This window comes from Ptychodera flava, chromosome 13 (assembly GCF_041260155.1).
Source record: "Ptychodera flava strain L36383 chromosome 13, AS_Pfla_20210202, whole genome shotgun sequence".
Classification (NCBI taxonomy): Eukaryota; Metazoa; Hemichordata; class Enteropneusta; family Ptychoderidae; genus Ptychodera; species Ptychodera flava.
In genome coordinates, this window is record NC_091940.1 from 4,721,362 (window position 1) to 4,827,037 (window position 105,676).

Sequence of the window (105,676 nt, forward strand, 5' to 3'; positions counted from 1 at the left end):
TACTGATGATATTTATTGTTTTTTGTTTTCATGCATTTGCTGATTTCAAGCAGTTCATTCTATCACTGACGTAATCTTAAAACACTGCCGATACTGTTAACAGACAACTACAGTTTGTCAGGGATGTGATTTAGACACTCGAGGGTAGACTCTGTATCCTTGAGCGTGTTCAGATACCGCAGTTTGCTTTGCTCTTATCAGTTACACAAACATAAAAGTTAAAAAAAAAACTCCAAAGGGGAAGATGTTGGCATATCTACCTATTGCTGTTTAATCTCAACACACATTCCTTTTTGATAGACTTGATTGTCTCCGAGTAAATCATAACTACACTATAGTTACAACACACAAGTGAACAAAACTTTCTTGACGGGATGTCGGTCGAGCAGGGATCACTCAAAACGCTAAATGTTATATAAAACTTGTATTTTAATGAAGAATTAACTGACAAATTAGAAAGAGTATGCAAGACATCACAATGGCTCTGAACTAAGCGTGACCAGGTAACTAAAAGTGAACAAAAATGATAATTAATGGCTCGTTAAAATAATGCACAGACCCGTCAGACGTATTCTCTGGTCGTGAACGGCGTTGAAGTTCCGCTATCTCACAACACAGTCCGCTATCTCAATCTCACGAGTCGAACAGACTGGAGAGTTACGTATAACCGTAAGCTTACAGTTGATAGACGAAGAACACCGACGTAACAGCGGGAATACTGTTCTTGGGTCGACCGACCATACAGACTACGTAGATAATAACACTGTGCAGCGTGCAATTAACTCCTATAGGTCTACCATATGACGTTTCCTAAGTCGCTGACTCACACTCACCAGAATCTTGAGCATTTCCCGAGAAGAAAAATTCGGCCAATAGACAACTAAATAATATTTCTTCGTCTCCGCACAGTCCATATTTCACTGGGAAACAAACGAACCATTGACTTCTGTAGATCACACTGCTCACAGAAGACAAGTGACGTAGCGATGCGTGGGCGTTTATAGAACCACAAAAATAAATAATTCATCATGAACACACCTGGTCGTACAAAACTGTGTTCACCTGGTCAAGCAAACTTATGAATCAATCAATCGATCAATCAAGCAAACGCTTATATTTGCCAGTGCATTTATCGGTTCATGAACCGTTATGCCCATATCTGGTTAAATACCTAATTAATCGATTAATTCATAAACTGATCATTCTAATTACGGTGTATCTCATTGTTTGTCAATAACTCTGTACAATTGTGTCAATGTCCTGACAGTGCAATCGATCACCTTATCAAGTGAGACAAACTCCAAAATGACGATGATTTTGTTCCCGCGATGGTTACACTTCGCTGTAATAGGCAACTTTCCTACCAGAATCAATAATCTGGTGGAAATTTTCAAAATAAGGCAGTATTGCTCACTGTGACGTTTCTAAAAAAGAACATGACGTTGTAGATGTACTTTTTTCTCAAAATATCAATAATTGCAGATACATGGAAATTCAGCATTGTTGATAACAAGGTGTTAGGAAGATTGATATAACAGGCGTTCATAGTGAAATTTAGACAAATCACACCACCACCATTGAAGGTCATATAATATGTACACTAGCGAGTGGAAGCAGGTAAATATTTTGCCCATGAAAGAAATCGAAAACTTCATCCCAACGTGTATAGGCATAAAGAACTTATGATCATTCCATATCAGGTGGGTTTCCCGTCTACATTTTCTACTAATCAGTCGAAACTTGGGGTTGGATAAGGTTAAGTATTAAAAAGTGGCTGTCCCAAAGTCAACTGTGCTAGCACCAATTACCGACTGGTGGAATTTAAAGTCATCCCGTATACAAGAGCCTTCAAGCCTTGTCTTTAAAGCTACCCTGGAGAGACTGACTTACTGGAAGAATAACGAAGCATAATTAACTTCTTTAGTTTCAGAGATTTTTGACCAAAAATGGGAATTGTCTTAAAAAATCTTGCACACAATCTGAACAAATCTGACTGAGGTCACCTTAAAGAACAAGCATGCCAAATTTCAAAGCAATCGGACGGGTGCTTTCACAGAGGATTTTTTTGACCAAAAATTTGAAAAATTGCCATCAAAATAAAAAATATGTAAATTTTGAAAAAAAAATTAAAAATCTCGTGGAACCTGCTTCTGAAATTTAAAGCAAACGGACCAGCCGTTTTGGAGAAGATGCTTGGAATGTGAAAAGTTGACAGATCTGGCTGAATACAGACAAAAGCAGACACCAATCTTTCTGATGCACTCTGCTTCGCAGAGTGGCACTAAAAACTGCTATGCCATTCTAATAGTTGTACCAATATAATTTCTCTGAGTGGCTAACAGAGTCAATTTTTCTCAAAAGTTTTAAACAGATTTTTGACAGAATTAACACAATTAGACTCCGTTATGTACACTCAAATGCTAAAGCTAGTGTCCATGTGTCTGTGGCCTGTGTTGCAAATAGCTTTTGCTGCATTCAACTCAAACACCAGGGAAGGTTTGTTGTAGAGATTGATAAATTTCTCTTGCAGACCCTAAAAAGTATTAGATACGACCATTTGTTAATACACTACGTATTATTGTATTTCATTAAATTTCATAAAAAGCATGCCAAGAACTACCAGTATCTCTTTTGAGACAGCTAGAACAACCCCCATTATCCATTCCAGACGGTAGATGGAAATTTGTAAACTCATCCAATGGTTGGTGTGTTTTTGCAGCAAATTTCAATACAGATTGTTATGATCTCTCTGTGATAATGGAGTCATTGATAATTTTTAGTCATTCTAGAAGAGCAAATATGCTGCAAAAAAATTAATTGGTACAAAAATCAAAACACTTCTGTACAGGGGTGCTACTCATATAATACTACAATCACAAGTCCCTCCAACTTGTCTTTCTTTTCCTTTGTATTTCATGATTGCAACATAGATTTCTGTCTCCATCTACAATTGATAAATTGATTAAAAAGTAAACAAAAGACGATTACTTATTCCATAAAAATTTCAGTTTTATTCAGAAGAAATAAAGCTATGTAAAACATAGAAACAAGTTTAACTTACTCTTTATTACAAGGCAAAATTAAAAACAAGATTTCACTGGTAAATTGAGCTTTGAGTTTACATGCTTTCAGAATGCTATAATGAAAGATTGGAGGTCGAGTTTATAGGGCATTTCAATGAAAGAGTTTTAATGTTTAATTCTTGCCATCAAGAATTGTGTGCAAGTGGTTTTGTGAAATTGTCCAAATCAAAGTAATCTGCATTTGTGTACAGACATTTTGCAGACAAAATGCCCTGCTGAGTGTGCCAAACATATGTCTGTATCCTGTAAGAGTGACCTAAAAACACAATAAATACAATATTTTATTTTGGCAAGAACAAATTCCAGGTTTCTGAGTTTGATGAGAAGTGGCATTGCGATCTTTGAGACTTTGGACTTTGACATACAAGGTTAAAGCAGCAATGCATCTTGAGAAACTTTCATTGAGGCAGCAATGGACACATATACATGTAAGTGTCACTATATAGGCATTTCACTGACATAAAATTCATTGAGGAAAGTTACAAGTATTTCGTTGTCTTTGAATTACAAAAGCTAACACTGTGTAACATCCAGTATCTGAATTTAGTAAACCTCTTTAATTGGTTCCAATAACTGATTAGGAATTCATGACATATTTTGATTTTCAAAAATGAAACTAGAAAGTCTTGTACTTAACATGCAATACTGAAATATCCTACATAACAAAATGTCCACATCTGCCGGTCAAACATCAAAGTACCTTGTCTTTTTCTCTGTCACAAAAATACTCCTTACAAATCTGCGTAGGTGATATGGAAACTTTCCATTCCTTATGACTTATAAACATGGATAACGCACAGAATGTGTAACCGACTAAAACTCTAACATAGCACGGGTACCATGCCATTCAATGGCTTTATTTATGATATTTTCTCCATACAGCATGAATTTGTTTTGTTGCATTTGGATTAGTGATCAAATCAAGGCTGTAAGTTTTGCTAAATAAGGGTGAATATTCCCCTTGTTAAAAGTGTACACAACATGAAGCCTATTACTTATGCACAGGATTGCAGAGCAATGGTGACTAGACTTTGGCATGGGTTTTATGTAGTGATGATGGTATTTGTTTGATTCTGCAATAAAGCAGCATGACATGTAAACTGGACTTATTTCAACACAGTTCAAAGTGACCACAGTGCTGTTAAATTGTCAGGTCCTTGTCAAATCCTAACAGCTAGTATTTATATGTGCCTGTATTGTAAAGACATACTGGTCAATATCAATGCATTCTCTATTACAACTTTCAACTTTCAGAAGAATACTCTACAAACTAAAATCCTGCATTTTCACTCTGTTTCAGGAAGTATTTTGTTGGACTGGAAAACAAGACTGAGGTCACTTTTACTTTTTGGTGATTGTTGATATTATCTTTCTGTTTCATTAGAACACATGCTATTAGCTAAAATCCTGAATTTTCATTTTGCTATAGGAAGTGTTTTGTTCAACTGGAAAACACAACTGAGGTCACTTTTACTGTGTATGTTGATACAGTCTACTTTCTGTTTCACTAGAACACATGCTACAAAGTCCTGCATTGCCACTTTGTTTCAGGAAGCATTTTATTGGACTGGAAAACACGACTGACGCCACCTTTACTTCCTTGTGTTTGTTGATGAAAATGGCTGATGAACAGTGTTATAACACTGCTGGGAAAAAACCTAAATTACTGATTTTCTTGAACATGGGAAAATGAATGCTTTTCAACTGACCTAACACTGATTTGATAATGCAGCAAACCTTGTGACATAATGAAGCAACTGAAATTGGGATGAAAATTTAACCAGTGACTGATTTCCCAGTTGGCTTTTCCTTTCCCATATCAGCATATGAACTCATCGTGCTGGGGTCATCCCCGGCAAAATATGTCAAATAAATTAAAGTATTCACACTTTTACTCTAGCAGAAGAAATAACTCCCAATATTTGAACTTAATAGTACTATCATTGTGGTTGTATTGGTGTTGCACTAGAAAGGGTTATTACTACCCATAAGAAAATGATACACAAATGGTGTGGTTCTGATTATACACACATACATGGTTAAAATCGTTTAAAACACATTTTTATTTCATACTTCCTTTGATTCATTACTTCACAAATGATTTTATGAAAAATGTCACATTTTTAGATTGATACATTGCACAAACAGTCAATAACAGTAGTAAGTCAGCATATATGATCAAGACCATGGCGTATCAGAACCACACTATTGCATGTACCAAAATCATGCTGAAAAATCCTAAAAAATCTTAATTAGCACAAGCAATAGTAAAGAAAGAGAAAATTTTCTCTCTTTAGTTATCTCTAAGACTACGTCTTCCCTGCTTGTACATGTGAGTAAAAATACTTGAATATATGATCTGACAGTAAAAGCAGGCATTTAAAAATAAAATATAAATAAAAGTTTGTAACAGTAACATAAAAATGCCTGTGAAATTATCTTAAAACTAGTTATTTTGCGACTAAAATGTCACCTAAATTATACGACCACATAATAAGCTTGCAGGTCTGTGGCGGGTCTTTTTCCTATGAACTATGTAACACTTACTTTGGTCAGAATTAATTCTTGCACTTTTACAAGATATCTGAAATTTGAACTATCTTCTTAACATATACATATTTACAAGAAGTTTGACATTGACCTTGACACTGACATTGACCTTAGACATGTCAATTTTCAATCAAAAAGCTATAGAGACTTTAATACCAAGGTGATTTACTGTCCTGAACTGCAAAACAAACATTCATGCATATTTTTTCTTTTTACAGTTCAACATAAAATAATTGTGATCATATTTGACCGTACTGAGAACTCTTAGAAGGTCACATGGCTTGCCTGACTCTAGGTAAGGCAAAACTTATGAAGTTTGAAGTTTTTGACAAATAAACATGATCTTTTGTCAAAGAAACACAAGTGAAATTTTTCCTTGGCTACAAAGTAAGGGTAAAGCCACATTTGATAGTGAGCTTTATACTTGCCAAAAGCTGTCAGTAAATCCAACATTTGATGGTCATATACTTAACATACATACAGTTCACATTATCATGTCTAAACTAAAGCTTTTGCATCTTTTCACAAATGTCGTTTTATATCATTTCTAATTTGGTGACTATCTTTGATAATGAACTTGTTCAATCTTCAGCCATTGTAAAAATACAATCTGTCAACCAAACACAACAGCTATGATGTTCCTTAAGGTAGAAAATCACAATAGAAGCTAGACAGAAAATTAAAAGCAAAAGCTTGTTAAATTTTTCCAATACTGGCAAAACTGTTCCCAATAGATTTTGTATGCTATGGTTAGTTTTTAATCTCACACTGTACTTTTCCCATTTTATTTTCTTCAGATAGAATACTAACATCCCTTTGTATTTCAGGTTCTGTTATTCCAACCAAAAAGAATATTGTACACAGAAACTTTAACATTTTTCTGCACTGTGGGCACCACCTTATTCTTACTTACTCTCGTGAAAAACACTTATTTTAAGACAATTTTGAAACACATGTATGCATACATATCACTTGGCATTGCATCAAATTTTCTTGGTGGACTATCTATTGTAGTAGTGGATCAGCATAACAGAAAGATTATGATTAACAAGTCATCGTTGATGACACAGTCCCCACTTGTTAATGGGTACTTTGATTACATGTCCTAAGAGGATAGAGTCCTCTTCATTAATTGATACATGCCCAAGTTTTGGCTAAGGACACGAAAAAATTGTAACAAAATGGCTGCCATGCAGCCATATTGGATCATATCAAGAAACAAATTGACATACATATGTATGACACAGGTTAATGTCCTTGTACCAACTTTGAATAAAATCGGTCAAGATATGCCTTAGAGTATTATGGCCCTCGACAGGAAAAAATCGTAATAAAATGGCCGCAAGGCAGCCATATTGGATCGTATCACATAACAAATTGACATGCATATGTATGACATTAGTCAATCTCCTTGTACCAACTTTGAATAAAATCCGTTGAAACATGTCTGAGTTATTGCTCTGTACATGAAAATATCGTAATAAAATGGCTGCCTAGCGGCCATATTGGATCGTATCACATAACAAATTGACGTACATATGTAAGACATAGGTCAATGTCCTTGTACCAACTTTGAATAAAATCGGTTGAGATATGCCTGAGTTATGCCTCTGCATATGAAAAATCGTAATAAAATGGCCACACAGCAGCCATATTGGATTGTATCACAAAACAAATTGACATGCATATCTATGACATTGTCAATGTCCTTGTACCAACTTTGAATAAAATCGGTTAAAACATGTCTGAGTTATGGCACTGTATATGAAAATATTGTAATAAAATGGCCGCCTGGCGGCCATATTGGATCGTATCACAAAACAAATCAACATGCATATCTATGACATTGGTCAATGTCCTTGTACCAACGTTTGATAAAATCGGTTGAAACATGTCTGAGTTATGGCTCTGTACATGAAAAAATCGTAATAAAATGGCCGCCTGGTGGCCATATTGGATTGTATCACAAAACAAATTGATGTGCATATCTATGACATTGGTCAATGTCCTTGTACCAACTTTGAATAAAATCGGTTGAAACATGTCTGAGTTATGGCTCTGTACATGAAAAATCGTAATAAAATGGCCGCCTGGCGGCCATATTGGATCATATCACAAAACAAAATGACGTGCATATCTATGACATTGGTCAATGTCCTTGTACCAACTTTGAATAAAATCGGTTGAAACATGTCTGAGTTATGGCTCTGTACATGAAAAAATCGTAATAAAATGGCCGCCTGGCGGCCATATTGGATCGTATCACAAAACAAATCGACGTGCATCTGTATGACATATGAAGTAATCCTTGTACCAAGTTTGAATGAAATCGCTTCTTGCATCTCTGAGATATCTGCGTGAACGGACGGACGCACGCACGGACGCACACACGCACGCACGCACGCACGCACACACGCACGCACACACGCACGGACATGACCAAACCTATAAGTCCCCCCGGACGGTGTCCGTGGGGACTAAAAAGCTTCAGTACAAACTCTGTATATGGCAGACACATACTGATCATTTACTGTAAATTTATTTTGAGTAAATCTGAGAGTCCATGAGAGCTTACTTCACTGCTTTCATTCAAGATACAGAATATAATATGAGATTTTTCGATATACTCAAAGCAGAATTCTTGAGGAACTCTTCTCAAATATCCAATCAAAGTAGTATAGGCACCAAGTGAAGGTAAATATGGAGAAGAACAAAACATCACATTTTGTTTTGTAGTTTATTTTCCAGATGTTGCCTTTAGGACTCAGCCAATGTATGTGTGATTTTTACTGTTGCATAATGCAATGGTTATTTGGCAAAAGTTTGGAAGTCCCAGCAATTTACGCTGTCATACACACATACACTCACAATACTGACATCATACTGTCACATCTTCACATCAGGGCCTGCAGTCTACGGATAAGATGCACTCCAATGGAAGTGTGGAAAGAAGCCAAGCGTTCACATCCTTCACACCATCCTTCATCCAACTGTTCATCACAGTGTCCTTGCCATTCCATGGAAGGTGATCTATCCTGAGGTCTATCCAATGGAAGTCATCGATCCATCCTGGGTAGTTTTCATTTGCAGTACACAATGCACTTCAATGTACATGTTTATTTCTTGAGGAGGCTAGACCTGTTGACAAGGACAGAAAAGTTCATTCAGTTATGTTTGTATCTGTCAAATACAAAATATTAAGATGAAAAGTGCAAGTCAGGGCTGCAAGAAAAGTAAATTAAATGCAGTCTGTACTAACGTACATGGTGTACTTTGTACTGAAACATATCATTTCCAAGTCAGTGCAATATTAGGTAAGAAATGTAAACTTGTCTTGAGAGAGTGAAGGGAAAAAAATTTTTATGAGGTACACCCACTTTTCTGTATCTCACTTATCCAATTCACACTTTACAGCTTTTCCACAGAATTTTAAATCATTTAAAATAATTCATTTCTGTTCAATCCCACCAGGACACTGTTGCTTAAATCAATGTGTTGTTATGATAGAACATTTGTGACAATCTTATCTTATATGAACATAAGTTTTGACATATTATGTATTTCCGGAGAGAAATGCTTGAACAGTGTTTCGGTCGATCGATTGTAAAGTATGAGTAAGGTGACAGAACAGGCACAAACAACATCAGTTACACATGATTTCATGTAATTATGATGCTAAGAATATGATCATTTAGAAATTCTAACAAAAGTCATCCACTATCTTCCATTATTGCTTTCGTTCAGTAAGTTTGATGTTGTGACCATTTATACTGTGAGATTAATGCTGTACAGACATTTCTTTCAAACCAACAGCATATAAAAACGTCGATGAATGGAAAAGAACACCTTTGTGCACAGGTCTACATGAATTCATCATACATGCAAACAGTTCTGGTACTTAACAATTGATAAAATTAAACAAAGATATCGGTAAAATTAGTCACAAATTTACAAAACTTCATGTTGTTATAGTACGAAACAATGGTCCAGGACAGTAAGAGTCAATATCTTCCCCGAGAGTAGGATATAAGCATGTAGTTTTATATGGTTCTTGTTGAAATCATGTGGAACTAGACTTTTGTTACAATTCTGAATGATCCTTGTAAAGTAATATAGAAACATAATATTGAATATGCATGGGTATGAAAAATGCAAAGCAGCAATTTATGTAAAAGCTTTGCTCATTCTGTGAATTGCGACGCAACATTCAAAGGGAGAATTATTCAGACAAGAGTTTGCATGTCTTGACTGTGATTTCAATGAAAAATTTCCTTCTATCTTAGAATTTATTTTGTCTACATATTTGACTTGGAAGCCATTATAACACCAGTAGAGAATGAATGCCTAATACCAATGATAATAACTTCAGTTTGAACTGTGTATGATGTCAACATCCTCATCATCATGTAACAGTTTGAGGGTTCTCCAAAAGGGAATGTTGAGGTACAGGCCACCCCTCTGTGTCTCTAGCAATCTACTCTTACGTAAATAACTAAACAAAAGAATATATTTTCACGACAAAAGAATATAGAAATTATGTATTGTTATGTAAGTTGGCCATCTGTCTGCTTTTCAAACCCACAGTAAGTTAGTTTCTGAATACAGCATCACGTAGAAGACATTACTGTTGTTGACAGCAATTTTGTTTGATTTGTGGCTGTATTTGCTGTGGTCGGATCCCTAATGACCATAACAAACTTTTATTTTTATCATTTTTACATCAAGACATTTGAAACAGTCCAGTGAAAAATTCTGAATACATGTACACTTTGCATAATACTTAAAGAGCTGGGACATCATTTAGAATAGGTCCGTATCTCAAACTGATCTGATCTATGACGAATGCAAAAGTTAGAATGTACATATGACACACTGTGATATTTATGTCTCCAGCTTAATTTTCAAATGACTTTGAAATGTGTCACATTTCTGTGATAGGCTAATTCCAGGCATTGACTTGTATGAATTTATCTCATGATACAATCTATGGAATGGGAATTCAAAGTACTGCTATTGCAATGTTTTCAGACTTTAAAACATGAATAAATGCACACATATTCACTGAACAAAGCTTTCACTTATAGTTAAGCAGGCAAGTTGAAAATTGCACAGGCAGGCTAAAACTGCTCATATCATCTACTATGCATTATCCTCTAATGTGGAATTTGTACAAAACTAGCTCAACATCCAATATTTTGAACAGATGATATTGAAATATAACAGAACTTCACAGAGGATACATTATTTTACTCGCATTTCAACACGATCAAAATCAACCACGGACTACCAGAATACCATCTTGGCTTGATATATCTATTTTTTATGATGAGGGAAAATTTACAACTGGATAAAGATGTGAGCTAGATTGTCTGCAAACTTTGAACACTAGAGGGGAGATGCAAAACTTAATATTTACAAGCTCATTGGAAATAACACAAGCAAACTAAAGTATTGAAATTATTGAATTGCTTTAATGTCTATGTTAGTATAGTAAAGATATTCATGCTGCATCCATGCTAAGAAACAATCATATTAATTATTATTAAAAGTAAGTATTAAACAATAGGCAATTAGTCTCTGGAAGTTTTCACAAGGTGGGTTCATCCCTACAGAGAAGAAAGGTTACAGAGTAGAGTTTTGTAGCATGAAGTCTCTTTTTTCACCTTATATTGGGCAAGCTCCATTTTCTTGTTTTGGCTTTCTGCAACAGAAAATATCAGTCTTATTTGACCTCTGTGCTGAGTTAAGCCGTGCAAATGACATGAATGTCAACTCCATGTAAGTGTGAATAGCGGTGAATTTTTGTGTGTGTGTTAATGAAACAATACAGACACAACAGATGAACCTGTTGAATTGAAACAATATTTTACACACAATACAAATGAAAGCTGTGGTGTCACATGTGAATTTTGTGAAGATCATGAGCAAAATAATTTCAAAATTGTGAGAGTTCTACAATCTCACTTTGTTTGATACAGGGGTTAACATCAAGAGCAATGAACAAAGACCAAAGTGCATAATATTAATTTAAATGTTGCTATGAACTCAACTGTGTGTCAGAAACAAGTTATCACTTATTTGTAAACATGAATTCCATGTATTATCAAATCAAATCTTAGAATTATGCTGAACATTTGGATTGAGGTAAAACTGCTCTGCAAAGATTGTAAGTGATCAAACACTGGTGATATACAAAGAAACACCTATCCCAATGTCAAGCCTGGGATATTTCGAGTTTCGATTTAGTGAACAAGAGTATTGAAGGTTAAAAATTGAAAATCCCATTTTTTGGATCCAATGGAGCACTTTTTACACTTTATCATAAGATGACATTACTATAACAGTTCTATGTACATTGTGAAGTGTAACCTTGCACTGTTCGGATCTTTGAAGAATATCAATGAGACCATAACAATATCATGTGAAAATATCTTAAACACTACAAAAATGAAATCGTATGATACATCAGACAGACTCTGCTGCTTTCAAAATACTAGTTATGAAACAGTAATTCTTTGAACATTTTTAAATGTATCTAATGTCATCATATTAATAATCAATTTGATGATATTTCAACTACTCCTGTTTTTTCAAAGTAACTGATTGTTAATTCATAGATAGTGGAGTGGAAGATGCTACACTATCTATGGTTAACTTTATAAAGTTCTTGTTAGGGGTTTGCTGTCAGCTTGCAGACCGTAAATGGCATTAGTATCACTTGGTCCGTCAATGGTTAACAATGAAATAATAATTTTTCATTTGTGCTATGTTGATGATTTTGTGTTGGATAACAAGAACAGAGTCTTGTACAACAGTAGGGTAGTATACTGGAATGTGGGTGATAACACCTTGTTGTTGTTGACATGCATGCCCAGGGTGTACAGGTTTTGTTTGGGTTAGGTCAGTTATGATTAACATATTAGGACCAGTAAATAAGGAATTTTACAGGTCAATAGTAATATTTATTGTCACTTTATGACAGGAGAGAAGTGTGCTGTAGGGGAAAATAGTGACCAATGTCATAATATAATAGAGATACTCTATTACGGGAGGGTTAGGTATATTGGTGATTTTACTGGATGGGAAGTGAGGTGAGTTAGTCGTGAAAAATGAACTTTCAATATATAATCACTTAAAACATAAATAGAGAATTACTTGTGCTTACATTAGTAACAAACTGACTAGATGAATGGTTTGATCCTTGACTTTGTCCAGACTCATTAGAATTCACAGATGTTCTACTGTTAGCTCTAAGTGGAGGTGAGACTGTTTGGTAACTCACTTCAGAGCTGCTGGAACTTCCTGTGTTGAATGGAAAGACACATGGCCAAACTTACACATGAAGCACTAGTCAAAATTTTACTGTTTACTGCTTACGACAAGACACGTGAAATGAGGATGTTATATGATGGTTTCTCATTTTATGAATAATTGATCATGCCATATAATTATGTTGTAATGTAATGCAATATAGTGTAATGCCATGCAATATTCAGTACTGTCATGTAATGATATACAGTACAATGTCAGAAAAGTTCTTGTCTATGCATCATGCACTCTGTTGACCCTCATTCCTACTGAACCTTGTCATGCAGTTATTAAGAACAATCCACTGTTTGTGATATTGAAGTTACGTTTGTAAAGAGTACCCCAGTCATACTGGTAACATCTGAGAAGGCCTGATTAAAGCAATAACTCACCGACTGAGCTGACACTAACTGCCCCAGTGGAGTGTCTGTGTCTAGTCTTGGGGGAGGCTTGAGAGGTATTTGACTGGAGTACTGTGTCAAAATTAGCCAGTGCTAATGATCCGACAACAGATGAACCAGATCCTGTCGATGATGAGCTGCTGACTGAGATGATTGACAGTGGTCTCTTTGTCTGGTTTGGTGGAGTAGTATGATCGAAATTACAGATCGCTATGGAGTTCCTGTTTCGGGAACCTGTACACAAATCAGATTTCCATCAAAAAATCATATTGACAAGAGGAGTGGAGTGGATCTCTTAAAATTTTATGTGCTACGCAATCAAAATATATATTTACAGACACACATGATAGTTTGATAATGATTCAGAGTGAACGGCAGAATAAATCTCATAGTAATAGAACACATCTTCAAACTGACCATGTTCCACACCTTATAATCCTCTGCTGCATCAACACCTGTGATCACAATCCACATCAACAATATATCTTAGAATGTCAACATTCCAGGATATTTCAGTTCAAGCTTTTCCTCACAACGATCCTTTATATATTGCACTGATCAACACAGATCTCATGTAAACACTGAGTTACCACAGCATGCTAGCACAAGACTGAACATTTGTTTTTGAATTTTGGTAATACACAGTTAGCATTTGGAAAGAAAGAACTGGTTGATTTATTTTGAAATGTCAATTTATTCTAGGCGCACCTTTAGGCTTACCTCTTCCTCTGACATAGTCAATGGCTCGGTTGCTGATTTGATCTTTGCTAGGTTTGATATCAATGCATGGTTTCTGTCCGATACCCATGGACTGCAATTCTGCAATCCTTGATTCTGTAATGTTAAACAAAAAATGACATTTGGTGTGTCTCAAGCAATTCTGATAAATGTTCTGAGCAGTGCTTTAGATGAATGGTTCTTGACAGACAATACACAGTAATCTTTGTTTGTTTTTCCAATTCTTGGACATGAAACTTCCATAAAAGGCGTTATGTCCACAATTTAAGATCCACTTCATTAACGTGACCAATTGTTTATTTGTTTGGCAGACATTTACTCTTCACGAACTCAGTTTACCTTTACTCCTGAGAGCCTGTCTCATTAGCAACATCCTGACTTCATTAACCCATGCATTTTTGATGGTGTGGGTTGGTGCATGCATGATGTATGTTTCATTCGCCTTCCTCTTTCTGAACCAAATCTCAAATTTCATACCACTGGCCCCAATATTCTCCGTAAGACCAATGTCAGATGTCTAGTTGTGAAAAATTCAAAGGAGAATGATGTTAGTAAGCCCATAAAAAGATAGACTATATTACTATTTGTACTATGAAAGTTCCATTCAATTTGCAATGTCTCTTCATGAAATTATCCTATGAGCATTGCACAATTCATTTGAAGTATGGGTGTACAATAATCACAACACATTTTGCCAACACTACCTTCAATCATGAACTTGACCATGAATGGACTTTTGATGATTTTTTTCACTATGTTTAATGTCAACAGTTTTTTATCCTACTCCAAAAAGCTTGTAGAGATAAACAGTATTTTTCTCGTCAATTCAGCTGATGCATGTGTAAACTGATGATAATTCGTCAACTCAGCCAGTATATGTATACACTGCAGATAATTCCAAAAGTGCTATTCAATAATCGCACTTTCTCCCTATTTATGGCAAATTCTGAACCAGGAATTTTCCAAAGGTCACACCAAAGTGATTTCAATAACACCAGTATTCTATGTAACAGTGTACCCATATGAGATGATAATAGGTTAAACCAAGAATTTGAATGGACCACGGTACAAGCAAAACCATGAGCATACACCCACATAGAAGTATGTATATTTCTGTATGCGTTTGTACATGTGGGCTTGTTTGTACCACCATCATATGACCTCTTGGGCATCCTGAATCTATAGAACACATAATGTCTCTTTTATTCTGAATAGAACCATTGGATTACCTTTATGCTACTCTTGTAGTGGTACACATCATGTCCTTTGTTTGTCTTCTTTGTTTTACTGAACAGCAAAAGATCTTCAAAGAGGAAGATATGGCGAAGATACTTCTTTCTGCCATGATACACCAAGAATTCATCTTGTCGGAGGAGTCGTCCTTGTTCTTTGAGATTCACCTGTGGTAAGACAGTCTTGCAATAATCACACAGTCATCATCATGTCATAAAGGTTGAACAAATTTACATTTCATTAGAAGGAATTTGAGGCAAATGACAATCCAAACCACAGCAATAATACCACATTCACTCAAAAATTTTGTAATGTTTTTCTTTACAAAACTGACAGAGACTTACGACTTATGACTTTTGGGTCATTTTCAAAATGATGTGACTCTAGTAAAAACTTCAATGGTGAAAACTAGTGGTTTAGCTTGATTTGTAGAGGTATCACTAATGTATACAAGTGTCAAGAATACTATAAACTGAACAGAAAGTATTTCAGTAAATGTTATTACTTCATGGGAATAGAGTTTGTTATATCAGAAAACTAATAGGTATTGAATCATAATGACATATTGCATGTCATCAAGATTTGACAGATTTTGTAGGTTATTGCAACAGAATATATCATTACATGGAATAATAAAAATTCAACACAACAAAGGAGAAATATCTCCAACAATAAAGTAATTTAATCATCCATCATTGTAATGAGAGGGGTGTACACTTACATCACAGTCTCTGAGGGAATCCATGGCAAGAAGGTCATTACCATGCCGAAGCTGGAATTTAACTATTTGCTCAGCTTCCTGTTGTTGAAGAAAGATGAAAAAATAGATATGTGTACATAAATATATCAGGAGCTGATACTATGCTCTGACATAACACCACATGGAAAGTATGATGAATCTATGAAAAGATAACTTTCAGCCAAAAGTGATACTGTGGCAACACAACAAAGGAAAGAGCGCCCTCTATGGTAATCCATGATACATTTTGAACTCTTTGCTGTTCTTCATTTTCCATGGTGTGATTTACCACCCACTATCATAAATTTCCATAAATAATATTTGAAGTAACGAAATTTCCAAATTTCGCATCTACTAGAACATCTACAATACCTAAAATACACCATTGAAAGTATGTGAAGTTAATTTTTCACATCTTACCTCCAAATAAGGGAGTTCAGGTTCATTTTCTGCACACTCCTTTATGAGATCTTTGAGAAGGAGGGCATATTTTCCCATCCTCTGTGTCGGTTTCAGTAAGTAGCTTGCTAGATCCATTTTGTCACCAAGCTGCTTTTGCTTGGTTTTGAAGAAACTGCCATGTTCAGCCAGAAGAATATCCGACTTTGGTTTGTTCTTGTTGTACAGAGCGTATAAATTCAATTGACTTTTCTGAATAAATGGGAAAAACAGTAAACAATCAACATCTGTGCTAAAATATGATTTTAAGTTTAAACTTCTGAACCAAACCACTGCAATATGAGATATAGTGGCAATCATCAGCTACTTCCCTGATGCACATTACATCACTGTATTTTGCACAAGTTTTCTGGGACATTACTTTCAATCCATATAAACTCATTACAAGTTTCCTCAATGTACAGACTTTAAACTGATTTGTGGTGGAAAGACAAAACTTTGTTGCGATTAACTTCGCATGAGAAAGCTGACAAAATAATTTCTTTAGGAAAAAATACTTACATATTGTAGAAAGCATTGATGCAATTGAAGTGGTACATTTTCACACTGTTCAAGGGCTTTCAAGAAATGTCTGTAGTGAAAATCATAAATCTTCTCAAGATTGCCAAAGACGACACCCCTTTGACCTCGTAGTGCCTGAGGAATGTCTTCCCGTTCCATCTCTGGGAAGTAATTCTGAAAACCAACAGAATATAAACTTAGTCATGAAAACTCAGACACTATATCTGCCCCAGGATGGATGTCTAGTGCAAGCTGCAAAAAACCAAGCCTGTGTACTTTGTCCTCACAATACAGTCTACGCAACAATATTATTTAAGATTTATGAGTGAACGCGTCTCCTGCACGCACACAAATCTACTCTCAGAGCCATAACATGGTACTTAAAACTGAAACAGGATTAAACTTACAATAGATGTGAGCTGATCAGAACTCTAGATGACCTTAAAGTCGACAGAAAGATTTGACTTTTGCGAGATCTCTCTCCATGGTTACCTTAACTTGTGTATTTAGATAGAATGTACAAATGGGACGACAATGTAGTGATGTCTCTTGTTATTCCCTATGGATGAAATTGCAATAAAATCCTCACCTGGATGATGTAATTTAGAGCTCTGACATAATCTCTCTCTGTTTGTAACATTTCTCCCATTATATGCATCATTTTCTTTCTTCTCTTTTTCTCATCTTCTGTCAGTTTCTCTCCACTGTCCAGTTTGATTGATAGGGGTAAACTTCCAGTTTTGTGTAAGTGTCGGTTCACATCCTTTGGTGACCACGCCTCCTGCAATCATAATAAACAAAATATTCTTCCTGAAAGTTCACCGCTCACATCATAACATTATAATGAATCATCTTCTCACTTTCATAGAACAATACAAAGGAAGTAGTTTAGGTGGTAGTTTCCATGAAAACATTGAGGAATAAGGTTCAAAGTTCAAAGCCGTCATATCAGCTGATACTGATTGTTGCATTGAAGAATATTATATTACAATTTATTCAAAACACTGTGCAAAAGGATTTAATTTAACACACCTCTTCTCTCCGTGTAAATGATTCATTGTCAATGTCTAATACAATATCTTCCTCATTCTCTGCAGTTCCATCACTTTTCATCTCAACATCCTGACTAATGTTCCTGACATCTGTACAAGGATCTGGCAGTGTTGACGCTTTTCCCTTAGTTTTCTTCCTGATCACATTTTCTGTTATATCCACACCAGTGTCTGCTGATGTCTGGTCACTTTCACTTGGTGACCTTGATTTGCTAGTCCTGTTTGGGGTTGTTTTGTTGTTATTTTCAGAGATTCCTGAGTCCTCTGATGCACTGCTGCCAAGCGACGAATCCCGGGATTTTTGCACTTTCTTTTCATTGGTACTTTTGTCGGACCCCTCATCCTTTGAAATTTGATTTTCAGTCCTTCCGGTCCTTACTTCCTCAGTAACATCTTCTAAACACTGCTGTTCTGAAACTTCTCCCTCTCTCTGCTCATCTACAATTTCCAGTCTCTGTTTGGCTCTCTCTGATTTAAATTGTTCCCTAAGATTTTCCAGACTGTTCAGCTTTTTCTGGAGAAGCTGTTCAATATCTTTACATCGACTACGGATATTAGCCAACTCTTCCTGACACTCTTCCTTCTTGACTTTGATTGCCAGCTTTTCTATTGTATCAAATTGTTCTTGTGTTATGATGGGATGTTTGCACTGGAACTGTTCTAAATCTTTTTGCAGTTTTTCACATCCTTCCCTAGTACTACTGTCTTCCACACTCATCATGGCTAGGTGTTTCACACTGACTTCTACCCAGTCTTCAACCTGTTCACAAAAGTCATACATATGCATTATTTTCCATTTACAACTCTAAGCATTTTGTGCAGACGATATAATGAGGGTGAGATGCTGTAACAAAGAACCGTTTCAAACCTTTTACCCCATTTCCCAGTGTCAAGGTCCAAAATTGTGGTTGGAAATAAAAGGACTGGGCAAAACTATTGCCATGGAAGGGTTAGACAAGGTGAATGATGTTGACGGGCAAAGCCAGATCTTTTTCTTGATCTCTCCACTTACATAGCTGCAAACTGTAAAATACTCTGTGAGATTTGTTTACAAATATTCAACTACTGCTGCTAAAGATTTCAAAAGAACAATGACATCAAAACAAGATAAGCAGAAAGTTTTGCAGTCTTGAAACACCACATCACTGCATGGAAAGTATGCTTTCCTTATTTTCAGTAATCAACAACAGCAAACATATGTACTGACTTACATGACTAAGCTGCGTATATAATGACAGAAAATCTTCCACCAATTCTCTCCTTTCTTCAACATTCCTTATGAATGTCTTAAGATGCTGTTTGAGTGTCTTGGCTTGGTCTTTTATCCCAACTGCCTCACTGTGTCCCTGCTGTACAAGCATGCTGGCTTCCTCCAACAGATCCTCTCCCTCGCTAACATGTTTCTATGGAAACCAAGATGGATAATTATCGACCAGTGTGTACATGATGACGCAAATCCACATTCATTATCACCAATACACAGCATCTGCTATCACCAATACACAGCATCTGCTACCATGCAGAGTCACGCAACATTCAATGCTTGTCATACTTTTTGGTTATATTCTGATGTTTACATGCAAACATCAGGAAGTTGCAATACAAATACTACGCAACAGTGACCCCTGCAACGATCATGGTGTCAGGAAAACAACAATATTTACTAATATGTTTTTATTTTCAACACAGAGTCTTATCATCATGGAGCTTACCATGGCATTGAAGTAGAATTCATCAAATTCTCGGCCTGCAGCTTTGACATTTTGTAAGGTGTCACCGATGTCTGGGGAGTTGTTCAAAAACGCTTCACCTTCATTGCAAATCCATGATGCAACCTAGACAAGACAAGAAATAACAAAATCATTTTCATCAAACTTTTCATACCATGGCAATACATTGTAATCATCATCAAACTGCCTTGTGTTGTATGATGATTATTCATATGATGATCTGTGTCTTATGTTTAATTTGCCAATGCTGTCTAAAAGGCGCACTTATTTTGATCTTGTTTTTCTTCACAAATCAATTAATGCCCTTCTTGATTGCCAACTAATTTTTAATTTACACATTCCTGGGCGATCAACTAGACAGAAACGGACATTTCATGAACCTGGTGGTAGAGTTAAATTTACTAGCAATTCACTTTTTAATCGCATTCAAAAGCTATAGTTTTTATCAATGTCTACCAATTTTTAACATTTCTGTTTCGAGTTTTAAAAGAAAAGCTAAAAGCATTTGTTTTTGAAATTTTACTTTGTCCTTGTTGTGCATGTCATTTGTTTTAACTTGCTTTCTTGTCCTGTAACATCATGTTATTTGTATTTTTTACTAAAATCCTCCTGTAAGTGCGGATGTATATGGTTTTTAACTGTATCATATCTGTGTTGGAGTTCGAAATAAATAAATAAATAAATAAAATCACTTTACATACCATTTCAGTTTTAGAATGTGATTAATCTCTGTGTTCTTTGTAAAATATAGATGCATTTATTGAATTTTGGTTCTCTCACCTTCATAGACTGTTCTTCAAAAAGTTTCAATTGCAAGTGATGTTCTAGCTGGGAGAGTTTTGTTTCAGCCAGTCCATCCAACGTTGTCACAACTTGATGTACTTTGTTGTACAGCATAGTAACACAATCGATGGAGTCCCTATGAAAGATCACAATTTTAATGTCACATGGAGTTGACATTTCAAATATTATCAAAGATATTTTAGCTTGAATTCACAATCCCAACTTTTGAGCTAGTGAATTATATCATTCAAAGAGGTCACCTGAATCAAGAACGTCACCAGAATCTATGTCACGCATCACAAGCTGGTTTCACTAATTAACACCGATGAATACTTTTTATAACTACTGAACTAGTGGCAAAGTTTCAAACGTACAAAAGTCTTTATCCAACGCTTCGGTGAAATTTTTACAGAGATACAGTTTCCATGTAACTTGGCTGGGGTTTTCAACTTTAAAATTACCAGAGCTTTCTAGAACATGTTAATATCCAAACAATAATAACACATCATCAACACGAGTTTTAAAATTTTCTGGAAAAACTTTCACTTTTATCAAGTGTTTCCTACAATGCTACAGTCAATCTGCAATACTGTCAATTGTCTTGAGTAATGACTTCTCACAGTTCACCAAAATTTCAGGCTAATGCATGATATGAAGAATTTTCAGCAAATAACTGTGACAGGAGTGATAGAAGACGAAAAAAGGCTTTTGGTGGTCACAGTATGCCAACACTGACTGATCAACTCAACACCACTTATGTTATATGACTCTTCACAAGGACTATACATCACAACTGGCAAGAAACTGTGGGGCTGAATGGAGAAAATGATCAAATGTCAGAAAAAAGTATGGCTTCTGCTGCTAGCTTTAGCAATATTTCAATGATATGCAAACTTCACGACAATGAATATGTAACAGTGAACAACTGAGTATCTCCATTTCTGATTGACCAGTACAGTGACGGAACAACAAGCAGACATGCAGAAATGCCTGTTTACACATCAGCTGAGCTACGTTGTTGCTTTACACATCAGCTGAGCTATAGATACTCACCAGCTAACTTTAGCTGCAGATGATTTCAAGAGCAACATGAGAGAGTACTGTTGATTAAATCAACCCAGGACAGTTACATGGTGATCCATGCACTTGCCTTCCTCATGAACTATGCAACAACACTGCACATGTCCAAACATCAATAGTACTTGTTAAGTGTCCAACACAAAAAAATGCCGTTCACCTTTGTGTGACTAAATCCAATCCTAAAACACAGTCCACCAATGCTCCACAAATAAAGCATTGAAAGATATTCTACTAATTGAAAGAAAACAAAAACCTGAACCCTTGTTTCCGCTGCCTATACAGGAACACAAAACCATGTATCAACAAGTTCACTTCACAGTGCGCCTTCCAAGACTCTACTCAGTGTGCTTGCAACTCAGTGAAGAAAGCTAATTGAAGTGATCAGTCCGGGAAAAGACAACCCATGGAGACTCGGCCCACAGACAGTGACCATTTTTACACATAACTCAAAAATATCAGTGTCCTAATTAGACAAAATTATAGAGTACACATTGCATTTGAGGCAATTAGCCAATTTTGTGTCATTTCCTAGCCGTTAATGGCTTGCAACCTGTAATTTTCTTCTTCCCAGGAAGTAATTCAAAATACCAAGAGACTAATGACCTAGAGACTGGGGTGGCTCTGCTAATTGATTCACTAATTAATGGTCTTGTTTTACTATTATTACATAAATGGTGTCCACGACCTTACAGAAATAGGTCACTTCCTATCTTGACTTATCAAGTGACTTTTTTTCTTTTTCAGAGTCTTATAGAAGTTTCTGTGACAGAAAACAGAGATATTTTATTTTGGTTTTTTTTAATCAATGATAAGGTTATGTTGACTCTCCCCTTGTGATTGGTATTCCTAGTGATAGGTTGTCTTGTTTGAAACACACCAATTCCTTCCAAAGTACAGTAATACCAAAACATGACATCTGCATCACATTAGGGCACTACTATGACATATCAAGGGTGAATTGAAAACCATGAAATCATTTTTTCTTTTCAATTATCTTTGAGAATATGGAAGAAATCATACCCTCTACAAAGTTTTTGGTTTGTGTGTAAGGTTACCCAATGAGTTTGAGCAACTGGCTCTATATGTTCTTGTTTATCAGTGACTGATATCAGCGAAACTCACAGGGGGGTAGACTAAAATACAAACCCATAGGGGGGTACGCTTCCTGTAGGGGTCATAACTTTGGACTAGGTGAGGCCAATTACAGCTCATTGTTTAGAGAATCACATGTAAAACCATGTGTCTTCCAAAAGACTTTCAGACAGGAGAGATCAAAAACATTGAGAAGTTTGTAACTAGAGATCTCTGGCACCAAAAATACAAACAGGAACCAAAAGCTGTTTCTACCCTTTGATTACTGAATTTCCTTTCATAATCTCTTGAGATGAGCACTAGTTTGATTTCTTGATCAAAATTCAAGTCTTCCACATTACACTTAAAACACTATACAGCAGATACGAGGCATGGAAGCCGAGATGAAAGACAGAGGGAATTATACACAGCAAAAGACACAATTGATATGACATTAATGGACAAACTGCCTTTCTCTCTGTGTTTATATTAAGTGGAAGATGATTGACGTTTGAAGTTTCATTACAAGTACCTAGAAACATGTCTATCCCATCTCTTCCCATTAGTGTGTTTTTTCTTCTGGAATGCAAATTACATAATAGCAAAACCACAAACAACCAAACTTGTTACAACACCCTGAGGGTTTGATGCCATAAGGAAAATACTTGTGACGAAACAACTGAAAATGCTAACGTCTGCCTTCTAATATATACCATTTTTCTTATATTGATAAATCAGTTCATCATTTGATATTTGATAAGGTAAAGATTCATTATGGTTAGAAACCTAAGAAATTGCCGATAAGACATGAAAAGTAAACATTACAGTTTTGAAATATTTCAACTTCAGCTTTTCATTACTGCTCAGAAACCATTGCTTTCTGAACAACAATATTCTGACACAAAATCATTTTATAGCATTGTTAAACTATCAGTCTTTTTTATATCTAAAATATGCATTGTTGCCATATGTCCATTCAAAAACAAAATCAACTATATAGTACTTTAAATAGAATTATTCTATCAAAATAATGATAATTTTTCAATAAAAAACTTATTTTTCAAATCATTTGCAGGAAGTCACAGAAAACTTCACCTGACAATTTATCACTTTCCATGTAGCTTTACAGAATATTGTAAGTAAACTACAAATTTCAAAATCAATATCAGTTTTTTGTTACACATTTTTGACTCTGAGAACCATGAATGATATCACTGTGAGATAATCCTGTACATACCTGAAATCTTCAGATTTTGTCAAGATACTCTGTTCATTTTTCAATCTTGACAATATTGCATCTCCCTCCGTTTGTAATCCTACCAATCTGGCATCTTCATATATACCTGTTCTTGTCCATTCCAGTCTTTCCACAAGGGAAATAGTTTCCTGGGCATTATCTGGTTTTTCAAACTCTGCAATGTCTTGAGTAGCTCCGATGATAAACTTTGCCGCACTGTGGCACCCTGCCATGAATGGTTCCAGTTTCTATAGAGAAAACACAAAACAAACACTTATCATCAAAATATTATGAATTTGCACTATTGGCATCTCCTAGTGAACTTTCACTGCATACAACAAGTGTTTCTGGCATAAATTCAGTTACAAAATCTGATTTCATTATTTGGGAAACATACTGAAACTTTTCTTGATGTGAATTACTCATTGCTTCAACATACTCCACGGAACAAAAACTAAAAACATAATCATATCATGATTAAGTTCCATGAAACATTCATTGCTTCAAAAAATCAACTAAAAAAGTGCACTAATCTTGCAAAAAAAAGTAAAAATCCTAGTTTTACATTGACAGAGACACCCCTTAGATGAGCAGAATACTCTCATCATAGGGCAGGGCTGGACCCACTATGGTACAGAGATGTCAATACTTCTATGATATAGGTTGAAACAGTCTCACAGTCAGTGGTTTTTGCGTCTTGTCAGTGAACATATAAAGTTTGAAACCGAAATCAGAGTACTATTGCAAGCAACATAAGTTTGATTAGAATGTCAAAAATTGTTATCATGAGACCACAATCTGAAAAGACTTACCATTCTGAACCTAATCCAACTTTCATGGTTGTAAGGAAAAGTACCGTTGAATCCGTGAGTCAGTTGATGTGCCGGCACTAACTTGTGAAGTGCCTCCACAGACGGCAGAAGTTCAAACTGCAAAGGGATCAGATTTTCACCAGGACTTTAAATACTGGCCACCCAAGACATAACACGATTTGACAGTTTTGAATAAAGAACATAGTGTTTCTAGTTATTCCTTAATAAGGGTTAGTTAAGGTCAGGGATCATATACGTGAAGAAACAAACCTCTTAAGTTGCCTAGCAACACTTTCATCGAGCTGCTGTTTTAACCTTCACCTCAAATTTCATGAACGATGTAACCCTCAACTTTTCCAGAGTATAATATAAACTTTCACTGTTTCTCTCAACATATTTGTTTGTTAAATACACCAAAGTTAACCCTTGACACAGAGTTGGAAACTTCCATAAGAAAGAGGACTATCACTGTTGGTTGCAGCCACACTGGCATTGACGGTTATCTTATCAAGCAAAATGCCTCACAAAAAATAACCTTGATATTTTGTGTTTAGAGTCAAGAGTGCATATATACATTGTATAATGCATTTTTTTCATAAATGAAGTGACAGCAACAACCAAAACTACCTGTACCTGATATCATATATGGCATAGATTTTAATAGCCATATTTTAGTTTTCAACATTGGCAGATATTGGCTTTAGGGATTTGATAATATTATGTATACATAGACATTAGACAGCAAGGACTTCAACATCAAGCTTCTTTTTTTGGCTATCAAGTTTTGTCAAGTATTTATAAGTAAAGCAATCACGGCTTCACTATTACTTGATGTGAAACAAGTGAATGATTATCAATTCAAGCAAAATATTTAAATTTGTAATAACTTTCACAAAAATATAATTTCGAATTTGTTTACCACTATTGCTTGAAAAGTTGAAAAACATCTGAAGAAAGTAAGAGAACTAAAAATTCTCCAACAAGCTCACTCAGTATAAAAACTCTTGAGAAAAACATTGCGGCTTGTGAAAATCACTCTTTGCTCTTTCAAAAGATATTTTGTCAAAGTGATAGATTGTTTGAATCATTGTAAGAAAATCTCTGTGAGAAAATGATTTCCTTATCTCTTCCAATGTTAACATCACAGTATCAACAGCAGTTGTTAATACGTCATCTATAGCTGCCGATGGCTGTATGCACCAAAAATATGCACACAATGTGGATAGTTTGGTCAGTAATTATGAGAAAATGCCCTTATGACAGAGGTCAAAGTTGATCAAAGTCTTCCTTGACCTGACCCACTTTATGAAGATCTAGCCATTGCCAAGGAAATGAGTGCTCTGTTTCAAATCTACTTGTAACCATGGTAACAGAAAATGACAGCATGTGTTATCAACAGTCAGAAACAATGACAATGAATTTTAAAGAAAATGCTACAACCACACTCTGCAATGTTTTAAAAAATAACTTTAAGGATACTGAGAATGAAAAGTCTCTGGTTCAAAACGTTATAGGACACCCAATCACACTGAACAAATGGATAATGTGCATTTGTAGCCAGTGAACTGCCATCAAAACTTACCTGGAAATTGACCGTCGGTCTGAACAATGTTGAATTGAGATAGAGCAGTGGCGAGTTTGCTTCTAATAACACATGTACAATATTAACAGCACCAGGACGATTGCTCTGAAAGGTGAAAAACAATTCTTTCTCCTTTAATAAGTGGATCATACAACATGAAATCTGGAGGAGTGAAAACAATTCTGTCCCTTCTTCACTAGTATTGGCTAATACCGGTTGCTCTTTTTTAAATAATTAAATTTTATTTGGTTTTTACTTTAAATTTGTTAACATTGAAACTATCACATGATATTTCTTTGTTCTTCAAATAAAACGCCCAAGGATGATGTATTAAAGTTTGCTGCTACCAGAAAATTTATGCTTTCCATTGATAGATTTATCAAAATAAGTTGCATTATGCCACATGAAATATCTTTCTGTGATTCCACCAGATCAGAAATGAAATCCATGAATATACAATTTACTTCTAATTAGCAAAACTTTTTGTCTCAATATGCTGATACAATAAAACAAAATGATACAGGTAGACTAGAAACCAATTTAACGGTATCAAAAAATCTCCCAGAAACAAAAGATAATATTGGACTTACTTCAAAAATGAATAAGGCATCAACGATGACTTCAAGAACTGAGGTAGAAGCTCCCCTTGCATCTACAACAACACTCATACCAAGCTGCTTTACCTCTTCCCTGCCATAGTCAAAGCAAAAACTGCATTAATTCCTTCACATTTCACGTATAGCCCTATCATTTTGGGTGTTAAGAAGACTAATATATTAATTTGTGAACATATAATAGAGATATTTTATCAGTAAAGATTATCATAAAAAGAGAAATTTTAGAAGCACATCTTCACAACTTGTACCTGCTTTAATTCTCATAACATATTTCTTTGTATTTACAAATGCTCAAATCTCACATACACAGCCACATGAACAAACTAATAGCACCAATGTACAAACTGCATGTACAGTATATACAGTCTAGAATCTAGCTGTAGGACATCATAGTTTGATACCAATGGATAGATTTTAGACTAGTTTACACACACTAATCACACAAGTTCACTACCCAGTGATGAGTCAAAGCTGTACCTTGGTATATCATTGTAATACATGAAAACTTTGGTAATTTCTTCACTACAGCACTCTAGATGTTTCCAGATCGGATTATTGGAATAGATCTCCATCACAGCACCTCCCCTTGTGTCTCGAGCCCCTGAAATGCAATATATCATTGGTCATTATTGCATCAGATCCATTCTCCACTCTGCAATGTAGATAACAGGTCTGTATTCTTGTAAACTCTGGAACTCATTTAACAACTCAGAGAGAAGTAAAATGTGGACTTCTCAAATTACAAATCTTTAGATATATGAAATATTAATGAAAATCTGATCTGTACACCATGGACTATAAATTTTACCTATTTCACCAGTTACGTATCAACTGGTATTATGAGTGTTTCTATGCAAGAATCACTTTACCTCAAAATTATCTCATTATTTTCATAAGATTTATTAATATTTGCATGTACAGTCTCTTTGGTTGTCAAAAGTGTTCAGTAAAGTTTTTTTTTTTCAAAGTTCCACAATCCTACTTAGTATAATCCATTGGGTTAGCTTTCATATGATGCACAACTTTATACTCTGGATCAACAGATTAACTGCATGGCTCAGATTGCCAAGACTTTGGGAAATTAATCACAGCTTCATTGATGTGAAATCATTCCAAGGAATTAGTTCATTACGGAATCTCAGATTCACTATTTCTTTTACCTGTTAGTATAGCTGCACCTGAATGTAGTACTTCAAAATTGACTTCCAGCATCTGTATCGGTCTGGGTAAATTATTACAAATGCTTGTTTGAGGCAATGATGGTGAATGGTCCGGAAGTTCAAATTTTTGCGTTTCATCTTCAGGGCTCTCTTTATCCTCTGCCTTCTCCTCTGCAAAGAAATGAAAGAAGGAAGAAAGAATGAGTGAACAAATAAACAACAATGTAAACTTATTTTAAAAGAATAATACAAAGCATTGAGTATTTTATACCCAAATTGTATATATTACAATCTATAAAATCTATCTTACAGGGACATGTTCTGTATTTTATCATGTATTAAAGAATTGACTATGGTATTATAATATTTGGTATGTATGGCATTAGAGTATCACCTCTAATTGCTGTGGCATTTCCAAGTGCAACTCTGTTGCCACTATGAAAAAACATACTGCAAATATGAAATTAAAATTACTGATGTTGCTAAGATACTGTTTCCATGACAACTGTTCAATTCTCAGGAAATCTGTCAAGACAGTTCAACAGACTTGCTACATCTCAGATCATGTCATTCAGTTACATCACTATTCAAGTAAAATCCATGGTGGTACAAATGTCCACACATACATCCACAAAACATATAATTTCCTTTGAATACTGTGTACAGGATATCAAAGGCTACATTACACGTCAGTGGTTATAAATAGACACAAGAAACACATGCAAGTGAGAGGCTACATGTGACATGACATGAGGGAAGTTGTGTAACCTAGTTTTTTGTTTTAACCACTATGACGTCAATTTAATTCCTTAGAATTAGGAAACAATGTAGATCTGTGAGGTGTTACTCCGTAGCTGGATCTAATCCTTACTGTAACTTACAGACTATGCTATATTTAATGTATAACTACATGCACTGAGAACTAATCTGTCTTTTTCCAATGGACAGACACTATTCTCATTGAAGGAACTGAGAGAACAGTATCTCATTGATGGAAAGTTTTCTAGTGGATAAGATGTAGAGCACCAAGATAACTTTTTTGCTAAAACTAAACTAAAGGAGACCCATGCAGACCTGTCATGAATAATACAATGATACATTATAATTCAAGTTCATAAACCAAGTTCACCATGCTCTATAAACAGTGAGAGTATTGTTATTTTTGGCACATGCAGTTCATAGCAGTCAACTTGGCCGATTCAAACAGCTGATTATGCCCTGAAGGGGGTATGCAAATTGAGTTTTTCTTTCCAAATAACATTTTTAAGATAGTGAGCCAAAACTATTTCTTTCTTTGTTCTAAATTTCTGGTCTTTTGTAAAACAAACATCATATCCCCCTGGACGTTAGACTACTGTACAATGTACATGTGGGAAAACTGCTCCTGACAAAAACAGAAGCATGTAGAGTATTTTAGGCTTGACACTTTAAGTAGCAGTTAATTGTTTGTTTACAGACACAAGCAACTCCAAATGGCATTATTATCAGCTGGGAAAATTTAATGATTTGCAAAACTACGCTTACAGATTGATACTTTGAAAAAATGAAGTGTTTTTAAATGACGGTATTTGCCTTATAAACAAATGGATTAGTTTTGGTAATAAGAGCGTGTGAAGTGAAGTAGTCTACTGAGCGATATTTTGAGAAACGACAATGTCTGGTCAAAGCTACTTTCCCTTCCTAACTGTACAGATAAGCTTTGGTTCTTTTAGCACAGTCACAATGCAATGGAGTTGGGAAAGTGCAGCAACCTGTTGGACATACTTCGACATACTACACAGTCACTGGATCAGCTGGATTGAAGAGTTGGTGATAAAGAAGCACACTGTTCCACATTCCTCTTGATTACCATTTCACTTTGTCAGAATAATATTAGTCTTGGAAGAATACGACATGGATACAAAATGAAGTATTTCCTGACTGTATGAATTTATCTCACTAAGGTCATCCTAGGGACCTGTAAACCAAATATTAAAGCTGTCTGACCAGCAGTTTTGAAAATACAAGCGACCCAACAGTCGACAGAGCTCTGCTGTGTTATGTAGAGAATAACTTTTTGTGACACATGTACATATATTGATGAAGAAGGTGGATATCTTTGATAGCTCATTTCAGGATGGCCTGACCAAAAATGGCAAAATTAGCTGCAAAAATACAAAATTGAAGATTTCATCATAATTTCAATATATTACATTAAGATAAAGCCTAGGAACCTGTATACCAAATATCAAAGCTATCAGATGAGTAACTTTTGAGAAAAAAATATTTTGACCAAAAATGGAAAAAATTTACCCAAAAATACAAAAATTAAAGATTTCATCAAATTTCAATACATCACACTAGGACAACCCCTAGGAACCTGTATACTAAATATCAAAGGCATCAGACAAGTAGTTTTTGAGAAACACATTTTTTGACCAAAAATGGCAAAAATTGCACCAAAAATTCAAAATTGCAGATTTCATCATATAGTCAATATATCATATTAAGTTCATCTGTAGGAACCTATATACTAAATATCAAAGCTGTCAGACGAGCGGTTTTGATGAAATAAAGTTTTGGCCAAAAATGACAAAAAAATTCCTTAAAAATACAGATTTGCACATTTCATCAAAATTTGAACAAATCTAAGTTGGGTTATCCCTGGGGACTTGTATACCAAATAACAAAGCTGTTAGAAGAAGAAGATTTTTTACCAAAAACACCTTTTTGGCGCTAATTTGCATATTTTCAACAATATCAAAAAATTATAAAAATAGTTTCTCATAATCATATTTTTCATCTTCACAACAAATATCAAATCAGTAAGTAACTGCGGTTCTCAAGATATTTGAGTGGACGGACGCCTCACAAACGGACATACATACACATACATACATACATACATACATACATACATACATACATACATACATACATACACACATACATACATACATACATACATACATACATACATACATACATACATACATACATACATACATACATACATACATACATACATACATACATACATACATACATACAGATTGACGACGGATGGATACCCATCCCAGTAGCTTCTATAGACTATAGTCTATAGTGGCTAAAAACCACAGCAACAAGAAGCTTAGCATTCTTTGATTAATGCTGCTTGGAGGAATTATTTTTTTATGATGCTCACTCCTTTGAAACTTCATCTTTTATAACTACATGCTATCAACATAGCCATTCTGAAATGTGGTTTTCGAATCAATCGTAATATGTCATATACCATGTATGTCCACATTCAATGTCAGTCCTATGTTACTTGTTGTTTCTGTGAACTCAGATGAAATCATGGGTTTCTTAACATGATGTCAGATGAGACACACTTTGACCATTACATGTAAACTGACAATTGATACTTGGTACATGTGAGTTCAATGTCCGACTCTTCATCCCAACAAATCACATTAGCACATCACATTAGCATAGCACTGTGGTCTGCCTACCACAGACGACCCACTGGGTTGATTTTGCACAGCAGAAATTTGGAGAACTGAGTCCATTGATGTTTCAGGATGTGGTTGGACAAAGAGGTTAACTGATGGCATTGAACCACATTAGAAAGTGAAATACAGGATATAAAGAGGCCAATGTTATTTTTATGATTTGAATGTTTTCCTGTTGAGGTCAAATGACACATTGGGATGTAAAATTAACATTTCTACAACTTCTGATAGCATATCTACCCTTGCCATCAAACTGAATCCACTTGTAATTCTGCAGTAAGGAACATGCTCAGAAAAAAACACCCTGACGAAATTCACTCACACTCATCATTGTGGCAAATATGTATTTACTGCAATGCAATATGCAGTAGATGCAATTGATCAGGCAATCCAATGTGCAGTAACATAAAAATGTCCTCAGGTGAAAAGAGCCATTTTTAGAACAGTTACTCATGAGATTGGATTTTAAGGTCAGCAAAGAGCGCCCTCAAACATCGTTTCAGGATATGGCAGAGAGAAAGTGCAGACTTCTAAATTTTGGTGACCACTAGCTCAGTCTGTGGAATAGCTGAAGTCAGACAAATACCCTATCAAATGTAGACAGAGTATCCTAATTTTATAAAACTTTGGATTGTGCAATTAAAAAACCCTTGTGGATGATTATTTATCGAGAAAGGGAATCACATAGTTTATACTGCTTCATCGAGACCAAAGTTTATCAATTTAAGCATTGCTAGTACTACTGAGAGCATCAATAATGAGGGTAAATTACTACCTTCATTTGCTATACTCATACATTTAGTGAAATCTTTATACAGAACATTGCATGAACTTTGTTAATCCACCCTAAACACTGGAATACAAGATTACACGATTTAAATATGAGATGAGTACTTTTTCTCTCCTTTCTCTAAACTGTGTTTCAACTGTTTTCAATGGAAACTAAATAACCAACATAAAATGTCTAAATTTTCCATTCATACACAGGAACATCTGGTATCAGATGTAAATGGTCCTCACATGTTGGAATGGTATACACTTCAATTCCAGAAGGGAGTGGTTCATATTTCCTGATGATTAACAGTGGTAGCTTGTAACATGGATACTCATGGAAAGGGTCATAGGTCATCCAACAGCTTGGCACAGTGTGAGTTGACTAACCAACAAGTCTTCAGATTTAGTCACACCTTCCATGTGCCTTAGTGCATCGGATAATATTTCAATCTGGGAGAAATTGCCACTTTTCCAGTCATAACAATCCAGCAAGTACTGATTGGAGGAATGAATCAGATTTATATAGCTTGATAATACTTATAAAATAAATATACATATCTCTCCTGGATTACAGTGGCCACATTACATTGCTGGGGCAATTAAACTTTCTCTATTTACATCAGATTTTATCGGTCGAATTAAAAATTCTCCTTTCTTCGTTAGTTTGCTAGTCTCGTCATTGTGGTTCACAGTATATTTATGGGGAAACTGTACATACGTCATACATAAATCTGCCGACATGATTGTTTTTCTGAATGACCATATGTTAGCCAGGAATGTAGACACCCACTACGCAGATGACTGAAAAGCATGGATTTCGATTTCAATTTACTCTCAAACTCTATAAACCAGAAACTACACAACAAAACAGGAGTCTGATCATTTACTAATCAGATTTTGAGTTGTTGATATGATGTCAACCATTTTTTATTATAAAATATGTTCAAATCTTACAAAAAATATACATGTTGGAATACACGCATATATTCATCATTATAAACAAACAACGAGCAGTCATAACAACCCTGAACTTGATATTAATGTGGTTCAAATAATGAGAACATTAGTCATGGAATTAATATTTACAGTACCTGAGTATTTATTAGCAGTGTTAAATATTCTGTTGTTTGCCGATAAAATCTGACATGTCTGAAACCAAACAGTATGAAATGTTCATTCAGCACAGTGAATGCAATCAGTGCCTATCTATTCAAACACATTGTGATGTCTAAGTAACACATGGTACCACCGCTACTTAAATGATTAGTTTCAAATCCACAAGCCAGGCTGTCTCATACTTATGAAATATACCGCCAACATTTTAGGGCAGAATTTGTAAAGTTGTCCTAGTTTTTAGATATGATTAAAACTCTTTCAATTTTTCACTACTTTTACAATGCTAATGAAACCAAAACTCAAAAGGATGACAGCTTCATGACATGGTGAATTGTCTACATGAGGTTCCCATTATCATAGGGAAAACAAAGGAAAATGGTGGGTAAGAATTGTGTATACCGTAAAAACCCAATCAATAGTATCAATTCAACCTGGGAAAAAAATTACGATTTTAAATAGTTGATTAGAAAATTAACAAAGCCAAATCATTTTAATTATAGAATTATTAGGGATATCAACTTTTTTGACAGTTCATAAGTGGTGTGCTTACCATCTTGGATGATTAAAACACATAAAGGTGACTTTCCTAAAGTCCCCACTTAGATACTATGTGCTATACATTCTGTGTATTTATCGAAAATAAAATGTTCAAAACAGCTTGTCATAATTGGTTGGTCAAATTATTAGAATTGAGAATGTTCCACTTTCTATTGTGGTTGAACTGATATGGATAAGATATAATTACATTTTGAGAAAAAAAATAGGGTGGTCAAATTAATAGAGTGGTTAATTTAGTAGGGTTTTACGGTATTTTCCATTTTGCCGGGAAAACAAAGGGAGATGGGGTTAATGGTAGGTAAATCATAGTTTCCATATCACAGATAGAAACAAAAAGAGACGGTAGGTAAATCTACCTACATGTAGCAGACAGAGTATATGAGTGTCCTCACACATTTCTACTTCACAAGGTAGTCTGAATCAGCAGTTTGATTTTACCACACAGACTGAAAACATTTAAATATTTTTCAGAAGCCTCACATACAATAGAAGGGATATGAAAGATGATATTATCACAAGTCAGCACCCTGGCTGTACCTACTGTTACAGTCATATTACATTCTCCTCATTCAATGAAGCCGATCTGTTTTCATTCAGTAATGATTTGACTCTACAGGATGGTAATTTGAAATCACACTGAGTACGGTCTCTTTGTTGAGACACTGGCTCAAGGGCTTTAACCCACTAATGCAGATGAAGTGGGATAGACTACCCTAGGACTTGAGATAGAAATAGACAACAACTACTCCATTTGTTCAACTCTTTTCAAATCTTTGCACTGCTTTTGATTATTTTTCTAAAACAACCAAAATCACTGCACTACAGGTAGAAGAAAACTGAAAAATCTACGAAAGAAGGCATATCTGTAAATTTGAAGGCTGTGTTGGGGTAACATTGAGTACAGATTTATGAAATCAATTTTGTTTAAAAGATGTTCGTTGAAATGTAAAGTTCACACTGGCCTCAAAACGAGCAAAATCTTCCTTTTCTCCTTAACCTTTGTCAGTTTTACATTTTACAATTTTTAAAATTTAATTCTTTGTTGCGTTGTGTTGACAAATTGAATGATCTATTCCATGGATCCAAGAAACAGATGACACATTCTTGTGCCACAGGCAAAATTACAAGTACAGTTTAGAAAGTCAATTACGCTGCCGGTTATTTAACTTCATTAGTTGGTATGAAAGGACTTCCTATGCATAAACAATGGCACGGTTCTTTCTAATCTAGGAGCTTACTCAAAATACAACACAGGAGAGCTAAGGGAGGTATAACAAGGTTGAATGACACAAACACATGATACCAAGTCTGGAATGGTCTGGAAGTGTAACAATACTAAAGCACATGTACCAAGGATGCCAGTACTTCCATTCTACTACATTTACAGACTGTCTGGAACAAGGGCTAATCCAAGCCACATTGTGCTATATATAAACTTCACTCTTTCCCTAACTTCTTTGATTTGTTGGTCTTGTTCATACTGAAAATAACTGGCATGCCTACCTTGTCTTAACATGTCCATTGTCCCACTTTGTTGCGTAGATTCCTCAAGTATCTGTTCTTCTTCCGGGGTAGTTGCCGGCACACTAGAAGACTGTGACTTCCTATTTTCTTTATTTCCGGATTTCCTCCTACTCCTCCTCTCAGTCAGTGGAGGTCGTATGATGTCTTCCCAAGATATCCGTTCAATTCCACACTCCGTGCTCAAAACGCAGTGTTCCAGAGCCATGCGATTTTCATCTGGATTCAAACTCTGCAGCCATTCCATAGTAAATACAATCTCATATGAGTCTTGTGGGATTAGAATACTATGTATCCGTCCATGGTAGAAGTAAGTTAACGCCAGAAGTATTGTTCCAGGCACGGGTGATTTCAACTGAAAGTAAAAATCTCCAGGTTTCAAGAGTTCATCGTTTATCTCTCGAAAATGTACAATAATGCTGTTATCAAAGCAGATTGGCCATCCCTCATCCTTAGGCCGTCTTCTCCCTTGTACTTGTAGTTGAATCTGGAAAAGAGGCAAATTATGGAGAAGTTAGGGAGTCATTTTTGCCCAGACTGTAACTCTCAGATGTCGTCTGCGTTTTGAGGCATATATCGTTGGTGATCAACCAAGGCTTGCAGAAAAATAGTGTCAATGACACTGTCCTCCCATTTTGCAGCGATACTAACTACTAGTTAGTACACACATGACATTGCATTCTTACAGGTTGACTAAGAAAATTCCATTGCAAGTCCAAATTAATCTTATACCCCAGCAATATGAATGCTCCATCTCATAATGACTTTTAAACGTCTGACAGAAAACAACCCTAGGATCAAGACTATCATGTTTTACAGCAATCAACAAATACTTTGGGAGAAAAATGATTTTTTGATAAAAATGGGAAAAATTGCCCCCAAAATACAAATATGAAAATTTCACCACAATTGAACAAATCTGACAAAGGTCAACCCTAGGATCATACATACAAGTTTTCAAGGCAATGGGATGAGTGCTTTCAGAAAAGATTTTTTGACAAAAAACATGAAAATTGCCCAAAAAATACAACTTTCAAAATTTCACCACAATTTGAAGAAATGTAACTTAAGTCACTATAAGAGCCTGTATACCAAGTTTCAACCAAATCTGGCTCGTGGTTTTAAAGTTTTAGCAATTTGCAGGATTTTTCCTTTTTCCCCCTTCATTTGCATATTTTTGACTTTGACATGTTTATTTCAACAAATTCACATCTCCACCCCTCGATGCACCTGTCCACCAAATACTAAGATGGTAGGTGCTGCGATTTAGGAGTTTTTAATGTTGACAGACATACATCCGCACATAATAACTAACATACATACATACATACATGTACATACATACATACATACAGACAGACCATAGACCCTCCAAAAAACGCGGGTCTACAGACAGACAGACAGACAGACAAACAGATAGACATGCATACATTTATTTTTACAGCTTTTAACCTCCAACAGCCGACCAACTTGTCAATATTAGCTTGATCAACTTGATACTACTGCTTATAATAATATAAATGAGAGTTAATTACATTCTAATTAAAGTAAACAAAACTCGCTTATCAACATTTACGTCATAAAAAAAAGCATATCTGTCTGGTTATAAAGAATCTTCAGCTGGTTATCTTTATCAGCATTTCATCCTATTAACCAAGCACATTTTAACTTTCAAATTAACATTGCAAGTAAGTTCTGTTGAATAAGTTGAGCCTGTAGGTACTCAGAGAAAGCACACAGAAGAGACAAATGTTTGCAACTTAAGAAGTTCAAGGTCATCAAAAGCATTATAAGGAATCATGTAACACTTTCATTGCACTGTTTACACAGATTGCATAATTGCTATAAATAGCACATGAGGAATCTTACAGTCCAGCTTTACCATAAAAACCCTATTACTTTGACCACTCTTTTAATTGATCACTCTATTTTTTCCTCAAAAAGTAATTTTATTTTATCCTTACCAAGTCAACCATAAATGGAAATTGGAACTTTCTCTATCTCTATTTATTTGACCAACCTATCATGACAAACTATTATGAGCAATTTCTTTTAGATAACATACAGAGCACAATATATGACAGTTCAGAATATGTCAAAGTTGGGATTCAGGAAAGTTGCCTTTACATGTTTTAATCCTCCAAGATGGTAAGCATTTCACAATGAACTGTCAAAAAAGTTGAACATTCTAATAATTCTACACTAAAATTATTTTGGCTTTGTTGATATCCTCATTAATTCAATTATTTAAAATCGTATAATTATTTTTTTCTGGGTGAATTGATAGGGTTTATACAGTACAAGAGGTACATACAATGTTAGTCAAATTCAGTTAAAACATCAATTACAATCTAACATTGCATCATTCCTATAAATAGCACCTCAGACTGGAACAGCACAATCATAATCTGCTCATTCACACAGGCAGTACTTGACTTTGAATGAATGACTTCTATATTTCACCTATGTACCAAATTTGATAGCATGACAAAAAGTACCACAAAATTTGCAAATTTCAGCTTGAGTTCACAGAGTCATCTTCAGGTCACTCCTAGGAACCTACACACCCAATTAGAAAGTAATGGCATACACAGTTTCAAAGAAGAGTTTTTTTAACCAAAAATGGCAAAAATTGCCCAAAAATACAAATGCAAATTGTGCCATAATTTTGATGAATTCTATTTTGAGTTTTCACAAGGTACCTGCACGCCAAATTTTACAGCGATCCAACCATTGGTTTAAGAGGAAAAGATTTTTAACTAAAATGGCAAAAAAAGAAAAAAAAATCATTAAAATAGAAAGCATCAAATGTTGACATCAAATCTATATGTTTAAATGAGTTGGGCCCAAGGTACCTAAAACCCAAATATGACAATGATCAGATGAGTAGTTCCTGAGTTATTGATTTTTGACCATTTTCCGCTTTTTTTTCTACCTCATTAGCATATCTATGGGCCTAAAAAGTTCATTTTAACAACGGCACATCTACATCATATATGGCATCACTACACCAAAAATCAGCTCAATACGTGCAGCGGTTTTTGAGTTTTTGCGTTGGACGGACAGACATCCAATACATACATACATACATACATACATACATACATACAGACAGACATCTCACATACAGACTTTTTTCAACCATATAACCTCCCATTGCCACATATGTATGGCAAATGGGAGGTAATAAAATCAAACATAAATTATCCAAAGGGATCCATTGTCACAAAAAAATCTGTAGTTCCGGTTTACATGAAGCCATTCATTCCAGGATAACCTACCTTATTATTATAATTACCTGTAGCGTACAAATTTTGAAAAAAAAAACAACGTAACTTTGATACTGATATTCGATGGAAATGAGGTCAAAACTTGAGTGGTGTTGAAAATATTTTAATTTGCCAGTTGTCATAAGCACTGGAACACAGCGTGCGACTCAACAGCTGGAATACTTCCACATCCGAAAGGGTGACCTCTGGAACTCGGGAGTTACTATGGGGTCAGAGTGACTAATCCATAGGACGTGTTCCAAAATCATGTTTCCCAAATTTATTATAACAGAATGAGAATAGGTAACTCCCCTAATATTCCATGGCTTCACTTCACCATGGAACAATCTGCAGTTTCTGCCAGGGAAGCATTCAAATGTTTTACACTTTACAGATGTGCATACTTACTATTGTAATATGATTTCTTACAGTATGTAGAGATATAGTAAAGCCACTATGATATCACAACTTGTAACATTCTAAAAAGCTTTAACAGTCTTACAACGTTGTATACAATTGTGACATACATGACTCTAGGCATTGTCAGCACATGGTAACTTGTCCAAGACCAAATCTTGGAACCCAAAGCCAAACTCCTACATGTAATATTCTCACCATCAAACCAGTACATTTCAAGAGCAGCATCTTTCTATCCAAATATTCCACTCCAGGTTTTATTATTTCAGCAGTAACTTTTGACTCAAGTTTTCAATTCAAAATGAGTTTGTCACAAAAGGATTTGGATAAACAGCCCCCTTCTACTTACAACAACAAGAACACCAATTATCACAATCTGTGACCCCCAGATGTCTACAATCTCTTACACTGATACAAGCCTAAGGAAGATGACCTGAGAACCAGAATGAAACCATCAAGTTTTTTTACAATCTTTGCAAGATGAGAGAAACTTGACTTCACGGTGATGCATGTAATTTATGCTTGCCAAATAGCCTTGATACAAACAAAACACAGGGAATCTGAGATGTTGAAGTGATAGATTACCCACAAAGGGAATTCAAAACAGGCGGATGACCCGATAACATGTTGACAGGAAAAAATACAATTTTCAAGTTACTTCAGTAAGAAAGACTCCTGTAAGTTGAAAATATCAATCACATTTGTTTATGCATTTGAAACACTTCACCAACCTGGAGCGGATATCATTTGAGCTGTCTGCCAGGATATATACCAACACTGAAACTTGATAAAAAATACTAAATTCCATACATGTTCACAACATATGAATTATCCCTTTATATCTCGTATTGAACATCTGTATTTTATATAGCTCAGTTGTGAAACATATCATATCCTACATGTACACTTGTCAAAAGAAACTGTTGGGGTCAGGATTCAGTTGACATTCATATATTTTCATTTTCCCCTTTCAAACATGTGCAGGCCTGAAACATGTGGGGCTGTTAGTACAGGAAAAGCTTTTGTGCAGAACTGCTGCTTGATAGGTAGGATATCAAATGTAATCTTATACTGACCAGGTTTCACAGATCTGAGCTTTCAAGGGACCAATAAAACTTGGCTGTTCCTGTACAACTTGACTATCACCCCTTTTACAATATCAGATGCTGACATGGAAATTAAACAGACCAATAATCAAACCATGGAAGGGCTGTTACCTTCAAGATCAGTCGAAAACCACATAAAGATAACTTTTCACTCAGATGAATAAACTTGCAAGTACCAATTAGGGTACATGTACATGTATAGTGTCGGTATGGAAAGGCAAGGAACGGACCTGGAAGATTTCATTAGCTGATCTAACCAACCATGTAATCCACAGTAATCCAAATGACTCTAATCAAATGCTAGGTAAAAGACAACCAAATGTCAATACACTATTAAAAGCAAAGATGAGAAGAGTGGCCTGATGGTGTTTTGAGTAGACAGTGAAAGTGTTTGCCAAAGATCTTTGCAAAGTCATGACTACCATTGCCAAACTCACTGGCTGAAATGCTTTATAAAACAAACAAATACTGAACATTTTCTTCTGTTTTTAACTTTGTGATAGTGTTATCTACAATAAAGTAATTAAATTTACATGATTTTAGAGGAAATCACTCAATGTGGTTGTGTCATGAACTGCTTATCTTGTGAAGTCTACAGCTTTTGTGATTGATCAGAATAAACTGACGTTGTATTGGCAAACTACCATTCATGCACTAAAACCAAGAGAACATCTAAACCACAAACACAACCACTGTACATACACACAATATAAACCATTGTTTCCTTATTAATCATTCTGCTTGTACTCCATACCAGAATAGAATTCTGACTCACCTGTGGATAAAACCACAACTAAAGTTAACTTCATACATATACAAACCATGTAACAGCTCTCACAGATGTGTGTGTGTCCTACTGATATGGATGAAAGTGACTCCTTGAAAACTATAAGAAAGATAGGTGACTAGAATTTCACCTCAACATATTATGCTGGTATAGAAAGATTTACTGGTAAATGCACTAACCTAAAAGACAAAACTGATGCTAGGCATTTAAGAATAAACTGATATCATCCTGAGTCTCATATAGAAATAAAATTGGGAAAATAATAAGCAATTTAAGCATTCTTCACTTGTTAATGTTAGGTTATCATTGAATTCAGAAAGCTGATACAACTCTAAAAGATTCCACAGACATATTACATTTATACAGTATACACATGGCATTAACCCTTATACTGATTGGTTAAAACTAGTGACGCTCAACATGTGCTATATGGTACATTTTAACAAAATATTGAACATGGGCAGACCTCTGAAAACAGATGCTATGAACATGATTTTTACAGACTAAAACTGCTCATTTTTTTGAGTAATTTTTGGTGTTACTTTTTAATCACATACTGTGGCTCAAAGGAAATTTGTCAGAGAAAACTTTGAAAATATCATCACAAAATAATTGTCTATTCCAGTCATATTGACACTTTTGGGAAAAGTCTAATAGCCTGACACAAATATTTTTGACCAAATAATCTGACAGAACACACAAATCAATCAAGCAGACACAAACATTCAATTGTTCCCTCATAGACCATCATGTACTTCTGGTATGTATGTTGTGACCTGGAAATTCCACGATATCCACCTATACTTCAGTACCTACAGATGTTATTAGCTTATTTCTCATCCCAACAGCCCCAACCTACTTTGTAATTTGATGGAACTGACAAATACCAGGACGCCTGAATTATATTATTTGAACTTCTGTAAGCTATGGCATGTTAATACTTGTTATGATTTAAAATTGTGATCAGAAAACAAAGTTTGTTAACTTGACCTATATAATGTCAAGGTACAACAACCAACTGCAGCCAGGGACTGTCCTGCATATAAACTAGGGCAAAAGTGTCATTCCCTTGTCTAAGAGGAGAAGGGGAGGATTTAGGCATCAATTTATTTTGTTGATAAAAATTCAATTTCTTGTTATAAGACTAAATTAGAACAACAATAATACAACCTACTGCAAATCAATTTCTCGGTAGTTTGTTTGGATTGGGGATGGGCAGCAGTATTAAACAGTGAATTACATTGTGTATATGTCAATTTTTCATCATTGGACAGACCCCTAAAGACATGAAAGCATATCTACAACATATAGGATGAATGATAGAAGTATATATACATTTATACTTTTGTGCACATATACAGGATTATGTACTCTGAATTTGACAAGGCAAAGAATATCTACTCCATACCCAATGCAAAAAGGTAAAGTAACACATTGCTAAAGTTACTTTCACAATAATAAATAAGAGATAAAATTATGTTTGATTCCATACCTGATCCTTGCTTTCAAAAGTTTCCTCATTTACAAAGGTGATATGTCTTTGAGAGCAAGCCGACAACAGTTGTGAAGTTGTACAAATCATGTGAATAAATACATGAGAATGTCAGAGTGGATGAAACCATACACTCGCCAAAAGTATGAGTCATACTGCCAGCACACAAGACTCATTGATTTTTCTCACAGGGGAGGCCTCTATATCCACAGAGGGGCAAATGATGCATTTATCCACACCATATGGTGATAGAAGCGGACATGTGTACCGGTCCACTGTATCTTTCTGGCATACCACTAGCGTCAGTATCACAAAGATGTACCGATGTTTGTGTTACAGATTGTTATTTTACCAAATCACCAGTCTGGAAAGCTGGAGGAAAAAATCTCATCCTACAGCATTTCCAAAGTACACACGGTTTATTTACAACCTTTTTTTCCCAGCTGACCTCTCTTGGTAACCCAAGTCCCCCCACCCATCTGGCTAACAATGCATTTAACTGTTCCATTACCATGTGAATTGTATCCAAATGTTTAAGTTCCCATTAGAAAGCAAGGTGGGATTTCAACAGTGGCCTTTTCAAAGCAAAGTCAGTCAACAATTGTTAGTCAATTAACTATCAATTATGCGATTAGCCACACTGCCTGACTTTTCAGACACTCAGCAAACCAAGCAAGGGAAATTGCTCCCTGTTGGAATTTGTTTGTTATTAGTTAGTGAAATCTTGTCAATAATGAAAGCTCTCTGATGGTTTTCTAATACAGTCTACCCCTAGAGTCTCCCGACTAATAACAAATTAATTGAACTCCATTCTGCCAGATTTAAGCCACATCACTCACAGTACAAGAGAGAAATTTGTTGGTCAAGTTGATGAACATACTAGAAATATAAGACAATCCGTACTTCTTTTATGAACAGTGGGTAGCACATGTCAGTCGAGTAGTAACTTGATTTTTTGAGCATTTAATATTTGAAAATTGGCTAATCACTGATATATGTCTCATTATTTTATGGAATAATGTTAATTTTGTTTTACAATTCAGTAACATTTTACGCCTTTGCACAAATTCTTCACATTTTTCTTTGAAAATAAAGAATGTTTGATAGCAAAGAGTACAAAGAGGACAGTTAACAGTGGATGGGAACCTTGAATCTACAGGTCAAAGGTCACATATTTGGCATCCAATCTGATATATCAATCCCATTTGTCAACTAAATTCACATACAACATATTTTCAATATTGTCATGAAAATATATAAAGAAACATTTGTTGAGTCTTCACTATTGGTTGAAACTCTCAAATTTTACCCTTTGACCTCAACTAGTTTTCTCTGCCTTGCTGATATACCATACATGACCATTCTTAAAATACATTTATTGCTAAGTGACAATGAAATGAAAATAAATACAACATGAATGTTATTCTTTCAAAAAATTGCTCCCTGAATGTGAAAATCTGACCATAAAAATGTCACCTGGCTTACATCACCATCAATCTACTTTCTTCAGAAGTCTTGGTAAAGTCAAGTCTTGGACTTTGCTGTCAACTTTTTTGAGTTTTTATTGAAAATGATCAACCAAATAAATCGGATAAACGTCACTTGAGATTTTTCAAAGACAACATCAGTCCATGTTACTGAAATTATTTCCATGATAAGATCAAAGATATGAAAATATCATAACAGATAGGACAACATCAAACAATCTAGATTCTATGATTCTGATACTGTCAATGTTATCTCCTGATGTTAGCAAGGACACTTTTTGAAGGCTGGTAGTTTTCACACTTTTGTCAAGCTTTGAAAAATTTCTAAATTTCTAAAGACGTCCTTTACTTGGATTACATTTACAATTTGTACGTTACTTCTTTCTAGATCAAATCTTGTATTTGCTTTGAAATAATTCGGCGTACAAATTTTATATTTTTGCATTTTCATACAAGAAGATTCGCTTATTGTGTTGAATCTGCAAGCCATGGCACAAATGAAGAAAGCAATTAAAATACCTCTGCTTCAAAACCAGGAACTATCACATAGATAGTAAACAATCACTGCATTGATGAATTTCTCTCTTATTTGCTAACATATATATAAGGAAACAATAAAACAGTTATATCATTGGTATGGCATGGCCATTCTTTACCTGGTTGCACTTTTCATCCCTGGCAACTGACGCACAGTGAAATACTCCTTTGATGTCTGTGGAGATGATTATTTTGTGAATAACCTAACACACACTATGACAACATTTATTATAGTTCATAGTTCTGTATTCTTGCCATACAAGTCTGGGAGGGCCATTATTATAAGGTAACTAACTTTATAGTCACTACACATGAATATCTCTTACTATTGCCTGCATAAAAAAGAATCCATCTTGGTACTAACCCTAGCCCCTGACCATAATTACTCTAATCTACATGAATTCAACTATTACCAAGGGTTATAAAGAATTTGTGCAAAACAGGAAACTCATACATATGTATAATGCATGTTGTATGAATTCAAATAAAACATACTGGGCACCTGGGTAATTATGTATGCCTCTTGTACAAGATTACAAACACAAGAGGAACTGGAAAAGAGCTCTGGTAAGAATGAGAAAACACTTGTGACAGAAAGTACAAAGTTGTTATTGGATTAGATGTACTGTTCAGTTCTACTAGTTGGATTTCTGTCACCGTTTTATGGTAGATTGAATTTGAACACACTTTGTATTGTTAGCAGAGTATGATACATGGACATACTTGATCTGTTCTTAATCTTGTCCCATTTCACAATGCTAGTATTCTATCAACTTTGACATAGAAACTTAGGAAACCCTTTTGACAAGCTAAGAAAACCTAGCATTCTTGCAGAAAGGTAATACTTTGAGTGTTTTAACCTTTCTTTTCAGGCAAACTCACCCCAACCAAGCCCCTCACAATGACTGAACAATTATTAGTCCTAACTACTAGAACCAAAGAAACCTACAGCAGTGATTCAAATTGGACTGACAGCCGCTAACTTTTTTCTCAATATAGTTATAAATGGAAATGAACTGAACTGGAAGAGCACAGATATAAATACCTAAATCAAATCAAATACCTTTGGGTTTTCACATTGTGCGGCGTAACCACAGAGGTGTACCATTTTCCTTGACAAAAGCCAAGATGGAAATCAATTCAGAGAAAGGCTTGTATTGCAGTTTCTTTGAGTATTCAGCTATACTTAGTGTGAACATGATCATGTTGAAAAGATGAAGCCAAATCACCATTGATACCGTCCACTCCAGAAGCCTGCATCCACATCCTCTTTCACACAGCAGGGAAAAATCAGACTCTACAATACCATCGCAGAACTTGGACAAGCATCATAACAATATTAACAATATAACCATAAGGATCTTGTTGTTTGAAGATGGTGTGACATGAGATTAGTTCTATCTATGCAATTCATCTTTTAATTTGATTTGTATTTCATTTCTTATCTCTAGTGGCCATAATCCAATCTGGTATCCAGTGTCATAACACAATCAGGTGTAACATGGTAAATGTACCATAACTGTTGATTCAATGGTGCACAACAATTCTCACATCAATTTACACCTTTTTCAAGTACCACATGGTGTTTTTCCAAAGGTCTGGAGATATAGGTCAATAATTTTTGGAACTGCTACGACTCTTCTGGTGCTCTCTGTTAGGACCGTTGTTGGTACACGTCTGGGAATGACTACGGAACCGTGGCATTACAGTAAATTTACAGGCCAGCAATTCACAGTAACACAAACACTGAATATCCAATGGCAACACAGTACGCATCACATGTTACATTGTTTCAGTACATTACTTGCCCTTCAACAAGTCTGAAAGCCATACAGGATGGATGGTGAATTGGGCAAGCCTGGTATCATTTTAACCGTATGACTGTTAAATTGAGCTTACAGGTGTCAGTATTAAATGACATCATAGACTGATCAAAAACCGATGAGTGATTGTAGCGGTTCAAATTCTCCATTTCTCCTTGTGTTACAGTGTTAGGATTTAGCCAGACTACTCAGGCAGTCAGCAAAGCCTTTTGTTAATTTGTCTGGAGAAGTCTTTGCATGTTAGAGAAGTCTTTGCATGTTAGAGGTCAGTCACGTCATAGTTTTGCATCAGAAAGCCAAAATGACCATCAACACTGAAGTTTGGCCATTGTGAGAAAATACCAGATTTTTCTTGTCATTTCAGTGGCGTTCAAGGTACCTGGCCAACAAAAGTATGTGCACAGTGACCAGAATGCATTTCTGTTTGTAATAAAAATATTTTGGCAGTCAGTTCTCAAAGAGTACATACAGAAGATGGGAGGCATGACCTTAGAGCTGTATGGAAATTGACTTTCAGGGACGACTGACGAGGGAAAATAGACATGTGACGCCAATTGATGCAATCACTATTCATGTGACTTCAGTCTGTTTCATTAGTTTTAAAATTCAGCAGCTGTATATATATGGGCTACAAGTCCGTGTTATGGTATGGTTAACCATTACCATGTAAATGCATATGCCAGTGTTCATGTAATTTCACTGGTGGTGATATGGTGACCTGAATCAGAAAAGTCAGCTTCATTTTCTTGATAAAATCAGAGACAGTAGAGAGCCCTCCTCTACTGTCTTTGACAAAATCACAAAAACAAACCATAGAAACTAAGAATCTAAATGGTACAAACTTTCTGATTTGAAAAGCTACTGCTTCAAATCTTCCATGAAAATCTGACGGAAAGATGTTAGTGGATTGTGGCGGATAGAGTACAACAGGACTGAGTGTGTTTTGTTTAACTGGCAATAATTCAAAACTTCTTGTCACCGCCTGAAAAAGCCACTCCAATTTGAATCAAAATAAAACTACTCAAGCTAGACACAACTTTATTCAGTTCAGCAAAATCTCCTCCTTCACAAAAGTAGGGCATACCACAAAGTCAAACTAAGTAAATAATTAAATTTTGGTAAAAGTTAAAACTGGAAAAGAGCTTTAAGTTTTCATTGTTCAGCACTGACATCATACTATTAGTTAAAACTATTAGACTTTGTACACCACCATGATGTCATTAATCATACTTATACCACTTCATATTGCATTAAAACACTTTTTTAAGAGCTCTTCATATTTTTTTTTTCAGTCTATTTTTGTTCTCTGCTGACAAACATGTATTCCACTCACACATTGACTTGAGTGTGGAGACACTGCTCTTTTGATGTTGTATTTACCTACTTGACATGACCAAGCTGGGACGTGTATCACCAAGTCTAAAATTCTTTGTTGCTCTATATTTTAAAGACTGACCCTGCCGTCTCCTGAAGCTTTTAGTGCTTTTCTAGTTGCCATTATTTATTCCATACTCTGACTCAATTTAAAAATACCTGTCTTTCACTTGGGAGTGTTTTACTTGAAAATAACATTAAAATCATGTGGAAGGCACTAATTCTTTACCTGTCAATGTAATATAGAAATTTCCAACATCACTCACCTTGGCTTCCTCCCTCAAAACTTGCAGTTGTATTTTTGCTGGGAGTAAAAAATCTGTCAGGAATGTTCTTCCATCACCAGCAAACTGGGAATCTACAATCTGGCAAACTTGGCCGATAATGACTGGTGCCGTGGATCGGAATGGTGGATACAGCTTGGATAGCGTCTGTTGCACGCTATTGTCGAATGCTTCCTGCGAGTCCTGCAAACACATTGAAATGAAGGGAGTCTGGAGTTAATGATATTCAAGAAGGCGGTATTGTATGGGATTTGATGCATGAGTAGATTTGCTGTGTGAGTGAACAATTTGAGGTCAAGTTACCTGCACTACCTCATCAGTACACGCCATCGTACTGATAAAGTAGAAATTATCTTTCAAACTGACAAAATAGAAATTTTCTTGAGAGTGTAAATGGTTCTGCCATCACTGTATGGTGTCCTCTGAAAATGTCCACCAATTATAGTTCTCTTTTCTTATTCATTGCTCTACATGTAGATTCCAATGGAAAACTTGAACTACATATACCTTCCTGGTCACCATGCCACATGAAATTACAAAACTCAGAAATATCAATCCCATCAGTTATGTGTACCATGACAAAACATCACCATAGCTGAATCTAATTACCTTGGGTGGAATATAAGCTAGCAAACACTGAAGTTGAACTTGCAAAAGTCACTAGTAAACGATCACTCCGATACGCTTGTATTGTAAGATAGGAGCAACATGGTCTGCAGTCACTGTGCATGTCAGATTACATAGGCTAAATGCACAGTAATATTATAGGCTGAGCCTTATAAGACAGAATTGAACAATGCGACAGATCCAGTTGGCTGAGATCAGTATTGTACACACACTAACAGCTCTGATGACTCTCTGTGACAGAGTGTCAATCCTTGACTGATCAACTCTAGTATCAGGACAGCCTTCCAAATAATGTGTACACACTCCAAAAGCCGGCTTTTCAGTTTCTGTATTAAAAGTTTGGTAGCTTTCGTGAGATGCAGAAACAGGTTACAGCACATTACTAGACTTGGAGCCGTACCAACCAACAACAGAATTTTAAACCTATCAGCCATGGTATTTCTGTGAACTCAGTGACTTTGACTGCTGCTGTGGAATTTGTGTTACACACCTTACACAGTGTGGGAATCACAAATGATTTGTTCTTCCCTGTCAAATACGATGAAAGCCCGGCAACATCTTACCCTAGAAGTATTTAGACTCCATGACGCTACGACAGTAGACTAAATGAGATTTTCATGTACTTATGTATCAAAAACAATGGTAAGAACTGTTACTGCAGAAAAATGTTACCACACTAAAAGAAGTACTGTATTCATCTGTAATTCATGGATTTCTATTTTATACCCTCAATATTTGCATTGTAGTCACACTTCATACCAGACACATGCTGAAAGCACATCGATGATGTATTTCTTTTATGCCATTCAAACAAACACTGTGCTATTCAAAAAACCTGGAAACTTATTATTGCATATTACACAAAAGAGTTTGTAGGTTACCAGATGTGGCCATCTATTAATGGTGGCTTATGTTTACTTTTGATTAATAATTAGGAATACAAGTGTGTACAAGTATCTTCCATGGAAGAGATCTATATTATTGATGAACATGGAAAGTACATAGTTACTAGGGTTGTGTAATAAAAGTATGTTACGAACACAAAACCCTTTCAATATAAGAAGGGAAAACTCAATCTTGATATCCTATTTAAGGTTCCTACATGTAAATATTTTACGTGTCTTTACATTCCACAATTCCACTCATGATATTTCAAAATCCTAAGGTGCTTGAAGATGATGAATGGAATTACAAACCTTCATTGCTTGAAATAGAGAATATTCAATGATCTTGTAAAGGAACACACAAATGTACTTTCTCATTTTCATTACCATGAATACGGAAACTATAGCAAGTACATGTATAGTATGTGTATAGTATGTGTATAGTATGTGTATAGTATGTGGTATCGGGTTGTTCTGATTCATAAGTTTCAGCTCTGTGACATGCTGCATATTAAGGTACATGTAATCACAACACTGTACATGGTATCACATAAATCTAGGTTCATGAATGGATCAGAAACATATAGCATACCTCACAAACTGTAATTACCAAGTCTATTATTACTGGAATATTTGTAGTTCTGTATAAAATGTCTAATACTGTATAAAATGTCACCAATACTATCCACAGTTATGTCACTTTAGTCTGACTATCATATTGTCTTGGCATTCCTGAAATATGATGGCATATCATACATAGTAATCTTTCCTAAAGAATGAACATAAGATATCTTTTGTTATAGGTGTATCTATTACTAGTAGTTTCTACGTTGTGTCCTCTTTTATCAATTGCAAGCCACTCCATCTGAATTATAGTGTAATAACTGAGTTAACCAACGACAAAAAATAACTAAACATGAATATATAATTATTCATACCATTCATATTTACAAATTTCAGAAAAACGTCATGAGGCCTACTCTGATGCGGAAAGTGTGATCAAATTTAGAAAGTGACAAATGTAAAAATACATCAGTGAATCAGACATTCAAATAATAGAAATACTTGGTGTGTGCAGAACTGACAAAAGTGAAATCAATATGGTGAGTCAAAACCTCTATACTTCCTCTTTCTCCAACAATAACACAAATGTGGTATGATGCAATGATTGAATTTTCCCTACCTATCCCATGATCAAAATGAAGAAGACACTTTGACCAAACAAAATCAACTCTGCACAAAGTAAACCAAAGAGCGTTAACTTTACAATTTCAAAGGATAAAACAGAAAAATAAATTCACCATTTCTAAACCTCCAAAGTTTACTTTGTGGAAGTTAAAGAGGAACAGCAGTTGGCACATGAAATCCTACAGTAACTGTACACACTTCATGACATGGTCTATGTTAATTACTTGTATGGTACAATACAACTGGTACACTCCCATTGCCGGACATATGAACAAGCTGTCCAAAGAGAAAGTTCAGGATGTCATTCTATCACATACGGTCATCACATTGCTTTGACGCATGTATCACAACAAACAACAAAACAACCATGGATGACACAAAAACATAAACAGACATTATTTGAAAATACCAGGAGAGATTTGACTGATTTCATTTTAAAAATTTAATCAATCATACAACCCTGATAAATATCTGTTAGGTTCACTTTCGCAAGAGTATTTAAGTTATAAAACTAGGCATTACGTCATCTTCCGTGTGGTACGTAAAAAGTTTGTTAGTTAAAAATTTTTGCAGTTATAAGAAACTAGTCTGACAAAATGAAATCAAACCATTGAGAAGCCTTCAGCAAATTATTGGAATGATCGTTTACCTCCCAAAATGTTGGTTTTGACGACACTTTCCTCCTCACAGAGGTCCATGCTTTTCTGATACGCTTCAACATGGCTGAGTTTTGGAATACTGGGAATAGAATGATGTATGACTGACTCCGCAAGGGAAACCACTCCCTCTTCCTGCCATTTCCATGGCATACATCTTTCTATTTCCTGGGGTCATCTGGGGGTATTACTGGGCTCCTCATGGAAACCCACACCACTGGGAAAACTTCCTACCCATGGATTTGGCAGCAAATTACTCATTTGACACTAGTATGTAAATGATACTGCCAAGAGGGAGACACGTATTTGCATTTGTAATGATCAAGTCATCAAGACATCGGCCTTGTGTTTGAATGTCATATTGAATTGGTTTCTGAGGAAGTTTTTACTTATGTACAGTTTCATTACTGCATAACTCAATCAAATCCAACTAATGATACGTGGTACACTGTCCATTTTGACAGGGTCTAAAGTGAACTGTGATTTATTGATATACTGTATTTGCTGAAAATAATTGTTTTTATATGATATAATCATTTCATGATACATATATGCAATCATATGCATTGCAGCAGAATGGATTAAAAGAGCTTTGGCTTCAAATCAAAACCATCAACAATCAATTTGGAATTCATAAAAGATACAGTGCATGAGTTGTGTGTAAAGGTTTCTTACAATGTCTCTAAAATCAAGAAGTGATGGTTAGCTTCTTTGATGTACAACTAGTACTACATGTGGATTATTAAATCACAAATTCAAGAAATATTTTCAATATACTATGAACATTCACCAAATTAACATTATTAAATTAAAGAAAGCTTTTCTTTTTGAAAGAAAGCAGTGAATATTTAGCTTTCACTTCACTCTGGTATACTAACTTTAGAAATGGACATCAAATTTCCAAATTTCATATCTGTAAAAATATGGACTTTAGCCAGACTTTCTGTACAGTTTTGATATCAAGTGGTATAAAGTTACCATGCTCCAGCCAAGTATGGACTACTAGGAATAGAAACATTGAACTATGACGTCATTTTCCTGGCTACACTCTGTGATGAATCATTATCTAGCAAACAGGAAAACTGCACACTGTGGATATGCATTACAAGATATTACATCACTATCTACAGCTACCAGGCGTTCATTACCATAACATAGACTCACAATTGAACATACAAACTATTGCATACCACCAAAGATTATCTTTCAATGCTTTTCAAAACAGTAAAACATGTTCATCTCACTTTACTTTTAATACTTTTGGAATAAAGTTTTATTCTCTTCTTTGAAATTGGTGCGTATCAGATGAAACCATATTGTCACAACACTTGCAGATCTTTGTGACATCAAATTTGATATTTCATGGCAAAAGGCACTAAATTAAACATCATGTATATCACTAAATGGTTTAGAGTTATGCTTTTATTTATTATACACGTATATGGTATGAAACATTCTACACTTGGTTGACGATGAGCTATCTTGGAATTGCCGGAAGGTATGAACTGTGTGATAATGCAATTGTTATTTACTAATCCATAACAGCCGCAGGGTAGAACAAGATTGATACAAATGCATTTATCTGCAATGACATGTGTGAGCAAAGATCCTTGCACGGCTTAACACATTAAATATGGAAACTGTCATACTACGAAGATAAATCCAGAGACAGATAGGTGCAAAATTCAAGCTTGTAAGGTAATGGAGTATGAATAATTATTTACTCTATAGATATGCCAATCACATTCAGTCTACAGCTATTCCTTGTAAATAGACAACAAGTTGTAAATTTCTCCTGCAAGTTTATAGTCCATAACTTTTGAACCTGGCATTATACATGTGAGGTGTTGCAAACAGATGGCAAATCTCTGCAATTAATTTAAATGCAGATGAACTCCTCTACTTACATATCTGTTTCAGCTTCTTCAGCAAAGCAATTTTCATGTTTTTGGAAATGGATGACTCCATAGTAACTTCTTATGTGTAGTATTTCAGGATAAACATTTAAGCAATCACTTTAAGGTTGGTGACTTTGTTTCTGATCAGCATCACAAGATTTTTCACTGAGAAAAAGGATTTCTGCATTCATACTTAGCTGATGCATTACTACAGATAGGACTTCAAAGTCAACTTCTACATAACCTTTTTTCTTCTATATGGTTTCTTTTGATGAAAAATATCAGAAGGGGTACTTAACGTTTTACAGAGTGCTCCCAAAGGCTATCTGAAGCCCAGTTCAGTGATGTTTTGATCACATTGCATGAGTTTGTGTATGTTGTGTGTTGGCATGTGTCACGTGTACATGTATGTACAATATGAACATGAAGGTGTGTTTCATTGAACTCCAGTTGTGTTCAACAGTCAAGTTCAAAACAGTATGCAAAACCCCATTGTAAAACCACCTTTTTCAGGGATGGGGCTGTACCCAACTAAATTTTGATTGCTGAGTTTGCAGATGATAATATACTATACATTTCAAGTTCACATCTGATAGAAATACTCCAGATTTTACAACTTGTTACATGTATAACTGAAGTGACAAACTCTCACACCATCTTTTCAGAGCCATATCATCCTTGGTACACTTAACATAGCATTATCAAAACTAATTTTCATCTTCCATGTACATAAAATGTACACATACATACCAGATGAACACCTACCTGTGTGGTGAAAGACAGAAATGCGTATTTGAACGATATGACAGTAATTTGTCCATACATAAGATCACTTTACCATGTACAAGTATGTAAATTCTGCTCACAGTGGGGGTTTATAACTACATTCTTTAAAACTACCCAGCACAGTAATACTCAAATTACAAATATTGTTATGCTAAATATTACATAAACCATGCCTTTGATGAGCACAGTCTGCCCATTGTTTTTTCCACAAGGGAAATATCACAGATTGAAGAAATTTTCAATGGGTGCAAAATTCCTGGTATTAAAAATAGTACAGCTGGAATACCACACATGGATTACCATACAATAACAGGGTTATCTATTTGAAGTATAGCAGCACAATCTTATTGAAAAATTAAGCCTACTATTAAAAGACATTAGTAGTTTTTGTCATGCATGTAGCAATTGGCTTTTATCATGCAGGTTTAGTAACACAGTTAACATTTCATTTCACTTGAAAATTGAAAACATGTATATATACAAGTTAAATTATCACTAATTAGTCCCTATATGTAAATTTTGATTAATAATACATACAAATGTCATGTAGAACAATACTATTTCCATAAAATTTGAATATGAGTGAAAGGGACAGGATAAACCATGAACTGGTTGAGCTGGCTTTGGCAAGAATCTCAACCATTAAAAGCTGCAGGAAGCAGAGTTATTGGAGTGCATACCCTGTTCCAGGCCACTGACTGACCATAAAGTGCTTGATCCAGGCAGGTTTTCCATTGTCACAGTTCATGAACAAGACCACTTTATAGTACTCAATGGATGTGTGAAGTTTCACTTGATACAAAGAAAGTCTACTTCAACTCATCACTAGGTATTTGAAATTGACATATTCTAACATTTCGAAGCAAGATACAAGATAGATATATGATTCATGTATGCAAATTACATTAATGAGCATTGTTTTGGTATAAACACTTTATGCTGATGATTCCTCATCAAGTTTCAATACTGGTATTCATCTCACATCTTGTACTGTACAGTTTATCAATGTGAAACACTGAATCAGTATTAAACCTACACCCCTACACTTATACTCAAACATTACAAGCTATATATATAAGTGATTTAAAACAAGTATCCCTATACGGGCTAACTGTTGCCTATCAAAGTATCAAACCAACCATGAATTTTATATTGAATTCCGTCATGTCGGACACAATTCTCAGAACCTGATGGAGCTGACATACACACTAGCTTTGCTGAATGATTACCAACCTTTTACTGCCCAGGGTTTATTGGCATTGCAGTCTGCCTTGACAAAATGCCCAACAATAGAGGACATCAAGGGCCTTCAAAGGGATCTTTCACAAAGTAATTCACAACACCTTCACCAAAGAATACCTCAACACAGATAAACAAGTCTAACATGTGTTTTTATAGTGTTCTCTATAAAGCTGCCATATGATTAGCAAGGTAATTTCTTATCTGACATTGGTGATGTTGTTGAAGAGAAACTATTGATGAAATAATTACCAACTCAGTAAAAATAGTGATTTAATATTTCTACAAAGTTGAGATACTGTACATTGAAACCACATACTTTCATTAATATTGTACACTTACAACTTGAAAACTTTTATGATTATGTGACTGCATGTCTTGATGCCTGGTACGGTAATCAAAATCCGGTCATGTGATTGGATCATTGCCATGTTGAAGAAATGAAACCATAAAAACCATTAACCAGGACCAAAGATGTGTTTTGTAAGACACTTGATAGCATCTCAATAAACTAATGTGATGTCTACATCTAGTCACCGAAGATTCCAAACATTAGATTTAATAGGAATCTATAGTGTTAAATTGTTACTCATGCATGTATATCTACATATAGGCTGTTTTGTTTGTACAATAACATTATCATCAATCAGTCAACATCCGACATCGTACTTACACTACTAGACAGATCAACAAGTTCTGTCTCTAGGCTGATTGTATCAGCCTCCGTGACAGGAAGCACAGCTTGTAGTCGACTAGACACCCAGTCAAAGATGGCAGCCATTCTGAATACAGCGGCAAGAGTTTCTCCAAAAGTGGTCAGAATATCCTTGGCCACCAGTAGGAAGTACAGCGACATCTTATCATTGTCAGGTTAAGGCTACATGTCATACACCAGTAAGTTGTAAGATCTTTCAAAAATCTTCTAGAGGGCAGTTTGTGTCAGACTGTTAACAGCCGATCATTATCAACGGTGTTAAGGGACACACCATAAAAAGTAATGGTGACCTGGCCTCCCCAGCGCTGAAAATAAACCTGCGGGTGATCAGTTTTGGTTTCATTCAGTTTGATCCCCAACTGACACTGTATTAGAGCACGCATCAATAAAGGCATGCCCATGCATAATCCTACAGTCATTGAAGGGACCTAGTCCATCAAAACCGACGGTGGGTGTGTCTAACTTTATTTTTTGGAGGTCAGCTGAACTGTCCAATGGCAGGAACAATAGGAAGGGAGCCTAGTAAACTTAGAGACCCCAAAAAAATTGTGAAATACTGAAGAAAAAACAAAGACTTGAAAACTTTGAGGAAAAAACCAACTGCCAATATGATTTATACAAGTATGAACATAATGTCAAATTAGGGCAATATTGCGAGTGAGCAATATTTCTGTATGCTTTCAATGGCTTTATAAGTTGAAAAGGAAATCACATCAGGTGTACAACACCCACGCATGTCAAACTAAATGACTTCATGCTTTTCACAGAATGCATGGGTATAGTGTGCAAAGTAAGTGAAATGACCTCATGATACTGGCAACATCAGTCAACAGTCCAACCAAACAGTGCTCATCAACAGTCAACCAAAATTACAACTTTCAAAGAAAGAAAGAACTTAAAGGGACAATAGCTGTACTTTTTTATTATAGTTATTATTTTTGTTCAGAAAAAAATTGTTTCTTGTTTTTCTTCTTTCCCTGACATCCAAAGTTTTAATCTGCTCAACACAATGCAGTGTATGCAATGTTACAGTTGAAAAATAAATTCCTGTCCAGACTAAATTTCATTAGGCCATAGCAACAGGCTGTCCGGTTGAACACTTTAGCATTTCAACATGATTTTGGAAATGAAATAAAACACTGTATTTCACAGAATGAGCAAAAAAAATTGGAATTTACATCAGAAATTACAGCTGATAGTGCTTTAAGATAGAACACACCTTGTGGACAGATATTTGGACTCTCAAACTTTCACAATTCTTTCCTGATATACCGTACCACCCGTGTAAGAAAACTTTTCACTGGCTTAGTTTTTCGAAATTCGAAAATTTCATTTTTCTCCATAGAGTTTAAAGGCCTGTGTTAGCACCAGATTGTCTCATCAGAAAATTTACCCACCAGATTACAATGGAAAACAAAAGGCTATCACACCCTAATAATCCTCTTACAGAGAAGAACAAAGGTGATCCCAGGGATCGCAAAAAGTGCCTTTAACACAGGGATGGTGACCATTTTGAATTTTAAATATCGGTAAATCTTGGGCAATTTGTTTCTCTAGTGCCAAAATTTGCACAGTGACCCCCGATTTTCATTCTTGATTTTGAAAGAGAGTGGTTGAAAGATTCCTTTTGGAAAGTTTGACCAAAGTGTAAGTCTCTCACTTTCGAGGCACATATGTGTACTGCTTGACTATGCCAAATACAGACACATGTATCTTGATATTTGTACACTTATTTCTAAGAGACGGTGATGCATACTTGTGGAAGATGTAGTACAACTCTACAATAGCATACATCATGAAAGACATTTTCAGCTTGGATTTGTGACATACATGCTCTGTAAAACTCTCACCTCATAAGCAACTTAAGTTTTTCAAATAACATTTTGAGAATGTTTGGATGAGCTTATTACAGACTTAGAAAAATGAAGATTATACATTATCATATCTCTATTATCATAATATATGTAAAAGGGTTGAAATATTAAAATGTGTTTATCTGTAAGATAATATATCATCAGCAAGTGTGTTCAAGGACATTACTTACATGTGTATGATACTATAAATGCTTGAATACTGACATTTACATTGTTTGTGAATGTTCATTATCTGATATCAAGAGTAACACACATTTTGTTTGATTTGTTCTGAAAACAAACCTAGCTATGTACTCATTGACGAAGCATAGTGCAAGTTCATTGCAAAGTTGCTTCACCTTTCTTGATGTTCTGTTGAATTACATTAGAGCATCTATATCACATTTTATAATCAATAGACTGATTATTCAGAACTATTGAAATTTATCACATGTATGTTGATTGCTACATGTAACTGTTTCTATGAGAAAACTTTGCAAAACATACATGCATGATACAACAAAACACTTCCCAGCTACAGTGCATCATGGAGGTACCTCCTTGAGTGTATGTGCGGTTTTCTTTCAGACACAGCAAATACTTTTCTCAACTGTAGATTAGTGTTATGACTGGGGAAAGGCATGATAGTATGTCATTATTTTGGATGGAAAAAGACAAGTTGACGGGAAAATTGCTGAAGGAGTCAAATTACCTCTTTTCTGTATCCAAATAGATATTGCAAGATTGCATACCTCTAGTAGGCTCTACATGAATATGTTTCACAGTGTAAAAACAGAAAAAGATTCTTGAACAATTAATGAACAGATAATTTTACATATTGTAGATTGTTACAAAATGAATCAATAACCCCATCAATAAGAATATTAAATACAAACTTTTGAAATTCTGACAGAAAATGAAAGCGTCTTGGTAAACTATACACAGTTACTTACATGTAATAATCCAATGGTATTTGATGGATCAGAATTTGGGAGAAAGTATAAACTTTAGATGATAATATTCAGCTATTCACTCCACAGACAATGTGATAAAACAGTGTAGCAATGCACATGGGAGTCCACCGTGCTCTTACAATTCTTGGCATTCACCAAATCTAAAATCAAAACTCTGTGTTTATTTCAATTAAGAATTTCATTGGTGACTTAAGTTGTGGGTTATTTCATTTTCACAAAGGGGTGTTACTTCATTATTATTATCTGGGGTGATACATATGTGCAAAGAGAGTCATATATATCTCAGTTGTTCATGGTACAAAAATACAAAAAAACTATATTGCAAAGTGGCCAAGGTATTTGGACGTCTATTATACATTATTGTACACACATAAAACTGAAGCATTTTAGCCATTTAGTATGAACATACCTATTCAGAAATCAGTGCACATATAAACACCATCACAGAGAGCCGGTTCCATTAAACCAATTTTTTGTATGCAACTTCTTATGCTGATCAAACAAAAGTTAATCTTAAAACCCTTGAGAAAAGTCAACATTCAATCACCTCAAACAAACTTGACAATGACATGGGAAACATTGTAATTGCCAGCCAACACCTTACCACATAAAACACAGCATTTACTGTACATACTTGTATTGCCACTTCTGACTGAAATCACATGACGCTGTGTATGACTTCCTGTTTGGTAAAACCTTAGAAACCATTATACATGATCGCCATGGTATCATCCTACACAAGGATGCAAAACCATTCCTTTTATATGCAAATTCTGAACAATAATTAAGTGCCTGTAAAAGTCAACATAAAGTAAAGAACTTGATTCAAGGTTAAAAGACAGTTGAGTGACCTTTATCTCATAGACATAAACCATGGACAGAGGTATCATTCACTATCTCTGTAGACAAACCATGGCATCACTGTTTATTTGTGTCTGATACAACTGTCTTCAAGTTACTGCTTACCATAGAGTAGCCACCTTCATACCACAAGTATTACTGCAGAAAATATGTTTTCCTGACCTAATCATTGCAGGTATTTATTCTTATTGATGTACAATATTTTGATTTGATGCAACTTAGAGTTGGAGATAAACTTTCACTTTTGACACTTCTTTGTTCATCATACCAAAACTCATAAATACATCATGACAGTGTTCTAAATTCCAGCTGACTGGCATTGTCCCATCAAATCTACACCCAGGTTGTATACAAGTAGTTTACATGATTTTGTCTGGAATTTCCTGCAAGCTTACTGGAAACAGGCTGTGGCAACAAAACACATTATTTTCCCAGAATCTTAGCAAAAAACCAGCTGAGAAACTTATTGTTTTTTATAGCAATATAATATTTAATAATTTAAGTTTACACAGAAGTTTTGTAAACCTACACTTAGTCCTTGACAACGGAATGAGTAATGGCTTGAAGCAATTAAAAGCTTCCAACACGTGACATTAGGAATGCCTTGCATGGCATGCTGATTATTTTACCCAAAGCAAGAACATTTTAATGTTAAAGTACAACCATATGTGACTAAATTGTGTGAAGCAAACACTATATGTGTTATTGTTGTAGATTTGAAAACCCAAGAACTTCCTAACAAGCCGTTCATAAAACCTTTTTGGCAATATAAACGATGTTCATCAACAGATTCTACACTGTCAAGTATTCAAAAGTGGATTAAATCACTCCTAGCAGAGTTTCACTTGGCGGATTGGAAAACATTCCTGATAGAGGGCAGTACATATTCAATGTGTGATGATGGATTACATCCCTAGCCACACCATCATATGTCACATGCACTTCACATGAGTGAAACTCAAGTTCTATATTCAGTAGAGTGTAACAAGGATATACCCGTGCCTCTCTACAGTTGACATTAAAGGAAGTCCTTTATCAGAATTTTCCTAAATGGTACTGAACATTGTAGAAAGTACAGAGTCTTGCCATTAATTGTGTGTGATTCAATGATGCTGTCATGTCATGCATAGATCAGAGTTCACTTATGCAGACACCCTATTGTGAAACTTTAAAATCACTTACCACGGTCTAACAATAACATACCGGTACTGAAGGTTACTAAGATTCAGTTTGGTATGTAGCTACATCAATGATTGGACGAATATTAATCACAAAGTACTGGCAGGAAGCGGGTGTGTCCTCCAAATTAAAAGTTAACCTTTTTCTTTGTTTTTTTTTTTAATTTTCCATACTGTTACATACAGGAAGTCACATTTACGCATTTTTTTAAGCCACTGGCTTCCATCAACCAATATTGAAAGGACATACATTGCAGAAGCTATATTCTAGGTCATTTATTGTATTTACCCTGGTTTGCTTCATTTGTCATATCCAATATCAGCCTTAACCATGTAAAAATGTACAGTACTTGAAAGGCTCACTTTGGCCTGCCTGATGTGATAGCCTATGAAAATAGCACAATGTTGATGTTTGTATTGATGTCTACATTGTAGTGCCAAAAATATACATATTGCCCCATCAAGATATTTTATGCTTTGCATGGAGGGGATTTGTATGGACTCTCTAACAACAACAATCTATACAAGAACTGCATTTGTCTCCCATGTGTATCTCTGTATGGAAGACTATTGAATGAAATATCCTCTAGTCTCCTTGAAACGCACAACATGTCCATGTTTAATCAACAAAAAGTTGAAAAACAAGGAATGTCACAATATCAACTTGGGTGGTTTAACTTGGTTCTGAGACAATAGAAAATTTTGATTTTCAAATGCAGAGAACACAAGGCTGTTTCTATTATTGATCCTTTACATGTAATACTCTGTAGGAATGAAAGCAAAAACAATGGGTCACTTGCAATGCAAGTCTTCATTCATCCGGTATTTTTGCAAAGACTGGATCAATCATCAAACCTATTCCATTGAAAGTGTGGTCTGACTACACAACTACAGTCAAAATAATGATACTACAGTTATGGTTGCAGGTAAAGAAGTTGCCAGAATTGCTCTTTTTGGACAAATTATGATGAGAAACGAGCCATATAAGTACTGAACTCTACAGTTCAAAAAGAATATGATCACATTTAAAACACATATATCATGTAAGACTAAAATGCATTGAACAACATACACAAAACACTTGCTCAGCGGAAGTCAGAACTTTCCATTGTCCCTCGATCAATGAGATGATTTTTTTAACACAATGGTTAGGGAAGACACACTAGATGCCATGGATCTTAAAAATTTATTTCCACCACACAAGTTGCTAAAGCTAAGAGGGAGCATTGAATTTGAACACTGTACACAGTAACTTTGGTCCATAAGGTTGCAATTAAATTCTTAAGAAACCCACAACACATCAATACACATCAGTTGCTGTCATCTAACTTTAACATAGATGATAATCTTCCCCTCTACTTTTAAAGTCATCAATCCATGCATTTGAAGCTTACAGCTGTAACTCTCGCATCCTGTAGGAATTTACAAATGTCTTACACACTGCCTCTTGTGATACTTGTACACTGTCAAAGCTGATCCCCACATGTCATGTACATGTAAAGGCAAACTCTATGTTTCATTGATCCAATCCAACAATACTGCACACTTGTATCTTCTGAGTTTTCATTGATACACACTCTTCAGCCAACTGATCAGTGCTCATACATTCTCATATTTGAAAAATGTAAATTTTTCTTACTTTGGAATTTAAAAGATGATTTTACATGGAGTAATGGAGTACTTTAAATGTACCAATATTTATGATTAATGGGTGGACTACTGTTCTACTCCTATGTACTATAACATTTTGGTTATCCTCACAGAATGTCATCTGATGTAGAATGTTCGGGACAGATATTCAGACTCTAAAACTTTTCCAATACTTTTCTGGTCTACCACTGGTGGGGGCTCATTTTAAAGGTTTTAATGAGAAAAATTTTTATCGTCAGTTATTTTTGAAAATCAAAACCTTTATTTTCCCCATACATGTAGAGTTGTGTGTAAACACATGGATGGTGGCCATTTTGAATTTCCAATATTGATAAAAGTAGAATTTGCTACTTATGTACCAAACTTTACATGGTGACCCCTAGCTTTTATTCTTGATTTGGTAACAGAATAATTGAAGTTTCATTAAGGAAAAGTTTGGGTGTCTTTCACTTTCGAGGTGCATACTACATTTACAAAAGTAGCCACCGATCGATGGTAGGTCTTTAAAAAGTACGAGCAAAGAGCTGAATAGTAAACATTACATTACTCTTCATGATTTGTTTTCAAGTTCTATTCATATTTGGAACTGTGATGGGAGCATAAAAACCAATCAATAACCTGACATGTAAAAGTGCCCAGAGGGCATCTCACCCAAGCTATTAATACGCATAAATTTACAGTATACAGTTTTCCGAATGTGGACTTTTTAACATGATGGAGGAAGTCTATGACAAATCTGAAATGCCAATGGTCTGGCTTATGGAATAGATATACTTCATCAGTCGATAATTTCACCATACATATATTTATTCCTCTTCCATGGTACACGCAAAGAAAGTCAAACGTCACCAGGCAATCAGCCCTCATACATATTTTGTGTACATGTATGATACACTGACAGAATAAAATCAGAGTCTTTGATAAACAAAATCAAAGGTGAAGCAATGTTAATGCAAAGACAGCAATATTCAATGATCCAGTGGCACAGACACTTTATAGTTAAGGTAGAATTTCAAGGTACAACCAGAGATGCTTGGATTGAGAGGCAGTATGGGTCATCTTCTTCAAGTACAAATAGTGAACATCAAGGTGAATGGGAAACAACCTAAACAACAACAACAGGTGGTCCAGTACAAGAATTCACTGGGCAGCTCAATTCGTTTCACATTTGTTAAGCTTTGACCCTTTTACCATCATGGTTTGACCAATCCAATTGTTTTCTACAGTAAAGTTGGACCTCTACACAAGGAAATGGGGGTGGAAAGGTAATCATGACATCCATCAATGGCACACCATATCCCAACACATTCACTGCAATTACTTATTATGCACCAGACTTTCCAAGTTTTCCAGAGCCAGCAACAGTAATGACAAGATAGTACTGGACCAATGTAATACATTAATCTTCTTCATCTTCATTTAAGATTTTGACAGAAAAGTTAAAGAGTTAAAGCAGCTTATAAGATTCCATGGACAACAAATTTCCCTGGGGAGTTCATTAGAAACAGACTACCCTGGGATTTATCTGTTTAACACTCTTATAAGTTTATTCATTGCTATACAAACTGTTGTATAGACACGATGGAGTATTACCATAAAGGCCATATGCATATTATACAAAGACTGACCTGTGAATACTATTAAACCAGTTCTCTTGAACCAGTACCGACCCATGAATGTCATTAAACCAGTTCTCTTGAACCAGTACCGACCCATGAATGTCATTAAACCAGTTCTCTTGAACCAGTACCGACCCATGAATGTCATTAAACCAGTTCTCTTGAACCAATACCGACCATGAATGTCATGAAAACAGTTCTCTTGAGCCAGTACTGGCCATGAATGTCACAAAGTTACAAAGTTGACAATCACTGTTGTTATGTAGGTCATTTCCCCCACACTCATCATGACCTGAGTTCAATTAGTCTAGAACATTCTCAAGGTCACTGCCCTTGATGACCTCACAACCTTGAATTCAATTAGTCATGTTTGGAATGTTCTGGAAAGTTGATTAGTTGTGTAAGGGAGATAATTTTAGAACAGTAATTAGCATGTCAATATAAAAAGTTCTAGATTGTTCTTATATGCCTTTATAAAAGGGACGTGCACAGCTTCCAGTCAGACTTTTGGGATCGTGTCTCTTGTGTGTTACTAAACTCCAGCAGTAGTCATTCTCAAGACTTTTCAAGACCTTCACTGCCAACGCTGGATTTATACTGTGGTCTTTGTGAGCAGCTTCCAGCCTGCAAGCCGAAGGACTGTTCATTCATCCGACTGACTGTTACAACTCTGAGACTGGAGCTTTGCCGTCCCAGCTGAGATAAGTAGTCTGTACACTTTAAAGCTTGTATTCTATCCCTGACTTAGAAATTAGTCTTATTTTCGTAATAAATTTTGTTTAAACGTTAATGCTGAGTTCACCCTTTTGTTCGTTTTCTCTGCACGTAACAAATTGGGGGCTCGTCTGGGAGACGAATATTTTGAGCCGTTTGACAACATTTGACAGCCTTTTCAAAACTACTGTATACTGTGAACTCAGCGAAATTTAATCATGGCGGAATTTAAACCAGACGAATTTATGGATGACCTTGATCAGGACACATTTAATTCCCTCAGAAAAGACAACCTCATAGCACTGGCAAATTTCCTTAAAGTAGAAGTTAAAAGATCTATGCGCAAGAGGGAAATACAGTACCGTATTGCCAAACATCTAGTTGATTTAGGCCAATTTGAGGAATCCACCCTGAAAGATTATGAGCCCGAGTCTACCTCTGAACTCAGAAAATTAGAATTAGAAATGCAGACAAATTTGGAGATCAAGAAACTAGAATTACAAATGAAGAGAAAGAATTACAAATGGAAGAAAGACAGAGAGAAAAGGAGAGAGAATGGAAGAACATCGACTACAGTTAGAAATGAGACGTTTAGAGCTTGGACAGTCAGGAAAATTCTTCCCTTCAGACAAGTTTGACATCACTAAGCATTTCAGGTTAGTTCCCCCTTTCCAAGAAAAGGATGTTGATAAATATTTCCTTCATTTTGAGAAAATTGCTCAGAGTCTGGATTGGCCTAAGGAGTCCTGGTCTATGCTTTTGCAGAGTGCTTTGGTGGGTAAAGCTAGAGAAATTTACATTCAGTTGTCAGTAGAGCAGGCTTCAGATTATGATTCTGTGAAGGAATTAATTCTCAAGGGCTATGAGTTGGTGCCTGAAGCTTACCGTCAGAAATTTAGGGATTGTGAGAAGGTGAAGGATCAAACTTATGTTGAATTTGCTCGAACAAAAGAACAACTGTTTGATCGTTGGTGTTCTTCGGAAAAGGTCAGTCAGAATTATGACAAATTACGACAGCTCGTTTTGATTGAGGAATTTAAAAGGTGCATCCGGAGTGACATCAAGACGTTTATCAATGAACAAAAGGCAGATACATTAGAGGTTGCTGCACGTTTGGCCGATGATTATTCATTGACCCACAAATCTTCATTTCTCAGCAAACCATCCCAGTCCTTTTCATACAGAAACAATGCAGGTAAATTTAACTCGTCCTTTTCATCCAAGAATTTCTCAAAGGAAAGTAGGAAATCAAATGACAACAGTTCACAAAATTTAAGTAACACTCACACATCATCAGATCCCAAGTCTCAATCTCCTTCTGACAAACAGTTCGGTACACTTTCTTGTAATTATTGCAAGAAAGACGGCCATTTAATGTCAGAGTGTTTCAAATTGAAAAGAAAACGTGAAGGTCAAAGTGGTCAAAGTGGATCTAAGCCAACCGGCTTTATTTCTTCATCAACTCAATTAGAGTCTAATAATGTGTGCAACACATTTTCTGAGGTTAAACCCCTCTCATCCCCAATTAATGAGGTCAAGGTCAATTCTTCTCAAGATAGCATTATGGGTATTTTCGAGCCATTTATTCATAATGGTTTTATATCACTTTCTAGTGATTTCTCTTCCGCTACCCCTGTCAAAATTTTAGAGATACCGGGGCTTCCCAGTCTCTTTTGTTGGCAGATACCCTGCCGTTTTCTGAAAAGTCATTTCAGGTTCTAAAGTTCTTATTAAGGGGTAGATTGTAATGACTACATTCCTGTTCCTCTCCATAATGTCTATTTGTCTTCGGACTTTGTTTCTGGACCTGTGGCTTTAGGTATTAGGCCTTTTTTGCCTTTTGAAGGGATTCACCTTCTTCTTGGAAACGACCTTGCTGGGGACAAGGTCATTACTAATCCACTTGTGACTGATAATCCTACTTTAGATCAGGATCCAGAGCCAATTGAACAAGAGATACCCGATTTATTTCCTTCATGTGCCATTACTCGAGCCATGTCAAAGAAAACTTCCGAGAATCAAAATACTCTCAAAAATAATGTCACAGATGTTGACTTAAATGACACCTTTCTCAGTCAGGTGTTTGACACGGATCATTCCGTTATCCCTCGTGGATTTGAAACTTCCAGTAAAACTTCTGCTGACCAAAGTCAGACATTTTCTAGATCAAATCTCATTGCAGAACAACACAAAGACCCAGATATTTTGTGTTTGTTTGACAGGGTAGATGATGAAGGTAAAACTTCAGATAGCTCTGTTTCCTATTATACAAAATCTGGTATTCTCATGCGTAAATGGAGACCTCCAGATGTTTTGGTTGATGACGATTGGGCTATAAAACATCAAATTGTGGTTCCAAAGCCCTACCATGCTGAAATATTGCGCCTAGCCCATGAAACCCCCTGGGCTGGTCACTTAGGAGTCAGGAAAAACTTATCATAAAATTCTCAGTCACTTTTATTGGCCTAATCTCAGGCAGGATGTAGCACATTCCTGTAAAACTTGTCACACATGTCAAATGGTAGGAAAGCCAAATCAGACCATTCCAAAGGCCCCTTTACAGCCAATTCCTGCATTTCAAGAACCATTTAGTAGGATTCTAATAGACTGTGTTGGGCCCCTACCAAAAACAAGATCAGGAAATGAGTACGGTACATGCTGACAATAATGTGTACATCAACTCGGTTCCCCGAAGCCATACCACTGAGAAATATAAAGACAAAGACTATAGTGAGAGCTTTAGTCAGATTTTTCACTTTATTTGGCCTCCCTAAATGTGTCCAGTCCGATCAAGGCTCCAACTTTATGTCTGGAATTTTTCAACAAGTAATGGATCAGCTAGGCATTAAACAGTATAGGTCATCCGCCTATCATCCAGAAAGTCAGGGTGCTCTTGAGCGATTTCATCAAACTTTGAAAAACATGATTAGGACCTACTGTTTTGACACAGAGAAGCAGTGGGATGAAGGAATTCATTTTTTGCTCTTTGCTGTTAGAGAGTCAATTCAAGAGTCTCTTGGTTTTAGCCCATTTGAGCTTGTATTTGGACATACAGTCCGTGGCCCACTCAAGCTCGTTAAAGAGAAATTCCTATCAGACGATGATGATTGTCTGAATATTTTGCAATATGTCTCAGATTTTCGTACAAAACTCTCTAAAGCATGTGAATTAGCCAGAGAAAATCTTGAGTCATCTCAGCAGTCAATGAAAACCAAATATGATAAAAGCACCTCAAAACGGAAGTTTGAACCAGGTCAAAAAGTTCTTGTTCTACTTCCAATTCCTGGCAAACCACTCCATGCTCGTTACTTTGGGCATATCTAATTGATAAGAAATTGAGTGATTTAAATTACATCATAATAACACCTGACAGGCGTAACAAAAACAGCTATGTCACATAAATATGCTTAAGCCATATTTGGATAGGGATAATCCTACTATAACTCAGCCTGTCAGTGCAGTCAGTTCAAGCCATTATGAAGATAGTGATACTGAAACTGACTTGAGTGATAATACTCTAAACTCAAAGCTGGGCTCGGTCAAGCTTCAGAACTCAGAAATCCTGGAGAAGCTGGAGTCTACAAAGTTGGCACACCTCCAGCCAGAACAACAACAACAGGTGAAAGAACTGCTCCACGAATATATAAACACCTATTTCAAGATATTCCAACGAGGACAAACATCATCTACCACCACGAAGATGTCTGCGACAGTAATCCAGTGGAACAACATCCAGACAGACTGAATCCTGCGAAAGCGGAATATCTCCAGGAGGAAGCCAAGTATTTGCCGAACAATGACTTTATCGAACTCAGTAAAAATAACCAGACTTTGCCGTGCATACTTTATGCCAAATTCAGTGCCATTTCAAGTTTTCCAACAACAAATTGCAAGAAGATAGTCATGGGACATCCTGTTTTGACTTTTCACACAAATTTAACAAATCCAGAGAAACTACTCTACAATTGAAAAAGTGTGTTTATCTTTGATATTAGCTTTACAGCATTTTGAAGTTTATGTTACTTCTTCAAATCAGCCAATAGTGGTTTATATTGATCACAACCCTCTTGTTTTTCTGCAGAAATTTAAAGGCAAAAATCCAGAGATTGCTAAGATGGAGTTTAATGTTACAGGAGTTTAATCTTGACATTGACATATCAAAGGCAGAGACAATTTAATTGCAGACTGTCTCTCTGTATTTAGAGTTTATTGTTGTTCACTTTCAAGAAATTTTACTTTAGAGTAAAACAAAATTTGAGTACTTAAATCCTTTTCAAGATTACATTTGTAAAAAGAAAGATTTTTCTTTGAAAAATTTTTCTTTTTTTGAAGAGGGGGTGTGTTATGTAGGTCATTTCCCCCACACTCATCATGACCTGAGTTCAATTAGTCTAGAACATTCCCAAGGTCACTGCCCTTGATGACCTCACAACCTTGAATTCAATTAGTCATGTTTGGAATGTTCTGGAAAGTTGATTAGTTGTGTAAGGGAGATAATTTTAGAACAGTAATTAGCATGTCAATAAAAGTTCTAGATTGTTCTTATATGCCTTTATAAAAAGGGATGTGCTCAGCTTCCAGTCAGACTTTTGGGATCGTGTCTCTTGTGTGTTACTAAACTCCAGCAGTAGTCATTCTCAAGACTTTTCAAGACCTTCACTGTCAACGCTGGATTTATACTGTGGGTCTTTGTGCAGCTTCCAGCCTGCAAGCCGAAGGACTGTTCATTCATCCGACTGACTGTTACAACTCTGAGACTGGAGCTTTGCCGTCCCAGCTGAGATAAGTAGTCTGTACACTTTAAAGCTTGTATTCTATCCCCTGACTTAGAAATTAGTCTTATTTTCGTAATAAATTTGTTTTAAACGTAACTGCTGAGTTCACCCTTTTGTTCGTTTTCTCTGCACATAACACTGTGAATAAAACACCTGTTTTTCATCACCATGTTGATTGACATAGCAGCTGATTAATTAATCTATTCTGTCAAAGCAAAGCTGCCTTTATTTGATTTGGACACTCAGTTCTGCAAATCTACCCAAGATTACATATTACATTGCATTCTGGGATAACTTCCTTTTCATACAATTTTGTGGTCAGATTTTGGCACAACAGCAAATTCTTCTGGTAGTGTTTCTCTGCTGTAAACCATCAAGTAGAAACTATAAGTAGTATTGGAACACAAACTGAAGGAAGATTATCCAATAGATGAAAAGCTAACAAAAGAGACAAAACAGACGAAACAGGAATAAATTTGACAAAATGTACAATATCAAATGTATATTTAGTCTTCTTGGTTTAGCTATCAGTGTATTGCCAACTAAATGAATATGCCTGCTATATCTAATGATGCAAATGAACAGGTACATCCAAGCGTGCATGGTAGCTGTCACGATTTAGCTCAGAATTATTGTACATAGAATAGGAGAATACTGGTCAGTATATGCATTCATGACAATCAAGGATTCAAATGCCATGAGCAAGTAGTAAGTTGTCTAAGGTAGATAACTATAGCCCCCACTCAATTATCAGATTTATCTTATATAAATATTATTTCCTTGATAAAATATTCAATGGAAAACAAAAGAATGACAAACTGTTAATGGGCTGTTGACACATTTGCTAATGCGAGAACCTGGGATTGAGAAGGGCGCCTTTAAACTTTTTACCCCTAATTCCATGTAAATGGATCAACAATCACCAGTGTTAACAATAGCATTGGGCTAAACCATTATGGTAAAAGGGTCTGTCACATGGTACAATTCGAACCAGTTTGTGATGTCCAAGACTGAACTTCAAGTAACTTCTTACAACTTTATGGACCAGTGTCTGGTCTGGTCTCCTATAATCCAAAATAGTATCATTGGTACAAGTGTACAGCATATTCTGTGCTTGTCAGCATGATACTACAACAATAATATCTCTGGCAATGATGTTGATCTCTGTTTTGTAGAGTAGACATTTGATGAGACCCTATAAATAATTCATGATGGAAATGACAATACCCAGACACTGTGAAGCGAAATGATCAATGGGTTTTAATGATCGATGCACCACAATGGCCATTCGGTCTACGACCGAGGAAGGTTGTTTGAAAACAAACTCCACGTGAAATCTAAGCACGTGGCTGCTGGCCACCGATGCAAATCTGCACTACTGACATCATCCCAGCTAACGATTATAGAAGTTAAGATGTAATCCACAACATTAGCATAAAACTTGTTGTACATGATTTCACATCTTCTGTGTAAACGAGACAACAACGTCTAAAAAAATGCAAACAATAGAAATTTAAATGGTTCAATAATGCCATTGATACTCCAAGTAAAGTTGTCACAAAAGTGAAGTATGTAAGTGAGACTCAAAACAACAAAACTTGATATTTCTAAAACAGAACATAGAGAAGTATGCAAGCACTACGATATGACATATTATACACATTACCCTGGAGGTGAAAGTTTATGACTTGCACACAACAGCACATGTAATTTTTCTTGAAGAAATGGTTCATGGAAAGAATGTAGACCTGCAGACAAGTCTGCACGTTGGCAGTGCTACATGTAAAGACAGGAGTAGAAAAAGTTGTAAAAACTGCTGGAAAAAAGCACTTCACTTACCCAAAGAATTGTGACCATTGAGCTGCAAGAGTACAATTTAAATTGTACATGTAGCTTGATGATAGATATTGGATCTGAGTAATACATGTACAGAGACATTGTGACACGAAAAAGGAAAAATTCAGCAAAATAACTTGTGTTGATCGGCAATGACCACTTCTGTCCACGAAGTCAACCATAAACAAAACAAGATACCTGAACATGGACATATAGATCATCAATCAATTCAATAATTTGCAAGTTTAATTAGTATCCTGGCATCTTGCAATGCAATTGGACAATAAATTCCCAAATGGTTGTTTGACATGTTTCCATAAATTCCGCTCGGTACAGACCTAAATTCTGACAACAACTTGACAGCTCTTCCAAAGACAAGTGTTATTATTCTCTAGGGCATGGTTTCACACAATGTCTTTGTTCTTAGAGCACAGCCTCATGAGGCAGGCCCAAATGTTAAAACCTCAAAGGTGTGAGTAACAAAGAGGCTACATGCATGAAGATTCAATGATGGATTTCAATGCTTTGCTTGACATGACAGATACCAGTCTCAATGCTAGAGTTTACTCTTGAGACCCACATCTTCTCAAAACTTTAAAAGCTCCACCCTCACAAAACCAATGTCAATGAAAACAAATTCTTCTTGCTGGGTGACTGTGATTCTTTTTAACTTTGTGAAATACGCAAACTTCAATGGGCATCATGGTTTCACAGTTGACAGGTAACGTCTTTCACTATTGAAACGAATAGGTCTTATCATAGATGTACAATTTTTACATTTTATCCCATAGCATGGCACTAAATCTTACTGAATACGGTGGTTTCCATCGGGTTCTGAAGTTTCATCGGTGGAAAATTTATCCATTGTCTCTCTTCTAAGTTCATTTTCAACAACTGTTTCATATCTATTTGTTTTCTTTCTTCCATTTGCTAGGCTATCCTTTATTTCTCACATACTGACTTTTGTTTTGTTTTGTTATATTCAATAGAATCATCATGACATATCATGTTTCTGTTGGCTTTAGTGTAATACCAAAAGACAGCTGGTGGAGATATTGTCTGAACATGAATGATGTAGCCAATGATCTGTGATAAATGTGACAGAATACTTCCTAGGTATTTGATAGAAAATATTTCATTCACCACATTGGTACAGAGATACATCACACATCCCCCAAGATGTCTATCAACTCCCTTGCCTACATTACACAACAGTGAGAGTTCTGCTAGTGTATCTATGAGTTCAATCTTCATTGCTCATATCTTGAATGCCTTCAAAGCTAGTGAATTCTCTTTGATCAGTGTAATTATTAGCCAAGCTATGGCTAACAATGTCTACTGTCCACTATGAACTGTACTGTACAATGCTTGCATCACCTTGGTTCTTACTGGCACTCATGACCTGTCTTATTCTTCTAAACTAACATAACAAGTATATGTTCTCTATCTACAATTATCATCATTGCTTATTCTGAGTGGTACTAATAGCCATTAAAAAGTTTATCTTTAGCAAAAGTGTTACCCCAAATCCTTTTTTAGGGATTCACACAAATACATGTAGTTTATCATCTATAATTTGGATAGATTTTCAATTATTTTAAAATCTACTCCCATTATGATGAAAATAGACTTCTTGCCATCAGTTTCTATAGAGGGCATGACTTCTGGCAGGCTCCTTGCATTTTACTTTAATACACTAATTGGGAGGCATTCTTCAAAAGGGTAGTTTTAGGGTCAGTGTTAATCAAAAACATATTATGCCCCCTAGAAAAGGAAATTTTGGAGGAAGTTTTGTGGAAGTCTATCCTTGGCAACTGTAATTTGGTAGCAAAGGTTGGTCTGTGCAGAACAAGTCACATTTATACTCTGAACATTTTTCATTCATTCATTGACAGTTTGTACTACACACAGTGGAGCAGAAGACACTATGTTTGGACAAGTTGTCACAGAATGCATGGTCCATTGATATTCTAATCACAACTTGCAGCATCTGTTGGTTTCGCTCACTTTGTGTTGAGTTGCAAAACAAAGAATTCAATGAATGATGTCATCTGCACATTGCATATTCCAATGGAAAGAAGTCCCAATATCAACATACATGTATGATCATATATCACTTTCCGTTGCTCCATCCACGTGATGCTTAACATAATATATGCGTGTTAATTTTATAGAAATAACGGGCGACGCGCTGACCATTAACATTTATTTGTGGGCAAGGGCGAGAGGAAAGCCAAAAATTAACAAGCGAGGCTTGCCGAGCCCGTTAATTTGGCTTTCCTCAAGCCCGCACCCATAAATAAACGTTAATGGTCAGAGCGGAGTCTGTTATTTCCATTGTATTATCAGCAAACCCAAGAAAACCTTCAAAATTTCTGAAAATTTCAGGAGCGAACGACAACTGGGCCCCAGAAACTGAGCAATACGCGACGCACTGTCACGCGCACTGTAAAAAATTGGCAAATCTGGAGATGTTTTCAGAAAAAAGTATCTCAACTTGACCTACAAAGGCTCCATTTTACTTTGTGATTGATTATGATCTACGTTTGAGCTGTAAAGTTACGATACTCTGTGTTGTTAATCTTATTATTCATATTCACGGGCATGTAAACAAACCATTACTGTGTATTTGTGGTCAGTCACATGGTTCAGCTCGACCAATCAAAATGCGATGGGCAGGGCATGGTAATATAATCTACAATAAACAGCATATGTACATGAGACATAAGTTTTGGTGTATTTACAAATTGCCCTTCCAACTCACAAAGCACATCAACAAAATGATAACCACTTTTGGCTCGGAAGTTACTATCATCAAAAATTAGCCTTGGAGAATGAGGATATTGTGGGTGGCTATTAAAATTGATACTGATAGTGGTGTTGATTCTTGCAATGGTTTAATCTGCTAGTCCAGTTTGAGTCCTTGAATTTTTTACACCACACAGACACACACCGGAAGGACCATAAGCACTTTGTACGTCAGCAAAGTAGTGGGCGTATGACATGACATCACTCCATCAACTGCTGATGTAGTGACTCTCAAAGCAAATGACTGGCATTGTACACTGTACAATCATGATTTAGATATCAAAATTGGTAGGCTTTTTTAACATAATTTTTGATTTTGGATGAACAAATATTGTAATAACATATTGGATTGTAAATATTTCCTCCTATCTGAATCGTTTGAATTCAATATCATTACTCGTGGAGACAGGGAGAAATTTGAGTGTACATGGTGACATTCTTAAGGTTTTATGCAGGAAGCCCTTTTGCATATCTTGCATGTGTTAGAATAAGGTAGAAATGTCAGGTTTTCCCTTTTTGTAAATTTCTGGAAATCATTAGATGATTAGTCTATTACTGTCCTATATCTCCTCTTCCTTGTATGATATTAAGATTTGTGTCATTTGTGCTGTATGAGACCTTATGCTTTGTCTTGTGTCTGAGACAACACAAATGACACTCATGCAGATAGGAACAGGTGATATTTAAGCAATAAAGCACACCCAGCTATGGTATACCATGATATTTTGACCAGTTCACGACATATATACACGAGTGATAGCGAGTGCATAGATGTCGTGAACTGGTCAAATTCTTGTGGTACATGTACACCGTCGCTGAGTGTGGTTTATTGCTTCAAGAACCTCTACTTATTACTAGGCTGTTGTGACCTGTAATTTTTATGGGAAAGTTTTGTTGAGTTGAAAGTGTTTACTGTACATCTTTAAATATCAGAAAAAATCATTGAGAGATCAGCTGCGTAATATGCAGAATATAAACTGCTTTAGACAAACGTACTGTGTCTTGCACAACAGAATATAAATGTTTATTGATGTTAAGCTAGCTGACTCTCTATTTGATGTTTGTCAATAAAAAGTCTGATGGGCTGAGGAGACAGTAAAAACATACCAAAAACACAGCTACCTTTGTTCAATTTTTTTAACACCAGTCTACCATCACTGAGCACTGTTCACAAAATCTAACAAGATTCCACTGACTAATCTATTTTGTCAAATCTTGGCATGACCACACAGGAACTCTGAACACTCAGCCAGTGCTTGGAAACAGCATAAAGTACTTTGACAGGGGTCAAAGTTCAGCTACTATGAGATTCTGAGTAATTAGTGACATCAATGACTGGTCAGACAGAGCTTTGTGACAATTAAACAAATGAGACCTTATTGTTCAGATGCATTTTTTGCCTCAATTTAATCTCTGCCATGCTAACTGTTTTCAGTGTGTGCAGGTTTTTTGTATCACCCATCAAATCCATTGTTCACAGCAGGTGTGGATTACTTGATGCCTGTGGGTAAATTTTCTAAACTACCTGTAGGCAAGTATCATGTCCAATTAAAGAATACAAAAAGTGGATTAATCTCACACATGGGGTATTTGTGGAATTCACAGATGTCAGAATTTCAGACTGAATTGCGCAAGTCTATACCAATGCAAATAGCATCCTAACATTGATGTACACAAAATGAACATGTCACAAATTCACAAATGAGATTTATAAATAACTGAACTCTTACTCATCAATGGTTTCATTTCCTTCAATTTCTCAATTCACACTTTGGTCCATTCCGCTATCCCTAACCATCAATATGAAGTAATTGTCAAAAGTCTGCCCAAAGGACTAATACTTCCTATACACTGTCTACATGTACAATTTATCAATAAAAGCCTACACTCCAAAATACAAAATGTTCGCTTTCAAAATGCAAAAAATATTGAAAAACCATCATGTCATTCATGAACACAATTCTGGATTAAGAGTAGTACATTTATCGTATCTTTAGTTTGATTCTTAAAGTTTTTATTTGTCAGATTGTACTTCAGTTCTTTACTACTGTTTCAAAAACTAATACTAGTAGTCATAGGGCATTGTTCAACAAATATCTGAAAACAATCAGAAGACCGGTTTGTTTTGACAAAATATTGATTGTAAAGCTGTTTAATTACAAGATATTATTGGAGACGCAGGCTATATTCATCAAAAAGTGTTCCCTACCACAGAGATTTTATGGACTCTCAGAACAAAGAGAATAAAAATACCACAAGTGCATTGTACAAAATGAATTACTCTTCCATTTGCTAGTGAACAAAGACGACATAATCTGCAATGGCAATTGTTCTGTGTGGTGATTTATATTAGTCCAAAGTATAAAATGTTGTGTTCAGTGCCTGTGCCAATGCTTGGATAGAACACTACGTGTATAATGATTAGAATACAAAACAAGAGAACAACATACAATGAAATCCTTTAATATCTTGTGCTTTGAAGTACAACTATACCTTAAAACTTCAAATTAGAATATCAGAACTTATAAGACAGGCATGTGTAATCACTAGAGCTGTTTGTATCCCCTAAAATCCAAAGATTTGCAGTTTGTGGTGAAAAGACAAATTAAAACACTCTTCAGAAAAGGACAATTCATAAACAAAACCATCATTTACTAGTTCAAAAATATTCATCTCTTAAAATTTCTGTGTTTTTTGTCACATGAATCTGCTAAAAGATGTACAACCACTTAACGAAAGAACAAAAAAAAAGATGACACAAAATTATTGATACTGAGTTCATTTCTAATGGTGGTAGTAGAAAGACTACCACAATTCAATACATTACATGCACCTATACACCTGTTGATACATGTAACAAATAAAACCACCGGAGGTAAGTAGATGTGAACACTGGAACTGTTGACTCACCTTGACTTTCAATGTGAGCAGGACAACACCAAGGGCAAGGCAAGTTACAGTGGCTGCTACAATTATAAACAACATTTTACCGTTGTAAAATCACAGGCTTTGATGTGAAGATATCCATTATATAAACACAACTTGCTGGCTACTACAGTATTCCCACCATAGCCTTGTGGTTAAAATGACATACTCCACACAAAAAAGCATTTCAACTATTTGAGAGGACTTTGAGTTCCTGTGTACCTTTATCTGAATTGGCAATTGGACAATAATCAAACCAGTGGTGGTCAACTTCATTGCATTCTGGGTAATCACACTCAATTGCGCCAACTGTGCCCACGGCAAACTCTGTGACTTGTTTTGTGAATATGCATTGACAGTTACAAAGGAACCTCTCCAGTTGTGTGATCTAATAGTCTATCTTTACCATGGAATATCATCAAGGGAAATACTGCCCCCCTCCCCACTACACTTAATTTATAGGGTTGATATGATTTCCTATTGACATTCATCATACAGCAATCCACCTATATAGGATACTTTACTGAATAATGTCAGGTCTATATATAGAAACAGAAACCAAAGCACTAACACCCCTATGTCCTTAATTAATGAGTGTTATTTCAGCCATTAATGTGCACTGTTGCATTCATTACCTTGTTAATTATCTTTTCTTTTCAAAACAATTGCATTGATAGACAGCTTTCCAAATTAGTGGATACCCCTAGGCTACCTGAATGGCACGGGAAAAACTTTGTACCTCATTGATGAGAGAAAATCCAGCAAGTTTTTATCATAGCTGTTGTGAAAATACTTGCTTTCCTTGTGATAGCTTCTTTTTGAGTGTGGAGTAACTGGTATTTCACTGATTGGAAAACTCTGATAAAGCCATCTTTAAGTCAATGGAAAATGTTTTGAATTCTGATTAAAGTTCTTTTTCAATCCAAACGATTGTAATATTAGAAGAAGTACAATAATTTTTAACGTATATGAATAAAAATATGCGAACAGATAAATACATAAACAATATAAATATGCACAAAAATGGTGCCTGTAGAGACTGTAATAACGGAAAGAGCTTACAACTACAGGTCTTATTCCATCTCTCAAAAACACCATGCAAGGTGAAAATACTTTGGGCCCTTTAAAATAAGATTTGCAGGATATCTGAGATAGGACCATTGCTAGCATTTCCCATCAGCTGATGGAAATTTCTTTTGTCATCAAAAATCCTACATATTTCAAACTTTAAAAGAATGGCTTGCATGAATGAATCCAAACAGAGGCATAAAATGTATGACATTTCCCTACCAATGTAACAGATAACTTAATGCTATGCAAGGATTTTATCAAAATCAGTCTTTTTACCCATAATGCTATATGTAACATGTGGTAATTGATCACATGACAAGGAAAACACTAGGCTATGATTCCAATGGACAGGACAAAATGTAAATAAACAATGAGTCAGGTTTTTCCTTTACAAATGTATTTGCATGATTTGTATTTCTACTCGATTACTCTTGTGTCCTCACTGAAAAGGCACAAACTACTGCCACAAAAGAAAGTTATTCAATTGGCAGGATTTCAACCCATTACGTCACAGAATCCAAAGTGCTGGACAATTGCACTTATCTATGCTTTGTCTAGTTTCATGATGGATGGGATTTTCTTCAGAGAGTTTTGTTTGTAAATATTGACTTCATATAAACCCTCAAAAAAACAACTCAACTACACCTACATCTGTGTCTTGCAAATACTTCAGTGCTACATGGAAATTTTTTCCTGTTTCAATCCAAGAGTAACTGGATCACAATACCTCCTCATACCAAACCACACCTTTACCAGTGTGTACCACTGTGGAGTCTACCATTTATTGACATACATTACTGAATTACTATGTTCAACTTGATGACAAATCATCAATAATGAATTACAAAAGTGATATTAAATAGCATTAAAATAGCTTTACATAGAATGGGAGATGACACAAAACAACACAATGTGCTTAGGCGTTCAGTTCAATCTCTACTGGTACTATTTACTTTGAAAATGGACTATTGGCTCTGTAACTCTTTTGTTTGATATGACCAAAGATGCTTTTTCCACATTAAAACTAAACTGTACTTGATAAAAGTGAGTGAATGCTAAGGAGATTTCACGCTACATGTACATTGTATAGCGGTTTTTATAAAACATGCATAGATAATGAAGGAAAAATTATCACAGGATTTATGATCAATGAGATTCAGAAGAACATTGGCAACAATTGTATGGATCTTGTACGTGTGCAAAAGCCTAGAAGTACTCACACTAAGAAAAGCCTCAAAGAATTGTTGACTACATAAGGAATAGGAGATGTACATGCTTTACCTGACTTGAGGACAGTCGTCAATGAATTAGTCCGTGAGGCAAACTTTTCAAAGAATCATGCCTTCCACACAACGTCTTACAAAACCATGCTGGATCTTGCGTGAAACTGCTGCACTAGATTGTCAACTCTTTTGTCCACACGGCTTTTTACTTTCACCTTCCTTTTCCAGAAAACTGTTGTGACGTTTTGTGAGGATTATCTTGGACACTGATAGGATTCTTTCAAGTTGAGTGAATCTCTATCAAAACACTGACTGCATTGTCTTCATCCACAATGCCTCTATAATGCTCACTCTTGCAAGTCGATTAAATCTCCTCTAATCAAGAGAAGGTGGACAAAACTCATCTAAATTTAGAAACTTCTCAACTTTTTCAATTTTTGTTCAGTTCATGGCATTACCCCTGACAAAACAACCCCAAGCTGCAAGGAATAAAGTCTCTTTTCCACAAAATACACTGCAACCGTTTATCCTAATTGGATTCTGCAATACGAGATTCCCATAGTGTTATGGATCCCTTGGCTGGACATTTTTTATAGGATATGCAAATAGACCAAAAATGCAGGTCAATAAAAAATGCTCCATTCGACATGTGAGGTCGCACCTGTAACAAAAACACTGTCGTCTCAAATGCAGGTCTTTGTCTCAGCCAAATCCTTCAAGTTGGCACGGACACAAATTGCCGTAAAAAATTCTCCATCACACAGAAAGTATGCAAGATGGAATTCTCACGAGCCAGATAGGAACACCACACAGGTATGTCAACAAGTTTGAAAACGAGGACTTCCATTTTGCCATGAGACACATGAGGAAAACAATGCCATGCAATATTCTGGTGTATGATACATGATAAGTTGTGCATACTGTTGCTGTTGTATAGATTCATGATCCCAATAATTTTCTAGCCTACTAACTTACATGTATAATAGATAAATAAACGCTATTGATGTAAAGGGGCACATGAAAATTCACCAGATTGCTTTTGTATTCAGCTGACGAGGAAAACAAAGCAAGATTCATTTTTCAGAAACACTGATGATGTAAATGTATTAGAACAAAAAGATAATTCCAAGTTTTGATCATCATCCTTTTGAAATTTCATCATCTAGCTAGATAACAAAATTTTTCTTTTGTTTCCTGTTTTCTAAAACTGTTTACATTAATCCCCTGTTTTCTTTCTATAATTTCATTTACAAAATAATCTACAACCCTACACCAGCAGGAAAGAAAACTGCGTGGTACATTATCAACACTTCTTGAAAACAAATTGTGGACCTCAATGATTGAACAATGATGGAAATAGCTATTAACGTCAGTCAATCTTTTAGATACATTGTATCTACTGACTTTAGAATGAACCATAGATACAAACATTCTGATTGAAAAAGTAGTAAATTCTTGAAATATGAATTCAGTTTTCTGAAAATACCTTCTGCATACTTGTCCAAAGAGTGTCAAACAATTTACCATGGAGTGACCCAATCATAATAACATATATACTAAAGTCTGCATGATTTATGAGGCAAATGGCATCATCAAAAGATATTTCATATCATGGCTTAGACCAATAACTGACAATAGTACATGTACACTGTTGATATGTCTTGTAATTGAAATGGAACTCAAATTATGTCTGCTGCTTGACCTTGGTCATGTATACATGTTCCACCTGACCTTTGACCTTACATGGAATGATGTCATGATCTCAAATAAACTTTAATTTGAGTTCTGTCGTAACCTTTCACCTTGCAAATAAATCATACCATGCCGCATCTTCTCTGCTTGACCAATTTTTCACAATGTGCCACTAAGTAAATAATGAAATTTATCCTTTGTTTTTCATTGGGTTATTTTATGTCTCATCATAAGTTAGACAGAACATTTTAAATTTCTAAACTGAACAAGTTCAATGTTGAAATGCTCAATGCATTTAGTGACAGAAGGTATGCTAAACCCTTAACAGTACGTTCGCGTTCTCTGAATGTGCAGAAGGATTTGTCACAATAAGCTCTAGAGGGCGCTATACCATTAAGCACAGAAGCGTCTGAGGAACAGCTGCGTTTCAAAATAAATCTGGTAACCAGCTGTTTAAGTAAATTTAAAATTTAAATACATGTAGGACAGATCAAGCATTGAGGATGAAGGACACAGAATCCACAACATAAAACCAATAACTGCATACTGGTAGCTGGTCTACTGTCCTTTTGAATTCTTTGTATGTTAACCCACATCTGTGGTTAAACACAAAGACAATAAAAATTTCACTAGTAGACATCTTTTGATCCACTAACCATAACAAATGACGTCATCAAAATCCCAACCATTGGGACCTTCTCTACCAGCAGTTCTTCGCAGCACATAAAACAATGTTTGTCTGCGTGGGCTTCCAAATTCTTTTGTGACACTTCGGTCAGCTTTTGCAACCTCTGTGTCAACACACTTCAATGAAGACACAGAGATTTCACAGACTAGGCTAGCATGCCGTCATCATGATCAACCTCTTTTCAATATCCAGCTGACATGTTGTGCATGGTTAATTTCACACCAAATGTATATTATTACATGGATAAAATATGGTTTGTAACCTTACCCCATACTATCATTTCTTGATGCTGGAAATAAACTGTATCGGCTGGCTGGGGCCCCACTGATGGCTGATGGACAACTGTGTTTCAAGACAAGAAGCAAATAAAAGCCTAGGCCCTACACCTACATGTACAGCATTGCAATCAATTGATCAAGCAGTTCAACAGGAACATTCCATTTCAGAAAATTCAGTCGGTTAAAGAGGTTAATACTGAAAAGCAGACATGTTTCTCACCTTCTCAAACTCCTCCAGTGTAACATACTGCATCTTAGCAGACTTTAAGATGCCGCAACACAAAACACTGTTTGACTGGTAGGTTGCAAACACACATGGTTGGAAAGGCAGACACTAAATCAAATAGTGATTGACCATTGAGCTGTCAAGTACACATATACACACATGCACAGGATGTTAAAGACGGCAGTGGTTTACAGTTAACACCCACTACACATACATAGCTATGCATAGCAAGAAGAGATCATTTACCCTGATACAGATAATAAGGGGCCATCTTCAAGTTTTTTCCTATCCATGCGATGAAATACAGCAAATTTCTGCTCGTGCAGCAACAAAAATAACCTGATGTACATGACAATATATAAAATACATATGGCAATAAATACACAATTTTAAAGGCAAGACTGAAGACAATGGCATTATGAGTTGAGATGTTCCCTGAACTACTGAGGAACACACACTGTCTTGAATTGCCACGCATATCAGTTTCATAGAATGATTGGTTATGACTTCTCATTTACAAAGCTGATGTGGAACATTGACCACTACTACATAGCTAATGTTACTTCTCACAAAAACTACACATGTAATATAATACTGCCATAATACCTATCAGAGGTCAAGTACAAATTTATGTTTTTAACAGGCTATCGTTTTCTCAAAGTTTTACAACCAATCTACAATGCAATTTGAATCACTCTTCAATAAAGCAGTTTGTCCAATAAAGCAGTATGTCCAACACGACAGTTATGTACACTTAATTATCTATAAAAGATTAGCAGTATAGAGTTACAACCTTGCCAGAGTTTAATAATAATTTTAGGGTACTGTGTTAGTACATATAAGTCAGAGTTGGCACATTCTTTGGAAAATACAACTATGGAAACGAGGATCCTTATGCTGAGGAAGGGTAGGTGCCATCATACTACAGTCAATTTGATTTTTCAAATTCCTAACATTACAATAACATTTCAATATACGAATGAAGAACCCACAGAGATAAAATAATTGTAGAGTGTAACGATGCATGTATTGAGACAGCAAAACAGCTGAGAAGAAATGCTCTCGATAATGATGTGCCATAGATAATAAAAAAAATCCTGAAAACTGCACAGTGTTTAAAATATATTCATCCCATATTTTATAAAAGTATCAGTGTGATTATCATATTATTTTCCTTTTGTTAAACATCTACAAAGATGAAGGAACAGCCACAAATGAAGTTTTGGTAAATTACTGACAGCATCATTGAGGAATCGTCTCTGAAATACTATAGTATAGTTAGACATCATCCACTGTAGCCAACCTATCTTGTTAAATTACATGTAACACTTGAAGTTGCACAATACAGTATTTGTGAAAACAGTGGAGCAAAGTAATATAGCCAGCATGATCAAGTTACATGTCTGCTACAACACAATTTAAATTATATCTTGCAGGATTGTAAGTTGAAATTTTGATATAGCTTACATGTACACTTGTCTATCTTAGACTTTGAGCATCACATCAATATACCACACCGCTCATCATAATTCAATCATCACCTACTATCACAACGGTAAGAATTTACCATTCAATGACTGACTTGCGCCACACATTTTTCAGAAGACAGTAAACAGAAACATGGCCATTTTATCATTGAAGTTTGAACTGCAAAATAAGTTCACTTAACAAAATGTCAGTCCATTATGCAGGATATTTGAATTAATTTTCAACCACAGGATAAAAGTTCAAAGTTCATAATTTTGCATTAAATTATCAGTTCTTCAAAAAACAATGGCTTAGTTATCATGTGTCCACACCAACTGGGCAATAACTATTTTTCATCTGGAAATCTCATCTAAATTCATATAAAAATGATAATTAAAGTACACATTATTTCCGTTAGAATGACAGGCTGTTTCTAGACTTTCTATAATCAAATTTATAGTTTTCTAATTGAGGTCTACTGACCATGCCTGAAATTTCTATCAGTCACATTATTGAAATATTTTGATTTCCTTTACATACATACCATGGTTGTAAACAGATGTGATTTCATTCTGACAAATTTCTCAAAACCAAGCAACTTTGAAAATCTCAACAGTACAGACAGTGCAAGCAATATTAATCAGCTGTAGATCAGAAGTCAGGTCAACAGAATCAAACAAAAGATACATGTGGCTATGCAAGGCAGGTTTAATAACAAGGTCAAAGGTCAGGATAGTGAAAGGTCATACAAGTTCACTCACTAGTGAGCAACTGGGCATATCATGGGCTGACATCATCATACCATCACATCATCAGATAAAATGAACAGTTGTCCAATATGTCAGTCTGTGCAATCTGTGAATTTATATTGTGAATGAAACCTTGTGTGAAAACGCTGAATGAAAAGGAATGTCCAAAGTTTACACTTGTTTACCAACAGACCACAAAATGGATTAAAGTTTAATTCAACTTTGAATGATAAGTCTGATACATTATATTTTTAGCTGATATCACGGCTAAAGTACTTCAAATATTTGAAAAACACCAGATATCAAAGCTTGGTACGGTTAGACCAAAAAGGGCTGAGTTTTATGCTGTAGATTCGCACCAGGAGATACATATCAAAGCCATTGGGGCTGGTAAACAAACTAACAAATCAATTTATACTTGCCTGGGTATACATTACAGAGCTGTATTGAAGAGATCTTTCCCTCAATAAATTTCGAAGCAATCAGGAGAATGTTTCATTTTGTTTTGCAAACGACATTAAATTAAAGAGAAAGACGAATGCAAGGGATTGTAGACAGAAACCAAAATTTGCGAGTTTTATGAAAATCCATTTTATCATAATTTTATGAGGAACTGAATTTTTTTATGAAGAAATTTGAAATGAATTATTTCCTATGTTGAACAACTTTACAGGGTTTCAACATAATGTAAACAATGCAACCTGAAGGTTACATTGCCTTAAAACAAAGGATTAATATAGTGCTTGACATGACAACACCTATGTACTGCCACCAGGTACATGTAGGTATTTTGCAGTCTATCTGGAGTGAACATTGGTAACTAAACAAACACTCCAGGGAGTGAATAGAAATATTTTCACAAAACTTTATCAACCTAGAGATGAAATATCTACAGATATATTCTCAAAGCACCACTGCCATTTCATCAATTATGACCTATGACCCTAGAGATTCCTCAAAGCTGAGGGATAACTAAGCTGATGTAACATGATTCTGACACAAAAGCATGTTCTATAAACTGATTCAAGGAGTCTATACATATCGTGTGTTGGTACACCATCTGACGGAAATGAATTTCATGACATTCTAACTTACTTTTCTGACTGAAATCCCTAAATTATCCCTATTTAAAGTAAAAACAAAATTACTAAATGTGCAAATGTTTTCAATCTGAGTGAAAACCGGTGACCACAGATAAACCTTAATCTCTAATTTCAAGTATCATTGGAGTAGAAAATGTATCTCTTCTTAAAAAGGAAAACGAAAAATCAATACACAATATTGTAACACTTGGTTTATATTTATGACTTTGAATAACTTCCATACATTACAATGAAAACATTCCTGAAGACAACGTATACAGCAGTATGGTTCAAGGGAATGAACTTTCTTAGTGAATCACTTTTCACTAAAATTGCAGCTTACTACATGATGCCCCAATGTATCTAGTGTTATTAAAAATGTACACAACACACATTGCCTGTGTTACTTATTTGGCTTGGGCAAACTTTCCTCAGAGGGTCCTTAAAGCGACAAAGTCGCCCATTTTTTCATGTATTTTGTTTGACACAAGATACTATTATATTGTTTGACATGTTGAAAGATACCAAATGAATGGATGACCATGCATATATTTGATACCGGTTTTAGACACGCGACATGAAACCAACGCGAGAATGAATTAATGGTCATGACCATTAATTCATTTTCGCGATGGTTTCATTTAATTTGTCTTAAACCAGGGTCGAACATATGCATGTTCACCCATTCATTCAATATCTTTCAACATGTCAAACAATATAAGTAGTATCTCGTATCAAACAAAATTCATGAAAAATGGGTGACTTTGTCCCTTTAAATGTACATGAAAGCACTGCTGCTATATAAAGAGCTGTTGACATGCACCTAATAAGAAATGTTATTGCAACATAGATGCAATGCTAACTATGACCAACAAGGATTAAACACTATTTCCTCTAATTCACCATTTCTATTTTGACTGATTTTTCAACATTCCTGTCCAAAATACTGTAAATTTTAATAGCAACAAATAATTCCACATTTATAGTGTATTTCTCAGCCCTTGATACATTCTTGTTTTTTAATTACAATGCAGATAAATTTGTTGAGAATGTTTCTATCAAATTATACATACTTGCAATAATCTGAGACATTATTACAAAATCATTGGGGAAGTTTATTGCTTTGTGAGCTTTGTGAAAATAAATTAATGACTATACCTCCAAGAAATCAAACCAGGAATATTTTTTCTGTGTCTAGCCAAAATTCACTATTATTGTGCACAGATGTACGATTTTTGCTGCATTCTACATCTTAGTGGTTTTGAATGAGGTCATTCATCAGTAAAGTGGTCCATTAATTTTTGAAAAGCAAAATACATGTTTCAGTCTTAATACACTTGAAACATTTCCAATTGCCATACAAATATGTATATGCAGTATTGTGATGTGTTCCTGAGGTTTGCTTCTTGGTTGTATTTCAATTGTTATATTTCCCCATCAATTTTATTTCAGTCTACTGGTACATGATTTACAAATTATCAACTACAGTATCATCAGACATGAAATCACCCTACACAGGTTCTACTGAATAAATGACTATGGATGACCAAAATCCATCTCATTACCCTACATCAAAGGTCTGTAAGTACATTGTGATTGTGACATGTAGTTTATGACCATATCAGTTATAGACTGGCAATACAACAGGAGTGTAATTTGTGATCGCTTGACAGTCATATAAATTCCATACAGAGTCCTCATAACCACTTGTTAATCATCTATCAATCTATAATACATTAGCATGTGTACTTCATGAACTGAGTAGACAGCAAGGACTGCTATGAACTTCTACAACCTTGCAAGTGTATAGGATATCTCATTCATGCAAAAAATTTCACATGTAATGCCAGGTTTGAATGTTATTATCAAATCTGATAGACATATCATATCATGAAACTTAGAATGAATGGAATATTGTAATGAAATGCTATGGATTTGCGAAATTCCAGTTGGATTAGCTAAACTTCCATGTTTCTATAATCCATTTGAATTTTGCTGTATTCATTTACACATAAGATGTTGACAGACATGGTGCAGGGATGATAGCCATTGTACAGTGTTGTTAAATAAACATTGTAGACCATAAACACAGGTCTCAAGACTGTTTACTGATCAAATCCATAACTTGGTAGCCATTGAAGACACCCATTCTCTCCAGACACTGAATGGGGTAGAAGTGGTGCTTCAACAGAATCTTCTTTTCACAGACACAATTTCCCTTTTACAGGATTAATGTGTACATGTACAACATATTGTGCGGTGAAATTGTAAAGAAGGGTTCAGGAAGATATCCCATCATCCCTCAGGACAACTCCTCCCTATATGTAAATATTAGTCCTGTATGACTGCAAACAGAACAGGACTGAAGTCAAGGTGAACACAGCTATTAAAATTACCAGCATAACCCATGTGCATGGTTCATGGAGATTAAACTGGCCTGGTAAAGTGAAGAGTTGGTTCATTTGCATACAGAGGCAAAACTTCCTCGGGAAGAAGTGACACATGATCACAAGGATGTCATGAGTTTCACGACCAAGGTTCTGACATTATCCATCTTAATCATGTATATGTATCATGGTCACTACCAATGAACTGTCACAAAATGAATGCAGTGTCTGCTTTGCAAACAGAATTATGTGTAAATGCCGGTATGTGATCACCAATGTAAAATTGCTGATATCATTAAGGTCTGGTGAAATGTCCCGTTCGTGTGACTGAATATCTTCCAGGGGGTCAATACTATTACATTCGCAACAGAATTGCAACCTAAAAGTACGCGCAAGTGTTAATTTTTTTGATATTTCTATGCGCGGCTTTCATGGGGTCATTTTGCGACACTCAGGTCACGCCCACAGCGGGGATCATGGTTGGCCTTCTGTGACGTCACAGGTGTGTTCATTTACATCGAATAGCGGTCCAACGCCGCCTTATCTCTGCCCGGTATCCGCTAACAAAACAGTGTTCGCGCTGCCCATTCGCCACGTTCGCCAATGCGAATCGAAATCCGAAGTGGCGAAAAAAAATCGATTCTAATTCGCCACAGCGGCGAAACTGATTTTTGTTTAAAAAATATGGTAAAATAAAGAAAAAACGTGGGGTTTTTTATTCTTTTGTTTAATCTGCGCTTCTCTCTCGGCGATTCGCAAAAACTGTGTCTACTTCCGTATATTATTGCGTTCTTTCTGTCGTACGTATTTGCAATCGAGCCAAGTCTCGCGAGAGATTTGACGTCATTTAGTCTAGTGGTGTACAGCATGCATAAATGGCTCTCGCGAGAAGTGAAACTTAGACACACGCAATCGAGCCCTCGCGATAAATTTGACGTCATTTTGTCTGGTGTACAGGAACGCTCGCTCGCGAGAATTGAAACTTTTCCTATACATAGCAGACATACGCATTTTAATCGAGGCAACAAGGTTCGGTGTTGCAGTTGATTTACATTGCGGTCTAGATGTTCTGTGTTGTGCATTTTAATCACGGTCTTCAACATTCCATGTTGCGGTCGATTTGCATCGCGGTCCTCGTGGTCCGGTATTCCCCGTCGTTCTTCAATTTAATTGCCGTCCCAACGACGCGTTCCGTGTTGCTGTCGATTTGTATCATGGAGGACTCTACCTCCACGATTTGTATCGCGATCTCTACGTTCCGTGTTGTTGTTCGTTTTAATGGTAGTCTCAACATTCAGTGTTGCTGTTCATGCAGCTGATTTGCATCGTGGTCCCAACCTCCCGCGTTGTGGTTGTAGTGTATTTTAATCACGGTCCCATTTACATTTTAAGTTACTGTCGATTTGCATTGCGGTCCCGACGTTCCGTGTTGTAGACAAGTGCATTTTAATGGCAGTCACAACGTTCAGTGTTGGTGTTCATGCTGTTGATTTGCATTGCGGTCCCAACCTTCTGTGTAGCGAGTAGCGAGGCAGGCTCAGCCGAGGAACCGTGGCCGATCGTACCAACCAGCAGAGACAAGCACATTATGGTTCAAACACTCAACACTTGACGGGATCTTGGAAAAGTTTACAGTTGAGCCGTTCATGTTCTTGCCGCTGTCACAGCCACCAAAAGAATAACGTTCTCCCATAGTGAAGGAGGACACTGTCCTGATCATGTAAGCGGAAACCCTAGAAGTTACCCCCGTAGGGAGCTTATGGAGGTGTGAAATACTTTACTTCCCGTTATGAGATACGGCGTCTGGCAAACTTCGGAAAGCCGAAAAAAGTCGACTGGAGAGGCTCGGGGACACGCCCACATTGCATTTTTCTTTTGCCATATTTCAAAATCACGCGCGCTATACATGACAAACATAGGGCCAAAGTCCCTGAAGCTACTATAGACATGGATACAAAATTAAGTATTTCCTGTTTGTATTAAATTATCTCACTAAGGTCATCCTAGGGACTTGTAAACCAAATATTAAAGCTGTCTGACCAGTGGTTTTGAAAAACAAGCGACTCAACAGTGACAGAGCTCTGCTGTGTTATGTAGAGAATAACCTTTTGTGACACATGTATTGATGAAGAAGGTGGATATCTTTGATAGCTCATTTCAGGATGGCCTGACCAAAAATGGAAAAAAATTCTGTAAAAATACAGATTTGCATATTTCATCAGACTATATTAGTCTATAATAGCAAATAAACGAGAGTTAATTACATTCTAATTAGAGTAAACAAGACTTGCTTAAATCAAGATTTACGTCATAAAAAAACAGCATATCTGTCAGGTTATAAAGAATCTTGAGCTGGTTATCTTTTAATATCAGTATTTTCATCCTACTAACCAAGCACATTTTAACTTTCAAATTAACATTGTAAGTAAGTTCTGTTAAATAAGTTGAGACTGTGCGTACTCAGAGAAAGCACACTGAAGAGACAAATGTTTGAAACTTAAGAAGTTCAAGGTCATCAAAAGCATTATAAGGAATCATGTTACACTTTCATTGCACTGTTTACACAGATTGCATAAGTGCTATAAATAGCAGATGAGGAATCTTACAGCCCAGATTTACCATAAAAACCCTATCACTTTGACCACTCTTTTAATTGACCACTCTATTTTTTTCCACAAAAAGTACCAAGTCAACCATAAATGGAAATTAGAACTTTCTGTACCTCTATTTATTTGACCACCCTATCATGACAAACTATTATGAGCAATTTCTTTTAGATAACATAAATGGTGGTTCAGAATATATCAAAGTTGGGATTCAGGAAATAAGATGCCTTTACATGTTTTAATCCTCAAAGATGGTAAGCATTTCACTATGAACTGTCAAAAAAAGTTGAACTTTCTGATAATTCCACACTAAAATTATTTTGGCTTTGATGATTTCCTAATTAATTCAATTATCTAAAATCATATCAATTATTTTTTTCTGGGTGAATTGATAGGGTTTATACAGTACAAGAATTACATACAATGTAAGTCAAACTTTGACCAAAAATGACAAAAAAAATTCCTGGAAAATACACATTTGCATATTTCATCACAATTTGAACAAATCTAAGTTGGGTTATCCCTAGGGACCTGCATACCAAATAACAAAGCTGTCTGACCAGCGGTTATTAAGAAGAAGATTTTTTACCAAAATCACCTTTTTTGGCATTAATTTGCCTATTTTCAACAATATCAAAAAATTAAAAAAAATAGTTTCTCAAAATCATATTTTTCACCTACACAACAAATATCAAATCAGTAAGTACTGCGGTTCTCAAGATATTTGAGTGGACGGACGCCTCACAAACGGACATACATACATACATACATACATACATACATACATACATACAGACTGACGACGGACGCCGGACGGATACCCATCCCAATAGCTTCTATAGACTATAGTCTATAGTAGCTAAAAAAGAAATGAATGTAACTGTTTTATAGACCATCAACTGTATTTCTGTGATTTTGCAACATGGGCATTTCACCAGACCTTTAAATAGTACATGTATGACATGAGAATAGAAAAAGTATGAACATAGGTTCCACAATTTCTAACAACACATTCTAGCGGTAAATATGACAGGGATTAAAAGCAATACACACACTAAATATTGAGTCAAAGATCAACAAACATGTAATTTTTTCAGGAATTGTTTCAATATTTGATGTACACTTGGGACTTATCTGGTTATATTTTCACTATAATCATACATGTAGCTTTGTACAATAATGTGAATGCAACTTTGTTAATTCACATTTCCTGTATACATGCAATCATCTAATACCTTAGTAATAGTTTGACTAGGTATTAAAATCTTGCTCACATTTCATTTAGCTTTTAAATGCACTGTATAAAGGTTTATTTTATTTTGTAAATATTAGCATAATAGTGTCTACAATAAAAAATGTGATTCTACATTTTACACACAATGGGTTTATGAGGCTAATACTTTGTCATTCACTTTGAGGGAGAAGAAGAAAATTTTCTTGTTGCTTGACCAGGCACAAAAATAATGGAAATATGATTAAAAATTTATAACTATTGTCTCTTTAATGAAATTGATAAATTAAAAGGCGTAACATATATTTGTTAATACATTTGTGTATCAAATAGTTAACATCATACTGAAAACTTCTTACTTGAAATTTAAGCAATCGGTACAAACATGTGGAGATTAGGTCATATCACAAAACCTATCACTATTAACTTTATTTTTAAAACAAAGGGCCAATGTCCCTGAAGCTACTATAGACAAAATTAAGTACTTCCTGACTGTATGAAATTATCTCACTAAAGTCATCATAGGGATCTGTATACAAATACTAAATCTGTCTGACCAGCAGTTTTGAAAAAACAAGCAGCCTAACAGTCAACAGAGCTCTGCTGAGTTATGTAGAGAATAATTTTTTGTGACAAATACATGTACATGTATTGATGAAGAAGGTGGATATCTTTGATAGCTCATTTCAGGCTGGCCTGACCAAAACTGGCAAAATTGCAGATTTCATCATAATTTCAATGTATCAAACATATTTAGTTCATCTGTAGGGACTGTATACCAAATATCAATACCATGAGACAAGTACTTTTTGAGAAATCATTTTTTTGACCATAAATGGCAAAAATTGCCCAAATAATACAAAATTGTAGATTTCATCATAATTTGAATATATCATATTTTGATCATTCCTATGAACCTGTATACCAAATATCAAAGCTGTCAGACAAGCGGTTTTGATGAAATAAATTTTTGACCAAAAATGACAAAAAAATTCCTTAAAAATACAAATTTGCATATTTCATCACAATTTGAACAAATCTAAGTTGGGTTATCCCTAGGGACCTGTATACCAAATAACAAAGCTGTCTGACCAGCGGTTATGAAGAAGAAGATTTTTTACCAAAAACGCCTTTTTTGCACTAATTTGCATATTTTCAACAATATCAAAAAATAAAAAATACAGTTTCTTATAATCATATTTTGCATCTACACAACAAATATCAAATCTGTAAGTACTGCGGTTCTCAAGATATTTGAGTGGGATGGACATCCTCACAAACGGACACACATATGTACATACATACATACAGACTGACGACGGACGCCAGACAGATGAATAACTATCCCAATAGCTTCTATACACTATAGTCTATAGTAGCTAAAAACTAAATTACACAAGCATTCAGGAATGAAACTATTTTATCACATTCAATAATTAATTAGAACTACATGTATAGTGATTGACCATGTAGAATTTTCCTCTAGGGTACCCTTCCACTTGAAAATCATGGACAAGATAATATTTAACCATCCTGCTATTCAGATGAAAGCAGCTCAGTATTTTTTTCATTTTTGAAATTATAAAATGTTTTCTGCATATAGCTAAATACTGACACATTACCTGCGACAGAGCAGAACTGTTATGATGATGTAATCATGTACATTTGGAAATACATTTGTATTATGAATAGTGTGATATGTACACATGCCAGCATTTTTAGCCTGAAGGTAAATATATTTAGAATTTCAATACAGTCTGATCAACAAAAACAGATTTTACTTCGGTAGAAAATAAGATGAATAATTTCTACTAAGGACAAAACTGACAGAAGAATTATTTGAATTTCAACTGGATTTGCTGGTAACACCCATGTGGTACGTATAAGTTTAAAGAAGGATGCAGGATAAGTGAAAAATAAAATCACCCAGCTTTACTTGCTTTCCTCTATCAGACAATATATATTGTCTAACATATTCCTTGCATCAAAGCAAATTTCTTGTTGTACGACTGATGAACAAAGTCATGCACTACACATGCATATATTCTGTATGGATACTTTCTTAGAATTTTTGTCTTCTCATTGTTTACCAAAGCATGTCTACATTATTTGCTGTAGACATTCAGACTGTCAGTTGTAGTACACAGTAGTATGTGATAAACAACATATTCACATGATGGTATATATTGTAAGTGTCCTTAGGATGACCTCTTGCCTACCAACCCCATCACATGATTAATTCATACATTTTAACGATTGCATTGCAACACAACTTTTCACTATGAAAGTGATAGAGTCTCAGAGAAGTTATCGGAATAATCTTCATTACTTTCCATTGCATTTATTAGTCTCAATGACTGCTAGGTTAATCTAACATACCATTCAAAATTACACAGTACAGTTGACAAGAGATAAGAGATTCCCTTGCTCTAAAAAGTGGTTGGTTAGACCTTACATCTTTTTGGATTAAGATGCCATCAACATCAAATATTTTAATCATATTCACTGTCTATCAACATTGTGGATGACTTTCTCGAATATTTCAGTGTTCATGTTTGAAGATGAATTTATGTTTGAAGATGGATTCATGTAAATTTCTATAAAGGAGATACTAAAGTTTAGTGAATGTGAATCTGAACCTATCAATGTTTCAACTGAGAAATTAAGTACAGGGATACTAATTTTATCTATTTCAAATTAAGCTGATAAAATCTGACAGCTCTCCATGTCTGGTCTTGGAACCATATTTTGCATTATTTATCAAAAGCGATGATAGAAGAAACTCTAAGATACTTGGAAATTATTTGAGCAATTTCAATGGAGGCGGAGCAGCAAATACTTACTTGATATCATATACATATACGTGACTGCTGAACACTGATGTCAAGGCATCCCCAGATACATGTCTTTCTGTGTATTCCTTTTCCAATCATTAACACACCTGTCAGCATGAAATTAACTGACCTCATGAGATATCCTACTATGCCCACAGGGGGCTGTCTACATGTCGGTCCCAGGGGTGGGTAGGTGTTTCGTTATATCGCTAATAAAGATATATTCTACCAACCTTTGGTGTTTTGGTCTTAACTTAGCACTGCCCTTGACAATCTTGCGTATACGTTTTATCAACATGCTGCGTCTATTATCTGATGAGTTTGAGTGCCTAATTAGCCAAAGTAATCAAGGGTAAATTACTAATCTGTGGACGCTCTCACCAGAGTATCACCGGATTAAATTTGACACAGTCAATAACGAACGCACCAGCAAGGTATAACTGAAGAAAGGGCTGAAACTCTCAAAAGCCGTGTTCACAGAAATCTACTTTACAATAAACATTTCCTAATTTTTCGAACGTCAACAGTTTTCTGACATGTTTAAACGGGGACAGGCCAATTTATGCCTTCGTCGGTTGCTTCTTTGAGCTGTAGGACGCTAATCGAAGCGGTGGAGTCAGTGTCCCGATGTGGTCCGTCAGACCGGAAGCCGGAACTACAAACCTTTAACCTTAGAAATGTTTAGTTTAAGCCCACATGATCGATAGAGGTAAACAAATTAGCCAACATGCTTTGGGATCGAGGGTCAAGCTCATCGGCATGTTTATAAACACGGACATGACAATCTATGTATTTTTGACTACAGCCGGTCATCGTTTGCGGGAAGAAACTCGCCGCTTGTAAACATAAAAACTGACTAGTCGGCAAAAGTATTTTCATGCCTTATATATGCTTATTCGTTTCCAGACGAGATGAAAGCTGCAAAGACACATTGGAAGCATAGTAATACTCAACCAGGTTGATCTATATGTTGGGGAGATATTGATGTCACAGTCTTGTCGAACGAAAACGGGGATGTTTAAGCCATAGCAAAGACGATATAGCAAAGACGATAAATCAGTCAGCTGAATAAAACGAATTTTTGGACATCATATCTTTTTATGTCAGTTTTTGAACCCACGTGAACCCTGCGTAACAATGTAATAACTAAACAAAACCTTTTGGACATATCTTTTTATGTCAACGTTTGGACACGCTTTAGAAATGCATGATATAGCATACTGTATATGTCTGACTGTCGGGGAAACACTTCTTGCGCCGCTGTCGGACTCAGTCGCGCGATCACGGTGTCTTTCCCCGTCTTTCCTCGCACATTCGCTTTACCAAAATGTGGTTTTTTTTGTATAAAAACCGCAGCTTTACAGTTAAGGATGTTAGACTTCGAAGTTTATGCAATCCATCATCATATGGCCACCCTCTCGTCTTTACATGTTATGTGGGACTTTGCTCGGAGTTCACTACAATTTGACGTAGGCTTCGTTGACTGATAGAATGGACTAACAGAGATGTGTACATCGGACACAAATGCGAATGCACTGGTTTTTTTTCGCCGTCCGTCGGACTCAGTCGCTGTGTCTTTCCCTTGTACGTCAGCTTTCTCGAAAATGTGTTTTGTATAAAAACAACTTTACAGTGAAGGATGTGATCCCTCGAAGTTAGTACTACACTTGTCGATTTGGTATGCGAAGACACACTGACGACCAGTTATTTATTAGCTCTCAAACCTAGTGAAAATCATTCCGCGACACTAATCGATTATATGTCTTTTGGAGAATGTCCTAAGAACCTGACATGACCCTTGTTTGATGCGTTAGGTAGTTGAGTATAAGGATTGATAAAATAATGTATCAAAATATACACAGATTCACGCGACTGCACTATATTCTTGGCAGCTCAATGACGTTTATGGCCGAAAGGGCGAGAGTCTCAGACCCAAGGGAGCATAAGCAGTATGCAGTACATTGCATGCTTTCCATGCAAAATCCCATATGTGGCCCAAAATCCGGCTTTGACTAACGTTCACGTCCTGTTTCCGAGCATAACTTTCGAGCTGCGTAGCTAGTAATGTTGATGTCAAGATATCTGAATCGTTCTGTTCGAAATACTTCTTGATTTGCAGAGAGAACACTCGACCTTCTTGTTTGTGTAACTTAGCACATGGGGTCAATTGAAAAATTCAAAGCAAAATACCGCGGTGTATAACATTTGCAAGCACGTAGTCACCAACCCACAACACTACTGTGCAGAGCACATGATCGGTCGTATGTAAAACATGTCTTTTGTTATTTGAAAAAAAAGACTAATACAAAAGTGTACGTATTGCAAGAACGCAGTTGATAAACTGGACAAGTTGAAGGCGAGCTCGACCGTCGAGTTATAAAGTCTTTTCTGTTCTTGTTCTCGACTAACACGGAATTTTTCAATATACCCGTGAAATCTGATTCAGTTCGATGCGGTGTTAGACACGTCGACCAACGTGGTTTTTGCCGGGCCAGCATGCAGGAAGAGTATAAACACATCTCCGATACGTTACCAAGGTGTGTTGAACACATACCACGCATTCCTGGAGGTCCTCCTTTCCGACCTGTTCGTTTACAAATGATATTCAAGTTTGTTTTGCCTTCTGTTTGTTTATGAATACATGAATATAAAGTGTCCACTAGTTTTACGGACCACCTCTGGACACGGCTTTTGAGAGTTTCAGCCCTTTCTTCAGTTATACCTTGCTGGTGCGTTCGTTATTGACTGTGTCAAATTTAATCCGGTGATAATCTGGTGAGAGCGTCCACAGATTAGTAATTTACCCTTGATTACTTTGGCTAATTAGGCACTCAAACTCATCAGATAATAGACGCAGCATGTTGATAAAACGTATACGCAAGATTGTCAAGGGCAGTGCTAAGTTAAGACCGAAAACACAAAAGGTTGGTAGAATGTATCTTTATTAGCGATATAACGAAACACCTACCCACCCCTGGGGACCGACATGTAGACAGCCCCCTGTGCTATGCCTTGGTTTTCAATTTCTGCTGCAGGGTTTGAACTTCACCAGGATTAGAACTTCCTTATAGAAAAGTACAAAGCAAGACACAAGTAGAACAGAAATAACCGATATTCGTCAATCATCAAGTTACATGCATATCATATAATTAGTGTAACAAGCTTCACTGTGGAGGCTAGAGCAGACCAGAAAACTCCCTGGATGTACATGTACATGTTAAGAATACATTATCACTTATAATCAGCAAACGGGACGAGACATCAGTATTGTATGTATACTCTGTTCTATTATTGGCAAAGAAGTTACACCATCGGTTGATTAGCAGACATTCCATTGCAGTCACTAAGGTTATCAATATAGTTCAGTTAGAGTTAGTCATCATGGATCGACGTGTATTTTTATACACATGTCATACGTGTGTATATATAATAACACACATAATTCACTGTCATTTCAACACTTTTTGTTGTTGAGATATAATTCACTATCATTTCAGAACTTTTTGCTGAAACGATTAAAATATATGATAATATCAAGTTTCATTATCTTACATTTACATGATAACAAAAATTTATGATCATCTATTTCAATATCATTTGATGTTCCAAAATCAGAAAAAGTTAAATTTCAATTCAAAGCTGTCCTCAAGAAAATGTGCTGTATGATTCAAATAATGATCAGAAGATATCACGAACTGGCAAGGGAAGTTTTCTTCATTATGTTTGAATTCACATTACCAAGGTACATGTAAGTATTTAGATATTAAACAGAGAATAGAATATATTAATATGAAATTGAGAGGAAGATCATTGAATTCAAACAGAGAAAAGATATTGAAGAAACATGTAACTTGACTCTACATTTGTTAAGAAATGTTCAATTTGTTTGGATTGACTGAAGAGTACTTTAAGAATTGTAACAATTCATGTATACAGTTTGATAATTGTACAAACCTGCAGTGACAACAAAGATTTCACAAAAAATGTATATTTAACATTTGTTTTGCTCATGAAAAATCTGATTTACACATTTGTTCTGAAAACAGACAAATTGTGGGCACATTTTAGGTTTATTTCAGCCCTGAAGGAAAACTATGGTCCAAGGTGATTTTGTATCTTGTAATATAAGGATATATTATAAAAGTTCATGCAATCTGTTAATACCCAACTAACAGGGTTGTCAAGTTTAAATTGTAATTCTCATTATATATAGCATGTACCCTTTACAATGACCTCATGTCCAACTATGAAAACACCAACCCACTGCCTCAAGTAAAGAACAGTTTTGGCACAGACTGTACTGGATAAATATACTATCAGTATCCTTTCTGGTATATGTTACATTGATAGTCTAAACACTTACAGATAACACTGAATTCCTGCATACACAGTAGCAATCTGTCTGGATAGATCACTTCAGTTCTCAATTTTCGAAACCAGCCAGTTACCACTTCAACACAGACCATGATTTCACTTGTATGTTGCTCAATCTTATTTCATTTCCCTAGTATCAAGGCCTTCCAATGTTTTTCTCTTTTCATAAAATAAATAATTACAATATTTTTAACAAAAACGTTTCAATAAAGCATATCAAACAAGTTATCCTCAAACATTGGTGGCACATTGCCAAATATCCCATTTCATGGGGCAAGACTGATTTCATATCTGAACAGAAAGCAATGGTAAATGGAGAAATGATTGCTAACAGTTAGGAAAACTGACAAATATTTCACATTTTTTACTTTGATATATACATGTATGAGATAACTGAGGTGCCAGTTTACTTAGGGTCAGCATTACATTATGTGTAAAAATGTCCCAATTTCCTCAACCAATTGCTGGAAAACAGTTGATCTGGTTGTCCACAATTTGAATCAAACCTTTCTCGTTTCTTACAAATAATTGCTACTAAAATCAGCCTATGTTAACCCTTTCAACAATGCCATCTACTATAACCTTCCATGCCCTTTGGCTCACGAGGAGATAAATTGTTATAGACCAGGTGGCAGGTAACATGTAACATCATGTAGAGCAGTTGTAATCACTTACATGTAATAACTTCATACAGTTTTAATTTGGGTCATGTCAAAGTGTTCTATCTTGTATTTAATTGCAAATATTCCCATGTTTTATGGACACAATTGGTTTTTGAATAATTGTAAACAGTTGACAAAGAAACCATATTGTTCTGACATTCTGTCTTTTATAACTTTTAAAAACACAATCATTCATGTTGATTCATAAAACACACCACAGGTTTCAGGAAAAGGTCTACTTCAATATACATGTTACATGTATACAATGTTGCATATGACATGTCCACTTTACAATTACATATATAAATTTGACTTTGATTGTAAATTCCAATACACATGTATTGTATTGCAGAGGCATGCTACATCTAAACAACATTGCACATTCAGTCACAATGGTTTGTCTAAATACTGTTGTTCTCTATACTAAAGATGGACTGCAACAAAGGGATATAGGGTAAAAAGATGCAAAAAAATATGAAAACAATAATTTCTAGAATTATATATAGTGAAGATACACGAGAAAGTAAAAATTCTGAAATCAAAATTAAAAAAACACATTGAATATAAACATACATGTAACCTAATAGGCAACCAGACCATCGGTTTACCGTAACAGTCTAAAAAATTAACTGTGCCAAGAAGTATGTCATTCAACTGATCTATGGTTGATTGTGAATTTGAATTTGACAAGTGTTAATTACGTCATGATTCCCAACAAGCTTTATGTAGTATATGAATGTCAGGAACTACACAACAGTGATAAGATCTATATTTATTTCATATTCCTTTTTATTTAATTAGCTAAACCATCCTTCGGACTATTATGAAGGCCAATAAATTACAATTCATATCTGAAACTTTTGATCAATAAATATTTTTGTAATTTTAAAGTGAAAACTTACAATTATCATTATATTTCTCCACGTATCTAAATTTGAAATTTTAACAGTTACATTAATTTTTACAATTATGGTTGACCTTGACAGACTTCACAACTCAAATAATGTCCCGTCCTTGACATTGTCTCATAGTGCCACTTTGAGTCCTCAACTCGTTGGGAATTGTAAATGTTACAAAGTTATGTCCAGCCATCAGGATGAATATTCTCACAAAAGCAAAATAGCATGTCTGACCAGGATAAAATCATTTGTTATGCATACAGAGTTCTCTGATGAGTGTACATACCATAAAAGCCTGGATCAAATCGACCAGAAAAAAAAATAATTACACTTTTAAATAGTTGAATTATTAGAAAATTACCAAAGCCAAAATAATTTTAGTGGTCGAATTATTAGGGGTTTCAACTTTTTTGACAGTTCATAAGTGATATGCTTACCATCTTGGATGATTGAAACATAATGGGCATGAGATTTAAAAAGTGCTGGTGAGCTGAAAATCACTCTCCTAAAATTATCTGCGGGAGTGTTACGAGAGTGATAAAACTACTCCCCTGAAATGCATAGGGAGAGTGAAGCAAATAAAAGAATTATGAAATCGTTAATTGTGTCTTGTGCATTCTAATTGAGAATATCTATTTTTACTTTTTTTTTTATTTTTTGTTTTTGTTATATTTGTTTGTTATAGGAACTTAATGTAAGTATTATTATAGTAAGAACCAGTAACGGCAATACAGTCCTGATCACTGGACAAGTTACAAAATACAGACAACTTGCTGTGCTATGATATACCGGTAACACTATCGATATAGCACTCCGTAATTAACATTATTTATAACCACCTCTTAGCTAATTACAATGTACGATGATCATTTTCTGTTGACAAAATAATTATTTCTTTTTCATCGCTTCAGAAGTTTTACATACTTCACAATTTTCTCTTGTTGCACTCCTCTCAGAACGTCTACTTTTGAAGTTCGATATCGCGATGCTCTTTTGTTTGCCAGGCTGGTTTTCGCCCGAGTGCTCATGGGTTGAATGAGATTAACAATGGCCGCGCGGATACGAACGCTTCCCTCGCATAGAGAGAGAAAACTAGGCTTTGGCTAAGTTTATAAGCGCGGCTGAGCACATCGTGTACCTAGGCGAGGTGGGTGTGCTCGAAAACGAAGATCACTGCAAGTTTTGGATTCAAAATCGGCTGTTTTCGGCGGAGAAACTGCGCGCCGTATTTCCGAGGAGGTTTTCATAGTACGCATAATATTAGAGCGGTGATCGTGCATCAACGTCTTCAAATATTTCTCCAAACTGCATATTCAGTTCTTGTCGAAATCTCTGTGCTCCTAATTCATCGAGAATACGGTTCTTCCTAATTATGAAGTCAGCTAAACACTTTTCAAGAAAATAAGTACGAACAAACGAGGGAGGATCGCAAAATTCGTGTTGAATGAATTGCCTGTAATGATCTACTCGCTCCGGACAGATGCCAGGCTTACGTTCAATATAGTCCTGGTTGCGTACTCTGTACAGACATCGCATATAAAGCAACACAATTTGATGAGTTTTACTAGCCACGGCCACGGCTAATCCCCTGTAGGGACCGTGTATAGCAAAGCTTAGAAATAGAAGACACGGTATTGGCACACGTACGCATGGCCTTTGTTTCTCTTGTCCATATGTTCGCTACAATTTAATTAATTTTTACAAAAAAGAAGCTGAAAGTCTGCAGGCTGTAGCCTGTCATTCCGATGATGAACACGTGCTCAGACGCCAGTTTTTTTGCAGTGCATTCATTCTGTGAACATGTCGCAGTCCTGTCCAAGTTGCCACGCGAGCGGAAAATCGTTCGCGTGGATTTTGATTTGCGCGAGCGCTAGGCGAGCGGAGCGATCGCTCGCCTCAAATCTCATGCCCTGATAAGGTGACTTTCCTGAAAGTCCCGACTATGACATTGTATTGTTATGTGTATTTATCAAAAATAAAATATATGCAAAACAGCTTGACATGATTTGTTGGTTGAATTATTAGAGATTGAGAAAGTCCCAATTTCCATCGGTGATCAAACTGATACAGGTAAACTAAAATTACACTTGGAGAAAAAATAAGGTGGTCAAATTAATAGGGTTTTTACGGTAATCACCAATGCCACACCTTTTCATGGTCTTACATTTGAAATTACTGTTGATTACAGACAACAGTTGAACAATAAAATGCTGACCTATTTTCTCAGCAGAACACAGAAAATATGTGTACCAGTGACAACTTGAAGTGGAAGTCCTCATTAAAATATCAATATCAGACATCCACCATGTATTTTATGAATATAAGTAATTACTCTAACAGCCTGGTAATTACTGGTACATTCTGACCTGGCTATATTAGCATAATGTACATCCTTTTATTTGTAACAAAATAGACTGACCAGACCTACATGTATGCAATCAACCATAAAGTTACACTGGATGCCATGTTTTTTTGCTAAGGTAGGCTGTACATGGTCAAACTGCAGAATCCATAAATCACTTGTGAATACGACATGAAAGGATATGTCACAGTTTATATCCACTATATCAATAGTTATTGCCAGGGTTCACTGGTATGGGGGCATAACACATCCAATGGAGTTTTTTAAAGGGACCTAGATCCTTTTGCAACCAAAATGTGTTGAAGGAACTCTCTACCATCAAACAGTCAATCACCAGTCACATATTCTGAACCAATACAAGTTCTTTGTCATATCAAAACGAAACCTTCCTTTGGTACCAAGAATACTTGTGAATGTACCAAAAAATATAGATGATCCCCACTGTTTAAAGTTTACTTATATGAGACCACTGAAAAAACTTTACTTTCACACAAACTGATACATCTTAATAAAAATTCATGCCTACATTTTCAGTCCTATTGTGATATTCTCTCAGTAGTAAGAAATTTTGTACAAACTATACTGGCATGTTTCCTATACCTCAACACCACCACAACAGTCAAGCCGATACACTGTTTCATGTCAAGATACAATATACACTGAGAAACACCGAGTTCCCTGCAACATTGAGCACATGTTATGTATTTGACCACATGATGCAAACATGACTGCTCAAAGTACAAAACCACATCCTGTTACAAAGTGTCTATTATCTTTCCATAAAACCTTTGCACACCACAAAACATTGACTTATGCCCTGAAAAATCCTAAATCTCCTTAGTTCCCGGGAAATGTAGTTTACATCAAAATAGGATTAAGGAAAGCTTTTTAAGTTTTGACACAAAACAAAGCAAATGGTCAGGTCAAAAGAAACTTCAAAAATTGACTGGCTGTGTTGCTAACACAAAGAGGCAGATAAAAAGGAATTTACTATTGAACTTGAAAAAACAACATACCAGAGTACTACTTGCCAAGCTATAGACTTAAGCTTTCACAGGAAAAGATAATGTCGCGGTCAATTGCAAGTGGCCAGGAAATAGAGGAGAATGTATTGTTCTTGAAACAATAGAGAGAATATCCGGACATTGAATTTGATTCACGCCATGGCAGTGCAACAAACACTACCAGACCATGGAGATACAAGCGTCTTGCTCAGTACCATGGTAGCTCAATGATCAGTACCTCCATGTGACCGGATTGTACTGTAAAACCCATTTTTCACTTACCTTTAGTATACTTCTGTTAACAGATTGTTCACATGGAATCGGAAGTTTGCACTGTGGCTACAATTCTGAGCTTGGCCCCATTTTGACACTTACTAGGAACTGTGACCTTAACTTTGTTGTAACATCGACCCTCGAGAGAACGTTTTTCTCGAGGGTCTATGGTTGTGACAATTACATGTATTTGAATTTACATAACACTCCATTGAAACGACTGTATTGTTCTTGCTGCATTTACAATGAATTACAAGGAAACCATCATTAACACGTCTACAGACATGCAAATTCTTAATTGGTGCTAATGGCTTGCATTTTCGGCCGCGGGTAAAAAGAGACAAATTGAAAAGTCGTATCGTACTGCAGACGACAAAACATTTGATCACAGAGATATACTGACAAACGCAAACGAGTTTATTCTTTGCTGCCTTACAAGTTGCCGCGTTATCAAATAAGTTTGATCCTTGCACTAGTTGCAGCAATGAAGGATGCATGGCGGCCAGCTGCCCAACCAAACTAATTACTAAAACAAACGACAACATGTGTTTACAGACGTACTGAGGCCGCTAATCATACGGCATGGCAAGGTCTACACCTCCGAACAACATAAGATATCATCGCTATCATAAAAACAGGAAGAAAAATTTATCGACTGTAAATATCCGCCAGTACGTGGGTAGAACATTACTCGAGTCCCATCAACCGTCCGCATGACATATGTGCACCAGTCCGATGCTCTAGATCTGATCGCCATAATTAACAGTGATAAACTAACCTGTTTTTGCTCAGCGGCTCTCTGTTGCTTTCTATGATTACCCTTAGAAGAAGCCATCTTTGTCAGTATTATTTGCGTGGTAAAGACTGTCTTAACTGTTCACGGAAGTAAATTCGCCTATTCTTACAAGTTTATGTTTTACATCGCAACAAGCAGTCGACTTCGCCGCCATATTCATTTCCGTAGAGCAGACTAGCTCAAGAAGGACTACGCAGGCGCAGTTTAATCTATTCACGTGATATCGTTTCAATAATGTAATCGTTGACCCCAACCACGGTCGGTCCCTTTTGTGGAGGGACCGTGCCCCAACACAACTCTAGAAATGTTGAGTACGGTTTGGTTTGGCGTTCGCACGGTATACTGTATGTACGTGGTCGACATGTATGACACATTGCAACCACCTCCTACTACCTCCATGTTGCAACCAACACCTTTTTTTTTTCAAAA

At 35.7% G+C, this 105,676-nt stretch overlaps 1 protein-coding gene across 13 annotated transcripts; it reads right to left on the reverse strand.

Moving 5' to 3' along the window:
• Nucleotides 1-2,988: 2,988 nt before the first annotated feature.
• Nucleotides 2,989-105,423, reverse strand: LOC139147181 (puratrophin-1-like). Of its 13 annotated transcripts, none has more exons than XM_070718113.1 (24): nucleotides 105,230-105,423; nucleotides 48,140-48,340; nucleotides 35,564-36,068; nucleotides 28,137-28,307; nucleotides 27,454-27,577; nucleotides 26,950-27,049; nucleotides 26,360-26,464; nucleotides 24,778-24,894; nucleotides 23,966-24,213; nucleotides 20,575-20,713; nucleotides 19,777-19,899; nucleotides 19,276-19,467; nucleotides 18,045-18,824; nucleotides 17,602-17,793; nucleotides 17,013-17,186; nucleotides 16,473-16,703; nucleotides 16,035-16,112; nucleotides 15,310-15,480; nucleotides 14,420-14,597; nucleotides 14,051-14,176; nucleotides 13,334-13,576; nucleotides 12,799-12,935; nucleotides 11,297-11,334; nucleotides 2,989-8,771 (listed from the first exon to the last, which is right to left on the reverse strand). In XM_070718113.1, exons 1-24 carry the CDS (start codon nucleotides 105,284-105,286, stop codon nucleotides 8,750-8,752), a joined length of 4,452 nt encoding a protein of 1,483 aa, XP_070574214.1. In that variant the 5' UTR covers nucleotides 105,287-105,423; the 3' UTR covers nucleotides 2,989-8,749. The 13 variants fall into 13 exon arrangements, with proteins under 13 accessions (XP_070574214.1, XP_070574211.1, XP_070574219.1 ...); XM_070718110.1 differs by lacking the exon at nucleotides 105,230-105,423 and adding an exon at nucleotides 77,329-77,535; XM_070718118.1 differs by lacking the exon at nucleotides 105,230-105,423 and adding an exon at nucleotides 58,957-59,139.
• Nucleotides 105,424-105,676: the final 253 nt, after the last annotated feature.

Coding starts and splice junctions, on each gene's coding strand:
- LOC139147181 (XM_070718106.1), bottom strand. CDS start 56,291: ATGTCGCTGTACTTCCTACTGGTGGCCAAGGATATTCTGACCACTTTT. Junction 48,341..56,108: donor TTGTTGATCTGTCTAGTAGT/GTAAGTACGATG, acceptor ATGTGTTTGCAG/GACTCGCAGGAAGCATTCGA. Junction 14,598..15,309: donor ACTACAAGAGTAGCATAAAG/GTAATCCAATGG, acceptor TTTCACAACTAG/ACATCTGACATTGGTCTTAC.